Source organism: Cricetulus griseus, chromosome 3, assembly GCF_003668045.3.
Source record: "Cricetulus griseus strain 17A/GY chromosome 3, alternate assembly CriGri-PICRH-1.0, whole genome shotgun sequence".
Classification (NCBI taxonomy): domain Eukaryota; kingdom Metazoa; phylum Chordata; class Mammalia; order Rodentia; family Cricetidae; genus Cricetulus; species Cricetulus griseus.
Window position 1 is genome coordinate 116,913,194 of NC_048596.1, and position 141,563 is coordinate 117,054,756.

At 45.2% G+C, this 141,563-nt stretch overlaps 1 protein-coding gene across 2 annotated transcripts; it reads left to right on the forward strand.

Moving 5' to 3' along the window:
- Positions 1-1,323: 1,323 nt before the first annotated feature.
- Crtc3 (CREB regulated transcription coactivator 3) lies at positions 1,324-110,565 on the forward strand. 2 transcript variants are annotated; one of them, XM_027408262.2, is made up of 15 exons: positions 1,324-1,612; positions 12,150-12,248; positions 64,284-64,403; positions 73,525-73,586; positions 75,371-75,433; positions 77,710-77,810; positions 84,413-84,448; positions 88,649-88,734; positions 90,130-90,179; positions 96,268-96,467; positions 100,259-100,557; positions 104,075-104,275; positions 104,361-104,441; positions 106,761-106,863; positions 107,398-110,565. In XM_027408262.2, exons 1-15 carry the CDS (start codon positions 1,481-1,483, stop codon positions 107,604-107,606), a joined length of 1,842 nt encoding a protein of 613 aa, XP_027264063.1. In that variant the 5' UTR covers positions 1,324-1,480; the 3' UTR covers positions 107,607-110,565. The 2 variants fall into 2 exon arrangements, with proteins under 2 accessions (XP_027264063.1, XP_027264065.1); XM_027408264.2 differs by having other exon boundaries at positions 88,652-88,734.
- The last annotated feature ends 30,998 nt before the right edge of the window (positions 110,566-141,563 follow it).

Below are 141,563 nucleotides of genomic sequence, written 5' to 3' on the forward strand. Positions count from 1 at the left end.
TTAAATTTTATTTGCAGTGCTGGAATCAAACCAAAGGCCCAGGGCTTGTCATACATGCGCAATACAGCTGAACACCATTCCTAGGCCCTGCAAAAATGTTTTGATGGTTTAATCATGAGGTGTGTGGGTGTTATCAATGTTATTTTCTGTACTTTTCTGCATGTCTCTAATGCATCCTGATTTATAAAACACAAATGCACTCCACACTCTCTAGGACATCTTAGTATACAATGATGCTGGAAGCAGCTTCTGGGCTGAAAAGGGAAAACCTGATTAGGCAACTGGCTGTTTAAAAAAGGTAAAGTTGAGGGGCCAGAGAGATGGCTCAGCTTTTAAGACAGGGGTTCTCAACCTGTGGGTCGAGACCCCTATGGGGTTGAGGGACCCTTTCACAGGATATATGATATTTACAATACAATTCATAAAAGTAACAAAATTACAGCTATGAAGTAGCAATGAAAATAATGTATGGTTGGGGGTAGCCACAACATGAGGAACTGTGTTAAAGGGTCGCAACACTAGGAAGATTGAAAACCTCTACGTTAAAAGTATATATCACTCTTGCAGAGGACCGGAGTTTGGTTCCCAGTCCAAGGGGCATCTCTGATCTCCGTGGGCAACTGCATACTCGTGTACATATCCACACACTTACACATAGTTACAAATAAAACAAATCTTTAAAAAAAAAAAAAAGTTGGCACCTTCTGAAGCTGGGTTTTGAAGACACCCCAGGGCCCCTTGCAAAGAATGGGGGCTGGTGTTCTGGCTGTGAAGTGAAGTGGCTGGGCCGGCGTGGCCAGCGTAGTTGGAGTAAAACAGGAGCTAGGGTTAGAAACACATCCAGGCTTAGGCTGATTTGGTGGTGGTGGTGGTAATGATGACCTCAGAAGGCCATCAGGAAACTCAACCGGAATGGGTAGGAGGAGGCAGTTGTTGGGCTCCAGTCCGGTCCAATGAGGTCCCCAGGTACACTCTGTGGTAAACTCCTCAAAGTGAGGTCGATCAGGTTGCACCCGCAAACTCAATTACGCTCGCTTGAAGAGGGTAAGTGTATTGGCACAACCCTGTCGCCAACGAGTCACCTAAATCCGAAAGCCATCCCGAAGCTGGGGGCGTGGGCAGTGGTACCCAGCGGCGCTCACACGTGGGCGCGATTTAGCTTTGCAGACGGGATGGAGGTGTGAGGGGGTCGGCAGCCTGGGGACGGCGGGCAGGAGCGCTCCGTCCGCGCGCCGGAGGTCGGGCTTCGGGGCCGGGAGGCCCGACAGGCGGCGCCGAGGGCGGGGCCGGCGCGTGGGGGCGGACCTCGGCGCGCTCCCGGCCGCTCGCTGGCTCTGGGGCCGCGGCGGCTCCTCTGCCGGGTCGTGCCGGAGGCGGCTTCGGGCGGCGGCTTTGGGCGGCCTGCGGACCGAGCGGGTGGGCCGAGCCGCGGGGCCCCGCGCCTGCCGTCTGCCTGTCCCGCTCGCGCGGGGCGCGCGCCATGGCCGCCTCGCCGGGCTCGGGCAGCGCCAACCCGCGGAAGTTCAGCGAGAAGATCGCGCTGCACACGCAGCGGCAGGCCGAGGAGACGCGGGCCTTCGAGCAGCTCATGACCGACCTCACCCTGTCGCGGGTGAGGGCCGGGGCCGGGGCCGGCGCGGTTGGTGCGGGCGGGCCCGCGAGGCGGGGGAGAGGTCGCCGGGCCGAGACGACGGCGGCGATGGCGGGGCCGGGCGGGGGCCGCGGTGAGGAGCGGGCCGGGGCGGCTGTGGCCTCGGTTCTTGGCGGTCCGGCGACACCGAGGGCGGCTCGCGACCTCGGTGGAGGTGCGAGGGTCGCCGGGCCTTCGGTGCGGGAAGCTGGGGACCGCCGAGCCCGGGGAGGCGGGCAGCGGGGCCGGGCGGCCTAAGCGGGAAGATGAGCCCGAGAGGAAATCGCACGCAGCTCCGAGGCGGGACCGAGGCGCGCCTGGTTCGGGCGGTGTGGCTTCTCGGTGCCTCGGACACCCACCGCCAGCGAACCCTCGACTGTCGGCCTGGAAGGCCTCGGGGACCCGGGGGTCGCACATCTTCCTCGGGGAACGCTCGGTGCACGCGCAAGTGAATGGACGGCTGGCTCCTGAGTGGCAGGGGGCCTTGGTACCACGATGTGACGAGTTAGTTTGTGGCTTTCTCCGTTTCGCCTCTTGGAGGTGCTTTACGTGGTCCGGTGTGTTTGTTCAACATCAGAGGTTAGTGGAACCGACGGGGTGCCGCGCATAGACAGTGACTGAGGAGGGACCCCGAGGAATGAGTAAGGAGCGAGTCGGGACAAACGCCTGGGAGGCTAGACACCCGGAGCGAGCGGAGCTTCAGAGGATGGAGAGCCCTGCTAGTGTCTGTGCAGGACCGCAGAGGGTCAACGTGAGTGGGCAGACTTGAGGATTCTGAGTGCTGGCCTTGAAGGCGTGTTGTCAGATGGGGAGGCCGTGAAGATGCTGGGGGTGGCAGCTGGAAGGAGATGTGAGAGCCGATTGCAAACTGGTTGTTTCCCTGCTCCCTGGTTTGCAGACATACTATTTTTTGGCCATCATAGTGTTCAGGAACTCAAAAAAAAAAAAAAAAATCTGTTGCCAGGGTTTTAAAATTCGAAGTGTTTTCTTTAAACATACATTTAACATAAAGTGAACTAATATAAATTTATAATATGAACTAGATTTACTTTAAAATTGAGAGACCTGTAACAGTCTTGAATTTTCATGTTGCCACCCCCTCAAGTAGAGTGTGAACTCTGTTTTTATTTTGCTACAATACAATCCACACACTCACTGTCACAGCCCCCCACACCGAGACCATTTATCATATTTATGTAATGTTTTCTTTTGGTGTAGTTAAGGGAAAAGTGAAATATTTTCCGAGCTTTCAATCCTACTACACTGAGGCTAAAAAAGGGCGGGGGGGGGCAGGGGGCATAGATAAAGAAGGTTTTTTAGGAAAAAAAATTCCTCGTGCCCTGACCAGCCCCACCCCTTACCAGTTGGCATCCACAGGCCCTTACATTTTGTGACCTTGGTTAGACTGAGCTTGACAGAGTACACTGAAGAGAATGTGTGGGTAAAAGCTACTGATTAATGTAAGGCCTGTGTTGTGTTGTTTAGAGGCATACATTATGCACAAACACATGCTCTATATGTGTCTGTGTATCTACAGTCACTCATGTGATTTTGAGTAATGCACAGATTATTTTTATTTTTATGAGACAAGGTGGCATAGTCCAGCTGGCTTCTAGCCTGCCATCCTTCTCCCTTAGCCTCATAAATGCTGGGGTCATAGGTGTGTGCCATCATACCTGGTTCAGATTTTTAAACAAAAAGCTCTCACAGATGCTTAGTGTTCACCTAGTTTTGAATTTACTCGTGTGTTCACACATAAACTTGTGTATGAAGTTCTTCTGGTAGGGTTTTGATACACCCGTAAATCAAAACATTTTTGTGTGCAACATAAACTCAAGGTTACAAATGCAATAAATCCAAGTAAAATTTAAGTTACCATGATAAATGCTATTCTGGTGAACTGAACTGAGGCTCTCTATGTTGAGTTTAGCAAGCCTGATCAACTAACTACTGTGGCTTATAGGCTAATCCAATTGATATTGTCTGCAAATTACTAAAAAATATGTCACTTTGCCCTTTACCTGCTACAGGGAACCATTTGCATGTTAATTCTGCTTGTGTTTTCTCCTTGACCAATTGGTTTCATTATGTTCACACGTATACAAGTGACAACACTGAATTTACCCAGGAATTTTTGCTTATTTTACATTTTAAAGGATTGTTTTCTCAAAGAAATCACATAATGGAACACTTCTTTTTTTTTTTTTAAAGATTTTATTTATTATGTATACAACATTCTGCTTCCATGTATATCTGCACACCAGAAGAGGGGACCAGATCTCATAACGGATGGTTGTGAGCCACCATGTGGTTGCTGGGAATTGAACTCAGGACCTCTGGAAGAACAGTCGGTGCTCTTAACCTCTGAGCCATCTCTCCAGCCCTGGAACACTTCTTATAAAGAACTCTTAGATCCTCAAATATATGAGTATATTCCAATTTGGAGAACAACCCATATAGGTCATAGAGGGTAATTGGATGGCTGCTATACTGACTTTACTTGCTGCTTATAGCAGGCGTGTCATTGATAGACAGGCACTGAAAATTGATCTAGGTATCCTTTCTTCTCAGAGACTGTGTCCAGCTTCAGATTCTCAGTGTATCTATCACAGCCAGTTTTTCAGGGCTGAACTTGAACTTTACTTGCTAGGTAGGTAGGATGCTCAACCTGTTTTTTGCAACCTTACTGGGGTCTCAATCTGATATTTACAATTCATAACAGTAGAACAATTACAGTCATGAAGTTAACAGTGAAATAATTTTATGGTTGGGGTCACCACAACACAAGGACCTGTGCTAAAGGCTGAAGCATTAGGAAGGTTGTGAACCACTGTTCTAGATTTTGAAGATTTTTTTTTTTTTCTTTCCAGCTTTAGTCGTTCAGCTTCATCAGGAAGCAATGTGAAAGATTTTGTTAGGTTGGTTGATTGACTTTGGTTTTTTAAGACTAGACTTCTCTGGGTAGCCGAGGCTATCCTGGAACTTGCTCTGTAGACCAGACTGGCCTCGAACTTGGAGATTCTCCTACCTCTGCTTTCCAAGTACTGGGATTAAAGGATGCCTGGCTAGTAGTGAGAAAGTTTTGAGACGGGGAGAATTTGTCCATGGTGGTACCGGGATTTCCTGGTAGGAGAGGGAGGAAAGTGGAGGCAGGTCTGCCTGGGAAGAGTGCCGTGTTGTCCATCATTTCTGTTGTTTGTGAGTTGGGTGCTACCAGTGGGGTTAATGGACTGTTTATGATATGTGTGTGCGATGGAGGTAAAGACAGGTGTTCCCTTTGACAGTCTCCTTAGTGTGCTCACAAATGCTGTGTCTGAAGTGTGTGCCTGGGTTATTATGGTTATTTGGGATGCCACAGCGGGCAAGCAACAGTCTTCTGATGGACTTAGGATCTAGAGAGGAAGATATTTAAGAAGTAAAGACCCATTTTGGTGAATGTTATAAAAAGGATGTAGCTGAAGCCCTGAGCATGTATAGTCAAAAGCCCATTGCTGCTTCTGATGTCCTGAAGGATCAAGGGGTATGGGGAAGGAATGTGGGCCTGTTTGTGTGGGAAGGGAGTGTTCAGGGAAGGCAGAGTCCTGAGGTCCAGCAGGAGGATTAGAAGAGAGATTTGAGATACTGGAGACTTCAGGTTGTAGAGATGGGATTTGGGTCTTGATCTTAAGAACAATAGTAAGCCATTGAAGAGGTCGGACCTGCATTGATCTGCATCTTAAAAGGATCCCTCCAGCTCCAGAGTAGTGGCTAGAATCTAGGAGGCCACAGTGGAGAAGCCGTTTGGAGGCTGTAACAATAAGCTCAGGGTTGGTGGCATTGACTAGGCTGAGAGTGAGCAGAGCGATACTTAAAAAGTGTGAGGAGCTTTGGAGAAGTGAGGATGGTGAGAGAGGGAGGGTCCTGATGATCCCCAGACTTCAGGTGCCTCAGGTCCTTAATGGAGAAAACTTGGCAGGAGCAGGGTGTGGCTGTGAAGATGCTGAGTTTGAGGGCCTGCAAGGCAGGGAAAGCATGTTCCAGCAGGCATTGGTTCATATGGATCTGGGGCTCAGGAAGGAAGGCGGGGTGATGATACAAATTTGGGGCTCTTTGGAGTGTAAGCCACAGGAGATTCTGCTGCTTGGGAAGAGTTTAGAGGCCACATCCTGCCTGGAGGGAGATGTAGGTCAGGTGGCAGAGGGCTTGCTCTGAATGTTCCAGGTCCTGAGTTTGGTCCCCTGAGTAAACCAGGTGTGGTGGCTCATACCTGGAATCCCAGCACTTGAGAAGTTGAGGCAGGAGGATGAGAAATGTAAAGTTATCCTTAGCTACATGGGAAGTCTGAGGTCAGCCTTTATCTCAAACAAAAGAAACCCCCACCCCCAAACTATAAACTGACTGTCCACCTACACCCTAGTTTTGACTCTCTGACATGTTTTTATTTTGTTTTCTTCACCCAAAATATGTGTGTGTGTGTGTGTGTGTGTGTGTGTGTGTGTATGTGTCTGTTTAATGTGGGCCAACAGTTAACACTGGGATTGTACATTAAAGTCTAGCCTTTGAATTTTGGAAAATGAGATCACTTAGCACTCTTCTCACATTTCTTTCTTCTTACATTAAAAATATTTATTTATATTTTTATTTATGTATATGAGCATTTTGCCTGCATGTATGAAAGTATACCATATGGGTGTCTGGTGCTCACCTCACCAGGCCAGAAGAGAGTGCTGGATCACTTGGAACTGGAGTTAGGGATGGTTGCAAGCTGCCATGTGGGTGCTGGGAACCTAACTGGGTGCTTCCTCTCTTTAGCTCCTCTTTTTACATTTATTCACATTGCGTGTGTCGGGGGAGGTATATACATGCACACAATTGTGAAGATCAGAGGACAACAGGCAGCAGTCAGTTCTCTCCTTCAAGAGGGTTAAACTTACATCATCAGGCTTGTCAGCAAGAGCCTTTACCTGCCAAGTCATGTCCCTGGCCTTTCCATCATATTTCCGAAAGCATGGCAGCAATAGTGTGGTGATGCCCATTACATAGAACATGTATGTGGTCTTTAGTTTGCCACAGTCCCCACCATCTCTGAGGCATGCCTCATGATGCTCTAGATTGCCTTACTGACTTAGCTTCCCTCCATCGGGTTTGACTCTGTCCCACTGGTATAAAGTGAAGTGTGAAGAGGGCCTAGAAGCCGAAGAACCCCTACTGTTTAAAGGGGAGATGGAGGATGAAGTGCCATCAAAGACTAAAGGACAACTAGAATGTCAGGAGGAAAGCCAGCGGCATTGCTGTGAAGAGAAGGGATTGTCCACTGCTGAGCCAGTGCTGCTGTGTTGATAAGGGCGTGTCGTTTGGTCTAGTTGTGTGCAGGCCATGAGTTACCACTGCATGTGCGATGCTGGTGGAAGGCGGATTGTGAGTTATGGAGAGATGGGCGGACAGAGAGGGAGACTGCTGGAAACCTCAGGATAAACTGAGCTCTGCAACCCCAAGTGTTGATTTGTCTTGAATAGTTGGAAAAAAACATTGTTTTCTGTTTTGTTTTTCTTTCCCCCTTTTAAAAAATAAGGTCTCATGTAGCCTTAATAGTGGCCTCAAGCTTACTGTGTTGTCTGCCTCTGGAATGTTGGGATCACAGGTGTGTGCCACCATACCTAGCTTACATCGCACTAATGAGTGAGCACTGGGGATGTTAGGCAAGCCCTCTCACAGCTGAGCCACTCTGCTAAGCTCAGGCCATTCACTGGTTTTCTATTAAAACAAACAATGGACATGATGTAAAGTGTTGAGGTCTCTGAGCCAAGAGTAGAGAAAGAAGCCTGGAAAGACCAAGTTTGGGTTAAATCTGAGGGCTCTGACAGGTACTCCATTGATCTCTTCACTTGTTATCTCAGACAGTCTTGTGGTTTATCAGTCTAGATTTTCTGTCACTTTGTGGATGAATAAACTGAGGCTTAGCGAAGTTTCTTTCCAAGACTCATAAGGGCAGAGCTAGGACTGAATCCGGGTGTCACTCTGGATGTCCGTGCACTCAAAAATCTTTTCCCCTCTGTCACACTTATGGATCTTTCTCCCTACCCCACCTCCTGGGACTGAACCTAAGCATTCATACATGCTAGGCAGTGCCCTACCACTCAGCCATCACCTTCACCCTGCATCTTTTCCACAACAGCACCCTGGCTTTACTATAGCTTTGTAATAGATCTTGAAGCTATTAACTTAAATCTTGTAATTTAGCTGGGTGGTGGTGGCGGCGTACTCATTTAATCCAAGCACTCAGGAGGCAGAGGCAGGTGGTCCACAGAATGAGTTCCAGGACAGCCAGGGCTGTTACACAGAGGAGAAACCCTGACTCAAAAACAAAACAAAACAAAAAATCTTGTAACTTAGCCCTTTTTAAAAATGAATCTGGGTAGCTGGGCAGTTGGGGTGCATGCTTGTGATCCCAGCACTCAGGAGGCAGAGGCAGGGGGAGCTCTGTGAGTTCTAGGTCAGCCTGATCTACAGAGTGAGTTTCAGGACAGCCATAGCTGTTACACAGTGAAACCCTGTCTTGAAACTCGCCCCCCCCCAAAAAAAAAAAAAAAGACTCTGGGGACTGAAGAGACGCTCTGTGGCTAAAAGCATGTGCTGTTTTTGCAGAGGACCCAAGTTTGGTTCCCAGCATCCACAGCTCATAACTGGCTGTAACTACAACTCCAGGGGACCCAGTGATCTTTTGGACTCTGTATGCACCTACACTCATATGTGTGCATTCCCCTACACAGACACATAATTAAGAATAACACAAATCTCTAAAAAGTTTCCCCTGCTAAGCTGGGTTATTTGTACTTGCATAAATTTTAGAATTATATTTTCAATTTATAAAAACAAACTGGCTGGCATTTTTTTCACTTTTATTTTTGTTTTGTCCTGGAGATTGAGCCTTTGGTATGTTAAGCTGTGCTCTGCCGCTTAGCTATGCTCCCAGCTCCCTGCTGGGATTTTGATTGGGGTTGTGTTGACTATTAGGAGACTTTTCCAGAAAAGAATTAGAGTAGATTCTATCTCATTTATACAGGCTTTAGGAGAAATTCTACACAAGTGTGTGACCTTAGGCCAGATCTTGCTAATGAAAGTTTTAGGGTGAGATAGATAAGGAAGATGAAGGGAAGGCCCAGGGGATTGATGGCAGATGGTAGCTAATCCTTAGCCATAGAGTGGATAACCAGGGTTATCGAGGCCTGGGGCAAACTGAACAATCCAGGCCCTGGCTGAGGAGCAGGCAGAGTTGTCATGCAAGAATATGAGTTTAGGGCTAGTGAAATCGTGCTGCCAGTAAAGGTTCTTGCTGGCAGCGCTGCTGATTTAAATCCAGTCTCCCGGACCCACATTGGGGAAGGAAATGATAAACTCCTAGAAATCGTTTTCTGACTTTTGCCCACACGAATGCACAACTATGCATTCAAAACTCAAGAGTGTGCGTGGGACACACACACACACACACACACACACACACACACACACACACACACACACACACGGATTTAGTGTTGTTTGCTCTTTCAGTCAATAAAGTTAGAAGTCTGGATTCTATGCAGTCTCCCAAGTTCTAAAATTGAAATTGAAAACACTGAAGGAGTCAGAACTCCCTGTAGATGACCAGTCTGTGACCTCTGCCTTAGTCTAGTCATATTTTAGTTCTTATTTTCATCATCTGTAAGTATGGAGGTGTTGAATTCAGTCTCAGGTTTCTTTCTAGTTTAATGATTCAAAATTTCAAAAGAGGAAAGTGTCAAAATAACCAAAAGGTTTTAGAGGTAGCTGAGAACATCTACAGAAATAGTAGCCAGAGAGCTTGTCTGGGTCTCTATAGTTCACATAACACCATCTTTTTTTTTTATATTTATCCTTATATCCTCTGTGAAGGGCACGGGATGACTCTGCTAACCACATGAGAGTGCACTTTGGTGTCACACAGCCTTTGAAGACTCTGGAGATAGGCTCCTCCGGAGGGAAAGCTGTTGTGGGGTCTTTTGCTTTTGAGGGCCTTAAGTAGACTGAAGGCAGGTCCCTAGCTAGATTTATAACTGAGCCTGTTTGAAGTGTCAAGGTTTTTGGGTAAGGGTTGAAGTCTTTGTGGGAACTCTCAGAAGGGAGGAGCTTTGGCACGTATGTACCTTTGTAAGCTTGTGCTTGGCATGCTGTCTAACACACAGTTAAGTTTTTGTATACACAAAGAAGTGGATTGAGTGATCCTTTGAAGAAGGAGTGAAAGGTTTTATATTGAGCTAATCAAGAATCTCCTCTTAGCATTTCAAGGATTGTGAATATAAGGAAGTTAGGCATCCAAGGGCTTTATATGCCTTTAAAATTTGCAAACAAATGTGTACTTACTTTTGGAATATGCATATTAAATTAAGGAATATTATCACATCTGGGATTTCTCTTAGGCTGCCAAGGGTAGTGGAGGAGATAATGATGAACTGGACTGTATCTCAGTTGGTAATCGTGGAAGCTGTTGGTAGATAGAAGATGGTTTCATTCCAGTCATCCCTAAATTTTTTATGTATCTGAAAGCTTTCATAGTAGATATTAGTAAATCAGAGATTCATAGGCTCCACAATGTATTGAGTCTTTCATTCTTTGTAAATAGTATGGTCTTTGAATTTTTCTTGTTATAATTTCCTTACTGCCATACTTACGGAATATTTACATTGTATTAGGTAACTTTTGATAATTAAGTTCAAATTTATGTGTATGTGCGCCTGTGTGAGTTTATATGTGTGGAAGTGCTCTTGGAGGCCCTAGAACTGGAATTACAGGATGTTGTGAGCTGCCTGATGTAGGTCTGGGAACGGAACCTGCATCCTCTGTAAGAGCAATACACTTTCTTAACTGCTGAGTCATTACTCCAGCTCCTACACCGTATCATATATTTTAAATAATAATAAATAGTATGATCATGAAGGGAGAAATGGAAAGCAAGAATAGAGTGTGTTAGAAACAGGAATGTGGGTTTTGGGTGAAGCAGCTGTGACTTGGCCTTGGGCAGGGCATTGAACTTACTGAATCTGGGTCCCAGGTCTGTAAATGCAGGTAATGCAATTTCTCTGCATTATTGTGGAGAAAGCTAAGGTGCAGAGGACCAAGTGTCTGAGGATAACACCTGGCCTATCCTAAGGGCTCAGGTCTGGTGTACTTTATTTAATAATTAGAGGACAGAGTAATGGAAGGGTAAAAATCTGCCTCAGGTATCTCACTATGATTTTTCTTCCTTGTATGAATTATAAGTGCCAAGGGTTATATAATACACAGTTAATATATTAATTTAGAAGCAGAACTCATGAAGATCAGACTGCATCACTGCAGGGCTTATGACCATGACAGTTGACTGCCATCTGAAAGTAAATAAGAATGAAGCTGTTAAATCAGTAGGATACTGCTTAATGCCTGTTTGCCTTGGCCTCCTTCATTAACTGTTTTTATTACAAATTCGTGTGTGTTCACATAGCACAAGGTGTCAGAGGCCAGCTTGCTGGACTTGGTTCTCTCCTTCCACCATCTGATCCTGGGGACCAAACTCAGGCTCAGTGGCAAGTTCTCTCACCTACTAAGTTATCTTATCAGCCTGATGTGGCCTCTGTTAATAAATCCATGTGTGGAGATTTAATAATCATTCCTTAGGATGTCACATAGCCATTAAAAATCACACACACACACACACACTCAGAGAGAGAGAGAGAGAGAGAGAGAGAGAGAGAGAGAGAGAGAGAGAGAGAGAGAGAGAGAGATTATGTAATGGTCTAGAGAAGGCTCATGATGAAAACATGAAAGATGGTACCTATGTTGGCTGAATATGGTGGTGTGTACTTGCTATCCCAGGACTCAGGAAGGAGATGCGGCTGTGGAAGTGGGGGTGTTGGGAGTTCAAGGCCAGCCTCTGCTACATAGGGAGTTTGAGGCTAGCCTGAATAAATGAGACTCCAGCTAAAAAAGATAGAAAGAAAAAAACAAAATAAACAAACAACTCTCCCCAGCAAGTTATATATATGCTGTGATCCCTCATACATAGTTATGACACATAAGTGTACATGTGATTGGGGAAGTCTGTGGAAAAGGAAAGGAAAACAATGATTTTGATTTTTAGATAGCTTAGTTTTCTTTAAAAAATAGTCTTTTATTGTTAAATATTATGCCTGCATGCCTACATATCATGGTATGTAGGTCATTTGGAATATTCATAAATTCTTTCTAAAACTAATAAATTAAAAACAAAACAGAAAGAAGCCAGGCTGTGGTGGTGCACTCCTGTAGTCCCATCACTTAGGAGTTACATAGTGAGGTTGAGGCCATCCTAGGTTGTGTGAGACCATATCTCAAAACAAAACCCAAATGAAACAGATCCCAGAAAGCTCTGGAAACCTAAAGATGGTCACTTAAGTAGAAAAAAAAAATCAAAACTGACCTTTTTTTTTTTTAATGTTCTACAAAATACTGTACTTGGATGCCTCTTTCAGATTTTACTGAACATTCTTGAAATCACTCTGTTTTCCAGGTTCAGTTTCAGAAGCTTCAGCAACTGCGCCTTACACAGTACCACGGGGGATCCCTGCCTAATGTGAGCCAGCTTCGGAGCAGCACATCAGAGTTCCAGGTACTCACTTGCCTGCTTTTGTGATGCAGGATAAGGTGCAGAGAGACAGAGATAAGCCCTGAGAAGATAAGTGTTTGGAGAATAGCCTGGACCTAAGTGCAGGCTATTCAGTCTTGTGAGAAGTCCCACAGTTTATTCTTTCATAGTGTCTGTCAGTGAAGGTGATGTGACTTCAGTAGTCAGAGGCTGAACATCCAGTTGAAATGTGTGAAGAGAGCTTGCCTAGCATGTACCAGGCCCTGGCTTCCATCCTCAGCATCACCAGAAAACAAAACAGAGAACACCCCAAACTAACTTGAACCACATGTTTCAAGTTAGAGTTTTCTTTTTTCTTTCTTTCTTTTTTTTTTTTGGTTTTTCGAGACAGGGTTTCTCTGTGGCTTTGGAGGCTGTCCTGGAACTAGCTCTTGTAGATCAGGCTGGTCTCGAACTCACAGAGATTCGCCTGCCTCTGCCTCCCGAGTGCTGGGATTAAAGGCGTGCGCCACCAACGCCCAGCTAAGTTAGAGTTTTCTACTAGTCATATTAAAGGGAAATAAACTGGTAAAATTAAGTTTAGTATAATTTAAGATATTTATTTTAAGACATTATCATTATATGGATGTATGATGTGTTATGTGTGTAGACATGGCCTGTGCCCAGCATGTGTGTGGATGTCAGATAACAAGTTTCTTTTTGTTTGTTTACTTTTCCAGACAGGTCTCTCTGTATAGTCATGTCTATTCTGTAACTCACTCTGTAGACCAGGCTGGCCTCAAACTCAGAGATGCACCTGCCTCTGCCTCCTGAGTGCTGGGATTAAAGCTGTTACTGCCATGCCCAGCTTCGGAGGACAACTTGGGCAATTTTCAAGGGTCAGTTGTCTCCTACCGGGGTTCTGGGAATAGAACTCAGGTCATCAGATTTTTCACAAGTCCTTTGACCTGTCACTATCCTGCTGGCCTTTGCTTAGGGTTTTTGTGACAGAGTCAATATAGCCCTGACTGTGCTGCAACTTGCTATGTAGACCAGGGTGGCTTCAGATTGTACTGATTTTCCTGCCTGTATTCTCAGCAGTTGCTGAGAATACAGGTATCTCATGACATCTGGCTTGTTGCTTGGTTCTCTCTCTCTCTCTCTTCTTTTTTCTTTACTTTTTTTTTGGTTCTCTCTCTTTCTCTCTCTCTTCCTTTTTCTTTACTTTTTTTTTTTTTGAGACAGTATTTTATGGGTCTTGAGTAACTAAGCTGTATAGCTGTGTATAGCTAAGGATGTCTTTGAACTTCTCATCCTCCTGCCTCTGTCTCCAAATTGCTGGGGTAATTGGGTACTGGGGACGGGACATAGGACTTTTGTAAATGTTGTACCGGGCAAACACTCTACCAGCTGAGCTACATCTTCAGCCCTGGTCTTACGTTCTTGATTTTCTTACTGTAGCTCTCAAGTCCTGGGATCATAGGCATATGCCAGCACTCTCAGTTTCATTTAAATTATTTGGATACTTGTTTAACCCAAGATATACCATCATACCATTTCGACATATAGTTGACATACAAACATAAGAGAGCTCTCATATTGTTTTTGCTGAGTCTTGCAGTCTGTTGTGTATTTTACACTTAAAGCATATCTCAGTCTTGACTGCTAGTGTCCCCAGATTCATGTGACTAATGATGGCCTCACTGGGTAGGTAGGCCAGAGGCATAGATAGCAGTCTTGCTGCGCTGAGATTAGTGCTGTCTCAGGCACTGTAGTCATTTACCAGAAGAGCCTTACTTAAAACAATGTGGAATTAGTGTTGCAGACAATAGTGTTGGGTACTCTAGTTAAGATCTTAGTTAGACCTACTTTGATGTCCTACCCACAGAAAAGTTAGAAGCCTGCCATTTTTAATTAAACAAGTTAGGATCTGGTGTTAGAGTTGATATAAAAGCTTTGTGATAAAGCATCATAACTCCATGCCTTTGGACACCCTTCTATCTTGGACATCTTCTATTTTTGGGATGTGTATATATGGTGTATATAATGTCTGTGATATCGGTGTGTTTGTGTATATGTGTGGTATGTATGTGATCTATGTGATGTGTGTATGTGGTGGGTGATATATGTGGTGTGTGTGTGTGTGTGTGTGTGTGTGTGTGTGTGTGTGTGTGTGCTCATGTGCCAGCTCTCACGAATGTGCATGCATGTGTGTGTATGTATGAGCTCGGTAATGCTGGAGTCATGCACAGATGAGGGGATCTGAGCTCAGGTTTTCATGCTTGCAGAGCCTGTGTTCTTACCCAACTGTCTCCCTAGCCCCACCTCCCTTCAGTTTTAAAGCTGGATCTTCTTTGTTGAGGAAACTGAGTTCATTGTTTTTATGATATCCAAAATATTGTGGAGCATTTTGGATTTCTGGCTTTTAAAAATCTTTCTCTCTGTATGTGTGGTGTTGGTGGTGTATGTTTGTGTTTGTGTGTTAGTATGGGCACAAGCATGTCATGGCACATGTGGAGGTCAAAGGGCAACCTCAGTTGTTAGTCTTCATCTTCTGTCTTTTTGAGACAGGGGCTCTTTGCTGCTGTGTACACCAGGCTAGCTCTTTGCTGCTGTGTGCAACAGGCTAGCCCTGCAAACTTCTGGAGATTATTCTGTCTCTTTCTCCTACATCACAGTAGGAGTACTAGATGTGTGCTGCCATATACAGTTCTATGTGGATTGATGCTGGGGGCCAGAACTCAAGTCCTCATGCTTGCATGGCAAGTTCTTTGCGTATTGAGCCGTAGCACAGATACTGGATTTTTAAATTAGGAATGCTCAACCAGTTAAGTTTTTGCTAATATTTGAAAAAACTTAAATCTGTGGCACTTCTGCTTTTAAGCATTCATATTAAGAATACTTTTTTAAGTATTAAAAATTGTTATTTTAAGCCAGTGGTGATAGCACACGCCTTTAATCCTGGCACTTGGAAGGTAGAGGCAGGTGGATCTCTGAGTTTAAGGGAAGTCTGATCTACAGAGTAAGTTCCAGGACAACCAGGGATACACAGAGAAACCTGGTCTTGATAAACTTAAAAAATTATTATTGTAGGGAGCTGGAAATGTAGCACAGCAGTTAAGAGCATTTGCTGCTCTTGCAGAGGACCCAAGTTTGGTTCTCAGTGCTCCATCAGGTAGTTCTCAACTACCCGAACACTAGTGCCAGAGGATCTGATTTCCTCATCTGGTCTCTGTGAGCACCTACACGCACATGGTACACACTCATATACTGAGGCACACACACACACACACACACACACACACACACACACACACACGTGCCCATAAAATAAAAAAATAAATCTTTTTAAAAATTATTGTTTGAGGGCTTGGAGAGACAACACAGTAAAGTATTGGCTGGGTAAGTATGAACACCAGAGTTTGCATCTCCAGAATCTACAAGAAAACTGGGCACATATGGCAGCCATCAGAAGTCACAGCACTGAGGAAGCAGAGGTGACTGGCCACATTGGCTGTGCTTGGTGTGCTGACACTTCAGCAAGAAACCCTGCCTCAATGCAGTGGCACAAGATTGAGGCAGACACCCAGTGTCAGCTTCAGGTCTTCACATATGCCTACTCCCCACACACACATGTGCCTATACATGTTTTAATTTGTTTTTTTTTTTGGTATATAGCTCAGGCTGGCATCAAACTGTCTTCTTGTCTTGGCCTCTAAGTGTTGGAATTATAGGTTTGGTCACCATGCACAGTCAAAATATTATTTTAGGGTAAGGATGTAGCTGAGTTGATAGAGCACCTGCCTTGCATACACAAGGCCCTGGGATGGGTTTCCAGAACAGCACGAAGGAGAATTAGAAGTTCAAAGTCATCCTTGACTGTATAGCAAGTTTGAGGCCAGCTGGGATTAATTTGACCCTGCCTCAAAAGAAACCAACAAAACAAAATAGTTTTGACTGTTGTGACCTGACATTTTTGACAGTTATAGGCAATTGTTTTGTAGACCAATCCCAGCTGTCTTCCAATACTTTATGGTGCTTGATATTGAACCCAGGGCTTCACATGTGGCAGGCAAACATTCTCCCACTCCACACAGGCTCCAGCACCACTCTGCTGGGGCTTGTGTTGTATCTTTGTGATGAGATTCAGATGATGAATCTGTAGGAAGAGCTCAGAAGTGATGGTTGGATCCCATTAGGCATGTGATTCCAGTCTGTCCTGTGACCTAGGCTGTGCCTTTTACCAGCTACAATTGGTCATCCAGGCTTCCCACTCTGAAGTTGCTTTCTCCTTTGTAATGAACGACTGTTCTGTGCACAGCTACCTTAAGTCTTCACTAAACTTCATTAAACTTTGTATCATAAACACACATGCATACATACAAATATATATGTATATATATATATATATTTATATAGTAAGCTTATTGGTGTATATATTTATAATGTGTCTGTGTGTGATTTTATGAATTCCCATTTTGTTCAGTGGTTTATGGTCTAATTGTTATTTTTATTTTGATGATGATATAATCACTCATTAGGCTAGTAGGAGCCTTCTTCCAAATAGAAAATTTTGTAACAAATTGATGTAGAAAAGGGAGTCTTGGGGCATAGGTTTTCTTCTGTTACCTTCTTTTGAGGTATAATTGGCTCCTTTAGAGAGATAGCTCTATGTCATGGGACCACCATCACAATCATTGAGGTATAGAACGGTTCTCTCACAGCAGAATGGCTGTGTCCCGTGGTAGTCATTGTCCGTGCTCTCCCCAGAGTGCCCTGGGAGTGGAATCAAAAGGTTGTGGTCTTTTGGTTTCTTGTTGCCTTTAACGAATCACAATGGAGCCTCATCTGTGTTGTTGTAGTCACTAGTTTCCTGTAGCTGCTGGTACAAAGCACCACAACATGGTGGCTTCCAACAGCACAAATTCACTTTCTCCAAGTTCTTAGTCTGAAATCATGGAATCAACATGGTTGTGCTCCCTCTGAATGCTCCTGGGAAGAGTCTTTCCTTACCATGCCCTGGCTTTTTGTTAGTAGCCCTGTTACAACCATCTGTGGCTCTGTTGTCATGTGACCTTCCCATGTATCTATGATTAATAAATAGCCCCTTCTTCCCTCACTTATAAAGACACCAGTCTAGTGGATCAGTATTTATCCCTGGTATAAGAAGGGACTTTGGGAGCCCATCCCACATGGAGGAATGCTCTCTCAGCCTGGACACATGGGGGAGGGCCTAGGCCCTGCCCAGGATGGTATGACCGACTTTGGGGAACCCCCATGGAGGGCCTTTCCCTCCCTGGGGAGCAGAGTGGGGATGAAGTGGGGGACTGGCAGGGGGCTGGGAGGGGGAGAGGGAGAAGGGATTGCCATGTGAAGCAGCCTTGTTTCTAATTTGAACTAATAAAAAAAATAATCTCTTGGGGGAAAAAAAATAAAGACACCAGTCCTTGGATGTAGGGCCATTCTACTCTAGCATGACCACTTCTGAATTAATGAATGATGTGCAAAGATCCTGGGTTGTCCCGGCCCCTTGTCCCCCTTCTTTTGAGACAATGTCTTACCTGCAACCCAGGTTGGCCTGGAACTCACTATATAACAGAGTTGCCTCAAACGTGGAGCAGTCCTTCTGCCTCAGCCTCCTGAGTGCTGGGATTACAGGTACCACCATGTCCAGCTTCCTGTGCAGTTGTGCTCTTAAGTGCCAAGTGGAACTGATGGGCCGTGTGATAAACTGATCTCTCTCCCTCTCTGGCTCCATGTATTTCTGATTCGAGGGACTGACTGGCCTTGGCTTTTTAGTATGCTGACCAAGCCCTTTACCCCAGCCCATACCCTTTACAGGAGGTTACACCTGGTTTCCAGGGTGGCTATACAGTGTCACACTCCCACCAGCGAGACATAAGTGCCAACAGCCCTGTATCTTCTCTATCACTTGACGCTTCAGGCTTAAAAAACAAAAACAAAAACAAAAAAACAGCCAGGTGTGGCAGCACATGCTTTTAATCCCAGCAACTGCAGACACAGGCAAGTGATCTCTGTGAGTTTGAGGGTGGGCCGGGTAGGGAGGTATAGTAAGACGTTTAAGAAAAAACTGCCAAAACCAGCCAAACAAACAAAAGCCAACCAGACACACACAAACTTGCCATCTTAATAATTTTTAAAATTCACAATTCAGTGGCATTAAGAACATTCATATGATTTGCACAACCACTCTCCAGGACTTTTTTACTTTACAAAACTGGAACTCAGTACTCATTGAGAAAACATTTCTGTTTTCCCTTTCCTAGCCTGGCAGCCACCCTCTGCTTTCTGTCCGTGAATGGGGCTGCTCTACGTGCCTCATTTAATCATACACTGTTTGTCTTTTAGTGACTAAGTTGTTTCACCTCACATAATTTCCTCAGGTTTCATCCATACTGTGGCAGGATTTCCGTCCCTTTTAAGGGTGAATACTATTCTATTGTATGTGCATGCCACATTTTGTTTATCTGTTCATCTGGTGGACACTGGCTGTGCTCCACCTCTTGGCTGTGGTACATAATGCCGTTGTGAATGTGCTGTGGTGTACAGAGATCTCAAGTCTCGGCTTCCTGTTTTGTGACAGGGCTCAGGTAGCCTACTCTGGCTTCAAACTGGCTAGTAGCTGAAGATAACGGTGAATTTCTAATCCTCCTGCCTCTCCCTCCCAAGTTTTGGGATTATGGACGTGTGTCACACACCTGGTTTAAGAATTTTTTGTTTTATGCAGAAGTGGAATTGCTAGATCATATGTAGGTCTCAGGACCTGCCACTCTTCGATTTTTAGCAGCAGCTCCATTTGGTGCTCTTGCCCCTTGTGCACGGGGTTCCAGCTTCCCCTCCTCCCCAGAGCCATCCTAACAGAGGTGCCCTTTCAGCAGAAAAAGCTGTGGTGTCTCATTGTGCCTTCAGTTTGCATTTTCCCAGTAACTGATAATGTTGAGCTTTTTTGTTGTTGTTGTTTTTGAGAGACAATGTCCCTTACCTCTTCTTCCTTTTCTCCCTCCCTCCTGCAACATTCTCCCTTTGTCTTCTTCATCTTTCTGATAACAACAAGAGCAACTATCATTACTGTTGTTTTCATCCTTTGTAGTCTAGGCTGGCCTGGAACTGCTAGTGATCCTCAGCCTCCCTGGTGCTAGGATTTCAGACTGGGGAGATGGGATGTCTTAATAATATGGAGTCTTTATTCTTGAGTATGGTTCCAATTCCAAATAATGCAGAAACACAGATTTTAATTAAGTTGCTTTTATCATTTATGTACACACAGTCCTCTTACATGTTTTTCTTTATTATATTTGAATTAACAAAGAAAAATGTATATTTATAATGTATAACCTTTTTCTTTCCTTTGTTGGGTATTGAATTTAGGATGTAAACCTGCTGGCTAAGCATTCTTCCACTGAGTTCCATCTCCTAGTGGTTACAACATGCTTTGTTGCATGGGGAATGGCTAAATCAAGCTAATTAGCATCCAGACTGACTCATAACCTTATCACTTTTTGTGAGACTACTCTCAGAAGTTTTCAATTATACAATGTGTTGTTAGTAATTGTAGTCACTATGAGATCCAGTAGAGCCTCCTGTCCATTCGTGTTTATATTTTGTTTTGGGACTTGTATCTATATAGCCCAGGCCAACCTACAACTCAATATGTAGCTTCAGGCTGGCTTAGAACTCTGTTCTCTTGCCTCAGTCTTCTGGGTGCTGGATTACAGGTTGTACCTCCACGCCAAGCACAACCTGTGATTTTGCTTGCTTCTTACTACACCATTGGATGGCAAACAGAGTACTACTTTAATATGATGAAAGGCCAATTCTTTATCCCAGGGGCCAATCTGAAAATTCTTTTTTTCCTCTACTCCAGAGGCCCCTCACAGGGGATACAGATTAGCAGCTGAGTAAACTAAAGCATGCCATTCAAGTCCCCTTCTGATAGTCCTTAGCATGGGGTGGGCTGCCAGTCAAAGCTGTCTGGACATGCTGGTGGGACTGGACATGCACCCGGCAGGCAGTGAGCAGGAAGTGGGCAAATCCTTTGAGAGCCAGGGTTGCCCCTTTTGGTTAGAGGAGGAGTAATTCTTCCACTGTCATCTTTCAAGCTGAATCACAGCTTGGGCACCTCTTGGCTGTATGACCTGCTTATTAGACAACCACAGAGCAAGGGGCTGAAGGCTTCTATCTATCTAGACTGGGCTCTCTGAGTGTAACTGTAGCTTTTTGTAGCCTGCATATAACATACCTATCCTTTCAAATTGTATCACCAAAGACTTCTACATTGTAACAAAATTGCATCATCATGTTTATAAACTGAAGGTTCCTAAATTCTGACTGAATTTGAGAACAGTCTGGTTGCCAAGGGAGAAAGCCCTTGCTGCATGGTGGCAAAGGCTTTCAGGGAGGATCCGAAAGGGTGTGGATATAATGAAGTCAGAATTTGCAAAGCAAGTGTGTTAAAGAGCCAAGCCTTAAAGACCAAAGCTTTGACCCTAGTCCAGTCTCAGTAGGCTTCCTTTATTACATTTCCTTCCCTAATTCCATGAGGTTCTAAGAAAAAGGAAAGTAAAGCAAGAAAACAGACTGACAAAACCTTATTAGTACACATAGCAACATATATTTAGCTTGCATTGTGTGCCAGATACTGGATTAAATTCTTTACATATACTATTAATTTTTACAGAATCCCTTTGGGGTTGATATATGGATTTGGTAGTTGTCAAACAGCATAGCAACAAATTTCCCAAAGCAAAAACCCCTAGTAAATAATAATGGGACAGTAGCACGATTATAGATTTTAAATTCATTGTAATGGCTTAAGTTACTAGACAAAGATAGTGAGAAGGGTACCATAAACAAATTAGTTACTATCTACCAAAGTATGTGTACGAATGTGTTGTGTGTGTGTGTGTTTATCTATGTATGTATGCATGTATGTATATATATGCATATGTACATGTGTGTGATTATTAAATTATTATTAAAATACACATATACAGGGCTGGAGAGATGGCTCAGAGGTTAAGAGCCCCGACTGCTCTTCCAGAGGTCCTGAGTTCAATTCCCAGCAACCACATGGTGAATCACAACCATCCATTATGAGATTTGGTGCCCTCTTCTGGTGTGCAGATATACATGGAAGCAGAATGTTGTATACATAATAAATAAAATTAAAAAATACACATATACATATATGTAATTTATTCTCTAAAAGAAAAAGCACACTCATAGATACTCATAGAAAAAAATTTAAAAATGTTTTTCCTGATTTTCAATGTGATAATTGCTTATTGTAGAAGCAGATGGCATGTTTCTTTGTATTTTGATTTTTTCCAGTAGCTTTGCTGTGATAAGTATTCTTAACAAATAAGTATCAGATTGCATGAATGTTTCATATCTTTTTTCTGTTGTGAACAATACCCCCTGTGTTTAAACAGTTTTCCAAAGAATTATCTAGTTTCTCTCTGCTGAAGGCTGTGGATCTCTCTCCAGAGAGACATGGATGCCCAGGCATACCTCATTCCCTTCTCTGAAATTATATTTTAAAAAGTTTTGAGATAGAGTCTCACTATGTAGCATTTCTTAGTCTGGAACTCACTCCATAGACCAGGCTGGCCTCAAACTCACAGAGATCCACCTGCCTCTGCTTCACAAGTACTGGGATTAAAGGTGTCCATCACCACACCTGACTCAAAAAATATTATTATATGAAAAATATGCATATGTGTGTATCTTTGTGTAGGTATGTGCATGGGCAGGGTACCTTTAGAGACCAGAAGGGCTGGTGATATAGGTGGTTGTGAACTGCCTGATGTAGGGTGCTGGGAATTGAACTTTGAAGAACAAGAAATGCTCTTAACCTGCTGAGCCATCTCTCCAGCCCCCAGTACCACCTTTTAAAAAAGACAGGGTCTGGCTAGGTAGCTTACACTGCCAAATTTTTCTCTTTGGAATAAAAGAAGAAAGAAAGTAGTTAACCATCTCAGAAGAGGGAGGGAGCAGAGCAGGAAGCCCTCATGGGCCAGTTTGGGCACACAGTAGGAGGAGGAAGAGCCCTGACAGTGTGTGAGGGTCTTGCAGCCTGAGTTTGCAGGTATCCTAGAAAACTCCTGTTTCTCCTGTCTCAATCTCCCAAATGCTGGGACTATGGATATGCAATCCCCCTGGGAAAATATACTTTTGAATAGGTAAAACTTGAAAATTATCATTCTCATTTTTCTATATATTTATCCTATGTCAAGAACTCTTGGCCTAAAATGATTTACATTGTAAGTTGTATTAAATAGAAGAATACCACCAAAATGGTGATATGCACCTAAAGCTCTAAGCATCAGGAGGCTCAGGCAGGACAGAAAAGGAGTGACTTAAAAATACCTGTTTCTCCATCACCCCTTTAACCTCTTTAGCAGCTTTTGAAATCCCTTTTACCCTCATGTAGAAAATCCATTCCTCGATATGTGTTTGCATGTCAGCTCTTGGGAACTTGTGTTTTTGAATTTCAGAGCAGTAACCTAAGTGGCATGAATGTAGTACCAAGCCGCAGTAGAGCACGCTTGCTTTCCAGGCGGAAGCTAACCTCTCAGCTCTCTGGCCCTTGTTCTCCTTCTTGGGGTCCCGAGTGTTAGGAGAGGATACCTTGGTTTGGTTTCTATGCTGTGATAAAGTACACAAACAAAATCAACTTGGGGGGGGGAAAGGGTGTATTTGGCTAACATATTCCGGGTCACAGTCCATTGAGGGAAGCTAAGGCAGGACCTCAAGTCAGGGCCTGGAGAGACCTGAAGCAGAGGCCATGAAGAAATGCTGCTCAGGCTTTCCCAGTTTGCTTTCGTACTCTCTAGGACCTCCAGCTCAGGGATGGTATGGTCTACTGTAGCCTTCACTTAACCATTCTCAGGTGTATGCATTTGAAGCAAGGATACCTGCAAACTCAGGCTGCTAGACCCTCACACACTGTCAGGGCTCTTCCTCCTCCTACTGTGTGTACAAACTGGCCCATGAGGGTTTCCTGCTCTGCTCCCTCCCTCTTCTGAGATGGTTAACTACTTTCTTTCTTCCTCCATTCCAAAGAGAGAAATTTGGCAAACAATCCCTCTTTTCTTTTCTTTTTTTCTGTTTTTGAGACAAAAATCTCACTGTGTAGCCCTGGTTGTCCCCAATTCTTTCTACTCTGTAGACCAGGCTGGCCTCAGACTCACAGAGATCATCCGCCTGCTTCTGCCTCCCGAGTGCTGGGGTTAAAATCTTGTGCCACCACCAATCTTTGTTGTTTGTTTGTTTGGTGGTACTAGGAATTGAACCTACAGCCTCTACCACTGAGCTATGGACTCATCTGGAATATGTTTCTTGAATACCTACTATGTGGCAGGCTCAGTATAGGACCTAGGAAACATGGAAATGAGTAAGACACACCCCCGAAACAGTTGTGGTCCCATTAATTCCGGTTTAAAATCTCTGGCTCTGCTTCTCTTCATGGAGAGCTTCTCTGCTTCCAGCCACAAATGGCCTTGAAATCTCAGTCAGTGTCTGTGGAGACCACCCAGCAGTTCTTTGTAGCATCTTAAAATCCTTTCTGTGTCTCTGGGGTCAGCTCCTGGCTCCTCATGTCTCCTCACCAGCTCTCACTTTTAGGTTTTAGTCTTCTGCAGTTTGAGAGCAAGTCTATGGCTTGCTCTCAACTGCTGCTTGAGGTATTGCCCAGGCTGAGTTGTTCTTTGAGGAAGAGTGTGGGCTGGCATGTCACACAAACCTAGATGGCATCATCATCTGTGAGTCTGTGCTGTGGGCATGACTCTCTGTTTGTGGGGTATGATACTGATAATTGAATAGGGTAAACGGAAACCACAGGAAACAGGAGGCATTGACCAAGGGATTTGGGAACTGGCGTGTGTAAAGGGAACTAGCGTGTAAAGATAACAGATTCCTTCAAAGCCACTAGCTAAATTCTGTTTATATATTTTCACTTGTCATAGTTTGTGGCTTTTGTGGCAGAGTCATCTGCTCAAAACTTAAAAGTGAGAGGGAATTTTGTTTCCAGGGACATAAACCTTAGTATCCAGCCCTGCTCTTGAGCTCTGGGTGCTCTCTGCCAGCCCCAAAACAACTACTCATTCGTCCTAGTGCCATTTGATAGAATGAGATAGGGCCATGACCTTGTGTTTCTGCATGAGATTTAGAAGACCACTTTATAAGTCATCTTAGTATGAATTATTTCCAGGAAAGACTTCCACTGGTTACTGATATTATTTTGTTTTATGTTGTGTCCTTTCTTTCTTTCTTTCTTTCTTTTTTTTTTTTTTCATAAAGTGACCTTGTTTCTAAGTTCTGTGTGGGAGTCTGTCCCTGGCAGACCAAATGCACTTTGCAGCTGGGACTTCTCTCTCTGTTTTGCTTGCTGTTTGCCTTTGATTCTTACTTTCAGCAGCGTCTTCTTCTCTGCTGAAGGGAATAGTGAGAAGCACAGAAAGTGGCTTACTTAATACTTGTGGAATGTGCATCTGTCCCAAAATAGGAACTGTGACCAAGGATATGGTTGTCATATTCTAATACAAATTTGAATTGTGCTTTCTTCCCTCTTTCTTTTTATCTAACCATATGTGTTGAATAAGAGACTTAGAGAATAAGAGAGAAAAGTAGACAGCTCATGAATCTCTACTACTCTGTAATAAAACCTTTGAAATTATAGGAGGAGCAAGGAAGCACTGGCCCCAGCCCTGAATTAGGAACATCTGTATCTATGAGAACTTGAGCAGGAACCCTGAGCAATTGGAGCAGTGCCATGTGCACTCTGCCCTTCCATGGGATCCCAGTCATCTCTGCAGTGAGGGGTCCGCAGTGGCACACTTGAGGGGCTGGGCTGGAGTTCATTGGTATAGTGCTTGTCTCACATTCACAAAGCCCTAGGTTTGATCCCCAGCGTGGCGTAAGCAAGGTGTGAAGGCACACACCTTTAATCCAATTACTCAGGAGATAGAAGCAGGAGGATTCTAAGTTCAGGGTCACCCTCAGCTACATTGCAAGTTTGGGGGCATCCTGGCACACATGAGACACTGTTTTTAAAATAATAGTCCATAGTATTTTTAAAAGGCAGTTGCTACAATTACACCCACCTGTAGTCCCAGCTTTTCAGGTGTGTCCACCTCTAAGCTGGGGTTAATCAATAATGCCAGTGTGGTTGGAGTGTTTGTTTGATTGAGAAGTATAAATGAGTTCTCATGTATAACACCCTTGAACAGTGCTTGGCACAAGGTGAACTAGGTGGGTGTTTCCTCAGTGTTGTTTCTGCCACCTCTGCTGCTGCCACTGCAGGATTTTCTTCCACCACCACTGTCCCCTATGGCACCGTGCACACGAGCAGCAGCTCAGAGTCCTGTGTGAGGCTGTGCCTTACTCCTGCTGATAGTACCGGCCTTTGAGGACTGTGGTGGGGAAGAGGTAAAGTCTGTGTGACAGTGTGGGTGACTGCTGGGTTGCAAGAAACACTTAACATAGATGGTACAGCAGCAGCTCCTGACAAGGAAGAGTTGTTCACACCAGGGTTTTGTTCTCCATTGTGAGTTGTGTCCCTTGTAAATCCTTAGTTCTTACTAATGAAGTATCAGAGCTTGAGGATTAATTTCTTTCAATGATGAAAGGCAATGGATTCAGCAGTTAAGCATGGGTGCTGCTCTTGCAAAGGATTCAAATTCAGGTCCCAGCACCCAGATTGGACAATTCACAACTGCCTATGACTTCAGCTCCAGGGTCCATTGTTCTCTCCCCTCCTCGGACACTTGCACTCATGTGCACATATCTCCATGTAGACACATACACACACATGCACATACACATAAAAATCTTTAAGTATAAATTAAAAGGCTGGGTACAGTGGTGTATGCCTTTAATCCTAGCAGAGGCAGGCTGGTCTCTGAGTTCAAGGCCATCCTGATCTACATAACAAACTCAGGACACCAAGCCTCCATAGAGAGACCCTGTTTCAAAAAGGCCCAAATAAATAAATATATAAATAAACAAATAAGAGCTAAATCAAAGTTGTCTCCATCCTCACATTACCACACTTCTGTCTTGAAAAGTAGGAGGGTGTTTGCATCCCTAGGTTGGTCACATCTTAGCTACACTCTGGGTACAAGGGTCCCACAGCTATTGGTGAGTTATTTGGATGGGCAGAAAAGAGATTTGAAAAGCACAGGCCTGGTGTGCTATTAGGACATGCTTGTCTGAGTTCACATTCACCATGTGGCAAGCCTTGGATCCTAGTGATTGCCAGGCCAAAGCACCATAACCCTGTACAACACAATTATGCTTATCTTGTCCAAACATACTTATATGCCAGGAAATACTTGTTCAGATTATTAAAAATCACTTTTCTATTACATTAAGCAGCTATTGTTACTTGACCTGAATTTATTTACTAATGTTATTGAGTGCCTGTTATGAATAGATCTGTGGGTTTATGGAGATAATTCAGAGACTATCTGTTTAAGAAGTTTTTAGTTGGACATGATGGTGTATGGCTGTAATCCCAGCACTTGGGAAGCAGAGGGAGGAGAAGAGTTCCAGGGCAGCCTGGGTTACATAGCCACACCCTGTCTCAAAAACTGCAATAAAAGCCACTTAGAATCAAATCTGATAAACTGGAATATTTGCATAATAACTATAGCACAGTATCATTGACTGTAGCATATTTTCCCTCCTTCCTTTCCTCCCTCCCTCCCTCCTTCTCTGTCTTCTACCCCTTCTTTCATGACAAGATGTGATAGGGTTTCATGTTTCCCAGGCTGACCTCAAACTTACTCTGCAGTCAAGGCTGACCTTGGACTCTTGCTCATCCTGATTCTCCTGCTCCTGTCTTCTAAGTAATGCCTGACATTTTTAGCTTTCATTTTGAAGCTTAAAGTGTGTGTGTGTGTGTGTGTGTGTGTGTGTGTGTGTGTGTTTACTGTTTTTAATGTTTATGTGTATGGGTGTTCAGTGTGCTTTATGTCTGTATACCACGTTCATGCCTGGTACCCATGGAGGCCAGAAGAGGGCATAAGATCCCCTGGAACTAGAGTTACAGATAATTGTGAACCACCATGTGGGTACTGAGAATCAAACCCAGGTCCTCAGATCAGCCAGTGCTCTTGGCTATTAAATCATCTCTCCATTTCCCTCATTTTAAACCTTTTCTGGGGCTGGAGAGATGGCTCAGAGGTTGAGAGCACTGATTGCTCTTCCAGAGGTCCTGAGTTCAATTCCCAGCAACCACATGGTGGCTCACAATCATCTGTTATGAGATCTGGTGCCCTCTTCTGATGTTCAGATATACATGGAAGCAGAATGTTGTATACATAATAAATAAAATCTTTAAAAAAAATAAATCTTTAAACTTTTTCTGTTCACTAAGAGTGTGGTGGTACCCATGGGTAATCCTAGTACTTGGGAGGACAGGGCAGGAGGATCAAGAGTTTGGGGCCAGTCAGGGCTATGTTGTAAGACTGTCTCCAAAAACAAAACAAAATCATTTATATCCAGGGAAAGTAATAAATATGTTGTATTTGTGTGTAGCTTGGTTCTTAAGTCTTAAGTCTTTCACTTATATAAAATATAAACTGGTAAAATGAATATATACAGTCCACTTATATAATATATACTGAATATATTTTATATAATGAGCATATAAAATAATACATGTTCATTATATAAAACTTAGAAAATATTCAAAAGTAAAAAGGAGTAAGTTGGATGTGGTACTTGGGAGGCAGAGGTAGGTGGACCTCTGTGAGTTCAAGGCCCACCTGATCTACATAGCAAGTTCCAGGCCAACCAAGACTACATAGAGAGACCCTATCTCAAAAGGGGCATGGGGGTGGGGACAGAAAAACTAGTCACATATTTATGTATATATGCACACACACACACACACACACACACACATATATATAGCTTTTGAGACAAGGTGTTACGTAGCTCAGAATATCCTGAAATTTGCAGTGTAGCTGGAGATGACCTTGAACTTCTGACCCTCCTGTCTTCCCTTCCTGACTACTAGGATTGCAGGTGTATGCCACCAAGCCTATTTTATACATCAAACCCAGGGCTTCAAGCACCTCACCAACAGAGCCACATTCCCAGCCCCCAGCCATATCTTAGGAACTGGAAAATACTATTTTAGTATTTCATTTTATTCTCCTGTATCTTTATAGAGATGACGTTATTCTCTTTCCCAGTCTCTCTCTCTCTCTCTCTCTCTCTCTCTCTCTCTCTCTCTCTCTCTCTCTCTCGTCTCTCTCTTGTGTGTGTGTGTGTGTGTGTGTGTGTGCGCGCGCGCGCGCGCGCGCGTGCGTGCGTGCGTGCATGCATGCACATGTATTCCTGAGCATTAGACTCGGGCCCTGTGCCCAGTAATCAGATCTTCTTCAGCTGATCCTTCTGCTTCAGTTTCTCTGGCCCTCACTTTCCACATTTGTATTCTGCATTTTCCTCCCCTTTTGTTTCAGTCATTATATAATAATTAGATTCCCATGTCATTAACATACTTTGTTAATACAGTCGTAAAAGCCAAACAACATTTCATCATCTTTGACATATAATTTACATTCCCAAAATGTCAGACTCTGACTTCCTTTGGTTAGAAATAATAGAGTAGTAAGCAAATTTATGTGTGACAAATCTATACTTTGATTATAAATTTCTTTCCTTTTTTTTTTTTTTTGTTTGTTTTTTTCCAGACAGGGTTTCTCTGTATTGCTTTGGGTGATCATAAATTTCTGCCAGTAAAACCAGACAAGGGAACTGTCTGCAAGGGTTTTACTATGTGGTCTCATTGCTTTTGGCAGGGATGTTTAGTCTCACAAAATTTGTGGTACTAACTGATATGGATATTTATTATTTAACTGCAAGAGACCCTTAGCTTTTCTAGAACTCACATTCCAAGCATGTATTTACTATTCAAGATTGGCTCCAATGGCTGTGAGGTAAAGAAGTTTTCATGCTTACTGAATGAAACTCACCGTTTAATCATATGGGCTGATCATCTGGATGGTGACCAGCCCCACTTAGCCCTGTAAAGTACTTTTTATATGTTTATTGACTTGAATACTTACATTTTTTGAATATAGAGAACTTCTGTGGGGACTAGAGAGATGGCTTAGCAGTTAAGAGTACTGGCTGCTCTTCCAGAGGACTTGAGTTCAGTCCCCAGCACCCACATGGCTAACAACCATCTGCAACTCCAATTCCAAAGGATCTGATGCCATCTTTTGGGCTCTGTAGGCATCAGAAATGCATATATATATCCATATACATGCAGACAGAACATCTTAACACATAAATAAAATAAATAAATCTTTTAAAAAGAGGACTTTTGCTGGGCAGTGGTGGTACATGCCTTTAATCTCAGCACTCAGGAGGCAGAAGCAGGTGGATCACTGTACCAGCCTGGTCTATATAGCAAGTTCCATGATAGCCAGGGCTATGAAGAGAAACCCTGTCTCGAAACCACTCCCAAACACACACAGAAAGAAAGAAAGAAAGAAAGAAAGAAAGAAAGAAAGAAAGAAAGAAAGAAAGAAAGGAAGAAAGAAAGAAAGGACTCTTGTGAAATTGGCAAGACCATTAGTTTATGGTATACAAACCTATTGAGGAAAGCTGTCCCTTTGACAGAAATGTACTCAAGAAAAATCCCCAACTACACAGACACTTATAATCAAAGGCCTGCAAATGCCACATAGTTCCTAGTTGCTAGATTGTATGTGTTCATCTTTTACTTCTAGCAAATAAATCTGGTTTTATTCTTAGTATCAACGAAAGTAATTATTTTCTTTATTAAAAGTCATAAAATTACGTATGCACCCAATTAAACATGAAAAATCAATACATCAATGAAGTTGTCATTAATGAATTGAGCTGCTGATATCCCTCCCCCACTTAATTGTTTTAATTTTAAAGGAGGTTCTTTATTTATTTCTTATATTTTTTATTTTTGATTTTTTGAGACAGGGTTTCTCTGTGGCTGTCCTGGAACTAGCTCTTGTAAACCAGGCTGGCTTCAAACTCAAAGAGATCCGCCTGCCTCTGCCTCCCCAGTGCTGGGACTAAAGGCATGCGCCACCACCTCCCTTAAAGGAGGTTCTTTAGGAAAGGAAATATGTAGAAAATAGTTTAATCAGTTTCTGAGAAAAATTTAGCAAGAGAGACATGGCTTCGTCCATTTGCAAGTTTGCTTAACCTTGCAGTCTTTTGTCAAACGTGTATACTTTGTGTTTTGTTTTTTATGTGTGTAATTTTTGTTTGTTTGTTTTGTTTTGTTTTTCAAGACAGTATTTCTTTGTGTAACTCTGGCTGTCCTGGAACTCGCTCCGTAGACCAGGCTGATCTTGAACTCACAGAGATCCACCTGCCTCTGCCTCCCCAGTGCTGGGATTAAAGGTGTGCACCATCACCAGTATGTATGTACTTTTAAGAGAACAAGACACCCTACCAACCCACTGCACCACAGTCTAGCTTTCTTCCTTCTCTCTGCTGACAAGGTGGGTGATGAGCTACAGTTGCTTTTGTCTGGTCCCCAGAATGCTTATCTCCTTTATTTCATGGGCTCAGGCAAACTTGCACCTCCAATCCTTCCTTTGAAGGTTTTTTTCCATTAAGATCTTAAATACACACAAAATGGTGCCCCTCTTGGCCAATTTCATCTTCATTTCTGGTCCTTTCATATAATGATCTGTTCCAGTCATGAACTTGATCTGTGATGTGCCAACCTTCCCCAGTGTTACGGCTATTACGGAAGTATAAATGGAGTCAGGTCTGATTGGCTTCTGGTTCCTGTTGTTGCCTCATTCCCAAGCTCCTGGGCTACTTGACCCCCAACTAGCCTTCATCTTGCCTATCTCTAAGTTCCAGCCAGAACTGAGGCAGAGGGGCTCAGAGTGCTGCACATTCTGTAATTTGGCCTCCAGTCACCACTGTTGGCCTTGTGCCTTAGCTCTGAAAGCTGGACTCTGGTCTGGTCCTCTGTGCCAGAGTCCCATGGTAACAGCCTCATTTCTTTGTGGCTGCTTTTTATCAGCCCCATTCCCAGGGACTGAATCCCAGCAACCATTTCCCTTTCCTGGTGTCAGCCTCCAGCCTGCCATTTGGACCACACTCTAGAGCACTGTTGCTGCTTGTTCTGGTGCCCACAGTCTCAAGTCCCTGTCCTGAACACTTAACTCAGCAAAGGGCAGCTGCGTTCTTCCAGTTCTTCAGACCAGAATTCTGGGACCACCCCTCTTACTCATTCACATCTGCTTTTGAGCCTCCAGCAAATCCTTGATTCTACTTTAAAAGCACATTCAGTGCTGAGGATGTAGCTCCGTTGGTAGTGTGCTTATCTAGGTGGGTAGCATGCATAAAACCCTGGGTTCAGTCCCCAGTACTGGATAAACTAGGCCTGGTGATACATGCTTGCATTCCCTGCATTTGGGGACCAAAGGCAAAAGAATCAGAAGTTCAAGGTTGTCTTTGGCCACATAGTTAATCTGAGGTCAGCTTGGGCTACATGAGACTCTGTACCTCCCCAGAACTCTCTAAAATGAACACCAAAAACTGGATCTGGTAGTGTACCCTTGTGAAGTGAAGTTAGGAGGATCAAGAATGCAGGGTCATCCTTGGCTAAATAGCTAGTTTGAGGCCAGCCTGGGCTCCATGAGATCATGTCTCAAAATAAATACATACATACATACAACAATAAAAACCCTCCAGAATCTTGATTACTCTCTTGTCTGGCCGCCATCCTCTCTTCCCTGGATTCTTGCAATAGCCTTCCTGTTGGGTTCTGACAGGAGACTCCTGCTAACTTCCATCATATTTTCTGAACTGCCTTTGAGTGATCCTTTAAAACAAGATCCAGATTTATCACTTTCCAGTCTTGGAGTGGCTTCATGGCGTTCAAGCATGTAGCCAAGGTGCAAATAAAGTACATCTAGTGCCCCACAAGCTCCCGACACCTCTGCTCTTATCTGCCTACTGCTCCCAGCCTGACACTCTTCCTCACTCTGCACACTTGGCCACAGTTACATGGTTCCCTGTCCTTTTAGCCGTCTCTAGGAATTCTCTGACAGGGCCATTCTTCCAGCTCTTCAAACAGTGTTTTTCCTCACTTTGCCCAGTTCTTCATCCCATCAGGTCCTGAAAGTTACACTCCCATCCCAATCTTTCTCCTTAACCCTTATCACTGTTCAATACAAGGTATGTTTTTATCTGTCATTTACATTCTGTCTCTTCTATCAGAATGTAATCTCCAAGAAGGCAAAGGTGCGGAAGTCTAAAGCAGTACCATCTCCAGAGTGGTGGTTCCTAATGCTGACTGAGTGAAGGAATGAGAAATTGAGAGTTTTTTCCCTGTGTGTGTGTTAATACATTGTATCTGGGTTAACAGATTCTCACAATGCTCTCACGATTCCCACTTCACACTGAGGCTAAGTGACTTACCCAGGAGCTTCTGAGCCACCAGACAGATGTTCAGTGGGCAACATGGCTGAAGGTGCAGACTTTACCTTGTTACTAACTCAATCTATGTTCAGGCCTCATCCCTGCCAATGATTGAGTTTAAACCTCCACAGCATCAGTTTCCTTACATGTAAAGTGTGGACAATGATCCTTCCTCTCAGATTACTGGAAGGGTTATGGGGAGAGCTTGAGTCCTTTTCTTACGTATTTCTCTGATTATTGGTAAGGTTGGATTTTTTTTTTTTTTTTTTTTACATTTTTATTGGCCATTCAGGCTTCCTCCGGAGAGTTTCTGTCTATAACTTTTCCCAGCTTTCTTTTTGGTTTCTTTCTAATTAAGTTGGGAGGAATTCTTTGAGTACCAGAGGTCTGTGTTGTCTTACAAATAGTCTTTCTCATGCTCTTTCACTGTTTAATGATGTTTTTGGTAATAGCTTCCCTTCATGTGGTCACAGGTCCAGTGTTGTTGATAATGAAGTCACCAAGAATACAGATTTATTCACTCAACAAATATTTCCTTAGGGCTAGCACATTTGGGGATGCCCATACAGCTAGGACAGCTAGAAACCCTGATGTCCAGTTTGCACCACTGATGGTGGCCCTTCAAATTGGTTTTAGCAAATTCTTGAAAGAGAATATATTTTTTCAGAGCCAAAGAGACCCAAACATTTTCCACATTTTGGCCACATAATCAGAAATTTCAAAAGAGTTCTGGAATTTATGGGCTGGCTTCGAAGTTACCAGGCATCTGCTGTCTTCTCTGGGAGCAGTTACTTTCAGCTTGCTCCACCCTCCCTTAGCTGTGTGGCACAAATGGGGCAGATGATGAATGATTCACATGTCCCCTTTGGGACAAACTCCAAAGGCAGTCTCTAGACTCGTAATTCATATGGTCAGAAGTTGGAAGGCTCTTCTGAAGTGTTGTGACTTCCTATCAGACCACCGGCTCCGCAGACCCTCCAGGTCTGGGTTGCAGCCTTGGGGAGTGAGTATGGCACCCAGATGCTGCCTTCCCTAGCTCAGGTTTGCTTTGAATTTGAACAGAAAATCTGGGGCCTTCGACTGTTGCCCTAAATGGCCCTCCTAGACCAGGTTTCATTTGTGCAGATGTTTCACACAAGAAATATCTTGTAGGTTGAACCACTTGCTGTTCAGTGAAATGGGCCTTTCAAATACCTCTTTTTTTTTAAAACAAAGATTTATTATTTTACTTTTAATTATGTGCATGTGGCAGGGGCTGGAGAGGTATGTGCACATGAGTGCAAGTACTGGCGGAGGCCAGAGGTGTCCCTAGAGCTCGAGTTACAGGTGGTTGTGAGCTGCCCAATGTAGTTGCTGGGAACCAAAGCCCTCTTAACCACCAAGCCATGTTTATGTTTACTATGCAACTCCATCTATTCCTCTTCTTCCCCTCTCCATCCCCACATGGATGCACTGTGTGTGTGTGTGTGTGTGTGTGTGTGTGTGTGTGTGTGTGTGTGTTTCTCTTTCTTTTGTTCTTTATTTGAGACAGGGTCTTATGTAGCCTAGACTGACCTCAAACTCACTATGTGTAGTCTAGTAGTCTAGGATGATTTTGAACTCCTGTTCTCCTGCCTATACTTTCAGAGTCTGGCATTGTAGGCACATACCCCACCATTCCAGGTTTATGCAGTGCTGGAGGTCTTCGTATGCTAGGCAAACACTTTCCCAACTCATCCACATCCCCCGTTCAAGATTTTTTTCCTTTTTTGTTAGATTTTATTTTTACTGGTGTGTGTGTGTGTGTGTGTGTGTGTGTGTGTGTGGAGAGAGAGAGAGAGAGGGAGGGAGGGAGGGAGGGAGGGAGGGAGGGAGGGAGGAGAATCTTTCACTTTGTAGCCTGGCTGGCCTGAACTGACTTTGTAGATAGATAGATCACACTGACCAGGACTTCATAGAGATCCACCTGCCTCTGCCTCCCAAGTGTTTGGATAAAGGTGTGCATCACCAAACCTGGCAACCTTGAACTTCTTCTGATCTTTCTGTCTCTACCTCCCAAGTGGTGAGACCACAGGCAATGCCACTTTGCCCGATTTATGCCATGCTGGGGATTGAACCCAGGGCCTCACGAATGTTAGGTGAGCATTCTACTAAGTGAGCCACACCTCAGTGCCCTCTCCTTCCCCTACTCCTGTTAACCAGATCTTACTGTGTAGCCTAGGCTGGCCTGGACCTGATAGTCCTGTGTCAGCTTCTTGAGTGCTAGAATTACAGGCATGTGCTCCTACACTAGCTCTTACATAAAGCCTCTTAGATTCTGTGCAGGCTGGTTAACATCTGAGTGATTCCTCATTGGCTGGCTAAAAATACCCCTGCTGGAGCCTTAGCTGGCCCAGTCCAGGGCCATGCACACTGTATGTGAAACCTTGACTCAGTGCAGCTCTTGGAGAGGCAGGAACTACCAAAAAGAAGACACCCAGGGCAGTGGTGGAAGTGGACAGAGGCAGAAGCTGTTTCTCCAGGTGGCTTTGTATTTGGACTCTGGAGTTCAGTGCTCTTTCCTCTGTCCGGAACCAGCTCTGATTGCCAGGCCATTTAAGAGCGTGGTGGGGGCAGGGAGGGGGCAGCAGTCAACACAGTGCCTGTCTCTAAACTTCTAAGTCACCACATATTTTGGCCATAGAATCAGCCAAAGTTTTGTTCCAGTTCCTTACAAAATTTCACAATGTTCAGGCGTTAGAATTGGTCCCTATGTTGTGAAATGGCTAAAGATGAAGACTTAGTTGTTGATTATTACTTTGGATGTTTTCCAAGAGGCAGAATGCCATCTGTGGAAGTTTCTCCACAGGCCTTAATGCCAGATACTGTAGCAGTTTCCCTGTTCAAAGACAATAGTCAGTGTTTCAAGGCACCCCCCCCCCTGCAGAAATTGGTTGCCTTGACAACAGATAGCTGATGTCTTAGGTCTTTCTTTACTCCCAACCTCTTGGGGATGTGACTTCAGAAAGCTCTGCTCTCCCATTTTCTCCTGGAAACCTGTTTGTAACAGTAGTAACCATTTTGTATTCTAGTTCCTCTCTACCCTAACCCCATCTCCCACTATTGAGGATTGAACATAGTTTTTGTTAAGTGTCATATCATTGAGCCATCTCCTCATCCCTTTTTAATTGTTTTATTTTGGGACAGTGTCTCAGTGAGGTGCCCAGTGTGGCCTTGCACTTGCTCTGTAACCCAGACAGACCTTGATCTTTTAGCTTTCTTGCCTCTCCTGAGTAGCTGCAATTACAGACTGGACCACCAGGTCTACCTCAAATTTTCCCTTTTTTTTGAGTGGGGTTGGGAGTGATGAGAGGTAGGGGGAGTTGAGATGCTGGGTATTGAACCCTGGACTTCATGAGTGCTGGCAAGTGCACTATCACTAAGCTAGATTGCTAGCTATTCTAGTTTGTTTAGTTATTTGGTGTGTGTGTGTGTGTGTGTGTGTGTGTGTGTGTAGACATTGCAAGCCACATAGCATATGTGGAAATCAGAGGACAACAATAATTAATGGTACAAAGGGAATTGGTTCTACCATGTGGGTACTGAGGATGTCAGCTTGTCAGCAAAGTGCCTTTACCTGCTGAACCATCATGCTAGCCCCTATTCTAATTCATTTGTGACTTTATGTGCATACATTTTATTATTGTGTGTGACATGTGTGACTATGCATGCATGCCCCACCTCCACCTAGCACACGTTTGGAGGTTTTCATGACTGGCCTGGAACTCTCAATATAGGCCAGGCTGGCTTTGAGTTGTGTTGATTCTCTTGTCTCTGCCTCCTTGATAGCTGGGGTTCCAGGAATGGGCCACTGCAGCTGCTGTTTTTGGTTGTGTTTTGGTGCTCTGGACTGAACCCATCTTCCTACGCTGCATTCCAGCCTCTAGGCAGGTGTCTTATGGTTAGCAGACAGGGCCACTGAGTACTGAGTTCTACTCTGTGTGTCCTGTCTCTTAATTCTCCTGCTGGAGTAGACATTGGTACCTTATCCCCATTTTACTGCTGCTTATGCAGTAACATACCTAAGGTTACAGTGGCAAGTGACAGTATCAGGATTCTGACCTAGAATTTTTGTCTTTTTGTTATCTTTTCCAGGCCTGTGCTCTTATTTAGCAAATAAAATAGGACACACAGAATCAATTTGTCTTCAGTGGAAATAGGTTTTATCCATTTCCAGTCAGTATAAATACCCCTTTTTGGCCTCTTAGAACCTTCAGATGGCCACTTAGTATCACTTTTTATTCACTCCCTTAGCCGCCTGAGATATATTTTGTTACTATAACCCTACTGTAAGCCCTAAACAAACTTCTCTTCCCCCAGCCAACAAAGCAATGTTTCCTTTTGGCAGTCCCAAGTCCCCCCTGCCCTGAGGATTTCACACTGGAACCTACTCAGGAGAGACCAGAATTGTGAGTCTATAACCCTCATGGAAGTGGTCCATTTACAGGGACCCAGGTATCCATACCAGGGGGACAAGCAGGGTCCCAAAGGTCAGAAGGCCAGAGAGGATGAGTGGCCAGCAAGGGCAGACAGAGCTTGGTCTTCCTTCCCTAAAGTGCCCATGCCAGTGCTTAATCTCTTCAGTATCTCCTCGCCATCTTGGCATTCATGAAATCACTCAACAGACCCACTGGACCAGTCTGTGCCTGTTTGGGCTCTGAGTAATTTTTGAGGTTTGTTTAGAGTTAATTAATTAGGGTAGTCATTTAAAAGTCTTAATATGTGCAGTCATTACATGTTAATTAAAAAGAAAAAATTAAAAGCTTAGAAACAGCTCCTGAGTTAAAATGTAACTTAAAACAAAGCTGAGAGTCTGTTGGAGCAGAGCATTGAGGGAAGCACAGCGCAGCCTTGACTGGGTGTCTGCCAACAGCAGTGGCTCCAATTTGTCACAGTCCTCTTTCCATTTTGATTACTTGCCCTGGAATAACAAAATTTATGGCACCAGAGGGGACTCTGTAGTCTTTCAATGCATAGGTGGGAAAGTGGAAGCAAGAAAAACCAAGCAGTTAGCCAGCCAGCAGCTCCTCAGCCAGAGTGCGAGGGCGTGAGGACAGCTCTGCTTTCCTAGTCTGAAGTTTTTCAAGCACTATGTGATCTCTGGCACCGTATTTGCCTTTGTTTCCCAATTAAATGGAAAGGGAAAATTTACTTCTTTCTTCTTTTCTTCGATCTTCTATCTTTTCCTCTCTTTTACCTCTTTCATTTTTGTTTTGCTTTTGAGACAGGATCTTGCTATGTAGTTTTGGCTGGCCTGGAACACACTATGTAGACCAGGCTGGTCTTGAACGCATGGTGATCCTCCTGCCTGTGTCTCTCATGCTGGGATAACAGGTGAGCTTCAGCTTTATAATGCCTGACCCCCTTCCCTCCTTTCAACCAAGTTTCTACCAGGAATATTGTGTCACTACAATTACTGGTTAAAGAACACGTTCAGTCTGTACCATGTATTATACACTATGGCTAAGTGCTTTGCATGTTATTTATTCCTCCCAGTAACCCCAGTGTAGGTGCTGTTTCTGTACCCAGTTTATACACAGGGGCAGAGACTGAGTGAGGGTAATAAGGCTTAAGGATCTCCCTAAAGGCAGATTTAAGTCAGGAGTGCTCTTAGTGTTTATGCTTGTAACCGTAGCTGTCCTGCAGGAGCTTTTGTTCTTTTGTTGGTTTTCCGAAACAGATCTGTTTTCTCTGAATGCAGAAGTTGAAACCTGTTAAGGAAATTCAACCAGCGTATTTCTTGAAGAAAAAAAGAAACCATTTCCTGATTTCTTCATTTGTTAACTCCGTGACATCATTAGGGCTGGCCCACTCTGCCCGCTCAACTTCATACTAAAAGTGAAGTGGAGATAACCCTTGGGGACCTGGGAAGCTGTTGGGGGCAACACTTGGCACCCTTTGACTTTTTTTTCTTCACGCTTTGTTTGATTGTTTTTCTGCGTTACATTTGGTTCTTGAAGCTTGTAGAACTGTGCATCCCTAGTCATGGAATAAAGGCAGGGATGTCCCCAACTCGTCCCTGTAGTGACTGAGGTTTTCCGGTGTGCTGGACAAGTAAGTGCTCCTCTAAGTTGTGCCCCTGGTCTGATGATCTCTGGATCCAGCTATCTCTGACCCTTTGGGTTTGTTTGTATTTTCCCGTGGGCAGAAAAATCAGGAAGTAGGAAGCTAAACCAGCAAAGAAACATTTGGGAGTGTGTTTGTTGTTAGTGGTGTGCAGCACTCAGGCAAGAGTGACAGAGAGCCTGGGTTCAGACACACTCTCCCCGTCCTTTCCAAGCCTCAGTTTCCCCATCTGTTTGATGGGGCAGTACTAGGCCCTCTTCACAGAGTTGCTGTGAGGAGTGAATCAGAGTGTGAGTGTCAGCACTGTTCTGGCACATTCTGAATGCCAGTTCAGGTTCATTATCAGGCCAAGAGTTAGTTAAGAGACCATCTGAGTTACTCTTTGGTGCTGGTGAGAATACTGAAATTTGTTGCTAGACTTATTACAGACATTGGAATTTGTTACATGTCTTTTAAAAGCAGTTCAAGACCATGTTTCACGTTAGTATAAAGAATATTAAGACTTTAGCTTGGTGATGGTGGTAGCACACACCTTTGAGCCCAGCACTTGGGAGGCAGAGGCATGCTAGGTGAGTGCCCCACCCTTGGTCTCACAACTCTAGACTAAATCACTTTTTAGCACATACTCAAGGAAACTTGCAGTAGTTTCTTCAGTAACACATATATAATGCTACTGTCCTAATGACACCCAGTAGTGATTGCTATAGCTAATCCAGAAGGCTATAATTTAAATCATTATCCTTTAGAGCTACTATCAGGACAAATATAGTGGTGCATAGCTGTTATCCCAATTCTTGGGAGGCTGAGGCAGGAAAATTATGGCAAGTTTGAGGCCATTCGGGACTACATAGTGAGTTCTAGGCTAGCCAAGTCTATGTAGCAGCCACAGCTTCAAACAAACAAACTGAGGGGTGGGGAGGGGAAGAAAACAAACCAGGCATGGTGTACACACTTTTTAAACCCAGAACTTTGGAGGCAGAGACAGCAGAAATCAGGAGTTCAAGAGTGTCCTTGTCTACACAGCAAGTTTGAGGCCCGTCTGGACTATATGAGGCCCTATCTGATAAAACAAACTAACAAAAAAAAAGTGATTTGGAAAAAAAAATATTTTACCACATCCTCCTAAGAATTCAGCAATGCTGCCATGCTAAGTACAAAGTCAGTCTCCAGCAGTGACAGCAGGGTGGCAATTTGGTTTGCGTGTATACTACTTGAAAATAAAAAGGTACTCTATTTTGGCATACAAAAGGCTCGGGCTTCAGCAGGGCACAGCAAAGCATTCCCTAACCAGGATGGCTGTCAGAAAGGTCCTGTCACAATGTCCAGTTTGGGAACACAACTAAGAAGAGACATGGGGACCAAAACCATTGGATACAGTGTTTGTATCTGGATGGAAAGAATACAATCCATCTCTCCTATGTGGTGATATATTATTTATGATTTATTAAAGCTTGCCTGAGGATTCAGAAAGAAAAAAATCAGCCTCAAACTATAGAGATCAGACAGTGGTGACACATACCTTTAATCCTAGCAGCCAGAAGCTAGGAGGTGGTGATACACACCTTTAATCCTAGGACTCAGGATTAAGAGGTAGACAGATCTCTGTGAGTCCAAGGCCACCTAGATCTACACAAGACTGATCCAATCCTAAAGAGAAACAGCTCACACAAAGATGATCTCAGCACCTGGGATCGATCACATGCCTTTAATCCCAGCATTAGGGAGGTATATAAGACAGGAGCAAGGTCTCAGTATCAGGCATTCATTCTTCAGCCAAAATGAGGGTAGGAAGACATTCAGTTTCAGGATTCTCAGTCACTCTGAGGAGAGGCAGTAGGATCAGCCCATTCAGCCTGAGGTAGTGGTAAGAGCTCGTGGCCAGCTGCTTTGCTTTTCTGATCTTCAGCTTGAAGCTTGAACCTTAATATCTGTCTCTGGGTCTTTTATTTATTGTGTTACACCTCTATTATGTGTCCCTAAATTATATATAATGTGGTTATGTTTCTTGATAGTAAGAGTATTATTTAGCACATTGTAACCCAGGGCTGAGGAGGCTGAGTCAAGAAGATTGTCACAAGTTTGAGGCCAGCCTAGGCAACAAAGTAGGATCCTTTCTCAAACAAAGCAAGATACTGAAACAAGCAGTCTTCAAATATTTATTGCATACAGTTTATAGTCTAGACACTGCTCGATACTAGAGATACAGTCATGACCCAGACATGCTGGGTCACTGCTAGGCAGAACTTAAGCCAGAGAGGGACAGATGGATGATTTTACAACTTTTAACACCATGTGATAAAGATACAATTGAGTGCAGAGCTGGAGCACCTCAGTGGTGCCAAAACCAGACTGCAGCCAGGAAGCCTTCGTGGAGGAGGAGGTGTTAAAGTGTGACCCAAGGGCAGTGCCTCTGAAAGCTGGAGCAGTGTTCTAACAAGAGAATCACTGTTTGGCCAAGAAATCCAAGAGGTAGGAGAAAGTTTGCACTGTGAGGAACTGAAAGTTTGGTGAGTCTGAAGTGGCCATTACTGTGAAGGAGGGTGGGAGCTAGAACCAGATCCCATACCTCTCCTTTACTAAGGACAGTCTTGAGGACAATGCAAGGCTGTGGAAAGGATATTTATTGCTATTTGCTTACTTATTTATTTGCTCTTCCAAATTATTTAAAAATAAAAATACATTCATACCTATATTTAAATAAATAAATTCAAATAAGAGCTAGGCAACTTGTTGTACACCTTTGATCCTAGCACACGGGAGGCAGAGGCAGGTGGATCCCTGTGAGTTCAAAGGCAGCTTGGTTTATATAGCAAGTTCTAGTCCATCCAGGGCTACCCTGTCTCAAAGCAAACAGACAAACAAATAAGCAAATAACCCAACAAACTAACAAATAAACAAAAAAACCATCAAATAGTATTGAATCATTGAAAAATGAAAAGCCAAAGTCTCCCTTTTCTCACTGACATCATCCAAATTCTAGTCCCCAGCAGAGCCTCTGATTCCCAAGTCTTGTTTTCATCTGTTTAGAGGTTTTCCATGCATATGCAAGCTTTTCAGCCTGTGTATACATACTCTCCTTTTACTCTAATGGCTTTGTGTCACCAAACAGACAGACAGACAGACAGACAGACACACGCACGCACGCACGCACACACGCGCACGCACACACGCACACACACACACTTTTTCTTTGTTGCAAACCCAAGGCTTTATGTGCTCTACCACTGAATTCTCTCCCCAACCCCTTTATATTCCTTTTTTTCCTCCAGTGCCAGGCAGGGATGAATCCCAATCCTGCAGCCTCGTAGGTAAGTGGTTGACCACCCCAGCCCCTTATATACTTGTGAATGCACCATTTTTTACTAGATACCATAGTGTGCACTCGTATTCCCAAGTACTTAGAAAGCTGAGGCAGGAGGTTCACTTGAGTCCCAGAGTTCAAGTCTAGCCTAGACAACATATTGAGACTCCCTATCACACACACATAAAGCAGTACAGTTTACTTTTCTGTACTGTTTCATTTGCTAGACCACTTTCATACTAAGAGAAATTTATATTATGTGTAACTGCTCATTATTATAAGGCAAAACTGGGACACATTCTGTATACCCCAGCATTTGGAAGATAGAGGTAGTTGGGTAAAAAAAATGCAAGGCCTTTCTCAGCTACACAGCAAGTTTGAAGCCAGCCTGAGTTACAGGAAACTTTGTCTCAAAAACTAAAACAAGAAACCCTAAGCAGTGAATATCCTTGATAGTGTTTATTTTTGGATAGTTACCTGAAGGTGTCTCTGGCACAGGTTCCTAGAAGCAAAACAAGTACAAGCCAGAACTGTCATCCCAGTGTGTAAAAGGCTGAGGTGGAGGATGGCACATTTGAGGCTAGCTGACCTGACAGAAGAGAGCTGGTCCTCAAAAAAAGGTGTGTGTGTGTGTGTGTGTGTGTGTGTGTGTGTGTGTGTGTGTGTGTGTGTGTGTGTGTGTCTTTATTATTTATATATGTACAGTTTAGTAATGTTACCTTGTGTGTATATACCATCCATTTACTCATTCATCTTATGATGGATACTTGAGTTGTTTCTGCCCCTTGGCTGTTGTGCTTAAAGCAGCTATGAAAATAGTTTATAAGTGTGCTCTTGGAGCTGGGCATTGGTGGAACACGCCTTTGGTCCCAGTACTCAGGAGGTAGAGGCAGGTGGATTTCTGTGAGTTTGAAGCCAGCCTGGTCTACAGAGAGTGTTCCAGGACAGCCTCCAAAGAAATACAGAGAAACCTTGTCTCCAAAACAAAACAAAACAAAACAAAAAAAAAAAAGAAAAGAAAAAAAAAAGAAAGAAAGAATGAAAAGAAAAGGAAAAGAAAAAAAAAGTGTGCTCTTGGATGCATACCCAGGAGTGGTTCTGCTGGACCATATGGTGTTTTTAGGTTGTTTCATTTGCACAGGCTCACCTGGAAACCCCAGGTTGAAGAGGTGCTCCTGGGGATCTGGGAGTGTAGGCATGCAAACTGCATCCCTCTTCCTTGGTATTTTGTTCTGCTTTTCTTGGGGACTGAACCAGAGCTTGGGTGTTTGGTTTCTACCATTGAGCTACTGCAGCCCCAGCTCCCAACTTTATTTTTAGTTTCTTTGGGAGATTGCTATCATGTCTTCCATAGCACTTATACCATTTTATAGGTCCTCTAACATTATATACCCTGGTCTCATTCTTGCTGCTATGATAAAAAGCTGCTGAAAAAAGCAGCTTCCGAGACAAAGCATTTGTTTTATTTCACAACCTTTAGCTTTTGTTTGTCTGTTTAAACATTCTTTATTTTTTATGGTAGTCATCCCAGTAGGTGTGAAGGGATCCCTCATTATGACTTCGTGCTTCTCAGATCATTAGATCTGAAGCATCTCTTCACATGGTTCTTGGCCATTTATAGCTTCTTTGGGGAAATGCTTATTAAGTCTTATCTGTCATCATCTTTCCCAATAATGTAACAGGCAGAGATTGGAGGAGGCATCTCCTTGTTTAACCAGCATGGCTCTTACTATGAGTGAAATTAATTCATTCAGCAAATAAAAGTGAGGGAGCCTCATGTGTCTAGCTTTCTAAAATCCTGGGGTATAACGTATAAGTCAGGCTGAACACTTTTATGTTTCTAGGGCCACTTGTGCTTCTGAGTACTTTACCTTCTATTAGAATATAAGAACACTTCACATATGTTAAGCAAATTGGCTTTCGGTATATTAATTGCTGTTGTTGCATTTCAAATTGCCTTAAGTGTGGTGGGTTAAAGCAGGATACATTTTTTTATCTGGCAGTTTCTGTAGTGAATCCCGGACATGGCTTACCTGGGGTGTTGGTTTCAGGGGCTCACCAGGCTCATCCAGTTATGGGGACAGGGGCATGATCTCATCAGAACCGCTGGGGATTGTTTTCTGCTCCCTCAGGGTAGCCACATTTTCTTTGTGGGTGAAGCACGGCAGCATACTTTAGGGGAGCCCCTCCTCGGAGCTCCTTGAGGCCATTGTATGTCATGTGGACTTCTCCAAGGTCCACTTGCTGCACAGCAGCTTACACCTTTAAGCCAGGGAAAGGGAGGCTTGCTAGTGCTTCTGCTAGGAGAACAGTGCTGTTGTCCGGGGAGTGGCACACCATCACCACAGCTGAGCGCTGTTAGAAGAGGCGTGGGGGGGGGGCGGCGCTCGGGATGCCCACAGTCAAGGGCTTTGGGTTATGCCAAGGCATGAAGACTGGGAGGTGGGGACTATTGGGGGACCCTTGGTCTTGTTACCACAGTCTTCTGTGTATATTCCAAACAACCTCTCCAGAATTTGTTTGAGAATTTTCTGCTCTGGATATTCAAGACAGCATTTTGTAATGCTAGGTTTTAATTTCTAGTACGCTTAGAATAGACTTCACTCTGACTCCTCATTCACTCTTTTCTAAATCCATGGTCTATCCTAATACTATTACTATTTTGGAATTTACTTATCACTACCACCACCCTTTGAGACAGGGCCTTGCTTTGTAGCCCAGGCTGGCCTCAAAGTTAGAGTCCCTCTCCCTCAGCCTGGCATTACAGGTATGTGCTACCATATATACTGAGTATTTTTTTCTTATTTATTATTGTGTGTCTGTAATGTGTGTTTGTGAGTATGGACATACATGTGTGTGAAGGTCCAAAGACAACTTTCAGTAGTTGGTTCTGGGAGTCAAACTCCGGCTATCAGCACAGCAAACCCTTTTACTAGCAGAGCAATCATGTTAGTTCATTTGTTTTTCTAAAAGATTTATTTTTAATTATGTGTACTTGTATGTATGGATGTATGGATGTATGTACCTGGGGGGGAGCGGGTGTGTGCACACCGACATTTATTTCTTATATGGTTTTTTACAAGTTTTCTTCCTATTTTGATTCAATGGTGTGGCTGTCCATTTCTTAGTGTGTTTTTGTAGCTGTGTATTACTGTAGGTTTAGAATACAGCCTTTGACTTTAATTTTAGTTATATGTTTTCAGCTATATGAATACATGTTCACATGTTCCAGAATTAAGGACAAATGAAGGGATGTTCATCCCAAGTATCCTGTAGGACTCTGCTATAGCTACCTAGTTCCCTTTCCACCAGCAACCAATGTTTTCACATTTTCTTATTCCTTTTGGGGCAATTTACATATACATCAACAATGGTCCTCTGACCCTTTTACCTATATTTCTGGACCTGGCTTTTTCCCACTTAATATTTACCTTAAGGATCTCTTTATACCATTTTTTAAAAGTGTGTGTGTGTGTGTGTGTGTGTGTGTGTGTGTGTGTGTACACTTGTTGTGCACGCACATGTTTAAGTGTATATGTGGTGTATTTATATGTGTATGTGTTCATGTTTGTACATGCAGGTGTGTGTCACTCGTGTGTCACCAAGTGTGTGTGGAGGTCAGAGAACAACCTCAGGTGTCAGCTTTCACCTTTTACTTTGAGACAGGGCCCCCTGTTCACTGTTGCATATGCTCCCAAGGATCCTTGCATGCCCACCTCCCATGTTGCTGTAGGAACAATGGGATCTGAACTCAGCCCTTTATACTTGTGCAGTGAGCTCCCCAGCACAACCCACCTTAGTGTTTGAGGCAGAGTCTCTCACAACTTTGGAGCTCACTGATTGAGCAAGACCAGCTGTCTAGTGAGTGCCACGGATCCTCCTGTGTCTCCACCTCCCCCCTGCTAGGGTAACAGGCATATACCACCAGGCCTGGCTGTCAGTGCAACTACTAGGGGTCCAAACACAGGTCCTTTGCTCGAGTGGCAAACACTTTACCAGCTGAGCCATTTCCTCAGCCCTTTGTTAAAACAAGACAAAATAAAACAAAACACAGTCTTCTAGATGAGCATACCATGGTTCACTCTTGTTATGCACATACAGTTTTATATACATACAGGTATAGCTGCAAGAACAATTTCTAGAAGTGAACTGATGGAGCTCTTGTAGGTTTACTTTGTCAGTTCATCCTCCTTAGAAGATGTGACAATTTTTACCCATGCCTGTTCTGTTAGAGGGCCTGTTTACCCACATCCTCCCCAGGGTTTTGACAGACTTTGTGGTCTTTGCTAATCTTTCGTAAGCTTATAAATGAGTGTGTGTGTTGTGTGTGTCAGTGTGTGTTGTGTGTGTGTGTGGGGTATGGGTGTGTGAGTGTTTGTGTGTGTGTGTGTGTGTTGTGTTGTGTGTCAGTGTGTGTTGTATTGTGTCTATGTGTGTGTTGTGGTGTGTGTGTGTGTGTGTGTGTGTGTGTGTGTGTGTGTGTATGTTGTGTGTGTCAATGTGTGTTGTGGTGGGTGTGTGTGTGGTGTGTATGTGAGTGTGTGTGTGTGTGTGTGGTGTGGTGTGTTGTATGTGTGGTGGGTGTGGTATGTGATGTGTGTGGTGTGTATATGTGATGTGAGGGTGTGTGTGTGTGTGTGTATGTGTGTGTGTGTGTGTATGCAGGTTCACTTTCACATGGAAGCTTAAGGTCAGCCTTAGGTTTTGTTTCCCAGGAGTTATCAACTTTGCCTTTAAAAATTTTTATTTTCGCCGGGAGTTGGTGGCGCATGCTTTTAATCCCAGCACTTGGGAGGCAGAGGCAGGGGATCTTTGTGAGTTCGAGGCCAGCCTGGTCTCCAGAGTGAGTGCCAGGATAGGCTCCAAAGCTGCACAGAGAAACCCTGTCTCGAAAAACCAAAAAAGAAAGAATATACATACATATATATTATATATATACATATATATATGTATGTATATTTTTCCCCCTTTGGAGCATGCACTTGTCTGTCTGTGTGTGTGTGTGTGCATATGTGTTCATGTGTGTGAGTACAGGTGCACATGTGTGTTCTGTGGAACAGGTATAAGGGTCAGAGGACAACCTTGGGCGTCAGTCCTTGCCTTCCACCTTGTTTGAGGCAGGGTCTTTTAGTTATTTGGAGCTGCACAGGCCAGGCTGCCTAGCCTACAAGATTCTGGGGTTCTGTTTGCGCTTCTCATCTCAATGGAGGTAGGAATGCCAGCTTTGTGTGGGTTCTGGGGAACCCAATTCCAGTCTTTGTGCTGGGATGGCAGACACTTTACTCACTAAGCCATCTTCCCAGCCCCTTGAAGGTTTTTGGTTTTCTTTGTTACATTGTGTTTTCGAGAGAGGCTCTCTCTGGGATCTGGGGTTGAATAATTAGGCTAGGCTGGATGGCCAGCAAATTTTAGGGATTTGGCTGTTATTGCCTCCTGAGTGTGGAACCCCAGGTGCATTCCACCATGCCAGCATTACTGTACTGGGGATCAAATCCCTTGTGCTTTACCAACTAAGCTGTCTCTCCAAATCCTCTATGTAAGTTTTGGTTGGTTGGTTGGTTGGTTGTTTTGTTTTTTGCTTTTCCAGGCACAGTTTCTCTGTGTAGCCCTGGCTGTTCTGGAACTCACTCTGTAGACCACACGGGCCTTAAACTCACAGATATCCACCTGCCTCTGACCCCTGAGTGCTGGGATTAAGCGTGCCCACCACCACCTGCATCTCTATATAGTTTTAATTTGCATTTCTCTTATAAAAAAAAAGTGTACCTTTTTTTCCTGTGTTTTGAGCCACTTGTGTTATCTTTACTCTGCATAATTTGTCTTTTGCCCTTAATTTTAGTAATTGGGTGTTATGTGTCAGAATATGTGGCCATTCTCCTGTGATTTGAATCATATATATTTTCACAGTTTTCCATTTCTTATTAGACTTTATGATGGATTTTTTCACATAATTTTTTTTTAATGAACAAAAATTTGGGGACCCAGGGCTGGAGAGATGGCTCAGAGGTTAAGAGCACTGGCTACTCTTCCAAAGGTCCTGAGTTTGATTCCCAGCAACCACATGGGGGCTCATAACCATCTATAATGAGATCTGGTAGCCTCTTCTGGTGTGCAGGCTGAACACTGTATACATAATAAATAAATAAATCTTTAAAAAAAAAAAAAAAAAACAACCGGGAGACCCAGAGTATAATGCAGGTGATATAGTGCTTGAGCTCCAGGCATGTGCCACCTGCTAGCTTCCTTTGTATTGATGTCCCAGTGTCATACTGTTTCCTTTGTATTGATGTACCAGTGTCATACTGTTTTGACTAATTATTGTAGGTTTATATTACATTTTAAAATATTAATCCACTTTCATGTGGCTTTTCAGTTATTTTTCTTTCTAGGCGTTTCTTGAATGTTTGTTTTAAAGATGGTTTTTAAGTTGGCTTGTTTGGGGTTGCAGTGGTTTGAATGAGAACGACCTCCATAGACTCATACATTTGAATGCTTGGTCCCCAGTTTTTGGAACTGTTTGGGAAGGATGAGAGCTGTGACTTTGTTTAAGGAGGCATGCCAATAGGGAAGACTTTGAGGTTTCAAAAATCCCGTGCCATTTCCATTTAATGCTCTGCCTCATGCTTGTGGATCTAAATATACGCTTAGCTACTGCTCCAGCACTGTTTCTGTCTGCTTGTGGCCATGATCCTGGCCAACATGGTCATGAAGTCTAACCATCTGACCCTTTCTTCTTAAGTTGCCTTGGTCATCGTTTCTTATCACAGCAATAGAAAAGTAACTAAGACAGAAGTATTTTTTGTGTTTGTTTGTTTGTTTAGATTTTTGAGACAGGGTTTCTTTGTGTAGCTTTGGAGGCTGTCCTGGAACTAGCTCTTGTAGACCAGGCTGGTTTCGAACTCACAGAGATCCACCTGTGATTTCTCGGCATCCCGAGTGCTGGGATTAAAGGCATGTGCCACCACTACCCGGCTCAGAAGTTAAGTTTTAAAAATGTGTTGTTAATGACTTCACACCACTAAGCAGTGCCATCAAATTCATGTTTTAGGGGCTTATTCTGACTATAGTATGGAAGTAAGGCAGGAGGTAACAAGAGGTTATAGCTCAGCATGGGGACACACACCTGTGGACAGGTGCCCTTTGGCCAGCATAGGCTATACAGTGAGACTCTGTCTCAAAACAATCAAAGTAAAATACCGAGTCACAAGGCTGTTTCAAATTTCTTGAGGAGAATAAATGGATGGGGAATTAAGGATCAGGGTGGGTGTGGAAGATACTGAGGTCAGTGTAACCAGGCATTGCTGATGATCCAGAGGAAGAGAGGAAAAGGGAAAGTGCTCAAGGGTTAGGCAGCCTGGTAGGGCTGTTCCCTGAGTGAGGTCCAAAGTGCACAAGGGAGGGCTGGTGTGAGAGGATGGAGGCCGAGTGACTTGTCAAGGTGTGTGGTTGGAAACCTCCACTGAAGCTCTCAGCACCTGTCCAGGGAGCTGTTGACTACAATCTGTAGCCTGGAGAGATGTGGGCTGCAGGTGGAGTTGTGTGACTGACCCCCAGGGATGCTCGGCATTTAAAGGGTGGTTTGTGTGTTCAGAATTCTGTGGAGGAGGGAAAACAGGAGAGCATGGAATTGTGGAGCAGAAGGTTTCAAAGCAGAACCAATAATCCCAGTTTCAGGTGCTTTTAGGATGTCAGTCATTTAGGCGCTGACAGTCCATTTGGATTTGGTGGCAAGGAAAGGCTGTGGATGCTGTGGCGAATTCAGTGGGGTAGAAAAGGCTGGGAGCTGAGAAGGGAGGCAGCAGCAGTAAGCAAAAGCTATCTAAGAAATTGGAATCAGCTTTAGGAACTTAGTGAACGAGTAAGTTTAAGGAACAAGCACCAGCAAGATGGCTCAGTTGGTAAAGGTGATTGCTGCCAAGCCTGAGGATCCGAGTTCAATCCCAGAACACACGTGGAGGTCGTCGAGAACTGACTCCTGAAAGTTGTCAGCTGACCTCCACATGTTACTGGATTTTCTTTCACTCTAGCCCATGTTGGAATGCCAAAATGTAGTTGGTTGTTTTTATTCTTTTACTCTTTGTTCTTTTGGCTCTTCCGGGGCCCACCACCCAGCTCCCAAGTAAGTCAGTCACACATGGAGTCTTATTCTTACTTATAAATGGCCGGTCTTAGCTTGGCTTGTTTCTTGCCAGCTTTTACCTTAAATTAACCTGTCTACCTTTTGCCTCTTGGATTTTTCTTTTCTTACTTCTGTATCTCTGACTTTCACTCCTACTCCATGGCTGGCTGTGTGGCTGGCCCCTAGCGTCCTCCTCTCTTTGTTCTCTCTTGCTCCTTCTTTCTTCCAGATTTCTCCTTCTACTCCTTCTACTCTCTGCCTGCCAGCCCCACCTGTCCTTTCTCCTGCCTCACTATTGGCCATTCAGCTCCTTATTAAACCATTGGGTCTTTTAGACAGGCAAAGAATCACAGCTTTACAGTATTAAGCAAACCCAGCATAAACAAACGTAACACACCTTAAAATAATATTCTACAACATCCACATATTGGCTGTGTATCCACCCCTCCACACTACAACATCCTACCCTCACACAAAAATAGATACATCTAAAAAATTATATTAAAAAGCAGAATTTAAGGGCCAGGAATGTTGCTCAGTGCTACGATAATTACCCAGCATAAATAGAACCCTAAAAGTTTAGTCCCTGTTACTGAAAAAAATAAATTGGAAAATTAAAAGGGGTTAGGATTCCTCGGTTAGTAAAGTGCTTGTCATACAAGCATGAGAACCTGGGCTCAGTCCCCAAGACCCTCATAAAAGTCAGGTGTGGTGTGCCTGCTTGTAATCCTAGCCTCGAGGAGGCAAGTCACTGACCAGTCAGCCCAGCCCATTTGGCAAGTCCCAGAACAGGGAGAGTCTCTCAAAAAACAAGAGTGCTGAATGGTACTAAAGGTACCAGTGTAGACCTCTGGCCTCTACCTATATGGGCACACACTTGAATAAATAAATAACAAGCAAATTATACTATATTAATATATTACTATTTGTGCTAAGAGAGAGGAATAGAAGTAAATCCATTCCTATTTGTTGTGCACACATAATCGTTATTTGAAGGACTCATGAAGATATTACCCTGACTATATATTGGGAAGCAAGAATGGGAACTGGGATTGGAGGTTTTCTCAGCACCCTCCAGCTTTATATTTTTTATTTGTTGAGAATGTAAATAAACACTTATTAAAATAACCTGATAAAGATAGTTTATTGTTTTTTAAAAATAATAATTCCAACAAAACCTGAATATTCTTTTTGAGGCAGGTTCTTATGTAGTAGCCCAGGCTGGCCTTGAACTTGCTGTGTAGTTGAGGATGACTTTGAACTTCTGGTCCTCTTCCTCATACCTTCTGTGTGTTGGGAATACAGGTGTATGGCCACCATACCCTGCTTTATGGGGGTGCTGGGGGTAGAGCCTAGGGCTTTGTATATGCTAGGCAAGCATTACCAGTTGAGCTACACTCCCAGCCCTAGGGCCTGGATTTTCTTAGCTACTAAGTCCCTGATCTGTCTGTTGAACATCTAAGAAACAAATTCTTCTTGCTTTTTATCTGAGAGAACTTTGCTTTTATTTGACTCTCCCTGTCTGGGGACCAGCAGCCTTGGGGAAAAATTTCTGGACCCCCTGGGTCAAGGAAGGGGTCTGCATCTGCCTCAGCTGGTGCTCTTAACTGTGGGCTTTCAGGCTGGCTTACAGCCCCAGAAAGGAGCAAGCCAGAAGTCAGTATCTTGATGGAGCTGACACTCACCCAGCTGTGACACACGCCAGTGGCAGTTAATCTTTCATCCTTTGTCACCATCACCAATATAAATGATTCCCAGAAACTACAAAACCTCAAGTATTTCCCCCAAATAAGCAGAAGTAAGAAACACAGAAAATCGAAGCAGGGAAGAAGGGTTCTGGCATTTCTCGTTTCATTCTGGGGTTGGAGCTAACAGTGAAATGATTGCATGGATTTAGCATATTTTCTTTTTAGTGTCTAGCTCTTATATTCCCAGCTGATTGTGACTCTCACTTGAAGTATCAGAGGAGATCAGAAAATCACCTCAGATCCTGGGTGAAGTAAAAAGCTCAGTGACAGAGTCCTCTCCTAAACTCATGTAAGACCCTAGTTTGCTCTCCACTACCACAAAGAAAAGAAAGGAAAACAATTCAATAAATGAAGACAGTGAAATTCCACAAAAATACCAGTGTCACCAGTGCCATTTCTCTTTATCTTTTTTAGTGTAGCACGCAAAGTAAACCATCTAACCTGAGGGCTGTGTTAAGAGTGTGAATGACAGGAATCAGCATTCAGATTTTTCCCATTAAAACCCTCAGGTGCTGTGCATGCCTCAGTTCACGAGACTGAGGGGCTTTTTAACCACTGTTCTCTGGTCTGGATGGTCACTGCTAGTGAGCCCGAGAGAAGTCAGTGAAGGGTCAGTTGTCAGCTTTGTTTATGGTGGCTCAGGAACTCCTAGATCTGTGGGCTGTACTGTGTGAATGGGTCATGCTTACAGGCGAAGCCAGCTGAGTCAGCAGTCACTGGGCTACCAGGAGCTACCAGCCCACCCTTCCCAGCTGTAGGCTGAGAAGCTGCCTAGGAGAGAGCTTGCTAAGATTGTTGGGAAGAAGCTGAGGCTACTGCCTAAGCTCATGACACATACATACACTGTTCAAAAGAAAGGCTCTCTCAGGCTCGGTTGGAGTGGTCCCTTCCATGTCTAGGCAGAAGTAAGGGCTTGCAGAAAGGAAAAGATGCCAAATGGGTCCTACAAGTTTGGCTGTTTGTCAAAAGAATTTCAAACCAATTTAACTCATCTATAAATAAGCAACCAGATCCATTTTTTGTTGTTGTTGTTTTGGGGTTTTGTTTGTTTGTTTTAGTTTTTGGTTTTTCAAGACAGGGTTTGTTTCTGTAACAGCCCAAGCTCTCCTGAAACTCTGTAGAACAGGCTGGCCTCGAACTCACAGAGATCCACCAACCTCTGCCTCCCAAGAGCTGGGATTAAAAACCTACTCCACCACCAATGGGGCAGATCCAGTTTTGGTTAAATGGAGAATCTAGGAAGGAGGGAAGGAGGAAAGAAGGAAGGAAAAAATTTTAAATCAAAATGGAAACCAACAACCCAAGAAGAGCCTTCTGCCGACTTGTTCTTCACTTTTGCTAGTTGGTTCCTCATGGGGACAACAACTGTGAATTTTTAGCAGCCTCTCATCTGGGCAGAAACCCTCAAGAGATGGTGGCTGATTGGAGGACACTGCATGAAAGAGAACATACCAGAAGCATGCTGCATAACAAAGCTGCACCATGAGAACTTGGTGTGTTCCCATGTTCAGCGGGACCTGAAGGCAGCCAGCTAGCCAGTGGCAAGGATGCTTCATGCTTGACTTGGCTGACCTGTAAGGTCATCATAAGCTCTTGTGACTTGGTGAATCCTGGAGAACAGGACACTGTGTCTCATCATGAAAGAGAAGCCAGATGAGGATAGTACCCTGTAGATTATTGCGTGCTTCGTGCACTCAAAGATGATCCATAGTCCATAAGGCTAAGATTTCTTTATTCAGATAAACGCCAGCCCAAATGCAAGCCAGAGTGTGCCAGGGGCAGCAAGGCAGCCAGGCCAGAGAGAAGGGCTATTCACGTGTGCGCGGTCCCTTAAGAATTGTTCCCGCATCATCTTAGACCTCCTCTGACCACGCCCTCACAGGCGTGTCCTGGCACACCTGTTGGGGCTAATAGGAGGTGGGGCTACAGTGTCTCCCTACAGTACGCTGTGCTCTTTTAAACCAAAAAACCAGGATATAAGGGTTGTGGGGTTTCAACTCAGTATCTTTATTTAGAATTACCATGTGCTGTATCTACCTGAATGTTCTATATTATTTTATTCTTTTTAGACACACTTTTTCTTACACTTTAATACTTCTTTTGTGAAATTAAATACTTGTTTTGTTCTTTGTTCATTTACTTTTTTTTTTTTTCAGTGGTGGGGATCAAACCCAGCTTGCTAGGCAATTGCTATGCTAAACAGCTAAATATCCCTATTTTGTTCTTCAGAGACATCAGTAATGGGCCAGTGAGATGGCTCAGTGAGTCAAGGTGCTTGCTGCCAAGTGTGACTACCTGAGTTCTGTCCCATGAACCCAATGGTAGAAGGAGAGACCCTGCTCCCACAAATTGTTCTTTGACCACCACACTCATACTGTAGTGTGTGTGTCAGTATACATATGCATACATATAAATACGTTTGTAAAAAAGATATCACTAGTAAAATAAAATAGCAATAGATAAGAAGGAAAAACAAAACGTAAAGATATACGTACTCTGTAGAGGTCAGAGGAGCTTTTTTTGTTATCCAACTACTTGTACTCTTTACTAGTTTCAATATCTTACAGGGTTTTTTCCCACTTTGTCTGCTTGGTATTAACCTAGGACCTTGTGCATATAGACAAATGTTCTACCATTGAGTGAACTATATTCCCATCCATTTTGTACTTTTTAATTTGAGACAAGATTTCACTAAGTTGTCCAGGCAGGCCTTGAACTTTTGATTCTCTGCTTCAGCCTCCTGAGTAGCTGGCATTACAGACCTGTGCCATCAGGCTTGCTACAATATCTTCCCACATTCATATCTTGTACATTTTGCTATTCTTGTTTCATCTATTCCCCTCTTAGGTCATTTTTTCCTTTTAATCTAAATTTTAGATCTCTCTGAAACTCAGTGAAGTGTCTCACTGAGTGTAATCACAGTGGCGAATCTGGTGTGAGTCAGAACGCAACAGGGCTGCAAGGGGGGAGCAGGGCAGCACCCCATGACTGTCTCCTCTGCCCATTCTCTGGGGCAGGTGCTTTGATCCCTTCCTAAAAGGGGGCCTAAAGGCTCCACCTGACCCTTGCTTCCGGTGCCTTTTGCTGTCCTCTAGGCATTTGCCCTCCTGTTGAACCCCAGTCTAGGTCTGGCTCCTGCTTTGCCCTGCCCTGGTTCAGCTCAAGCCTTGGTTCATCAAAAGCCAGTTCTGTCTGAGGACTCTCCATCCTACACAGAGCGGTTCTCTGCTAGATGTGGTGGCACACACCTGCAGCCCTAGTTCTTGAGAGGCTGAAGCAGGAGGATGCCCAGTTTGAGAACAACCTGGAAAACACCCAACCAAACACAAAGCCAAACCATTGCTTCCCTCCCCAATTCTTTCTGTCATCCAAAGAAGCAAATGAGCTGACTGGAGATGAGTGGGCAGACCGAGTCTCCCTAGAACAATGGTCTCTAGTCTCACTCAAAGTCAAAAGGGAACTACACTGAGCAGATGGCCTTGCTCACCACCAAACACATCACATCAGGCACCAGGCAGGGAGGTGGGAACAGGCAACTTCTCTGGGAGCCAGAGCAGCATGACCTGGAAATAGAGTAAAATGCAACTAGACTCTGCTCAGAGCCTGCATTATCCATGGCTACTCCCCACCCCCACTCCAATCCCCCCCCTGAGAATTTGAGGTTGAAATTCTTCATTTTAATATGCAAATTTTAGCTGCACACAAAAGTAGAAAGAATAGAATAATAAACCATCACCACTTTTAATAATTATTAGCATCTTGCCATCTAAAGTTTTTGATCACTTATGCTAATGATAGAAAGAGTTTTGTGTCGCCAATTTGGGCATATTGTTTGTTTATAAATTGTATGCATATGGCACTTTCCTGTTAAACACATACACATACACAGATATATAAAACTAAGTGGGAACAGAACTATATTCATGCTGTGACTCCCTTGCGGGACATACTCTGCTCTGGAGCCTGAGTTGTTAGCAGCATTAGATAATTAACCAAACATGTTGGCACCCATTCCATGGCAGGCACCATGTGGGTGCTGGAGGAGGGGTCAGAGCTGTCAGTGCTCAAGTCTTTTCAGCCAGGGTATTGTCTCCCCTCTTTAGGACAGAAGCCTGGAGAGCCCTGCCAGAGCCGCTGCCCTTTTCTTTTCTTGTTTTGGTTTCTCGAGACAGGGTTTCTCTGTACCTTTGGAGCCTGTCCTGGAACTTTCTCTGTAGACCAGGCTGGCCTTAAACTCACAGAGATCCGCCTGTCTCTGCCTCCCGAGTGCTGGGACCAAAGGCGTGAGCCACCACTGTCCAGCTAGAGATGCTGCCCTTTTCATCCTCTTCTTAACAGGCTGCCCCAGTTTAGCCCAAGACCTCACACTCTAAGCATGCTTTGCATGTTGTTCTTTGTTATGCTCTCATCATTTTTTTCTCTCTTGAGCCAGGGTCTTACTGTGTATCTTAGACTGGCCTGGAACTCACCTGCTGCCTTGGCTGCCTGAGTAGTAAGATTATAATAAGCATTTGCCACCATGACCCGGCCTTTATTTCTTGTTTGGACAAATTATTTTGCCTGGCCCTTTGTAATCTTATCTGACTTGATTGTGACCTCCTTAGCTGCCAAAACAAATAGCCCAACAATCAAAAACATGTTATAATTTTGACATTTTGTAGAGTAATCTTTTAGGTTGGTTTTTCTAGTTAGGTTTACTTTCCTTTTATGTGGCATCTAGGAGTAAGGACAAGAGTAGGTGACACCTGGAGAAAAGCATGACTCTAAAACAGTTAAGATCTTATAGGAGTTTGTGAGCTGAAATCCTCTTCTCTGCTTGGTTCTGATGCTGCAGAGGGCAAAGGAATATGATGATTTTGCAGTCAGGGAGCCTGGGAGGACATTGGCACATCTGACTGTGGGCAGCTTGATTTTTGTCATGTGTATTGGTTGATTTTGTCAACTTTACACAACCTAGACATACTGGGGAAGAGGGACCCTCCACTGAGAAAATGCTTCCATCAGATTGACCTGTAGCCAAGTCTATGGAACATTTTCTTGATTAATGATTGATGCGGAAGGTCCCAGCTCACTCGTGTGTGTGTGTGTGTGTGTGTGTGTGTGTGTGTGTGTGTGTGTGTGTGTGTGTGTGTCCCCTGGGCAGGTGGTGCTGGGTTGTATAGAAAGGAGGCTGAGCGTGTGTGTGTGTGTGTGTGTGTGTGTGTGTGTGTGTGTGTGTGTGTGTGTGTGTGTGTGGTGGTGCTGGGTTGTATAGAAAGGAGGCTGAGCGGTGTGTGTGTGTGTGTGTGTGTGTGTGTGTGTGTGTGTGTGTGTGTGTGTCCCCTGGGCAGGTGGTGCTGGGTTGTATAGAAAGGAGGCTGAGCAAGCCATGAGGGGCAAGCCAGTAAATAGCTTCTCTTCATGGTCTCTGTTTCAATTCCTGCCTTGGCTTCCCTCAGTGAACTATGGTGACCCAGGATACGAATGCCAAATAAGCCCTCCTCCCTGGGTTGCTTTGGTCATGATGTTTTATTACAGGAACAGAATTCTAATGAAGACATCATGAGAATCAAAGGGGCTTTTGGAGGTGGCTGGAACAATCTTCTATTGCGTCCTTAAGAGACAGTTGTTCTTATTACACGTGCTCTTCTGAAAAGAGCGAGCCTGTAGCATGTCTCCATTTTAGCCCAAGTAGAAATAAACCCTGCTCACAAAGCTTGCCTTACTGCCTGCTCTTCGCAGCTGAAGGAGATTCAGTACCGAGGGCCAGTCTTCACAAATTACCAAAACTAAAGAAAGAAGCTAAAGAACTTCACTTTGACAGGCTAGCTAAGGGGTCATTTTGTAGAGCTCAGTGATCCATTTAAGTGTGACCTCAGGCCAAGCATTATTAACTCACCCTGTCTACTATCTTACCTTCCAGCCAAACTTGCCTCCAGTCTCCTTGCTTACCCTTATCAGGGAAGTAGGAGACAGCTGTGGACCTGAGTACAGAGAGGCATGCAGGGCTATTGAAGTAGCATTTTCAGTTGAAAGGAAGAAGCATGGCTTGACCAGTAAATAGCTCTAGGGCTTTTAGCAGCTGACCATTTGTGAAATACTAAGCTGGTTACCTACCTCAAATGAAATCATAGATCAATATCAAGCCATAGGTGATATATATACACACACACACACACACACACACACACACACACACACATATATATAATCAAGTATCTTACGAGGCTATTATCACTTGGCTTTCAGATCTTCAGTAGTTTTACAAACATATTAACATAGTGTGTGTGTTGCTGAGGACTGAATGAATGAACTAAGTTAGACTTACACAAGTGTGCTTTACCACTGAGCACTTAAGGGATGTATATCTCCATCCATCCATCCATCCCCTGGAAAAAGAATCTTACTATGTAGCCCAAGCTGACTTTGCACTTGACATCTTTCTGCCTCAGTTCCCCAGTCCTGAGATTTTATACATCAGCTAAAACTCTGTTTATAAATTCTCAGAAGTGGTTGGTTACGTGTAGGCTATTTAGTAAAGAAGGCAAAGTGATAAGGTGCAAAAATGACTGAACGAGGCTTAGGGATTCAGAATTCAAATGTTCAGGCTGCTGGCCTGGGGGCCACACACCTGTAATTCCAGCTCATAGGTGGCAGAGGCAGGGACCTTGGCTACATAGTTTAGGGCCAGCCTGGGCTGTGTGAGAGGGTGTCTCAAAAACAAACTATTTAACTAACAAAAACATATTACTAGCTCTGCCTTCCTGAGAAAAATCACTCTATCCCTCTGGACCTAGTTCCTGTCGATAGAAGGAAGAATAGACCCAGATTGCCATCTGTGCCAGTCCTTGCTTTATTTCTCTGATGCACACTGACAGACCAATAGCCCCGTTCCCTGCCTGTGTTTGCCCTCTTGCAGGATAAAGAGGCCTATATGCAGTGTAAGAGAGAACCCCAGGGGTTCCCTTCCTAGTGTTCTTTGGCTCCCATCTGCTCCTGTCATTTGGTTTCCTATTTACTGCTGAGATAGTTGAAGTTGCCACATAAATGATACTGAATCATGTTCTAATTTGGGGTGATTTTGAAGTTTCAGGTCAGTATGCATTTCTGGCACTTTTGCAGTTTTGTCCAATCTTTGAGCTCTGTTCATCACTGTGTTTTTATAGCCACTGAGAGCTACCTTTATAGATTGCTTCTGTTTGAGAATATTGATTGGGCAATGCTCTGTAAAGATGCTGAGGTTTTGGTATTGTCAATCAGAATTTTCAAGAGATCCATTTACGGGCTAAATCTTGATCTCCTTCACTTTTTAAACTAAACAGTTGTCCTTAAACTTCTGGGCTGAAGCAGTTCTCCTGCCTCAGCCTTTGGAGTAGCCAGAGTTCCAGGTGCATACCACCAGTGCTGGGTTAATATACATATAAATATCCAGATGTGTGTGCATGCCCAATGTGTATATGTGTCTGTTTGCCTTGGTAGTATTGAATATCAAACTCAGGGTTTCATGCATGCTAGGTGGGAACAGTTTATTTTGAAAATGTTAATAGAACTCCTTACATACAAGAATGTCATTGATTAGTACTGGGCAGTGGTGGTGCCCACCCTTAATCCCATCGCCTGGAAGGCAGAGACAGGTGGATCTATGAGTTGAGGCTACAGAGTGAGTTCCAGGACAGCCATGGATATACAGAGAAGCCCTGTCTCACCCCCCCCCAAAGATTAGTACTTAGAAGCCCATATTTTACTTGAAAGTATTATAATCATATTTTTCTGTTTTTAATACCTGCATATCCAGATGGTAGTAGTGCACACATTTAATCCTGGTTCTGGGAAGCAGAGACAGGCAGGTCCCTGTGAGTTTGAGGCCAACCTGTTCTACAAAGTGAGTTCCAAGACAGCCAGAGCTGTTACACAAAGAAACCCTGTCTTGAAAAAACAAAAACAAATAAACAAATAAATAATTACTTTGTATAGAAGTATAGCCTTAAGCTAGAATTGATTTTTCTGTTTTGCTGCAGAGATAAAGTATGTCTTGGTTGATTATAAATAAATCATACATTTGCATATGTGCACTTTTAAAATTTACCATTTGTTATTATTATTAATTATGGTTTTTGAAACAGATTCTTTCTATATATCCTTGACAGTCCTGGAACTCACTCTGTAGACCAGGCTGGCCTTGAACTCCACCTGTCTCTGCCTTCCAAGCACTGGGATTAAAAGCATATGTCACTATGCCAAGTGTATTTTTTAAATTTGTTTATTTTATTTTATGTGTATGGTGTTTTGTCTTTGAAGTGCATATGTGCCGTGCCCTCCAAGGCCAGAAGAGAGCATGGACCCTCTGTCAGGGACATTGTGGGTGCTGGGAACTGAACCTAGGTCCTCTGGAAGAGCATTCAGTGTGCTCTTAACCCCTGAGCTATCTTGCCAGCCCCACACAGCCCTTTGATAATGTTAATACCTTTAAATTAACATACAGTTCTCTGACTTCAGCTCATTGAATGACCAAAACTGGGCTTACTAGGAATCCCCATATGTTTGCCTATGAAGAAAGATGTGGAATTCTAATTAACCACAAATGTAATGATAGGTCAGCAGTGTTGTATATCTCCTGAGAGTAATGGAAATGTGTCATAGTGATGAGCAGTAGTATCTATAGTAAAGGGAATGTATTCCTCTGGTCACAAGACTGGACTAGCATCTCTCTAGTAGAAGGTAAGGAAACCAGCTGCAACAGCTGTAGCTTTCAGAAGTGATATGATGTGGACACCCATGTGCTGTCATGTATATATGGTCATCTACACACACACAGAGCCCTAGTCAGGTCTGGGAATGCAGAGGCAGAGTGCTTGCCTAGTACTGTGGGGGTACACAGCTGTAGTCCAGCACTTGGGAGGGAGGTAAAGGCAAGAGGCTCAGGAGTTCAAGATCATCTTCAGCTAAGTAGAAGGGCAGCCTGGGCTATATCAGAATCTGTGGAGCCTATTCCTTCTGTGGAACCCTGCTCACTCTAGCAAATGGTTTCTTCCTTTTCCCCAGTAAAACTGTGTGTATATGCTTATCTGCACATACACAGGTGTGAGAGAGATTGATTCCTACCCAAGACCTAGGTCTCTTGGGGAAGAGCTCTGAGAGTATAATACAGTGTGCTATTAGCTCTAGATTTCTTCATTGAAATCCACAACTTGCAGAGGCCTAGTGTTGTAAGCCTGCAATTTGGGCTACTGAGGAGGCTGAGGCAAAAGAATCACAAGTTCAAAAGCCTGCCAAAGCAACAATTTAGCAAGACCCTATTAGAAAGTTAAAAAATAACAACCATCAAAAAAAAAAAAAAATCCAACCAGGGCTGGTAATATAATTCAGTGTAGAGAGCTTGCCTAGTCCTGAAGGCATGGGGGGGGGGTGGAGGGTGTTGAACAAATGAACAATCTCAGTGATAGAGAGCTTGCCTAGTGCTGAAGGCTGTGTGAACAAATGAACAATACTACCATTTTACAAGAGTCATGTCAGAAAGGTTCTACTGCCTGTATCAGCTAGCTATGGGTCCTCCGCCTTGTCAACCACTTAATACCTGCAAGGCCTGAACAATTTGCTCCCCTTGTAGATACGTTTTTCAGAAAAATTTGGGAGTTACAATCCTACAAGGTGGGGAGAGCCTGAGAGCAAGGTTCTCTGCATGTAGACATCCAGTTCCCACAGCAGTTTGAACTGCTTTGAGTATGTCATGGCTCACCCACAGAAACAAAGGAACAAGTGGCCCTAGCCCATAGCCTCAGCCCAATCCCTACCTCTGGAGCTCCATGGAATCTCGGTTTTTGGAGCAGGTTCTACTCTGTTTGCCCTCCTGCAGATTGGTGACTTAGGCCCATAATCTTTCTTGTCCCTTGGGTTACTACCTAGGCATTTCTCGGGCTCAACCTCAACAATCAGGTCATCCTGTAAGACAGAATCAGCAGGCCAGCCCTTGACTGCTGAGGTCCTTGCTGGCCTCTTGGTGTTGACTTGCACTTGTATGTTATTGGTGTTGTTTTAGGTTGCCACTAACAAAGCTGTGTACTCCCTCCCTCTGCTCTCTGGTGCTCAGGGACCCACTTGACCAGCACTGGCTCCAGACCCTGGGGAGGTTATTTGGCCAGCCCTCCCATTATTGTTTCAGAATAAAACTAAGTTATTCCAAACAAACAAAAAGCCGTGGCAATACAAATGAATTTCGGTTTCTCATACAATGAATTCTTGGAATTGTTAGAAATTCTTTCAGATGACTTTTCCTCCTCTGTTGCCCATGCTGCCACATGCTACTCCTCCTCCTCGAGTGGTCCTGGACCGCACTGCACCCCAGATAGCTTTTAAATACAGGCGCCAAGGTCTCCTGAGTCTCAGGTTCTGAATCATTACCATACTCCTCAGAGCTGAGCTGAGGCCCTCTTAAAAGTATATAGGCAGCAATTTGTACAGTCTTCTGGCTTTGTGCCTCCTGGTTTTCCCCCTGCTCTCCTCAGTGCAGCCCTCCGCACCTTCACGACCACAGCAGACAGGGGTTCTCAGCACACACACACTTTTCACTTGACTTACAGGTTGGTAGCTTCAGGGCACCCAGAAGCTCTCCTCCTATGTTTTTCTGCAGTCCAGGCAAAAGGAACAAGCTTTATTTGGGACCTAGCATTCTCACAGCAGAAAGAAATGGGTATGAGAGTTTGTTTGGACAAGATATACATTTGTTTGCTCCTAAGTCGTTGACCACTGCGGCCTCAAGACACTTGGTCCACTTACAGGCATTCATTCTAGGCTCCGACTAGCTCTTAGAGGTGGTGTAGCATGAGAAACAGGTAGTGCTTCGGTGAGGCCCAGGTCTGTTGAGGGAGATGCAGGGAGGTTGCCCATGCTGGAGAAGACATTAATCATGAGAACAGTCTGCAGGGTGACCTTTAACATCACAAGCACATATACCCTCCCTTCTAATGCTCAGATATATCTGGGACAGGGCAGTCCACACACAAGGGATCTCATTTCATTTTATTTTTATCTTTTTATTACATTTGCTGACTTATTTATGTGTGTCATGCATGGCATGTGTGTGGAGGTTAGAGGACAATCTATGGGAGTTGTTTTTCTCTTTCTACCAGTTGGTTTTGGGAGGATCCATCTCAGGCCATCAGGCTTGTTACAAGTACCTAAACCAATCTGAGCCATCTCACTGCCCCACCTCCGTTTTTTTTCCAGACAGGGTTTCTCTGTGTAGCCCTGGCTGTCCTGGAACTCACTTTGTAGACCAGGCTGGCCTCAAACTCACAGAGATCTGCCTGCCTCTGCAACCAAGTGCTGGGATTAAAGGCATGTGCCATCAGTACCCGTCCTCATTTCATATTCTTATGTCTTAATAAGCCTAAATGGAAATTATCATTCCTATCTTTTAGGTAAGGAAGCCAGAATAACCTGTTAGCAAGTAGAAGATATTAAGGTGTCTCCAAATTATACAGTTTTGAACTACAATGTGTATTTCTGGCTTTATGAGTATTAGAAATGAAGTACTATGTGATTTCTGAATTGGTAAATAGGAAGATTTTATGTTATGAAATAATGTTAGTTACAGAAACTAGATCTCAAAAATATATTCACTCTCCAGGTATCACAATGTAAAAGTTATACACAAGGAAGCAAAGGAAAAATTAAGTACTTTAGGGCAGCAGAGTTTAATTTCTTTTATTTGTTTTTTGTTTGTTTGAGACAGGGCTTTAGTCTGTGGCCTTGGTTGGCCTTCAACTTGTGATTCATCTGTCTCTGCCCTCTCAAATTCTGGGGTTACAGGTATATGCCACCCAGCTCAGTATTGTGTTTTTAAATGTGTGTGTATGCACGTGCGTGTGTTGTGAGCTTGAGTGCACACATACTCATGCATGCACATGCCTATGGGTGGACATTCTATGGCACTTGTGTAGAGATCAGGACAACTTGGTGTAGATGGTTCTTCCTTTCATCTTTGTGGGGTCTGGGGTTTGAACTCAGGTTCAGGCTTTTGAGGCAGGCACCTTTTCCCCACTGAGCTATCTTGCTGGCCCAGTAACTACATTTTAAAATAGAATTTTAGCTCTCAGAAGGCAAGAAGAGACTGACAGAGCTTGAAGCCATAGTCCCCCATTCTCCATTTCCTAATTGTGACAAGTTCTATGTCTGCTCCCATATTAACACATTAAATACTGTTTTTGATATATTCTGTAATTATGTAGAAACAGGGCCACATGTGACATTTTATTTACATTGGCACAAAGCAATAGCATGCAATAGTAAAATTAGAAACTCAGGCTTCTCATCTGTTGTCAGTTGCTCTTGAGAGTGAGTAGCAATTTCATGGTCCGAAGCCAAACGTTCTTCCTTTTTCTCTACAGCCATCATTTCATCAAGCTGATAATGTTCGTGGAACCCGCCACCATGGGCTGGTGGAGAGGCCCGCCCGGAACCGCTTCCACCCCCTTCACCGAAGGTCTGGGGAGAAGCCAGGGAGACAAATATCCTTTTTCACTGAGGAGAGTGTGAGTTCTGAAATGCTTGAGAAGCGGACAGATGCTCAGGGTTTATCTTAGTGCAGCTCCATCTGATCTGCTGAGAGGAAGCAATAAAGTAGCTGAGTTCAAAACCATGAGCCAGCATGTCTGCAGCCAGGCTGGGGAAGACCATGGGAGGTGTTTATGAGAACATCAGGATAGTTCTGTTGGATGGAACAGCACAACATAAACAGTAACCCTGGCATGCAGGGTATCCTCAGCTCTGTCTTCAGAAGTCATCAGAATTAAGCTTCACTTGGAGTCAACTTAGAGAGATTTCGTCCATTTAGCAAAATCAGGCACAGTGATGCCTGTCTTTCTGTTGACCTCATGACCTGCTTTTGGATCTTAAAGGAGAAACCTCATAAGATTGTCTGTTTGTATAGTTTCAAACTTAGTAAATGACAAGTAAATGTAATTGGTATTTAGGAAAATTCTTTTTTTTTTCTTTTAATTTATGTGCTTTGGTGTTTTGCCTGCATGATGTCTGTATGAGGGAGTTGGATCCCCTGGAACTGGAGTTACAGACAGTTGTAAGCTGCCATGTGGGTACTGGGAATTCAAGCTGGGTCATCTGAAGAGTAGTGGGTGCTCTTAACCACTGAGTTATCTCCCCAGCGGTATTTAGGAAAATTCTTAAACAATGGTGTGACACCAATCTCTGTGTTGCTAAGTAATAGAGAAGGGGCCAGTGAATTCATCTGGCAGTTTGATTTAAGTGCTGCTTCTTAGGAGTGGGAAGGGCTGGGGTGGCAGCTTGTGGGACCCCCACAGTGCTAAGGGTTTGGGTCAGACAAAACTGAGCTGGATGCTGTGGGAGAGGGAGAACCAGCCAGGAGCTTTCTCACTTCACTCTCCTCAGCCCAGCAAGGGGCTGAGGAAGGAGCAGATGGGCGTGGCGCGTCTCCTGCAGAGAGCTGATTCCTGGCAGTGATGGTAGAATTGGCTTCACAAGTTAGAAACCAGGAAGTGGGGGAGGGCACTCATGTTTACTGAGCACCTACCCATGCCAGGCACTATGCTGGGCAATTTATATGTCCTTTAGTCCTCAGAATTTAATGAGTCATTTTCCCACGAGAAAACTAGATGTCAGATTAACTTGCCTAGGAGTCTACTGCTGTGACTCATGTAGTCCAGGCTTGCCCACTCCATGGCAAGGAGAAGCATGTGCTGGAGAATCCTCCTATTCTCCTATTTCAGGGACTCACAGAGGAAGCCCTGACTTTTCTTGCCGTCAGGGCCCCTTGGTTTTACTCAGTTGAGAGATGAGGACAGTGGTCCTGGCCAGGAACATTAGTCCTCCCCTCTGCTCTCCAGACACAACCAGACTTGATCCACAAAGGTGCAGTGACTTCTAGTCTTGTCTGTTACATGATGCAGTCAGGGGAAAATGAAAATGACAGATGAGCTTGTGAATTCCTTCCTGGAATGTGTGATGATTTCACATAGAATGCAGAAGAGAAACACAGTTTATCTAACTAGCACATGTGAGTGGCACACCAAGCAATTGTCCAAACTGCTTGGAATTCTCTAGCAAAAGACCTAATGTTTCTCTGCCTGACTTACAATACATGGGTGGGATAGTATAGCTCAGTGGTAGAATGTACTTGCCTAGCATTCTCAAGGTTTGGAGTTCAAGGGAAAAAAAAAGTTTTTTCCTGTTAGTGTGGCTCTATGGCAGAGAACCTAGCTGGTGTAAAGCAAGCCCTGGGTTCAATTCTCAGCATGAAAGAAAGAGCGGGGAGAGAAGGAGGGAGAAAGAGATAAAAAGAAGGAAAGGGGTAGGGAGATGAAGAGAAGGAAGAAAAAGGAAAGGACATTGAGGCTTGAGGGTTAAGTAAGAAGTAAGGTGTGGTAGGTCCATTCATTAAACATACATTCGTGGAGACCTTTCCCTGGACCATCACTGAGGACAAAGAAATGAATGACATATCATCCCTGTATTCTTGAGTTTTACAGTCCTTTGGGAGATGACAGATAGCTAAGAGGCAAAAAATAATAATCAATTAAGGAAAGTAACTTCAGATCTTAGTTACTTTTCTATTGTAATAAGACACCATGACCCTGGGATTGTCATGTAATTCAATCTTGTTTGTAATTCAAATATATAAAAAATAAAAACAAAAACAAACAAACAAAAGACACCATGACCAAGGCAACTCAGAAGAAAGAGTTATTGGGGTCTTAGAGTTTCAGAGGGTTAGAGCCTGTGACCATCATGGCAGGGAACATGGCAGCACACTGGCAGGCATGGCGCTGGAGCAGTAGCTGAGAGCTCACATCCTGAGACACAACCTCAAAGCAGAGAGAGCTAACTGGGAATATCTTTTGAAACCTCAAAGCCAGTGGCATCCAGTAACAGCTCCTCCAACAAGGCCACAACTTCTAATTCTTCCCAAGCAGTTCCACCAACTGGGGACCAAGAACTCAAACATATGAGGCTATGGAGACCATTCTCATTCAAACCACCCCAGATGGTAATGCATTAAGAGAGTAGCAGTTTCCAAAGAAATGTTCTGGCAAAGGGAATGGAATGTATCAAGTTCCATAAGGGACTACACTGCGTGTTTGGGGAACCTGTCTTTTCAGGTAACACGTCCTACAGATAACCTGACTCTGAATCAGCCTGTGAAGAGTGTCAGCTCCAGGGACAGAAAAAACCAAGCGAATGGACAGAGGAAGTTGTTGGACAGAAAGGACAAATCTGAGTCACTGGGCATGAGCCATTTCTCTGTGGTTGTCTCCTAAGCCCCTAATTTGGATTCTGGGTCTGGACATCTGCTGATGTAGAGAAAGTTCATTAGCCTAAGGGTGTCCATCAATGAACTATTGAGTCCTGTTTGAGGGATCGGGAAACTGTGAGCATCAAGTGAAAAAAAAGGATGATTTTACATCTCAGGTGATAACTTAATCGGAATTTGGAGAGAGACACCTGTGGCCTTCCTTGTTTTCCCAGCTGGCATTCTGTTGGCTGTGAAGTAACTCACTTTAAACTCTTGCCTTTCATATTTGTCCAAGTTTAAAACTATCTTTTATGTGTATGTATGTTTTGCTTGTGCACCATGTATGTTTCTGGTGCCTATAGAAGCCAGAGGAAGATGTGAGATTTCCTGGAATTGTAGTAACAGTCAGTTGTGACCCACCATGTGGATGCTACAAACCAAACTCAGGTCCTCTGAAAGATCAGCCAGTGCTCTTAACCTCTGAGCCACCTCTCAGCCCCAATTTTAACCATTTTAAAAGCCAGAAACTGGTTTGAATCTTTGTTGATGCAAACAGAAAAAAATATGTATTTGGAATTCTTTTACTGTAGTTGTTTCTTAGCATGGTATTTGTTTTAGGCTGGGCACTCTGCTAACAAGGGTTTGGTCCAGGGCTACAATGGTCACAGATAAAATGAACCTTGTTCAGCAAATACTCCAGCTTCCTCCTGGAGTGGGCAGCCCCATCCACAGGGCTCAGGCACAGGACACTCCTTCCGTAGTAGGCCATGTTATTGGCATGCATGGCTGCCACAAGGCCAGGACTTTGTCACAGCGGGACCTGCTGACCCCTGCCACTTGCAGGCAAAGTAGAGACACCACAAAGGCTATTCTTGGCCTGGGGCACTCAGTCTATGAAATTATACCTTTTTGCAGCAGTCCATGCCTTTAGCACTCCCCCTCCCTTCATGGTAGTAAACTTGCTCCATCCCAAACACCATTTTGTTGAGTTTCTGGACTATTTTCTAGAAAACATCATCCAAGAGAGGTGTGTCATGAAAGGAAGAAAACAATTGTTTGGAAAGTCCCCAGCAGAGCCAAGACCCTGGCCTGAGCAGTCCAGAACATGAGCCTGAGGGCCTGACAGGACCCTCTCTCCTCTGCAATGGGCCTTGACTTATGTTGTCACAATAAGATGGAAATTTTAGATCATGGGACGTTGTTTTTTGAGATTCAAATCCTGTTAAGTCTAAGAAACACTATGTCGTGTGTCTCCCCCTACCCTGCACACTGGAAGTTTCATGGTACATAGTAGGTTCTGAGAAACTTTGTGGAGTTAATTAATGTCTATCTTTATGAGTTTTCAAAACCTATGTGACCTCAAAACCCCAACCCTTACCCAATATTCCTATCAGAAGGCAGAGAAACACTGGACCTTAGAGTTGTAAGGTAGAACAATCCTGGCTTCATAATGTCACATGCAGCCTGCTTCCCTCTCAAATGTGCAAGACTTAGAAAGATCTCATACATTTCTTTTAAGATTGGACTTGAGGTCTGGAAAGGCGGTTCAGCAGCTAAAGGGACTTGCCACGCATACTAGCAACCTGAGTTCCACCCCGGAACAAAGATAGACAGAGAGAATTGATTCCATTAAGTTGGCCAATGTGCCTTGGCATTGGTGCCCTGCCCCCATCATGCGCGCGCGCGCACACGCGCGCGCGCGCACACACACACACACACACACACACACACACACACACACACGGACTGATATGTTAAAATTGTTTGATTTGATCCATTCCTTTTATAGGATATGTTTGGGCTGAGCATGGTGGCTTAAAAATGCAATTCCAGCACTCAGGAAGCTGAGATAGGATGATTGCAGTTCAAGGCCAGCCTGGGATATCCAGTGAATTCAAGGCCAGTCTGGCCTAGTATGAGACTTTGTCTTAGGATGGGAGAAAAAAGAAAGAAAAGGAAAGGAAACAGAAATCAGAAAATAGAGTAGCAATAAAGATAGAGCATAGACAATGGGGAGGACCCAAATAGTATCCGTCTCTTAGAGAAGCCTGACTCCTCCACTTTCCATGCCCAGGCCCATCCTTGCTGAGCTCAAAGTCACACCAGCATCCTTGCTCCCTGAGTCCCTGCAGTCAGCAAGGTTAGACAATCCATTGACAGGGGCTGTGCTCCTTGGATTTTTAACTATGCACCAAATTAGATGAGAAAGAAGTAAAGGGGAGAGTCCATAGGTCACATCTTCCAGCTTCTTTCACCTCTACCTAGTCACATGAAGAACAGCCAGAATTCACTACATCTTCATGTTCCAAGTACTTATTAAGCAGGTTAAAATACAAACTCACTATACCTCAGTTTTGAGGCAACAAATATTTGATCATTTTGTTATTATACCACCACATTCTAACTTGAATGGCCAATACTTTTTAATGGGACTTAATGATTTTTTTTTTTTGAGACAGGGACTCCCTATATAGCCCTGGCTGTCCTGGAACTCACTATATAGACCAGGCTGGCCTTGAACTCACAAAGATCTGCCTGCCTCTGCCTTCTGAGTGCTGGGACTAAAGGTGTGCATCACCACGCCCAAATGGGACTCAGTGATTTTAAGGGTGGCAGTGTACTTGAAAAACCCTGCTAGATATCTGCTTTATGAACTGAATTCTGTAAGCAGAGATTCATCAAATCTTTCAGAAGAAAGGCAGATAAGCACAGACTGTGAATCTTAGGGTCTCCTCCCTATAGGCTTTGCCAACTCCAACACTGATACACTCATGTTTCCTGGGGCCTCTCACTCCCTCATCTCCTCTCCTGGCAGGCAGACAGCTCCCCTGAATTTCATAGGCACTGAAGAAAGATGTCTCTGGAATATATCTGTTTCATTGTGTTGGCTCAAGGTCAGAGTCAGAGACAAGGTAATGAGACACTACAAAGAAAACAAGTTGTAAGCTGGTGGTGGTGGCACACGCCTTTAATCCCAGCACTTGGGAGGCAGAGGCTGGCGGATCTCTATGAGTTCGAGACCAGCCTGGTCTACAAGAGCTAGTTCCAGGACAGCCTCCAAAGCCACAGAGAAACCCTGTCTCAAAAAACCAAAAAAAAAAAAAAAAAAGAAAAGAAGTTGTTTTCTGGAAGACAAACTTAGCAGTCTTAGTGCATTTCTTGGCAAAGGAAATCATTAGGATCCCATTAATACCCACATTTCTCTAACTCTGTATTTTGTATTTACTTTAAATGTCCAGCCTGGGCCTCCATGGCAGGTCCCCAATCCATCTACTCCTGAGCCCATACAGGTGATACTGTCCTTTTTAGGCTCTATCTTCTGAGAATACCCCAAGTACATGTTTTCTCTTTTTGGGGGCCCATGGTGACAGTTTACCACCTCCCAGTGGTATGGCTTGGTACAGTCTGAATCGGTGAGTAGTAGGTTTGACCCCAGGCTGCCATGCTATCTGTGGGATTGTGGATCTCTCAGCTCTCCCCCCCCCCCCAACAGGGTTTTTCTGTGTAGCTTTGGAGCCTATCCTGGCACTCACTCTGGAGACCAGGCTGGCCTCGAACTCACAGAGATCCACCTGCCTCCCAAGTGCTGGGATTAAAGTCCCAGCTCTCTCAACTCTTCTTAGAGGCTGAGATTCTGCTTCTTCAGCTGTAAAATAGTGATTATGTCATCTGCCTCCTAGGACTTTTCAGATTATAGGGGAGTTACCTGCCAGGCAGTGTGGCACACGCCTTTAATCCCAGCACTTGGAAGGCAGAGGCAGGTGGATCTCTGAGTTTGAGGCCAGCCTGGTCTACAGAGCAAGTTCCAGGACAGCCAGGGCTACACAGAGAAGCCCCCCACCTCTCTCTTTCTCTTTCTCTCTCTCTCTCTCTCTCTCTCCTCTCTCTCTTCTCTCTCTCTCTCTCTCATACACACACACACACACACACACACACACTCACAAAGAGCATGAACTTGCTTAATGCAAGCCTGGAACACAATAGGTGCTTATTATCTCTGGTGTCAACATATACCTTGCATATTCTATACTGTTTATCCCTTACATATAAGAAATAAAGATTTGGAGTCAAAAGCAGTATTGGGTGTTGTTAAGTGTGCATTTGATCCAATCAGTGACACAGAGACAAAAAGTGTGCGTTTGGTGATGGTAGTGAGAAGTGAACCAGATCTTTAAGGAGGCTGTGTCCACCAAAGAGGACAGGAGAGGCCCTGACACTAGCAAAGGCAGAGACAGAAGAGTGAGCATGTGGTAGTGGGGCCCAGGGCAGCGTAGAGGAGGTGACAGAAGCCCAAGGCCCTGCAGCCACACTGTGGGGTGCCCTGCAGCCACACTGTGGGGTGACACAGGTGTCACCTGTGAGGTCCAATTACCCTTTCAGCAAGAGAGAATGTTGAAAGATAGGTTTTTTGAAATTTATTTTTATTATATTTAATTATATGTACATGGGGGAGGGGCATGTGCACATAAGTACAGATTCCTGAGAGGCCAGAGACATTGGATCCCTTGAATCTGGAACTGTTTAGCCATTTCTCCAACCCTCTTTTTAAATTAATTAATTGTTTATTTCTTTTTTGAGACAAGGTCTCACTGTGTAGACCAGGCTGGCCTTGAACTCACAGAAATAAGCCTGCCTCCAATTCCCAGAGTGTTGGGATCAAAGGCCTGTGCCACCACACCCAGCTTTTTAATTTTTTAAGCAGGAAAATAATATTATTTAAATAGTCTTCTGGGTGCAATTCGCCAAATCAACACTAGCAGCTCTGCTATACTCAGTGTGCGTAGTAAACATTCCATCTGTCTTTCCATGTATTTGGAATGGGTCTTTAGATGTGCTAGACCCAATAAGCAACACAGAACCTTAGAAAACACCACCTTTACACCAGAAATTCACATCCACTTTAAGTCTAATACAGTTCTCTTTTGACTTAGAAGTAATGTGAACTCACCTTAATTTGGAAAAGGAAAAAATTTTAAAGTAGGTATGATTGTACGTGCCTATGATCTCAGCACTCATGAGGCAGAAATAGAAGGGTTGCTTTAAGTCTGAGGCTAGCCTGGGCTACATGATACGTTCTAGGCCAGCCTAGGCTGTTTAGTAAGAGTTTGTCTTAAAAACAAACAAACAAAGCCTCCCAGAAACAAACTCAAAAAGGCAGAACATCCTCCCAGCACTGGGGATTGAACCCAGGGCTTGCACTGCACTGTTTCCCCATGACTTCTTTTACTTTGTTTGAGAGAGGGTCTCACTAAGTTGCCAACTCTGGTCTCAAACTTGCTGTGTCCCTGCCTCAGCCTCCTGAGGAAAAAGGAAGTATATTGGCTTATGTCACGGGAAACCCAAGGGCTATGGCCAGGAAGCCATATGATATCATTAAGACTATCTCTGTAGTGTTGACTTCTTGCATAGACAAGCATTCTGCACGAGGAGCCACCTGGTCTCAAATACCTCATTCCCACCTGGAAAGAACTCTTCCTTGGTCCTGTTTATGTCTTGAGCCTATCCCAGAACCAGTTACTGATTGCAGGAGAATGAGATAATATCTTGACTAAAACTAACTGGGCCTGAGTCCATCCATCCCATGAGAAAGGGAGGCCTGCATAGGCTGACCTTACCAGTGTTTGTAATGCAAGTAGATGAAGTTCCTGAAGACAGATGTTGGGCAGGACACACACACATGCACACACGCATGCACGGTGTGTGTGTGTGTGTGGGGGGGATGTCTCTGTGGGCAGAGTACTTACCATACAAACTTGAGGACCTGAGTTTAATTCCCAGAATCCATGTGACAAAACAGGACGTGGTGACACATACAATCAGAGCATTGGTCAGGCAGAGACAAGCAGATTCCTGGGTCTGGCCAGTCAGCCTTGTGTACTCAGCAAGCTGCAGGCCAAGGAGAAGCCCTGTCTCAACAAACAAGGAGCTAGGCATGGTGGTGCAAGCCTTTTAGCTTAGCTCTCAGTAGGCAGAGGCAGAACTTCAAGGCCATTTTGGTCTACATAGCAAGTTCCAGAACACCAGGACTATATAAGGAGACCCTGTCTCAAAAAAATAAGATCAAACAACAAAACAAGGAAGGTGGCTTCTGAGGAATGGCATCGAAGGATAACCTCTGACCTCCACACACCTGCACACACACATTTACTCTCACACATCTGCACATACAACACAAAAAGAAAGAAACCCTGCACATGAGTGTGGTGAGGACACTGGTTAGAAGGTGGAGACATGCTATGCATGAGAATGGGGAATACCCCATGGGGGAGCATAGCCAAAGACTCGGTGGCCTAACCTCCAGTTTCAGTTTAATTCTGCTTCAACTCCCCATAAATTTTGTTTTCCTTTATTAAAAATTCTACTTTGATGGAAATACTTTTGCAGCCAATTACTCTTCCCAGCCCCTGGATGAGAGCTGGCCAAGGTAAGAGAATCTAGAAGTATTTTGTTTTGTTTTGTTTTGTTTTGTTTTGTTTTATAGAAGTACTTTAACAGATAGGAGAGAACCTCTTTTTAAGGTGGTCAAACTATTTTAATCATTTTGAGTGCTGTTTTGGACTTATTTATATATTGTTTTAGTTTTTTTAATATTTGAGTTAGGGTTTCTTGTAGCTCAGGCTGGCCTGAAACTTGTGATATAGCCAAGGAAAGCCTTGAACTCCTGATCCACCTGCTCTGCCTTTCCAATGCTGGGATTAGAAACATGCTCCATAATGACCTTTTTTTTTTTTGAGATCAGGCTAGCCTTGAACTCACAGCAGTCCTCCTGCTTCTGCCTCCCAAGGGCCTGGCTAGAAATTTTTAGCACCAACTTTTGTTTTATCTTATAAAATTTAAGTCTTGATCTGGGTGTGGTGGTACATGCCTACAATCCCAACACTTAAGAACCTGGAGACCTGCATGTTTGAAGCAAGCCTGTGTGACACAATGAACTACAGGTAGCCTAAGCTATGACATGAGACCCTGTCTCAGGTCATAACAACATCAAAAAACCTCAGCCTTTCCGTGTATAATTCTGAGCTTGTAAGAATAAAAATTACTTAAGCAACTCTAGATTCAAATAGAAATACATGGGAAACCATTTGTCAACAAAATATCTGATTTGTCAGTCTTATGATAGACATAAAAAAATAAATTCCTTCTCTGGCATTTCTCAGTTACTAAAAGGAGTGAAAGACTCCTAACTTGAAAATGTATGTGGTGAATTTGGTTTGGAATCTGTATGTTTTGTGTCTGGTACAATGGTGACCCATCATAGCATTAACAGAAGGCAGGCTGCCCCTCTCTGTTGTATATGTGGCATTGCTTCACACCTTCACATTAGATGTAAGAGATTCTTAAAATGTATGTGTCACCAGGAGCAGTGGCCCACAGAATCCCAGAACTTGGGAGGCTGAAGCTGGAGGATTGCTGTGAGTTCAAGGTCAGCCTAGGATATAGTGTGAGACTCTGTCTCAAAAAAACAAGACATTGGAAGTGGGGGGGACTTCTTAGTCTCAACTTCAACTCTTTTCCTCATCGATTCTTTGGGCAAATACTGACTGAATCCTTATCATGGATAACGTAGTCTGGACCCGAAAAAGGTCAAGATGGCCAACACTGGCCCCACCTCAAGCAGGTTTCCAGCCTATTCAGGAGTCCTGAGTTTCAAGTTTGTAAGATAATACCGTATTGTACGTTTAAGTAAGAAAAGGCAGATCTCCAAAGGGATGTGCTTCACCCCTGTATCCCAGAAGTGTCTTGCTTCTCAGAGCCTAGGATTGGCCAGGTGAATATTTTCACAGGACAGTGAGCAAGTGTATTGCACTTATGGCCTTCCACATGCGAGAGCAAAATGTTCACATCCAGGATTGCCAGAGCAGCCCTGCACTCCAGTACATGATGAGGGGTACCTGTACACTGGAATAAGACCCACTGTCCCTTAGAGAAGGGGTCATTCTTCCTCTGACCATTTCCAGCCAGCATCAAGTGTGCCCAGCTGGCTGATGCTGTGCTATGGATTTGCAGTCATTATCCTGGAAATCAGAGCTGCTGGCTCCTGAGAGCTCAACTCATTCTGGCCTCCTTTCCACAGTGATGAGCAGAGGGAGGCCTGAGCATTTTAGGTAACTTGGGGCTTGTATGGTTAGGTTAGAAGAGCCAGCTGTCAAGCGCTCTTTGGTCCCATAGCTTAAGTCTTCCCATTTTATGTCATTCTGGTTTCTAAAGGCAACAGCCTCCTTGGAAAGAAGAAAAGCATCCTGGATTCAGGCTGACATCTGCACTTAACAGGTATGTGGGTTGTTTCGTAGTAGAAGTATATTTTCAAGAAGGAGACAATGGGTTTGGCCAGGTAGTCTCTACATGTTATCTTGCTGCCCAGTTTGTTTATATCAGTTGTATTTATAGGAAGTGGTAAAGAAAAAAACAAAACAAAACAAAAAAACTATTGAGTGTAGGAGATGGTGTAGTAAGAACATGAAGTCTGGAGGGGACCCCAAGGTTTGCCTCTGACCATGTGATCCTGGGCAGGGTAACTTCTGTCTTTCTTAGTTTGCACATATGACATGGTGCTGGTAATTGTACCCATGATGGGATTGGCTGTAAGGATTAAATAGGATGCCACATGGAGGCACAGCACAATAAATATCAACTGTTCTTGAGGTTACTTTGGGCCATACTTTAGCAATGACCCAGGTCACTTTTCAATCTTGACACTGTAAGAATGAGTGTCCTTTTCTGCTTTAAGAGGACAAATGACTTTCCCCCAGAAACCTTTAGCTAATATGCAAAGGGGACTGGAATGTGAATTGGGCATGGTGGCTCAAGCTGTGATCCCAATACTCCAGAAGCTGAGAGACAGGAAGACTACAGGTTGAAAACCATTATGGGCTATGGAGCTGAACCTTGGAAAATAATTGAAAAATAACAATCTTTTAGTGGTGTGAACGTTTGGATATATGCAGGAGAGAGAAAGCTGTAAAGACCCCTGTGCCCATTCCAAGTGTTTCCATCTTGGTCGGATTTCTGCCAGTCTCATTTCTTCTCACTCTCTTTCATATGTCATTCCATGACCAGCTAGATGAAGCTTCTCACCTGTGAATGCCCTAACAGTAAAAGGCCAATGAGAGGCTTAAAAATAATAACTGCATTGTGATTAACAAAATTAACCGTAATTTTCTCTCCATGGTCTAATAGCTAGTCTACATTCCCATTTCCCTTATCATCTCTCTGTGTTTGACTGATGTTTTCTGGGTTTCTGTGCTCTGAAGGGGCCAGGAGCCCTCAGGGCACACACAGTTCCTGCAGCATCCCAAGAGTCCTTCCCTTGTCGCCTCTTCTGTCCTCTGAAGCCACGTGGCTTAAGTCACATGAAGCTGTTGCCTGGAGCAGAGCATGCTGAAGTACTTTAGGCTGACTTGAATTCAGTTGCTCATGTGCCCCTTTACTACAAACAGTTTGACCTTTGGATGGGATCAATAAACAGCTGTCATCTTCTGGACTGAAGTTGTGCATACATTAGAACTATCAGAGAGCATTTGAAATGTTTGCTGTTGGTCAACAGCTCCCAAACTTTTGTCTAGGACCACTTTACACTGTAAAAAAACAAAATTAAAAAAAAAATACTGATGCCCTGAAAGAACACTTCTCTGTGAGTGTACGCATCGGTACTCAGCTGCTGCTGGCAGAAAGCTGACAGAGAGATGTGAAATGTCCCCTTTGGTGCATTTCAGCAGTAAACTTAGTACATGCCAACACAAATAATACCTTAAAAAAAGATAACACAAAAGCATTTTCTAAAACAAACAAAATGTACAGAGAATAGTTGCATTATTGTACCTCTTGCAGCCGTGGTCAGTGCCTGCATTCAGTCTGTTGTGCTGTATCACACAGCTGCTGAAAAGCCCCGCTGTGTGTCAGAGGGTGAGATTAAGGAAAGGAGGCATGGTAGTAGTATTCCAACCCTGCATTCCCCCAGAAAAGGCTTAAGAACCACTCTTTTTTTTTTTTTTTTTTTTTTTTTTTTTTTTTGTTTTTCAAGACAGGGTTTCCCTGTGGCTTTGGAGGCTGTCCTGGAACTAGCTCTTATAGACCAGGCTGGTTTCGAACTCACAGAGATCCACCTGCCTCTGCCTCCCGAGTGCTGGGATTACCCCTGCCCGGCAAGAACCACTCTTTCCGGCACTCTTCCACATAGGCTCAGGAATTCTCAGGAAGCCTAGTGCAGCTGTAGTTTGGACTGGCCATAGACCATCTTCCGAGATACAGAGAGCAAAGGGATGGTCTTAGGGAAGCTGTGAATCTGAGGCTGGCCTTGCTGAAATAGTTCACTGTGCCAGTATCATCACAGTGTAAGGCTATCCAAGCACAAATTAAACTCTTTGAACATATGGTGGTCCTCAGGTGCCTTCTTGGTATAAAGGACTACAGGTAGGTCCTAATCCTTCATTGTATGGATATTTGTAAGTCAATTATTCTCTCCTGCTGATAATATTCAGAAAAAACCAACCTGCATTTCACTGAGGAAAAAATGGATTTTCAGCCAGACTCTCTCCTCCCCCTCTTAGGACCAATTCTGACTCTGCTCTTCACACGAGTGCTCTGAGCACCAAGCCCCAGGACCCGTATGGAGGAGGCAGCCAGTCACCCTGGCCTGCCCCATACATGGGTAAGACACAGGCCCCTGCTTACAGCATCTGTGCTTTCTCCTGCGCTGTAGGAACTGAGAGAGAAGAGCTTACATGGTGCATGCTCTTCCCCAGTTTGGTGGTCTTCAGAGAAAAGCTCCCAGCAGGGGAAGTGTGTGTGTTCTTGATGCACGTAGAATGCATCCCTTCCATGCTTCTTCCACGGCTTCTGCTTCCCTGTTGGCATCTCTTGACTCTTGAGCTTCCTCTTCCCTGCAGCAACAGCCCTTTTCTAGACACTCATCGTCTTTTACACAGGCTCTGGCAGGAGCATCCTTGATGGTCTTTGTCCACATCCTTGCAGTCTGATTTTACTGTGTTCTTCAAGGCCTTCTTTTGTTAATGATATGACCAGGTTGGAGGAAGTGGCTTCATTTTGTGGGTCCATGGACCTTGTATGGTTGAACCTTGGGATGAGGCAAACCCTCCCAGGGGCCAGACAGTTCCTATGGGAGGAGTAATCAAGACCAGGGCCAGGGAGAGCCAAGGAGAAGACTTTTCTGCAGGAAGAACAAGGCGGGGGGAGGGGGGAGAGCAGAAAGGAAGCCTAGTGTCGTCATCTGCTCCTTGGTCTCCACTTCTGCTCAGAACCTTGGTTTTCTGCCTGTGGGCCAGAGAAAGTCTGAAAGAGAAAGGCCAGGAACTGAGAAAGGACAGACTCATGCCACCTCATGCTCTCTGCTTCCGCTGTTAACCCCATCTGCTCTTCATGCTCTCCTGCCAAAAACCGTCAGTACACTTCTGGAGTGACATGAGCATACTTCCCCTCCTACAGCCTACTCCTTACAGCTATGGGCACTCGCTGGGTTCTCCTGCTGTTTCATCCCGTCCCCGTGTCTTCCTCTCCTGTCCAGCCACCACTTCCTCAGTGTGAAAGCCTCAGTTGTGTCTGCACTTTTGTGGAGCCTTCTGTGACTGTCCCCCTCTGCTGGTCCCAAGCTGCCCACATCCTTCACTGTCCCAAGCTCCTACACGTAGGTGTTGTGACCACTGCTTCTTCATGTAGAATGCTTCTCTTTCTCTACTTAGGGTGAATTTCTTGAAGGCACTATCTTACAAGTCTTGTCCTAGCCAGTACCTGACAGAGTGCCCAGTACAGAGGCACAGTTAATGCTGGAGAAGTGTGAACACTTCCCTAAAGCTTGCTCCAGATGCTCACATCTAGCCTGCACCCAAAGTGAGGATGCTTCATTCAGATACTTCCCAAGCATGTCCGTCTGGGCCTTCTAATCTAGAAAGAACACAGGCTTGACTCATCTGTTCCATATACAGATTGACTTTGAGTGTAAGGACTGGCCTAGATACTAGCTTTTCCGGTTTTCTTTACAGTTTTGGTTTATTTAAAGCTTAAAATTCTGTTCCTTCCAAGGAGAGCCATTCATGGTCTTACTGCCTTGCATGCAGTAAGGATGGGATTTGGTAGTAATTGTTACTATATTTGTTCCCTTGGTGCAAATTGGTTTGCTGAAATGAAGCTTTGTAAAGCCTGAGAGCTTTGGAATTGGTCAGGGACAATGTGCTGTATTTCCACACATGGGGATGTGAGAGTGAAGTTGGCAGGGAAGTTGGAATTGGATATGGGTCACTGAACAGTGCTTAGAAAAGTGGGGTGTGTGGGAAGTTACAGAAGATTGGCTTCAGGGTAGGTAGAGATGGGTATGTATAAACAAAGCCTTAAAAAGCAGAGACTAACCAGTGGGGTGCCTGTGCACACAGCAAGGTCTTTGTCATCCTGACTGGGTGCCAGCTAGCCTTGCATGTTCTTCCCCAGAGCCCTGTGTCCCTGCCTTGGCGTTGCCCTCTGTGCTGAGATTACCCTTTTCCAGAACGGACTAAAGGCCTAGACAGGACAAGGGACCCATTGGTAATTTAAGGAGCATTTGAGCTCCCATGTGAAGAGAAAGAGAGTAACTGAAGAAATGAAATTGGATATTTATTCTGAGAGTAACGTGGTCCCTGAGGAAGAAGTTAGAGCTGTCAGCAGGTGTGAGGCTGAGGACAAGAGGTGGAGCAAGTCCAACACTGACCCGAGAGCAACAAGGAGAAAGGGAGAGGGAGGAGCAAGTCCTGGACAGGGCTCCAGAGTTCAGGGTTAGAAATCGTGGGCACAGTATCTGCCAACTACAGAAGGAGGGCCACCCCCAGCATGGATGTCTGCACTGTGTGTCTGCTTCTGCAGTCGCCTTCAAGTATCACAGAACTCAGAAACACATCCAAATATGGATGTGTTTACATGGGAAAGCCAGTGTGTTTAAAATATTATTCAAGTCTCCAAGGATGGGAATTATTTCTGGAGAATTATATTTGTTGGTGGGAGCTATTTTAAAGGGTTTTATGTATTTTTCCCCTGTAATTCATTAAAGTTTTTCATTTTCTTTCCTTTTGGATTTTAAAAATACCAGCTAGCTTCACAAAAAAAGTATTTCTTTTTATAGGACCCACCAAATAAAGTAAAGATTTTTAAAGTGATGGGAAAATATGACCAAAGCCCAAACCTAGATTCTGTAGTAGGGACAGTAACAATGGCCCCTTCCTGGGAATCTTTGCTGAACATAGTGATGGAAGCCGGGTCATCGTGGTGGTGGTTGTTATAGGGATGAGGGAGTACCCGCTCATAGTTAGCTACATGAGCCATCAAGTATATGATCTATTTGCCAGCTCAGTTTGTATCCCCCAGGAAGCAAAGCTGTTAGCCTGATATGTGGTTGGTATTTTCCATAATGGTTATTGAGTTATATGACAATTAGACATAAATGATATGAAGTTGTAAATGACAGAAATAAACTTTTATGCAACCAAACAGGGTTTTTATAATTTCTCTCTTGTTCAATTACCCATTTCCCTGGTAGTATGTGCAGTTTAAATACTGTTTCATATACACGTGTGGATGGATCAGCACAATGACTCTCTGTGACACTTGCCCTGTCCCACAGACTGTCTTTATCTCCAAACTGTCCTCCTCCATAGTAGCATGTAGAAGGAGCTAAAGTGGCCCTTGTTCTTCAGGGAGCAGGCTAGGAACTAAGGGCAAAGATGCAGACTGTGACTATAAACTGCCATCTCTGAGGACTGTAGCCCCTTAAGTCTTCTCTAAGGGGTAAAGATGTGATCTGTATCTCAATGACCCTTCAACCAGCAATAAGTCCTGGCTCATAGTGAAGGAGATGGTTTAAAGTCAAGTAACCATAAGAGAGCTAAGCCTGTTGGTGACACAAAGAGTTGCCTCAGCTGGGGAAAGGCTCAGCAGGTAAAATACTTGCCATGCAAACATGAGAACCTGTGTCCAGATCCCCAGAATCCATGTAAAAGCTACATGTTGCAGTGTGCACCTGTAATCTGAATACTTCTATGGGAGGTAGAGACAGGAGAATCCCCAGAAGTCCCTGAGCCAGATAGACTGGAGAATGGGACAGCAAAGGAGGGGAGACCCTGACTCAAAGAAGGTAGAAGTTGAGGAGCAACATCCAGGGATGTCTTCTGACCTCCACATGCACGCAAGTCATGGCTCATATGTATATACAGAGTAAGAGGGAGACGGAGGGAAAGATGGAGGGAGGGAGGGAGGGAGGGAGGGAGAGAGGGAGGGACGGAGGGATGGAGGGAGGGAGAGAGAGAAAATATAAAGCAAAACAAAAACTAAAGAAGTGTCATCAGGGTGGCAGGAAGGCCCAAATGGGAAAGCTGAAATTCTAGATACTTCTCTTAGGAATCGCTGTGGCTACAATATCTACACCTTGTATTTTTACATGAAGACTGTGAGGCATTCTGTGGGCTTGCCAGACACCAGGTGGGGAGGGGCACATAAAAGGAACATGGTCTCAGATGTTCCCAGTTAGATCAACCTCTGGAGTGCCAAGGCTAGGGTTTCCTGCAACGCAAATGTGACCTTGGTCCTGGCTGTCCTGTCCTCTGCGGGGCTATAGTGAATTAATTTCCTCTTTTTCTAGATACCTAGTCATAATTACCTGCTTTTTGTTTATATTCTTTTTGTTATAGTTGTACCCTTTGGTGTTGTGTATGTGCACGTTTGTGTGTGTGTAATTGTGTGTAGTAGTAATAGTGGTAGAAATATAAATTTGGCTCTTTTATGATATGTTAATTTCAAATAAATTTGTCAGTCATGGCTGCCATGGTCCTTGTCCTCTGGTCACTTAAATGGAACACCTGAGAGTGATATTTAATCTTCTCATTCCCTTACCCTTCATCCCACACTATAGACAAGCTCTGCTCTTGCTCTCCCTGTAGTGTGCCTTGTATTTTTGGTCTTCACGGCCAAGTACCCTACTTTATGGCTTTTTGTCCAGTCTATTGGTTTTCTATCTGGTGTCCTGGCCTTGAAGCTGTCACAGAGCATCTCATGTTCTCTTATTACTCACCCAGGCCTCTGTTCTCCAGTTCATCCTCCCCGCCCACCCCCGGTTGTCTCCCATTCTTCCCAGTGTGTGCACAGCCAGACCTCACCATTCCCTGGCCTGCTGTGTGTGTCTTCCTCTTCTCCTTCCCTTTTCCTTACTCCTTCCTGCTCCTCCTGCTTTCACTGGGGTGGCTGGTCCTTTAGCCTGACTTCCACTTGCCTGAATTGCTCCAGGCACAGCACACTAGCTGGGGACATGGACTTTCTGAAGGTACCGTGCCCAGAGTCCTGGTCCCAGAACCAGCAGTGTGATGTTGGGCGTGGTGAGAGCTCATATCTCATGTAGTTGCTCCAGTGATTACATGAGATCATTGTGTGAGGTGCCTGGCACAAGGCAAGTGGTATCTCTCTCCCTACTCCTCACTGCCAAACTAGTGGTGAAGCCTGCCTCCCGTGCCAGTCTAGGGAAGAGGGTGGCACTAGCAGGATACCACACAGGGAATCTGCTCACCTCTGAGATTCACATGGTGACCCCCAGTTAGCTCTTTATGTTGTAAGGACTGGGTCATCCTTAGTAATTAAACTTAGAGTGTCTTCTTCAACATACCATAATAGACCATTTCATAAAATGTCATGTGTCATTTTTAATAGGATAATCACGTTTTGGTGATCAGAATGGTCAGGTTCCCTGCCCTTTCTCAAAAAAGCCACAATTTGAATAAGAAGCTTTTGTCCCCAACTCCTGTCTGTGCTGACCCTGGAGTGTTGCCTTTGTCCCTCTGCACTGCATTTTCTGATGTCCCCCTGTCCACAGTCTTTCCCTAGAGTGCTAAATCACAGACTGAACAAGCAGCCACTTGGTCCAGCTCTGTGCAGCTTGCCCAGTTTCATTCTTTCTACTTTTGACTGTGTTTGCTTGGTGGTGCTGGGCTCAGACGCATGGCCTCAGCATGCTAGGCAAGCACTCTGCTGTTGAGTGAGGGATATGCAATTCACACACTTTTTGCATCAACATCTTTAAAGGTTGGGTCCAAGAATCCTCATCTTAACAAATTTACCCTAGTGGTCTGGCAGTGGTGGTGCATACCTTTAATCCCAGCAGAGGCAGGCAGATCTTTGTGAGTTAGAGGCCAACCTCTATAGAGGTTCCAGGACAGCCAGAGAAACCCTGTTTCAAAAGACCAAAAAGGGGGGGAAATGTATCTTAGTAATGTTGTAGGTGCACTAAAACAGTTCTCAATCACTAACTTAGAGTGTTTTCTGGGGATCTGGGAGAACGTCTGTGTTTTAAGAGTATGCTTAATTGATGAGCTCTTAGCGCCCTTGGGAATGCTTAATGTCCATCTGCCCCTAAGACTCCATAGTTCTGCTTCTTCCTGCCTGCCCTGCATCACCTGCCCCCATCCTCTAACACACACTGAAGGAACTGAACAAGTATGTGTTGAATGAATGATTGATTATTAGGTATTTAAGTTTTATAGACTAATTGGGCTAATTTATAGTTTAACCATTTCATCTAGAAACTTACCTAAGCTGAGCTGTGTGTAAAGGCTTGGACTTCAAATTTTATCCCAAGTATATGCTGAACACTCACTTGGTGTAATTGATTGCCCTGAGGAGAATGGTTAGGTAGCCCATGTTGGGGGTGCAGCTCTTTAGTTTTAGTTAGTTGGTCATCTGTGTTATATTCATAGAGTAGCTGTTCTTCATTCATTCAGGATTGATTCCAGTCTTTAAATAGCTATCACATATCCCCTTGCCTTGGCTTAGACTCCAGATGTGTATTTTTTAAAACAACTGTGTAAGAATCCAGAATATGCCCTAGTGTCCATCATGGAACTTCCACCCATGGGGATGTCAGGACAGTGACATGGACTCCAAGTTACCTACCCTCCCTAGGGTGACATATTTGGAAGTGTGACAAAGCAAACTTTTTTGCTTTGTATTTTGAAGACAGGTTCTCAGACTGTCAACCAGTGTTCTCTTGAGACAGGGACAGCAAGGATACTTAGATATTTTTTAAAGGGAAAACACTTGGGCATCAGCTCTAGACTTGGAATAGCTGCATCTGTATGTACTGTGAAAGCTAAAGCACCTTGAATGAGCTTTGTCAAAACTGCCTTAGACCTTTCAAAAATTGTATTTCATATCAGAAAGTCATTCTAATGCATGAATAAATGAGAGCCCCACATATAAAAATGGTTTTTTTCTTCTTCTCTTTTCTACCAGGTTTCTGTGATGGAGAAAACGATGGCCATGGGGAAGGTACGAGCAGACATTGGGGTTGACAGTCACATTTATGTGAAGGCTGACATCTGTTTCCTGGATTACTTATCCGAGTTGCTCTAAGAAAATTAGCTAGACATGATCAAAGCCATGAGAGAGGAAATGTGTGACTAGACTACAATGGTCCCTTGTTACCCAAGTCCCCTCAGCACCACAGTCACAAGGTTGTGCAAGGAAGCAAGAGTTGTAACCACATGAAAATGTGAATTAATCAAGTATTTAAACAGTTGTTCCACTGCCTTCTCTCAACACTGCCTCAGCCCATTTAGAAAGTCACTGTGAGTAACTGACAGACTTAAATAACAGTTCAAGGAACATGCAAGTTTGCATTAAGGCTGTAGTTCAGATACTGGACTGCCCAGCATGCATAAATGCCTGCAGCCCAGAGTTCTGTCTCCACCAGCAAATAAAACAGGCATGTTGCACAGTCCTGAAATCCTCCACCTGACAGGTGGAGGCAGGAGGACCAGAAGCTCACAATGAACTTGGCCTCACAATGAGCTTGAAACTAACCTGGGATATATGAGATCCTGTCTCAAAAAAAGAAAAGCAAGTGCAAATTTATTATAAGGTAGAATTATACATTTTGCAGAAGACAATGAGTCTGCTAAAGCCAGTTAAAATCATGCTAGAGATCTGCTGAAATGAAACTGAAAGACATCAATAGATGGGGATCCAATTCTGCTCATTTAGTCATTTAGTACCTGGCACTGTTAGATCTTTATAAACTGAAATGTAATTTCATAATATGAATCAGCTGAGTGGCCAGTTTGTTTTTTGGTTTTTTTGTCTGTTTGTTTGTTTTGTTTTTTTGAGACAGGGTTTCTCTGTGTAGCTTTGGAGCCTATCCTGGCACTTGCTCTAGAGACTAGGCTGGCCTCGAACTCACAGCGACCCGCCTGCCTCTGCCTCCCGAGTGCTGGGATTAAAGGTGTGCGCCACCAATACCTGGCCCTGCACCTCCTTTTCTGAGCAAACCCTTTCAGGTATTAAATAAAATCATAAAAATTTGAAGCTGACCCATTTGATCATTCAAGGCAGAAATGAAGACATGGCTTCAGGGCCATCCCCTGTTAACCTTGTGAAGAATTCCCAACAAAGCTGTACATAGAAAGAAATTACAGACACTGAATCCCTCAAAGGAAGCCACCTATCGAGGCACTGTAGCCTGTTCCAGTCCCAGTCCTGTAATGTGACCCACCTCTTAGGCTGTGCTGCTTCCCCTCCTGCAGAACCTTCAGGGCACATGCCTCTTGCCTCCCTTGAATCATAAGGCCCACAAAGCCCATTGCTCCTATCTCCCATCTGTGGAGAGTCCCTGTGGGTCTGTGTGTCCCAGGAACTGTTTATTAAGCATCACAGAAGCAGAACAGTCTAAGAGCCTCGTGGGGCTTATATCTCTGCAGCATTTATATCCGTGATTAGAAAAAGAGAGCCAACAAGAACATAGACAGAATACACTCTTCAAAAGAGAGTAATCCATCTGGGGTGATTCAGTGAGGGAACATAGGGCTTTTCAGGGTCTATCCTTAGCAATACATAAAGGGAAACAAAGAAAAAGAAGGAAGGAAAGGAGAGAAAGAGTGAGGGTTTGAGCATCAGGACTGAGAGACACCGAGGCACACTGATGAAGTCCGGTTGTCTCAGCAGAAGTGGCATTTGTTGCACTGGCGCTGGGAGGTTAGCCAGGATGAGCACTGCTTCATGCTGTGCTAGACACTGGTCCACAGTTGTAATTATTTACTAAGTTTTATTAACTTGCAAAAAAAAGAAAAAAGAAAAGAAAAGAAACACGAGTATTCAATTTAAACCATTTTCTCTGAGTTTATTCTGAAAACTTGGCCCCTGTTTTGTTGTTAGTTCTTTGAGATATGCTATCATGTAGCCTAGGCTGGCATTAAACCCCTGATCCTCCTGCTTCTACTTCCTACATGCTGGGATTACAGGCTTGTGCCAACGTGCTTAGGTTTGATCTCAGTTTTAAGTGACTTCCTGGGATCTATTACTCATCTTGTGTGGGCCAAGGGCAGGACAGGCAAGACAGTCACAGTGGAGCTATGCAGTCCTCAGAGCCCTGCAGCCTCCCTCATTCTGAGCAGTCTCCAGCTATTGAATAATCTTCCTAACAGTAGGTCACATAGTTCCTCAGAGCTTGCCTTTGACCTCTGGTCTGAGAACAAAAAGCCTTCACTTGGTTTGTGGCTCAGCCGACCTTCTCATTTTCATTGGTGTGGCTGGAAGTGTTAACTCAGACAGCCAAGGATAGTCTCTTCAAGTAGAGCTGGCTGTTCTGTAACATTAAAGACCCATTAGAACCCCATCAGCTACAGCCAAACATGCCTGGTGGGTTATCAGTCTTTTTTTTTTTTAAGATTTTATTTATTTATTATGTATACAACATTCTGCTTCCGTGTATATCTGCACACCAGAAGAAGACACCAGATCTCATAACAGATGGTTGCCAGCCACCATGTGGTTGCTGGGAATTGAACTCAGGACCTCTGGAAGAGCAGTCAGCGCTCTTAACCTCTGAGCCATCTCTCCAGCCCCCGGGTTATCAGTCTTTTATTCCCAGTCCCAGCACTTTACCAAGTAGCTTCAGTACCACTGTGATTTCCATTCGTTGTTCCTAACTCCATTTGTGTGTGTGCACATGTGCCTGTGTACATGTATGTGTGCATGTGTGTGTATGTGTGTGTGTACATACCCGTGTTTATATATGTGGAAGCCCATAGGTGGGTGTCTTCCCTGATTACTCTCCGTTTTATTTACTGGGGTAGGAGACCTTCGGGATCCAGCGCTTATTGATTTCATCTAACGTATCGTCAGTTTGCTCAGGGAGCAAGGAGCCCCTGTCTGCCCCTGGTGCTCTGGGATTATAGGCAGCTGCCATGCCTGTCTGGCTTTTATGTGAGTTCTGGGAATCCAAACTCTGGTCCATACTCTCCCAGGGCAAGTGCTCTGTCCACCAAGCCATCTCTCCAAGCCCCTCTTCATTTGTTGTTACCATCTTTTCATCTTTTCTTGATTAGTGTATGCTTTTCTTTATCTCTTTTCCCATGCCTGCAGGGCCCTGGCCTGGTCTCAGACTTCTACATTTTATTTCCTTTCGCTGTCCTTTACCACAGTCCAAATAAAAAGAGCACTCTGGCTGGTGGTAGCCACCATTTCTTCTCTAAGCCTTTTACTTATTCCTCACTCTCTTGCTTGAATGCCCTTTACTGTGTCTCTGAAGGGAGCCCAGAGCACCAGCTCCAAAGCCTCGATGTTCTTCTCTGCTCTGCCCTGAAGCAAGGGTGTGTTGCTCTCCTGGGCTTCTTTAAGTTTTACTGACCGCCTTAAGTGTGCTGCCTTCATCCCCTGGCTAGTTTATACATTTCCCAGGAGACTGTCAATAAATATTTGATAAAGGGGCTGGAGAGATGGCTCAGGGGTTAAGAGCACTGCCAGGAACCTGGGTTTGATTCCTAGCACCCACATGGGCATCTCACAATCATCTATAACTAGTTCCAGGGGATCTGATGCCCTCTTCCAGCCTTCATGGGCACTGGCATTCATGTAGTACATAAACACATGTAGGCAAAATACCCATACACACAAAATAATACAATAAATAAAAAGAGTACATTAAAAAATAAATATTTGCTAAAGAAATCCTGTTCACTAGGCAGGGTGGCACATACCTATAATCCCATTACTTGAGAGACAAAGGCAGGAGGATAGCTGCAAGTCTGAGGTCAGTCTGGGCTACATAGCAGGTTCCATGGCAGCCACCTCTGAATCCTAAGAACCATTTAATTTTTTTTCTTTTCTTTCTTTCTTATTTGTTTCAAGACAAGATTTTTCTGTGTAATGCTGGCTGGTGTGGAACACAGAGATCTGCCTGCCTCTGCCTCCTGAGTACTGGGATTAAAGGCATGTTACCACCACCTATCTTTTCTTTTCTTTTGAGACAGGGTATTTCTGTGTAGCCCTAGCTGTCCTGGAACTTCCTGTGTAGAGTAAGCTGGCCTCAAATTCACAGAGATCTGCCTGCCTCTGCCTCTAAGTACTGGGATTACAGATTTGCAAACCCCAACCCCACCCCAGCAGTTTTAAACTAAGCTAATTCATTTAGCCAAAAGACGAGTGGCTGCCTTCTAATTTTAGTTCAGTGAATGTGCTTCTTCTCCCTTTTAGTAGCATCTTTCCCTGGTCTGTTGAAAGAAGAGAGTCTGCTAAATGTTCCGAAGCCGCTGCCTAAGCAACTGTGGGAGACCAAGGAGGTGGGTGAGCAGTCCTCAGCTGCAGTCTTCACCCTGGCTGGCCGCCCGCCTGCAGAGGCGGAAACCAGAACTAGGGAAAAGGGAAGAGAGGATTTGGCTGGACACCGAGACAGGGAAGACAGCAGGGGATGGATGCTGTTCCAAGCAAAATCATGATCGTGGTGGTGAATTAGCACAGTGATCTTGTGGCTTCCTTGCTTGCGTGTGAACCTCACACAAACCTTACCCGGTCAGGAGCTTGGAGACATCTCTGCTTTGGGGCGGCTCTCCAGCTTTTGTTGAGAACTGCTATCCTGCCAGATGATCCTTTCTAAAATCAGAGGCCTTTGACCCCAGCTCTGGAGAGACAGCAAGTGATGAGTCATCTGTTTACTATGCTTTCTCCAAGTTCTGAATGTTAGTATCTGAAGTCCTACTGCTGGCCTCCACTGGCAGCACTGCAAATCTCGCCCACTGAGAGAAGGGAGGCCCCCAGCTTAGCTGGGCCTCTCTTTCTGTAGAGCAGCTGTTTTGAGAGAAGAGTCCCTCCTTCCAGCCCTTGGTGATGCTCAGATGTAGATGGTTGTTTGGTCTCTGTGCCTAACTGTGTTCATCATCTATCAGAATCCTATTGGTCCTGCTCCTTTTCCGTTTTCCTCCATCAAGTCTACCCAAGTCTCTGCTAGCATTAGGGTGGTCTTGAAAGGCACACACACACACACACACACACACACACACACACACACACACACACACAGATCCACATATTTAAACAGCTCTCCAGCATTAGGGTGGTCTTGAAAGGCACACACACACACACACACACACACACACACACACACGATCCACATATTTAAACAGCTCTCCATCCTCTGGGCTGTGAAACTGTGAAAGGTGGCTTTGGAGACTGTAGAAGACAGAAAATGGGTTGGCAGGTGTGTACTCCCTCCGAGTACCCGGAGCTGCTCTCTCTGGGGAGATGAGTGGTCTCCCTGGTCCTGTGACTGCAGTATCCATCCCTGTCCCACCAATGTACATTCTAGATTGTCCTTTTTCCTCAACATTCATTCCCTCCCTGTTTTGCTTTTTTATTTTCTTCTTTTTCTGTCTTGCCAATTGAAAAAGAAATATTTAAAATCTGAATGTGTAAAACATTTGACTCTTTGAAGGAAATAACCATTTAACTAGAAGACAAATTAATAAGGGAATCAAGAAAATATGTTAATGTTATACTTCTCTTTTGACTGGAAAGTTAAGACATTTAAAACTCCCCAAACTTACATGGATGCTCTGTGAAGATGCCCTTGGCCTGCTCTGTCTGTCACAGGCTCTAACTAGGGTGCTCAGAGCCCCCTTTTCAAACATTTGAATTTGGCTGTGCATTGAGTAAGCCTAGCTTTCTTTGTCTCTTCCCAGATCCAGTCTCTGTCAGGACGCCCTCGATCCTGTGATGTTGGGGGCGGCAAGTAAGTCATGTTCCTTCTGCCGAAGAGTTTTGAGAGTCTTCTCTACTTTGTCACAGAACTGAGAAATGGAACTTGCTCTGTATAAACCCAAGTCAACTGCATTTGTATTAAAAAAAAACTTCTCTCTTTTGTATATATAATTCATGTATTTGAGGCAGTTCCATTATATAACTGCCCAAAGCCAATAAAACCACCATAAATGTGTTTAAGAATAGCCCAGTTGACTCAGCACACACAGAACCTACCTGATAGAAGTGTGCACATGTCCACTGGGGCCTGTGTCAGGCCGTGGGCAACAGTTGACATAGAAGTTGACATAAAATCAAATAGAAGTTGATTTTAGAAGTTCCCAGAATGTACTTAATGCTTCTGATCTTCGAATTGTAAAAATCCATGTTTAAAAAGGATGAACAGGAAGATTTGTGATTTAAAATGAGTCTGTGGCACTATTCATTAATTAATGTTTCTTATTTGTTTTTGTTTTTTATTTTGTTGTTGTTTCTTTGGAGGTAAGAGTCTCATTATATAACCCTAGCTAGCCTAGAACTCAGCCTACATGTAGGCTAGGCTGGCCTTGAACTCACAGAAATCAGCCTGTACCTGTTGAGATTAAAGGTGTGTGCCAACACACCCAGCTTAGTAAATGAATTTTATGACATACAGATTTACTCCCTAAAAGATTTTGGAAAGATTATTAAAACACATATAGTATAAAAATACTTGTAGTACAAACAGTTCCAAAAAGTCTGTGAGAAAGGTGAGAGTAAAGGAGATTAAGGGCAGAGGGGTTCTGAAGCCTAGGAATTGACACTCAGAAGGAGGCTGGTGTAGGTGATTCAGCTGAGACCACAATTAGACTACTGCTAAGGGAGCCACAGCTACCCCTTGCCTTTGAATCAGCTGGATGATCTGTGTGGGTCTTCATGGGGAGGACCCCTGGGCTGAACAGTATCCTGAGAGAGCACTGAGAAAGCTGCATGGGATTTGTCACAGTCCCATAGATGGGACAAAGCCAACTCAGGAACAGCAAGTCTTCCTAGGACCAAAACAGTGTGATTTGAAGATTGGACCTTTGCCAGATGGTGGTGGCACATGCCTTTAATCCCAGCACTCAGGAGACAGAGGCAGGCAGATCTCTGTGAGTTTGAGACCAACCCGACCTACAAGAGCTAGTTCCAGGTCAGTCTCCAAAGCCACAGAGAAACACTGTCTTGAAGAAAGAGAGAGGGGGGGGGAGGGAGGGAGAGAGAGAGGGAGGGAGAGAGAGAGAGAGAGAGAAAGAGAGAGAGAGAGAGAGAGAGATATGTTCTGAGGGTAAGAGAGCTTTCTGTGCAAGCATAAAGACCTGAGTTCAAATCCCTAGTACCCATGTAAGAAACTGAGCATAGTTGTATGCTTCTGTAAGTCTAGTGCTGTAGAAGGGGTGGAAACATGAGGCTCACTGGGGCTTGCTGACCACCAGCCAAGTTCCAGGTTCAGTGAGAAAGTGTGTCAAGGAAGTAAGGCAGAGAATGACTCAATGACGGACACCCAGCATCCTCCTCTAGCCTCTGAACACGAGTACATACACACACAGACACACAGACACACACAGACACACACACAGAGACACACACACACACACACACACACACACCACTCACATACACATAATTAATTAATTGAAAGCATGTCTGGGCTGACACCTCAGACAAATCAATACTCCAGGCTCTGATGCCTTACACTGTAGGACTGGGGCTGCAGTCTTAACCCTGGAGAGCTCTGGAGCTAGCATCTTCTAGGTAAAAGAAGTTGCCTTCTGCTTTCATGTTAGAGATAGCATTCCATCAGTGTTCTATTCATGCAGATGGTTATTGATGCCTAATTTTAGGCACCAGATCCAACAATAAACAGAACAGGTCAGTCCCTGCTTGTAAAGAGGCAATGTTCCTAGAGAAACACATAGGAAAAAGCAGGTAACTCAGAGGAACACAGCAGGGAGATGAACATTGATAGGTGGTGACAAAAACCATCTGATAGGGTAGCGGTGACAGAATCCAGCCTGAAAAGGGGGCATGAGGGACCCAGGTAGAGAGAACAGCACTCTGTAGGGCATAAGGAGGCCTTGTAGTCGGATCACACCTAGACTTGATTCACTGGAGAGATCTGAACCAGGAGGAACATTACTCGTCTTACATCAGATCTAGTGGGGACTGGAGTGATTGTAGCATCATTCAGGAAGTGACCACTTGTATTTCTCTCAACTACAGAGTTGTTTTGATGTCACTAATAACCAGGCTCACATTGGTCACATCACTGTCTCCCTCTATGCTGGTGCCCTCAGCCCACCTGGCCATTGTTCTGCCTGTCTCAGCCTTCATTCCTTCCTGTTGACACAGTGAGCTACTCTGCTTAGTTTTAGTTTCTAGTGCTTGAACTTTGGCTTTATAGCCAGTTCCACACATCCAGCCATCTGAAAGATAAGATTTTCATGCCGTTTCCTACAGCCTTTCTTCTTCACTCGTGCACATGACCCCATCTGTTGCCAGTTTCTCCTCAGCTCCTACAGTTAGCCTTGCCCTGTTCCTTTTACAGAGAAAAGGTGTTGGCTTCCTTCTCCTCAGCCTCTTCTCCATCAGGTGTGAAGCCCTCTTCCTGATCAAGGTGGATCGCTTCCAGACCTCTTTCCACTACCTATTGTTCCCTCTCATTTCCAGATCTCTCTCTCTCTCTCTCTCTCTCTCTCTCTCTCTCTCTCTCTCACACACACACACACACACACACACACACACAGAGTTTTATGTGTACAGGTATATTTGCCTGCATATATGTATGTGTACCATGTGTATGCCATATGTTGTGGGCAAATGAGAGCATCATATCCTCTGGAACTGGAGTTTCAGTGGTTCTGAGCCACCATGTGGATCTGACGAAGTTGGATCTTCTGGGCAACCAGTGCTCTTAACTCCTGAGCCCTCTCTTCAGCCAGCCACACCTTTTGAAAGACGCCCAGCTTCTGTGCCCACTGTTTTAATGTAACTGTCCTCCAGACTGAGTCACTTCCTCCAGGGCTTCCCCTCAGTGCGGGACATCCCAACTGCATGTCATCCTGTGTAACCAAAGCTAAGTATCTAAGATAGGATTTATGTTCTTACCCATCTTCCTGCACTTCCCTCAGTCTAGCACCAAGTCTAGTGGCCCCATCTCAGTGAGTGGCTACCCCAGGCCAGAAGTCAGGAATTGTTCTCCGTTCACATGCTCCGTGTCATTGCACACTGCAGTCTGATAACTCAGCCAAGCCACCGCTTGCCCCTTTGCCTCCTGGCTCTGCTCTTTGCCTCCCAGCTCTGTCTACTGAACCATCCTAAGAAAACTGAGTATACCGTTTCCTAGCCTTCCCCTGGTGTCCTTGTCCTCAGCACTCTGCCAGCCTTGGGTGTTCTGTACCTGCTTCTCTCGTCCCAGCTCCATCACTCCCCACCCTCCTAACTTACTTCTCAGTGGTCATCAGTCTTCACAGTTCCTAGACATACAGGGTGCTTTCAAGCCTCCCTGCTGCCCCTCTTTGACCTCTGCCTGAAAGGATTTTCTGCCTAGCACACCTGAATTCTTTAACTTTCAAACTTAGCTTCCAGTGCCTCCAGGAAGCCTCCTCCCATCTACTGCTCTCTCCCTCCATTCTAGATACCATCAGGCTCTGTTATTTCAGGAGCAGGTTGGATTTCACAAGTTGCACTCTTTATGACTATGCTTATCAGGGTCTGCTATGGGCCCTAATGTCAGCAGTGTGTGCTGTGTGGAGCAAATCATCCCTCTCCCCGCTCTGGCTTGTGTGGCTTTCTTCAGCTACTGCTCTCTCTTCTGCCGCACTGCTCTGCCCCGATTCAGGCTGGGCCACTGCAAGAGCCTTCTGTTTTGTTCTCCACTCCGTCTCTGTTCCCTTGAGTCTTTTACGCTGTGCCCTCAGTAGCATCTGTAGCCTGTTCCTGGCTCCCTGGCTCCCACGTCCACCTGACTCATCCCTTGTGTTCTCTTCCCGTCAACCTCTCCCACTTCCCCTCTCAAAACCTGCACTGGTTGCACTGACCCCAGCCACACCCAGCATCTTGAGGCTCCATGAGCACTGTGTCATGTCCCTAGCAGAGCCTTCCTCGACACCACTCTTCCCGTCTTTGACATCTCCAGCTTTTGTGTCTGGTGTTGCTTGTGCTCTTGGTTGTACCAACCCGGTCACTCCTAGCATAGCATACCTCCTACCATATTACGGTTGCCTGCTTGATCATTGTGCTGCTCCATTTATGGACTCCAAAAACATGATTCCCTCATAGGAGGACTAAGAAGCCTTGTCCTTCAGAGAGCCAAGCTACACAGTGTCCAAGGGACTGCAGGGACCCACAGTACACATGCATGTAGGATAGCCACACACCTGCCTTCCAGTGCAGACCAGGGCTGGGTAGGGAAAGGAAATATGGACTAAGGATTGGGCTGCCTATCCCAGTGTGTGCTAGAGCAGGGCCCCAAGAATTCTGGGAAGTCTACATTTGAACCCAAGCTATTATAAATGTATGCTTTGTCGGGACACAAGAGTTTGTTCTTTGGTTTATAGCTTGGGAAGATTAAAGCAAGGGCTGGAGAGAGAGAGCTCAGTGGGTAAGAGCTTTTGCTGTGAATGCTGCATTTAAATTCCCAGCCCCCTCGTGAAAAGCTGGGTATAGCTGCACATATGCCTGTAACCCCACTGCTTTTGGGAGTGGAGACAGGAGAATCACTGGACTTGCTGGCTTCCAAACTAGTTCCAGGTCCAGTGAGAGACCCTGTCTCAAAGGAATAATGTGGAGAGTGATAGAGCAGACACCTGTCATCCTACCCTGCTCTATGCATATATGCACCCCCCCTCCCACCCCACGCAAATTAAAACAGATGCAGTGCTAACTTCCATTTGCAGTTTGCATCCTTGCCCAGGTGTGCAAATCTCAAAGTAGACTCAACCATGAACATACACCTTACTGGCTTGCCCTTGTGCCTAGCAGGTGATGACCAGTCAGTGACTTTAACAAATGAGTAGTAAAATGTTTTCCTTGTTTTCAAGATTATGGAAATTTAGCTGGAGAGATGGCTCAATGATAAAGAGCACTTGCTTGCTCTTACAGAGGACCAGATGGGTGACCTACAACCACTTGTAACATCAACTCCAGGGATCTAACACCCTTTCTTAGTTAGGGTTACTATTGCTGTGATGAAACGCCACGACCAAAAGGAGCTTGGGCAGGAGAGGGTTTATTTCACTTGCAGTTCCATGTAACAGTTCACCGACAAAAGCAGTGCAGGCAGGAACCTGGAGGCAGGAGATGACACAGAGGCTGTGGATGGTGCTGCTCACTGGTTTGCTCAGCTTGCTTTCTTAGGGAACCCAGGACCACCAGCCCAGGATGGCCCCACCCACAATTGGATAGGTCCTCCCCCATCAAGCACTAGTTAAGAAAATCAGACCTGCAGCCTGATTTTATAGTGGCATTTTCTTAATTGAGGTTCCCTCCTCTCAGATGACTATAGCTTGTGTCAAGTTAACATAAAATTATCCAGCAAAACTCTATTCTGGCCTTCAAGATCATTTGCACTCCTGTGATGTGAACACACTGTGTGCAAGCATGCTTGTGTGTGTGTGTGTGTGTGTGTATGCGTATAGACACATAAACATAAGTAAAAATATTTAAAAAATGAAAATTGATATGGTTTTAAAGTTTATGGAAATTTAATCAAAACAATATATTGTAAAAGGTATATAGTGGCTTTTTTGTGTGATTTTGGTAGCAAAAATAATTTAGAATGCTAGCAAAAAGAACTCTAAATATGACATAGTATATGTGAGCATTTTATATAGTAACTTGGAATTTTCAGTGAGCAGTGTGATCTGGAGAATACCCCTGTAAGGTAAGCATAGGGGAGGGCATCTGTCTCATTTACCCAGAGGGTGAGCAGATGAACGTGTTCTCAGGAGAGGCAGGGCCTCCAGGGGCTACAGTCACTGACATGGAAAAGACATCATATGTGTTCCATTTTCCAGCAGCCAATTGCATTGTGTAAAGCAGTCCTTCTTGTCTTCTTTCAGTGCTTTTCCACATAATGGCCAGAACATGGGCCTCTCACCCTTCCTGGGGACTCTGAACACCGGAGGGTCATTACCAGATCTAACCAACCTCCACTACTCAGCACCGCTGCCAGCCTCCCTGGACACCAGCATGAGTGTGGGGAATAGTGTGGGCAACCTTCCTGCTGCTATGACTCATCTGGGCATAAGAAACTCCTCTGGTGAGTACTCCCATGTAGAAAGGCCTCGGCTGTGCCCCCTGTATGTCTGGTGCATCACTAAATGAGAGTGGCCACATCTCAGCGACATGTTATAGGATCCTTCACACTGGTTAGTGTCTGCTCTGGGGTCCCAGCTCTGCTTGTTTGACAAGCATTGAAGCATTCTGCTACACCTCATTCTTCATTGTCTTCACAAGCCCATGTGTGCAGAGAACTTGGGGAGGAGTAGAGAAGAAGGTGCCATTCCGTGCCAACTGAACAGTGTTAGCAGTTCCTATCAGCATATGGTGATCTTTTATCATTTAATCCATTTCCTGAGCTCCCCAGTTCCCCACTGGATTTCAAAAGGACAATAGTTTAAATTTTAGAGAATTTACAATGGGCATGATGAAAATGCTTATACTTAACATACGTAGGCTAAGTAGAAATCTACTACAGTTCAAAAATACCCAAGTGTTCAGAAGTGCTTGCAGATGTGGTACTGGCTATAGTCATGTTGCTTGTGATGTGATGTGGTGTTACTATGCAGGCTTGACTGTCCACAGTCCAGACCCTCCATTGACTTCATGTTGAACCAACACTGCTCTTGTCAGCACCCGGAGAATGCAGTAGTCCCTCCTCTACCAGTGGTGTGGTACAGCCCCAGGTCAGGGGCCTGCTGTGGAATGTTCCATTTGGAAGGCTCCTCAGTGACAGTGTAGGTGGAGGAAGTGGTTTCTGGTTTCCACTCTGGGTTCAGTGAGACTTGCCAGGCAGAGCAGAGCCTGCCCACCTAGGAGTAGCCCCCTCGAGTTCCCTGCCAGGTCTCCAGTGGTTCTGTGAACTTCTGCTAAGCAGTGTGGTTTAGGTTTTGCACAGCTGGTTGCAGAGATCACCTTTATTTTTGTTTTAGGAGGTGTTTTTGTTTTTTGAGGGGTGTCATTTAATAAAAAAAATCTTTATTTCTTAAGACTAACTTTTAAGCTTTGTTTTTTTTTTGTTTTGTTTTTTGTTTTTTTAGAAATCAAGTTATATATGGGCAAACTCACTGTTAAGAGTGAGTAGTGAAGCCATGTGACAATGTCTTAGATGCAGGGTGTTTCCAAGTGTAGTGAGGAACCTGGAATAACCCTTTAAGAAGACACCTGTCTCTTAGCTCTGAGTTTCTTTGATTTATTTCACAACAAAAACTCTCAAACTCTTTGAGAGTTCTAGACTCAGCTTGGGCAACACCCCTTTTAGATGAATTCTCAGTGAACAATGATGCTAGGGTCACTGAAACAAAACAACATTCCCCATAGCTCCCTGGGGTCTTGAGGAAGCTGCCACCTGGAGGCTTTACCCTTTGCTTCTGGCTGAAAACCTCGTGTTCAGTCATTGACTGTCACCTGCTTCAAAACGCATCATATTATGCGCAATGCCACAGCTCAAGTGTCTAGCTTTATAGTGTCTTGCACACCTTAAACTGTATGGCACTGAGGCTATGGAGATGGCTCAGTAGTTAAGAACATTGCTGCTCTTTGCAGAGAGCCAGGTTCAGTCCCTAGGTTCATAATCACCTGCGACTCCAGTTCTAGGGGATCTGATGCTCTCTTTGGCGTCCACAGCACCAGACATGTACATGAGACAAGCATTCATACACATAAAATAAAAATATCGAAGTATATGTCATATAAAATGTAAAAATCTAAGGCAGGTGTATCACCAGTTCTAGACCAGCCTGAGCTACAGAGAGAGAGAGAGAGAGAGAGAGAGAGAGAGAGAAACTGGTACATGTGTTTTTGAAAACTAATTAAGCTTTCTTTAGGAAGGAGGCTTCTTTTTAAGTCTGATTGAGACCCCTACCTCTCCTTTCTATTTGAGCTACCTGAGTTTCATGTTTGCATTGATTGAGTGGTGGAATAAGGATCAGGATCCTACCAGGAACTTCATTTCTAACTTTAAAAATGTTTTTTCAGGCTAGTGAAATGGCTCAGTGGATAAAAGCGCTTGTTGCCAAGCCTGAGTTCAATCCCCAAAACCCACATAAAGGTGAACGGAGAAAACGGGCTCCACAGAGTTGTCCTCTGACCTCCACGTGTGCCGTGGCTTGTGTGCCTTCCCCCATCATATACACACCATACATACTAAGTAAATAAACACTTTTAAAATTAATAATCTTGTATTAGATGTGGTGTTCCACACCTGCAATTCAGGTAGTTGTGAAGTAGAAGCAGGAAAATTAGGAGTTCAGGGTTACCCTCTGCTACAAATCTAGTTCTGCTCAGGCCTGGTCTACATGATAGATGCCCTGTCTCTATTTTTAAAAATTAAATCATAATAATTTTTCCAGCTAAAATAGTTGATTTTGTAATTTCTTCATTTCAGTAGGTTTCATCAAACAATTTTTTTTCTTTCCATTATATTTGTACTTGATGTGTACGAGGGTGTGTGCATGAGTGTGGGTGTGAATGTGTGCGTGGGTGTGTTTGTGGGATGTGTTTGTGGGTGTGTGCATGGGTGTGGGTATGGGTGTGTGAATGGGTGTGGGTATGGGTGTGTGCATGGGTGTGGGTGGGTGTGGGTGTATGCATGGGTGTGTGTGTGTGTGTGTGTGTGTGTGTGTGTGTGTGTGTGCGCGCGCGCGCGCGCGAGTGCATGGGTGTGGGTGTATGCATGGGTGTGGGTGTGGGTGTGCATGGGTGTGGGTGTGGGCGTGGGTGTATGTGTACGAGTGTGCAAGCACAGTACACATGTGCTGGTCAAGGGATACAAGGTTTGGCACCAAGTGCCTTTCCCTGTCGAGCCATGTGGCTGGCCCTGGTTTTATTTGTTTTTTTGAAGCATTCCCATGTGGCTCTGGCTGGCCTCCAGCTAGCAGGTCTTGAACTCTTGGCCCCCCCTACTTCTACCCCTCAAGGGCTGGCATACAGGGCGCTGTTCTTACTTGTTTCTGTTTTTGTTTGGTTTGGTTTTGCTCAAGGTACTAGAGATTTCACCTAGAGCCTCAAGAATTGCAGGCGAGTGTTCTGCCACTGAGCTATCCTGACCCCCACAAACCAATTTTTATCAGCATAAACACACATGTCTGCTTCCCAACTTTGAGCACAAAAGTGGTGGACTGAGCTAAGCGTGGATGTGGCCTGTTGAAATGCATCACAGCAGCAGCTCTTCACAGAGTGCAGCTGTTCCATCTGGGCTTGAGCTGAGTGCCAAGGTCCAGGGGGGTCCCAGCTTCCTGGAACTCCTCTCTCAGCTGTCTGTACTGTGGAGACGCCATTCCCAAAAAATCTTGCTCATGCTAAGATTCACACACACCCCCCCCCCCTTCACCTCAGAGGAACAGGGACTACCAGAAACATTCTTTCCCCTGAGTTTGGAAACATTGTTAACAAACAGCTTATGAAGAGGCCAAAATGTAAGAGTGAAGAATTGCTTATAAGGCTGAGAGGGTTAGGGGGATATGGGGACATGTTCTTCAATGGCCATAGAGGATCCAGGCCATGTGATGGGCAGATGCACTAGGGGCTCTAAATTGAGGGGTGTAAGGAGCCTGAGGCTCCTTACTCCTACTCACCTGCTCCAGCTTCCACAGGGGTGGTTTGCTCAGTCTTTGTCCTCTTCAGAAGCAGTAATTCTCCTCTCACTAAAGCTGGATGCTTGGCTGCACCTCTCTATGTGTGGTGTTCCCTTTCCTTGTCATTGGTACACCCTAGACATTCCCAGTAGGAGAGCTGCCCAGAAACTTCTTCACATACTCATCACATAGCTAGTAGGAAGTTTGCTTTGATCTGAAATCATAACAAGAAACCTGTGAATTTGTTATCTTGCAGGTCTCCAGAGTTCTCGAAGTAATCCTTCCATCCAAGCCACGCTCAATAAAACTGGGCTCTCATCATCCTTCAATAGCCACCCACAGACATCCGTGGCCAATGCATCTGCTCTTCACCCTTCGCTCCGTCTCTTCTCCCTTAGCAACCCATCTCTTTCCACCACAAACCTGAGTGGCCCCTCTCGGCGCAGGCAGCCTCCAGTCAGCCCTCTCACGCTCTCTCCTGGCCCTGAAGCACATCAAGTTTTCAGCAGACAGCTCTCTTCAACCAGCCCCTTGAACCCATATCCTGCCTCCCAGGTGAGGAAGACCTTCGAACCACCTACATGCAACAGGCTGAGCAGTTCATGGCTTTTCCTTCTGGGCCATTTTGGGGCTGGTCCATTGTTACTGCACTGCACATCCCCGGGATTGCAAATGCACTCTTATCACTTCTGTCTTATTCCTAAAATAAGAGGGCAGAGCTGTGCATGAGTCAGAATGCACTAATGATTTTCTAATTTTCTAACAGCAGGCTTGTGATATTTATTGCCCTTAAGCAGATATTAAACAATCTATAGTCATTAACTCATAAAGTTGGGGTTGGGGAAAGGAGTGGAGTGTGGAGAATGAAGGGCAGTTCGGGGAAACCAGGTTTAAATTGCAAACTGTACACAGAAAATCAAACATTGACGTAGCTACAGTAAGTCACAGAGAAAAGCCCGAAACACCACTCAGTCTTCCCTCATTCTACTGCCCACTTGAGAAGCGATACTCTCATTCTAGGAAATACTAGCTCTGACAAGGGCGATAGTGCTCTAAAGGAGTCTGCTTACAAAGAGGCATGTTTGGGAGTCACCGTAGATAGAAGTAGAGGAATGTCACACTGGGCTTTCTGCCTTTGTTTTTATTCTAAACTCTTGGTTCGTTTCCCCTTACCATACTCATTGGTAAATATATTTTTGATCCATTTACCACACCCTAGATACATTAAAACATCATTCACTACTCACTGCTTCATGTAAATGAGTAATGGTTTGTAAAGAACAGTCTGTAGAACACCAGGGAAGGAGTCACATGATCTAGTTATTAGTCACTCTACCAGTTCCTGGGCTGGGATGCTGACATTGTGAGCCACTTCTTCTGGGGAATATGAGATAGCATTTGGGAATTTTAAAAAGAAATTTTAATTTTTAAAAATGTTACTGGATTGCCAAGCAGTGGTGGCACACACCTTTAATCCCAGTGCTCAGGAGGCATAGGCAGGAGGATCTCTGTGAGTTCAAGGCCAGCCTGGTCTACAAAGTGAGTTCCAGGACAGCCAGAACTGTTATACAGAGAAACTCTGTCTTGAACCCACCCCCCAAATGTTACTGAATTCTGTTTAGTTTTCCTTTGTGAGATTATTTTATGAGCTATAAAAGTGTTCTTGCTTTCTAACTACATTTTAAGGGCAAAGAACATTGACTCTCTAATTTTATTTTATTTTTTGTTTTGTTTTGGTTTTGGTTTTTGAGACAGAATTTCTCTGTGTAGCCCAGGTTGTCCTGGAACTTGCTTTGTAGACCACTGAAATCCACATGCCTCTGCCTCTCAAGTGCTGGGATCAAAGGCGTGCACCACCACCACCCAGCTCTGATATTTTTATTATTATTATTTGTTTAATGTTTAAGCTTTAAAAAGTCTTACTCATGCATGTAGTTCCAAAAGGCAAATAGTTCTAAAAGGCCTGTCTCCCCTAATCCATTAACCACAGTTTTCACTGCCTGGAGTTGGCTTTTCCAACCATCTTAGCTAATCTCTTTGGTATAAACATGTTACTTCATGCTTCTTTTGTTGTAGCTTTTTGCTGTTAAGCATTATCTAATGACACCCTGCCATCCAATATTGCTTTCTTTCAACACTCCCACAGCCCTTCACACACACCTTACTCAGTCTGCTCACTTATTTTAATTTCAGTTAGAACAATATGTGGTGTTTGTGTTTCTATAGCTTCAGTGCTGTGGTTAGACTTGGCCCCCATAGTACACGATGAAATAACAAAGTGAGCATTTGTTTTGCTCCCAGATGTTAATGTCCTGCTTTCTGTTGTTGATCTGGCTTTCTAGCTTTGTGTTGCTATTTCAGTCCCAAACTCTGGTACTGGAAAAATCTATTCTGCCTTCCATTTAGTTAATAGTTGGCTAGATAGAGAACTCTTAAGTTGGGATGTGTCCATCTGGGACTTTAGAGGTATTGATTGACCTACTCCAGTCGTACACCTAAGACTTGGAATGGCATCTCCTTCACTCCTCTGGAAGAGTCTAGAATGGTCCTTCCTGTCTCCAGTATTGTGAAACTTTGGGATAGTGTGTCTTGGTATAAGTATGGAGGTTTGCTGAGTTTCTTGTGTCTAGAAACTTGTGTCCATCATTTCTGGGGATTTTAATTATTTCTTCAATGACATTTCCCTTGACTTTCTCCATTCCCTCTGGAATTCCTGTTTTACAAATGTTGAACATCATGAAATTTTCCTCTGATGCCTGTATTTCTTCTCTCTCCTCTCATTCATTCATCTTTCCTTGTTTTTATTTGCTTAGTTATTTATTTGGGGGTTTTTTGTTTTGTTTTTATTTGATACAGGGTTTCTCTATATAGCCCTGGCTATCTAAGAACTCTGTCTGTAGACCAGGCTGGTCTCAGAAATCTGCCTGCCTCTGCCTCCCAAGTGCTGTGTGCTACACAGCAGGCCTCTAAGATAAGCCTAAGTGTTACAATAGACAAGTAAACTTATTTCCTTGTCTCTTCCTTCCTATGTTTATGGTCTGTGTCTCTTTGGGCTCTGATGGGCATGCCGGGTACCCTGCCCACCTGGGCATGAGGCCGTCTGGCAGTCCTTGGTTCTCCCCTCACATTTAAAAACAAGACACTGAATTGCTGACAGGCAGCTCTGAGAGTAGGGGCTTACTGAGGCATACCTCATGATGGAACTATCTCTCTCATTTCTGTGGGGAGCGTCTGTCTAGTACTTCTATTTAGAGAAGTCTGGGCTGGTTCAAAGCCCTGAGCAGTACTATACTGTTTGCTATGTGGACTTGTGTCTGGAGAGCAGTCTCTGGGGCCAAGTTGGAGGTAGATAGCTCATCTTGTGGCATGCAGAGACCTTACCTTTACTCTCCAGAGCCAGCCTCCACTCCACAGCCAGCATCAGGGAGGGCAGAAACTCTGGCCAGTGCTCTTAGATTAGCATCAACCCCTGCTCCCTGCTGTCCCCAAGCCTGGAGCTCTTTAGAGATGGGTCACATGAATCAGATTAGCTCTTGGTTTTCCTTGATGACAACACGTGGCCTTCTCGGTTCTGAGGTTGTGTCTCTCCCATCAGTGTTGCTTGTGGCTGTGGTGTTGTCTGTTGGTGTTCACTGTTGTTACTGTTGTGTCAGTGTCTTGCTTTAGTAGAGTTTAGGACGGTTTAGGCGCAACCGAGAACTGTGGCTTTAACAACAAAGGATACATTACTTTCACTGAGAAAATGGGAAATTGGCTATATTCTTGTTTGTTTAAACAATAGAAATGTCACTGATAGGAAATGCTTTCAAGGGTGTGAAACTGAGATGAGCTTTAGAGGAGGAACAGAAGCAGGGAGAGAGAGGGGCAGGAGCAGGGAGGTGGAGGGGCAGGGGCAGAGAGATGGAGGGGCAGAGGCAGAGAGATGGAGGGGCAGGGGCAGAGAGATGGAGGGGCAGGGGCAGGGCATCTCGGTATGGTGGGGAGAAGCTCAGGCTCTCCTCTCACCTTTACTTTCCTAACCCTGAGGATCTTGTCACTTAGAAGCTAATGAGTCACTTGATTTATTTCACAGGTGGTATCCTCAGAGCAAAACCCACTTTCCTTCCTACCCACAGAAGCTCAAGCCCAAGTGTCCCCACCACCCCCTTACCCCACACCCCAGGAGCTGCCCCAGCCACTCCTGCAGCAGTCCCATGCCCAAGAGGCCCCTGCTCATCCACCCCAGGCAGCCCCCTCCCTGCCACAGTCAGACTTCCAGCTCCTCACTGCCCAGGTAAGTCCCTGTGGGACATGGTGAGGTGGGGATGCTTATTTCACTCTGCATTCCAACTATAATAGTTACGCCCTGTTTCCCAAAGGGCTCGTCTCTGACCAACTTCTTCCCAGATGTGGGCTTTGACCAACAGCCCATGAGGCCCAGCCCTGCCTTTCCTCAACAGGTAAGTGACCACTCCTGCCCCACCTTTCCTGAGGTATAAAATGCACCACCAAGATTGTTCTGTGTGTAGACTCTTCAGCCTAAGAGATGAGGCCTTCCTTCTGTTTCAGTCGTGTTCCATGACCAGGAGAGCTTTGTGTCTTCCCTATCAGTACCGGTGCAGCTGCCTTATGCCTTACATACCTTGTGTAGGGTCAGGTCTCAGCAGAGAAACTGTTGGAACAATAGTGCATTTGATAACACTCTAGTCATAGAGTTGGGAAGATAATTTAGTAAATAAAACACAAGGATTTGAGTTCCATCCCTGAAACCTACATTTAAAAAAGAAGTAGATGCCAGGTATAGTGGTGCACACCATTAATCCCAGCATTTGGGATGTAGAGGGAGGCAGATTTCTGTGGGTTTGTGATCAACTTTGTGTATTTAGAAGTTCTAGACCAACCAGCACTACATAATGAGACCCCCCCCCCCTTTTCAAAAAGACGAATCAGGGGCTGGAGAAATGGCTGAACAGATAAGAGCACTTGTTGCCCTTTTAGAAGACCCAGGTTTGGTTCCCAGCACCCACATAACAGTACAACCATCCATCACTCCAGTTTCAGGGCATCTAATGCCCTCTTCTGGCCTCCTTGGACACCAGCCATGCATGTGGTGTACAAAATATAGGTAGGCCAACACTTATACACATAAAAATAAATCTTTTAAAAACAAAAGATAAAAGAAAGAAATCCGGGGCTGGAGAGATGGCTCAGAGGTTAAGAGCACCGACTGCTCTTCCAGAGGTCCTGAGTTCAATTCCCAGCAACCACATGGTGGCTCACAACCATCCTTTATGAGATCTGGTGCCCTCTTCTGGTGTGCAGATATACATGGAAGCATAATGATGTATGCATAATAAATAAATAAAATCTTTAAAAAAGAAAGAGAAAGAAAGAAAGAAAGAAAGAAAGAAAGAAAGAAAGAAAAAGAAAGAAATCCTAGGTGCAATTGGGCACACTCATAATCCCATCACTGGCAAGGCAAGGACTATCCCTAGGGCTTTCTGGCCAGCTAGCCAAGTTTAGCTGGCCAAGGAGAGACCCCATCTTAAATTCAAAAGGTGGATGGCATCTGTGCAATAGCACCCAAGGTGTCTTCTGGCCTCCAGATACACACAGAATACACGTGTACATGCATACACACACACACACACACACACACACACACACACACACACACACACACACACACACACAGGGACCATAGCAGCTAACTAATGAACACTGGTACACATGTGCACATCTACCCAAAAGGGGCCATAGCGGTTAACTAACTAGTCAATCCCCTGTGTTGGGGAATCTGAAGGACAAGGAGGCACAGCACCTGGCTACAGTAGCAGAGTTAGAAAATAGTGTATATCTGAGCCTGCAAGCCTAGTGCCACACCCAGCTTAGTGCATGGCCTTCTAGGAGAGCTTAGCCCAGGCCTGGAATGGGGGACGCTCCTTCTACAGGGCATTTCCATCCAGCCACTCCTGTTTGCTTTTGTGTCTTTAATAGGTTTAGTAAGGTCTGGTCAGCCTCCAGGATGGAGTAAAAAATGAAGGGAGGGTTGACCCAACTTCAGAACTTAACAGTAGTAACACAAATAAAGATAGCGATAGCCAAGTAGCCAGTAGAGATGCCTTGTGACAAGAGTGAGTAGTCCTCACCTCTATGGCATGTTTGTTGTTGCTGTTATTGTTTTGTATTTTGTGGTGCTTGGCATCAGACCCAGGGTCTCACACATACCAGGCAAGCACTCTGGCACCAAGTTGCATCTACCTCATAGTTTTATAAAGAACCCCTCAGGCTAGATGTGGACCTGCACTTCCCTCAGAAGTGCTGGAGGTCTTTCTTTTGAGACATTTTTTTTTAATGATCTAAAAAATTAATTTCAGCAAAAATTCCTAAATCAGTCCCAATTCCTAGTTAGGCCTTAAAGGCTTTGTTCTAGAGAGGTGCTGGCCAGGTGTGAAGGGAAGATTTTCACTCTCACTTCCCTGGAAGCCAGAGAGCACAGAGGGAACTCTGATGGGCTCCCACATGTCTTGATGAGTCTGAGGAGCAGGGCTATCTGAGACTCAGAGAGAGTCTGAAATTGTGGCCTCTGGTGTCTCTTGGGATCATGTAACAGGCAGTGTATGGGCAGAGAAAAGCCACCCAAACTGGTCCTCACAGACCCCTCCTGATGCCCAGGGAGTGTTCTGTTATCATACAGCAAAACCCTCCGGGATCCTAGGCAGAAGGAACTGTGGGACAGTCTGGGGACACGCTGCATGAGTTGATTTTGATGCTTTCAGGTGCCTTTGGTGCAGCAGAGTCACCGAGAGCCACAGGACTCATTTCACTTGAGACCAAACCCGTATTCCAACTGTGGGAACTTCCCAAATACCATCCTGACAGGTGAGTGTGGGCCACCCCTCAGCTCTGTTGTTGATCTCATTTCATAAGTGTTTACCTCTAAAGATAGTTTAGATCATATCACATTCTGTAAATGAAACAGACCCCTAGACTCTGACTTGAAGATGCAGGTGTTCAGCCATAGAGACGGAGGCCAGCAATGAGGAAAGGGTCTACTGGTCAACACATTTCTGAAATAGTCTCGGGTGACTGAAAACCATTCAAAAGGGGGAAAACTATAGAAATTCAAAGATTTATTTGGACATGGCAGTGCACAGCTATAATTCAAGCCCTTGGGAAGCTGAGACAGGAGGGTTCCCTTGAGTCTGAGGCCAACCTTGGGCTACATACAGAATGAGACCCTATCTAAAAAAACAAAAGCTAACTCCAAGGCCAAGAGCTGTGGGCCTGGGAGTGTTCGGTTATGTGGGTGCTCACTGGCCTGTCTGGGAAGATAACAGGATAGAATGCTGGGGACTGTCACTCTTTAGAAGCCTCAGTCCTCCTGTCCCTAAATCTCTTCTCTGCCCCTTTCAGAAGATCCAAGCACCAGTCTGTTCAAAGGCCTTAGTGGGGGGCTGTCGGGCATGCCCGAGGTTGGCCTGGACATGGACACTCCGTTTCCATTGGAAGAGGAGCTGCAGATTGAACCCTTGAGCCTGGATGGACTCAACATGTTAAGTGACTCCAGCATGGGCCTGCTGGACCCCTCTGTGGAGGAGACATTTCGAGCTGACCGGCTATGAGCACAGTACAGTGGAGCAGGGGGCCTGAAAGGGCCAGAGCAGAGGCTAGAATGGAGGGAGCCGTGCTATCCCAGGCTCTCCTCAAGTCCTAGCTCAGATGTTGTGGCTTTCTAGACACAGCTGCATCCTGCCTCTCCAGCCTGTGACACCAATTGTACTGCCGCAAGCCAGCTGCTTTGGAGCTTCTGATGACTGCGAAGTTCACCGTGTCACCTTCATTCTTTCTATTGTCCATCTAGTCAGTGTGTAAACGTAGAGAGTGCTGTATAACAGGTAGCCTCTGGAATGTCCTCAGTCTCTGAACCACAGATCCCAGCCAGCACTGAAGATGCAACCCAATGTGGGAGTCAGTCAGGAGTCAGTCAGGAGCCACGGAGTTGGTTCAGTGTCACACAATGACGGTACCAGAGCACCGTGATGCCTTTGTGTCTGACCAGCAAGGCCAGGCACTGCCCCCCTCCCCAGCTGGTGGATAGTCTGGGCCTCGCCATTGCTCTGCCAGATGGGGTAATGAAGTGAAGCAGCCCCCACCTGTCCCAGGGCGGCTGTCCTTAGGCAAGCTGAGCTCAGTTTGCTTTCTCCCAGTCTGTGACCTTTGCTGCTGCTTTCCTGTACACGGACCTTTTTCTCACGGACAAGAGCGAGGGAGACTCATTTTCTCACTGAAGAAAAGTTCCCTGGGAATAGGATGAGTGTAAAGTGAGAAGTGCTCCCTCTAGGAGGCTGCAGGTATGGCACCTGCACAAGACGTCCTCCATCTTAGGCCGGCCACCCAACAGCCCCACGGGGGCAGAGCTGCTGGGACTCCTGTCAATGCATAGCAGCTGAACTGCCCTCTTCCTCCCAGCTTTCTCTGTTTAATGCGATCCCACTAGACTGTAAGCTTCAAGAGGGCAGGAGCTGTGCCTTGTCCCTTCTTGAGCCCTTAGTGCCTACCAAGTGCCTGGTAAGAATGAGTGCTGTGTGACTGGGTGTAGCACCCAGTCATGGGTGAGTGAATGAATATGCCATGTGGTGGGACAGTCTGACCTGTAGCTATGTCTATTCCCTGCCTAAGCTCAGAGCTTAACCTTCACATACTGGTGCCTTTAATTCACACTCACTTGAATGTGCCTTAACACACTAGATGACCAGATCTGTCACTAAGCTCATCCTAGTGACATCCTCCTTGGATTATGTCCCTCAGCAGCTGGGTGGGAATCATCCAGAATGTCTGAGCACACCAAAGCCCCTAAGTGCAGGGCCCCTGGGGTCTTCACTGGGCCCCCACAGCAAAATCTTCCTACTCAGATCCATGTTTTGTTCTAAATTGCCTAAAATAGAGGTGCATACTTTGAGGTTAAGAAATGAGTTTATGGTAAAGGAGGCCTGATTAATGGGACTCTTGTTATTCACTAACACCTTATCACACAATAATTTGACCAGATTCTACCACCACTGCCCCCTAGCCCTGAGTGGGAAAAGTGGTAATGCCCACATAGCACACAGGGGAGGAGCCAGGCATGAGAGAGATGGAGGAGGGGCCGGGGGCTAAAGGAGAATCTTTGCTTGGACCACAGCTACCCTTCCTGGAGACATAGGGGTGCAGCTGAGGCGCAGTGACTGTTTCCACCCAACAAGCAAGAATGAAGTTGAAGGAAGCTGACACCTCTCTGCCTGTGGACAGGAAGCTGCTCCTGCACCTCTCCACAGCTTGTCTGCATCTTCTCTTCTTAGGCCTTTTTTATGATCCTTCAAACAGCCCTGATGGTGCCGTTCTCCGCCTTCCTCTAGGACCCAAGAATTTTGTGTTCCTGTTTACCTCGATCACTGCTGTTGAATTGGGAAACCAAATTAGAATCCTCTCTACCAGATTCCACCCCTAGAAGATGCTACTGGCCTCTGCTTGTGATCCCTGTTCCCAGTGGGACGGACTCTCATATGCTTTATGCCTGAGATCACAGAGCAGAGTGACTTTAGCTAAAGGGAAAGCATTTCACTCCTCATGGTCCCAGCTCCCCACCATGCCTACAGAAGCCAGCTCCTCTGTCACAGGCCCCTGAAATCAGATCAGAGCCTTCAGGCAGGGATCGGTGCTGTTTTAAGAGTTTAGAGCAAAGGGGGGGGGCAGCACAATCTGCTCTCTGCATTGTGCCTTATTCGTGGGTTCATTTCATCAGGGGAACCCTGCCTTGTTACAGGAGACCCCAGAACCTCATACCATGAATTGCCCTGCTCCTGGGATATTCTCCAGCTGATGGGGAAGTACTGGCTATGGGGGAAATAGATTAAACAACAAAAAAGCAAAACAATACAAGATAGCACTGAGTTAAATCTGCTGTTAGGCCCACCAGCCTGATGTTTCCATGGGAGGAGCTTTAAGCCACTGGAGATCCCACCTTGTCTAGATGGTATTGAGGACACTGGGAGACAGTGTCGTCCCACCCCGGCCATGTAAGCCTGCACTTGCTGCTGCCTTTGTGACAAACTTGCCTCAGGCCTCAGCACTGAAGTGGCTACAGGCGTCCCCAAGCCTGCTGTTCTGTGTTTTAACTTGGTCACACCAGCTGTACTCATCTTTCTAGCAGTGTAGCGGTTGTGGGTTTTAGGATATGAGTGTGAGGAGATGGTCTGATCATGTCAAAGATCAGTTCTCCTTTGCCTTCTTCCTTCTTCTAAGTCTACTGTAGTCTCTGAGCTGAAAAGTGGTGTATTCATGCTCACGCGTGTCTGAAGACATGTCCTGTTGGGACTCTCCGGGGCTCTTCTGGTTTATGCACAGCATAAATGATGGTTCCCAGCATTTCCACTGCTCCAGGATGGGGCCATCCCAGTAACTAATCAGACTTCCTGCCATGCCCTAACTCCGGTCCTTTGTTAAGCAATATTGAAAGATTGGACTTTGTATAAAGTAGCTTCCAAGTTTTATAATGCATCATTTTACATCTTTCGTAATTAAAAGCAGCACAATATGGTTGTATCTGCTCTCTGTGTTTCTCTTTGACCTTGAGTGCACTGGCTCGGTGGGAAGCTTATCTGGCTGTCTCTGCCTGCTTGGCTGGCCGTCCCTGATTTCTGAACATTGTCCAGCCTGGTCCTTCCCCAGCCACCTGTTGAACATTCTCATTATATATGCGAGGTGCACAGCCCCTTTGAACCTGGGTAACAAGGACAGGGCAGGGGGCCCTGGGTGGCTGTCTTCTGCTTTTTCCTGCCTCCACCGAAAGCCCCACCCACTACACACACTCTGCTGCTCTGTCCTGGACCAGCCTTGACCCCTCCTCCTAGTGCCTTCTGCCCTCATCATGAACCTCCTCTCCTGCAGAGGCACTCCCCCTCAGCTACACTGATACTTGTCTTAGGGGTGACTTCTAAGACCTTCTTCAGAAATCTGGCCTCTAGGCAGCACCTTCAGAGCCCTGCATCTCATCTCTGATCCCACCATGAACCTTTTCTCACCATGCTTGGCCACTTCCTTTTCCCTCTCTCCTGACTTGGTCCCCAGGGTTAGTAGCCTCCAGGATGCCCTCAGGAAGCTCCTTTTGCTCTGACTCCCCACACCTGGCCTTTGACCTTCAGAAACACAGCAAGCCCACCCTGCCCACTATCCCAGTCTTCGGCTCTCTTTAGGGCCCTCCGTTTGACCTTGTTGTACCTTCCCTCTCATCCAGCCACCCCAAGCAATCAGCACCAGCTCTTTCCCTCCTCTGTTCCCTATTCCATCCTCTTCAAGCCTGGCTTCCCCTCAGACCACAGGCTGTCTCCTTCCTTTCCCAGAAGACAGCTCTACACAGCCTTTGCCTCATATCTGCCTGACTGCCCTCTGCCTGCATACACTGCTGCTGGCCTTGTCAGGTCCTGCTCCATGTTAGTCCCTATCCTGCTGACCCTTCCCCAGGGCCGCTGAAGCCCTCCCCGGGCCACACCCCTTCCCTTCAAACCCTCTCTGGCTCCAGTAAAGCTTTCCCTGTTCCACACTCACGTCCACCATCTCCCATATGGCCCCTGGCCACTGCCCCAGGCTACCTGATCCTCTTCCTCCAAGCTAGTGTCCCTCACCCTCTATCCCCACTTACCTGTTGGCTCGGGCTCATCCACATCGCCACTCCATCTTCCTGCTGCTTGACTTGTAAATCTCTGTGTGAAAAAGCATTCTTCTTCACCTGCCTTCCAGACCCACCTACTCTTCAAGTTCCGGGGCCTCAAGAACTAGGTTGTGGCTGCTGACTTTATTCTACATCCCAATGCTAGTCAGTACCTCCCAGCTGCTGAGTTCCCTCTTTCTCTGTCACAGCCGCCACCCTCATGCTCAAGCTTCAGCACAAACCATTCTCTGCACACTCCTCAATGCAGCCTGAACCCCAGTGGACCACCCAGAACCCCCTCTTCCGGCTTCCTTCTCATCCCCTGCCTCACCCAGCAGCCTCTGCCTACACTCGGCAGAGTGGTAATTTTTTTGCCATAGTTTTTGCTCATGCTTTGAGAATTTCTTTTTTTTTTTTCTTTTTCTTTTTGGTTTTTCCAGACAGGGTTTCTCTGTGTAGCTTTGGAGCCTATCCTGGCACTCGCTCTGGAGACCAGGCTGGCCTGGAACTCACAAGAGATCCTTCTGGCTCTGCCTCCCGAGTGCTGGGATTATAAGGCATGCACCACCAACGCCCAGCATGCTTTGAGAATTTCACACATGTATATAATGTATATTCATTATATAACACCCATTCCCCTTTCACCTCCTCCCTCCTCCCAGACCCCACCACCACCCCACCCTCCTAATGTCACTTACTCTTTTCATTGCCCACAGAGTCCAGTAGGTGCTGTCCTTACCTGCACAGGTGTAGGGACAGCCACTGGGACACAGGCATCCTAACGGGCCATTGGCCCTCAGAGTGACAGATTTTATTTCACTTCTCTGTACCTCTAAAATGAAACAAACACCACCATTTCATGACACTGGCGTGTGATAATTGAGCATGCACAATTCAAGAACTTAGGATTGTTTCCAGTGCCTAGGAATCTCTCGGCAATGCCAATTTTTGTTGTTGTTGTTGAGACAGAGTCTTGCTGTGTAGCCCTGTCTGGCTTAGAATTCACAGATTTGCCTCTGCCTCAGTCTTCAGAGCTGGAATTAAAGTCCTGTACCACCACATCTGGAAGTCAATGTTATTATGACTATTTGTTACATGAATCTGTCTCTTTAAAGGCAGTATTTACTGATGCCTAAGAATACTGGATTTGTACAACACTTGATTTGAAATCCCAGATCTTCGCACTGGAGGATTGCTCCAAGTGGACATCACTATGGGCTTCTATGAGGCTGAGGAAAATAAGGTCTGCAGTAAGGTCTTAGAGGTGGCTGTGTCCCCATGTGAACACTAGATGGAGCTGAGGCTCTGAGTGGTTCTCAGGACCCAGAAACAAGCAAAGAGAGTCTCTTGAAGCCCTTGGTCTCTGGAATAGTGGCATCAGTAAGGAATGACTCACAATAGCAGAAGGTCACTAGCTCCTTAGTGACCACTACAGACTATCAGACACTGCTCATCACACGTCCCTTCCAGCCACCTAAATGCAATGGAGGGCAAGGTGACTTTTCCACTTTACAGAGAGGCTCAGAGTCACCAGCTGCAGGTGGGAACACAAGGCCCTGACCCTAGGGAGACTGTCTCCAAGGGTCTCTTCTTGTCTCTATACTTGTCATGGCACCGGATTCCCAAGGCTTGAAGGCACATCCTACAATTGGGCAAGCTGGTGTACACATGTAAGCCCAACACTGTGGAAGTAGAGCAGGTATTCAAGGCCAACCCCAGCTATATAACAAGATTGAAGCCCAGCCTGGGTTACATGATAACTTGTCTCAGAAAACACACACACACACACACACACACACACACACACACACACACACACACACACACACGAGGGCTGGAGAGAGGACTTGTGGTTGAGTACTGGCTGCTCTTCTAGCGGACCTAGCACACACATGGAAGCTCACAACTGTCCATAACAGCAGTTCCAGGGGACCCCATGCCCTTTTTCTGGCCTCTGTAGGCACTAGATACATGGATTGTACAAGCATACATGCAAGAAAAACACCTTAGCCATAAAATAAAAAATAAATTTGTAGATCCGAGTGTGGTGGTGCCCACCATTATCCCAGCATTCAGGAGGTTGAGACAGGCGGATTTCTCTGAGTTCGAGGCCAGCCTGTTCTACAAAGTGAGTTCCAGGATAGCCAAAGCTGTTACACAGAGAAGCAAACACACAACACACACACACACACACACCATGTTTTTTTTTTTTAATGTAAAATTGAAAAATGTTTTAAAAGGCTTTACTGGCCTGGAGAAGCTATGAGGCCCTGAATTTGATCCCCACCACTTCCAGGAAGAAAAAACTTTTATTTTATAAAAGTAGGTGCACATTCCTTATCACAAAGGCAAAGTAGCATGGAGTGATACCAAAGGCAAGGCTCTCAAGTGGTTTGGAAGCTAGAACTCCCAGAAATAATCAGGCTGACACCCAGACAGCACAGGTGGAGAAGTCTGCACCAAGGATAACTAGAAACAATGATTGGTGGGTACGGTACAGAGATGGCATCCTGTAATAATGTGCTTTTTAGGAAAAAACAAAAAGATTCAGTTTAACAGATCAAAAGGAAATCTCCACCTGAGGAAGTTACCAAGCCACAAAGAGTGGCGCTGACTCTTCTGTTTCTACAGTTTTTCCAAAGAGAACTATTAAGCAGTTTGGTTTGTGCTTTGGCAGGTTGGGAGTGTAGAGGGCATCTCCCTGAAACCCAAGGCTTCCGGAAAGGAAGTGAGCTCACCACCACTTCCTAGTTCCTTCCCCTCCTAAATTTTACAAGTTTGAGTTTTTCCATTGTCAAGGCTTATACTATTTACATCCTGTCCTGCGCCTTCATTCCCACCATTGTTTGGCCCCTGTTCCAGGATTGGATTTCTTGCTCTGCTTGTCCCTTCAGAATGGGCTTCCTATTCCTTAACTATTGTCATTTTCTTATGATTTTGTCATCGGGATCTTCCAAGAAGGGCTGAGCTGGTCACAGCCACAGGTGTCTGGCCATTAGGCTACAACCTTGAAGTGAGTAGGAAAACATTTTCCAATGCACTGATATATGTTTAGGAAAATGGATAGAAAAGACACCTATAGTGATATATTATTTATGATTTATTAAAGCTTGCCTGAGGATTCAGAAAGCAAAGTCAGCCACAAGCCATAGAAGCCAGGCACACACCTTTAATCCCAGCAGCCAGAAGCTAGGAGGTAGTGGTACACACCTTTAATCCTAGGACTCAGGATTAAGAGGTAGACAGATCTCTGTGAGTCCAAGGCCACCCAGTTCTACACAAGATTGATCCAGTCCTAAAGAGAAACAGCTCACACAAAGATGATCTCAGCACCTGGGATTGATCACATGCCTTTAATCTCAGCATTAGGGAGGTATTTAAGACAGGAGCAAGGTCTCAGTATCAGGCATTCATTCTCCAACCACATTGAGAATAGGAACACCCCAGCCCTGTTAGAGTAAGAGCTCTCTGGTAGCTTGGCCGCTTTGCTTCCCTTATCTTCAGCTTGAACCCCAGTATCTATCTCTGGGTCTTTTATTTTTTTCGTGTTGCAGACACCATCAGTATACCTTCCAATATGATTACATGCTCAGACCTGGAGTCCTGAACTTGGATTTGGTGATGTCTGCTTGAAGTTTTAGAATTTGTAACTAAAGAAAGTGGCTGGGCTGTCCTGAACAGGAGGCAGGTGGAGGGGAGAAAAGGATGGTGCCCAGTACTGCTTAGCACTGGGGAGTCAGGACTGAATTAGACAGCTTTTGCCTGGGGTTGCACATAGGCCAGTGAGGAAGCAAGATTCTTCAGTTAAGACAAGTAAAGCCGTGAACAGATTGTGGTAGCACATATGCCTGGAATCCCAGGAGGATCGGGAGCTTAAGGTCATCACCTGCAACATAGTGAATCTGCAGCCAGCCTGGGCTACATGAGATGGACTCAGAAACAAAAAAGGCAAAAAGAAAAAGAAAATGGATCTCTGGGACTTCCCACTTACTATTGCTGGCCTGTGATTGCCAACAACACATAGCTGCAACTGTAAAAAGTGACACCATGACTAAGGACACCACACACACCCACATACACACATATACAGAGTTCCAGGCCAGGCCAGACTATAGTGTCTCAAAAGCCCAAAACAACAAAAACAAACAACCCCCCAACAAGAAATAACAAAAATGTTCTACAGTTCTTGGCTTCTTGCCTCTGCCTGGACCCCTGTGTTCAACAGGTACGTGTAGTCCAAACCTTATTTATTACCTCAAACCCACACCTCAGTGGATCAGATAAAGGATTCCCAAGGAGAAGAGAAGGCCCCTTTCCAACTTTAAAAAAAAATAGTGGAGAGGGAGGCAGGAACTGTGGAAGACAAATGATGGCTCCATGTGCACACCAACACACAAAGATTGTGTCATGTTCATGATTAAGTATATGCTAATTTATTTGGTTTTTCGAGACAAGGTTTCTCTGTGTAACAGTCCTGGCTGTCCAGGAACTCACAGAGATCTGCCTGCCTCTGCCTCCCAAGTGCTAAAGTCAAAGGTGTGTGTCACCACCGCCTGTCAGTATATGCTAATTTAAACAACCATGATCCATATATTGCTAACGATAACAGATTTTTAAATTCCACCTGTGCTCAGAAAGAGCTGTACCACAGATGGACTGATGCTCAGGACAACAGCCTTTCTAGGGGACAGTTTGGTCCTCGCTATCAGCAGAATCATTGAGGTCTTGGAAGAAAACATAAAATATTTTTATATTCTTGGAACAGAGAAAAACTCTCTAAGCAAAATCTTTAGAAATCCTAAGATTTGACATCATAAAAAGGAAAAGCCACATAGTGCTGGAGCCCACAGCAAAGATAAAGAACAAACGACAGATACTTCATGCAACATGCATAATCACCCTAAGATACAAAGGGCCCCTCACATCAGAGGATGACTTCATAGCCCAATACAGACACAGACCAAGGATAAGAACAGTCAATTTATGGAGAAAAAACTCCATGGCCAGCTGTTGAGAAAAGACTTGCTGCTCACTGTAGATCAGAGAAATGCAAATTTTTTTTAAATGGATCATATCTAGCATCTGTGGGAGGAAGGGAACGCGCCTGTAGTCTGTGGGCATTGCTTTTGTATAGCCTTCTGAAGGGCCTTTGGAATACCCTGTCAACATGTCAAATGTGCAGATAAACTTGTAGCTATTTGGCTTTTGGCAATCCAGACTCAACTACACTTGGCAAGGAATGTCTGAATCAGAGAGAGAATGGCATCGTCGGAACAGCGGGAGTGGGAAGAAAGGAATAGCTCACTTTTGCAATTGTGTGTGTGAGAGAGAGAAAGAGAGACAGAGACAGAGACAGAGAGACCTCTCATGCACAGGCACAAGTGGTGTATATGTACAAGGGGCTGTGTGTATGTCAAAGGACAGATTTTCTACCTCACCTGTCTCTTTCTTCTTTGCTTTTTTTGTTTTGCTCAAAGACAATCTGAGTTTAAAAGAAAAACTCCAGGGCAGGCAGGGTGATGGAGGGAAATGGGGAAGGGGGACAGAGGCGGCCATGTCATTGGCAGCAGCTGTGTGGTAGAAGCAGGAGAGGAAATTGGTCCAAAAGAGACAGAGAAGGAAAAGTTGGGAAATTGGGCCTTGAGTTTTTCTCAGCCCTGACTCAGAGCCATGGGCAGCCTCAGCAGAGCCCTTGGCTGGCTCCATCAGCCACAGCCTCCTCCCACTTTGTGTTTTAACAGGTCTTCATATCGTTCTGCTGTCCATCTGGCCAGTGAGCTTCTAGGCTATTCTCCAATTTCAAATGTGCACCCACTGTGCCCAGATTTTTTTTTTTTTAATCAACATGGGTTCAGGATCAAATTCAGGTTGTCAGAGGCAGGCTTGCATGGCAAGCACGTTTCCCCGCTGAGCCATCTCTCTGGTCCCTCTTTTGTTTTGTTTTGTTTTGTTTTGTTTTGTTTTGGGACAAGTGCATCAGATATCCCAGACTGACTCATAAAGTAGCTAAGGATGACCTTGAACTTCCGACCCTCCTGCTTCTACATCCTGAGTGCTGGCATTACAGGTGTGCCCCACCGTGCCTGGTTTGTTCGGTGCTAGGGAGGAAATCCAGCTAGGAAATCGTGCTAGGTAAACACTATCAACCAAGTTACAGTCTCAGCCCAGTTTGGTACTGTATTTATTTTGTATGAACACTAAAAAGGGAAATTGATTTTTATAAAAAAGGGAAAATGTTCAATATCTGCTTCCAGGAAGTTGGAAGACTGAGCTGAAATTCTGGCACCTTCTGCACAAACGTCTACCCAGACCAGATGTCAGCCACAGCCAGCGCAAAGAAGGCTGAGGGAGGCACAGCATCCATGCAATACAGCCTCTCCCAAGGGAAGGGGGAAAAGCTGAGGATGCCCCCCCACAAGGAACCCCATATCCATACCCACACACACACACCTGGCTGGAGGCTGACACAGGGCAAGGTGTAGCCACCAAGTGGGCACCATCACGACAGAGAACAGCCCAGGGAACAGGCCCACAACCTAGCCCTCCAGCATCTGGTGTGGAATTGTTCTGGGTGGAAAGAAGATGGCTCACCCACGTCATCCCCAGGTGCAGAGCATTTACGGGGAGGAACTAGAAATTTGGGAGCCCAGGAGAAAACCTGTGTGCTGAGGGCCAGGACTGCGGTGAAGCTGGGCTGGATGCTGGTGACTCTGTCTTGTGGAATGTGTCCCTTCTCCTTGCCTTCACCATGGTCTTGTCTCTCTCGGAACCCATTCCTACTAGACACAATGGTCAGAACAGCTAACGCCTACTGAGCATGGACACTGTGGTGGTGTGAGAATGGCATCCAGAACCTCATATAATTGAATACTTGATCCCAAGTGGGTGGCCCTCGTTAAGTAACTTCAGGAGGCATGGTCTTGCTGGAGGTGTGTTGGGGGTGGGGGAGGCTTTGAGAGTTTAAAAGACTCCCACTGCTTGTTGGTGTTGTCTCACGACTTTAATCTGCCAGCACTCAAGAGGCAGAGGCAGGTGGATCTTTGTGAGTTCAGGCCAGCCTGGTCTACAGAGTGAGTTCCAGGACAGGCAGAGCTGTTACACAGAGAAACCCTGTCTCGAAAAAACAACAACCACAACAAAAAATAAACAAAGCAAAAAACAGGCTGAGCAAGCCAGTAAACAGCACTCCTCCATGGCCTCTGTTTCATTACCTGCCTCCAGGTTCCTGTCTTGAGTTCTTGCCATGGCTTCCCTCAGTGGTGGACTGGAAACATAAGACAGAGAAGCATAAGATAAAATGAACCCTTTCCATCCCAAGTTGCTTTTGCTTAGTATTTTATCACAGTAATAGAAAGTAAACTAAGACAACTAACAACCTAAAATATTTTCATTAACAAGAATGTCCATAGTCATTAAAGGCTCACAGCAAATATCTTACCAAGAAAAGAGCCAAACCAATAAAACCATCATGGACACATTTCTGAGAGGAAGAGCCTCAGCCCAAGGAGGGAGTCCAGAAGAAGACATGGTCATCACAGGAGGTGATAACCCCATGGGTGTCACTATCCCTAAAGACCAACCAATAGGACAAGCACAGGAGAGGGATACAATGTTTTAATTTTTCAAGTGTGTGTGTGTGTGTGTGTGTGTGTGTGTGTGTGTGTGTGTGTGTGTGTGAATGCAGTGTCCTCTGAGGCCAGAGAGTGCATTAGAGTCTCTGGATATGGGTGATAGGAATCAAACTTGGGTCATCTTCAAGAGTAACAGGCCCTTAAAAAATATGTGTATGCATGTATATCTCTGTACCACATGTGTGCCTGGTGCGTGTGGAGGTCAGTAGAAAGCCTCCGATCCCCTGAAACTGGAGTTACAGGCAATTGTGAGCTGCCATGTGGGTGCTGGGAATTGAACCTGGATCCGCCAGAAGAGCAGTCAGTGCTTTTAGCCACTGAGCCATCACTCCAGCCCCTTGGGTCTTACTGTTCAATGAAAATGTTTAAAAGGTTTTTAAAGAACTAAGAATAGAAGTTTCTGGAATAAGGGCAGAGACGAAGACTCTGATTAGCCCATCTTGTCTGGTTGCACAAAGACATGCTGTGAGTTACTAAGCTCTGTCTGGGAGAGTGTCTGTCCAGCTTAATCAGGAGTCTGCCTCCTGGAGGGCTGAGGTTAACAAGCCGAATGCAATGCAATGGCCTCTGATTTGAGGACTGATCCTAACATCTCCCTGCAAGACTACCCCATATGGTCACAGTTACTCATGAAAATTCCTAAAATTACCCTTGAGTTTCTTTATTAAATAGTACTGCCTATCAGCCAATTTTCCTTCCATAAAGGGGACAGATGGCTGTCTCTCTGGATGACACCAGATGAAGTAGAAGGCTTGCCTTATGGGTCATGTTGTTTGAAAAATAGAGATCTGTCGACATAAGAGTCCCACTTCTCTTGAAGAGCTGCTCCCCATGTGAGAAGCGTATGAGACCCACATGGAGGACCTGGGAGAAGCAGGGAGGGTCCCACTAGGCTCTGGGAGAAGCAGAGCCTTCCATGTCTTCTGTCTCAACTCTGTCTCGGACTCTCTCTGTCTCTCTCTTTGTGGAACTATAATTGGGGTTCAGGCCCTATCTGAATTGTCCCTTCTTCATTCTCTTTATTTCCCTCATTTTCCTTCTGAACACGGTGTTAAAAACAATCACCCCATTGCTCTTTTGGGGTTTACACAGTTAGACAGAGGTCTGGATACAGGAAGAAAACTAATCTGACACCTCCTTCCAAGAGCCCCTGGCTCCAGGAAAGATCCCTATGGTCCTATTCCCTGAGCCTGATCTCTCCCGTGGAACATAAGGAGATTTGAGCATACAGAGTTACGCTCAGGAAGATCAGACAAGGATATTGCAGAAAAGGGGTGCTTCATCGTGTTAGACGGGCACTGGACCTGGGATGAATGGGCTCTTTGGAAACTGGGTTATTAAAGATGAGACAGACAAGAGCAGCCTGTATGGCCAGTGGGGGGAGGTGTTACTAAAGAAGTTAAAGGGGAAGATCAAGCTTTTAGGATAAAGTGTGATGATACAGTATGGGAGGAAAAGCAGACCTTAAGTTTCTGGATAAAATGAATCAAAGCGAAGAGAGCTACTTACAAAAATGTGTTCTGTCTGTCTGTCTGTGTGGAGTGTGTGTGTGTGTGTGTGTGTGTGTGTGTGTGTGTCTGTCTGTCTGTCTGTCTGTCTGTCTGTGTGGTGTGGTGTGGGGGGTGTGGTGTCTGTGTCTGTCTGTCTGTGTGGTCTGTGTCTGTCTGTCTGTTTGTGTGGTGTGTGTGTGTGTGTGTGTGTGTGTGTGTGTGTGTGTGGTATCTGTGTGTTGTGTGTGTGTGTGTGTGTGTGTGTTGTAGTTTGTATCACAGTTGTGTCCCAAGGGTGCATGTACGCTGGGTCCCAGTGGGTTAGCCTTTAGGAGGTAGAGTCTTGTGGAAGTCTTCAGGTAGCTGGGGCATGCCCTTCAAGGGGACTGTGGCATTCAGTCTCATCCTCTCTGTCTTTTGCTTCCCTGCCATGAGGTGACTGAATTTGTTCGGCCACAGGCTGACATACTGCCTTGATGTACTGCCTCCCCAAGGTCCAAAGCAATGAGACCTTTAAAAGGGTGAGCTGAGATAACCCTTTCCTTTTATACATTGTTTATCTCAAGTATGGCTATAGTGACAGAAAACAAACTCATACACAATTGCAAAATCCACAGCTTCTTCCTCATTTAAAGATGCTATAATTATATATCATGTCCTGACATTGCTGAGAGTCTGTGTAAAAACTTGGCCCACGAAGAATCGAACCAGTTTCCATGATTTAATGTGGCCAAGATTTTTGTCTAAAAAAATAATAATAGTAATATAATAAACTGCATGATGTCAAAGACAGCTCCAGGAGCAGAGCTGTCTCGGGAGACACCCTCCATGGAGCTCAGAGAGGGACTGACAGAGAAGGCTGGTGGGTAGCCAGCAAAAGGCACCTCCCCAAGACACAGCTGCTGGGGAGGCAGGGGTTCATAGGCATGGGCTTGGCCACAGAAAGGAAGCTCCAGTTTCTGTCTCTGATGTTAGATAAACCCCAGAAGACGGGGTGCCTGCTTTGGCCTCTTCATAAAAACAACATGCAGCAGAGTTCCTCGACCTGCTCCTGCATTGCAGAAATCAGCTGGTGCCCAGATGAGGACCTTGCCAAGGCCGGACGCTGGCCTTGGTCCTTCTCAGAGACTTTGGGGAGTGCATGGCTGCTCTGTACTCAAGCTGTGCTCTGAAAGGCAGGTGCTGGCATCCAGGGCCTGCCCTCCTACTGTGAGCAAAGCAGCTCCAATTGGCTCTGGTTGATTCATCTCCTTAATTTAATTGTTGTTTGATTTGTTGTATTTTAAATATCAGTTAAATAGCAGCTCTTTCCTAACCCAACCCTTCAAAGGTCAAACTCAAGTGATTTACATGTGGCTATTTATTTCTGTAATTCCAAATACTACGCTTCTATGACTTTTGGGGTCTTGGGGGTTTTCTGGGCTTACTTGCAGGGACGGGGCACATAACACAGGTCAGAGGATGGCCTGTGGGAACCAGTCTCTCATTGTACCATTCGAGAACCAGGAATAGAACTCAGATGGTCAGGCTTGGCAGTAAGCTCCTATACCCACCAAGCCAGCTTGCCAGCCCCTGTGTTTATTTTTTGGGATGGGGTCTTAATGCAGCTTAGGTTAACCTGTGCTCACCAGGTAGCTGAGGATGACCTTGAATTCCTGATTCTCTTGCTTCCACATCCCAAGTGCTACAATTACAGACTTTCACTAGTACCATTCCTGCTAGACTGTGGGTTTTTGTTTTGTTTTTGAGCCAGCACCTGATTTCTGACTTAATTTTTTAAAATAATATATCCCGTCCCCATCTATAGTCCATCCAGTACCAACACAAAGACATGATTCCCCTCCTATTGTCCCCAAAGACTAAATATCACAGTGTTTAATTAAGTCAGTAGTGTTTATATTATTATGACCATAAAAAATGTCATTAGGCTCTGTCCACCATGGGACAAGTGAGGGATCCAGGACAGATTTCCAGAAAAGGTAGCAAAGACTATGATAGTAGGGCAGGAGACGGGAAGACAAAAGAAGAGACAGCAGGTGTGTGGTGATGTGGGTTAGAACCGTCCCTGTAGGTGCTGACATTGGAACACTTGGTCCCCGGTTGGTGGTGCTATTTGGGTAAGTTTAGGAGGTGTGTTACTGGGGACAGGCTTTGCAGTTTCAAAGCCACGTGTCTTTCCCAGTTTGGTCTCTGCTTGCGGTGTGAAGATGTGAGCCTCCTGCTCCAGCAGGTATACTATCATGGATGGACTCTCATCCCCTTGGAACCATAAGCCCAAATAAACCTTTTCTTCTATAGGTTGCCTTGATCATGGTGTTTTATCATAGTGATAGAAAAGTAACTAATACAGGGCACAAAGACTAGAGAGTGACGGGGACTTTGGTTCACTGGGGACATCATGAGTAACTAGGCAGCAGTAACTAGTGTTCAGTGTGAGGCAGCAGAGAACTGGCTGCACCTGAGGACGCTGGGATTCCATGGTGTTGAATACAAAGTTTTGGGTAGAGCTGTGAGGATGGATGTGAAGGTTGCCTTGAAGCAGTTCTCAAGCAATGAGGCTGGCCTGAAGGTGGCAGTCAGGCTCAACCCAGGAGCCCAGTCCAATAGGTCTTTAGTCAAGAGAGTAAAAGGAGAAATCAGGCACTAGGGAAATGTACGGAGATCTACAAGGATGACACCAACTAACAATCTAAGCAACAGAGGAGAGGCTACCTTAAATGCTCTCCCCTGATAATGAGAGTGATGACTGACTTATATGCCACCCGATAGCCCTCATCTAGCAGCTGATGGAAGTAGAAGCAGATACCCACAGCTAAACACTGAACTGAACTTGAATCCAGTTACAGAGAAGGAGGAGTGATGAGCAAAGGGGTCCAGACCAGGCTGGTGAAACCCACAGAAACAGCTGACCTGAACAAGAGAGAGCTCTTGGTCCCCAGTCTGATAGCTGGGAAACCAGCATGGGACTGATCGAGACCCCATGAACGTGGGTGTCAGTGAGGAGACCTCGGAAATCTACAGGACCTCCTGTAGTAGTTCAGTACCTATCCCTAGCATAGGAATGGACTTTGGGAGCCCATTCCACATAGAAGGATACTCCCTGAGACTAGACACATGGGTGGCCCAAAGGATATGACAGACTCTGAAGACCCCCCCCCACATGGAAGGCCTCACCCTCCCTGGGGAACAGAAAGGGTATGGGATAGGTAGGGTGTTAGTTGCAGGGGGGAGGCAGGGAAGGGGGGAAGGAGAGGGAACTGGGATTGTCATGTAAAACAATCTTGTTTCTAATTTGAATTTTAAAAAATGGAGAGGGAAAAAAACAAGAAAAAAAGGAGATGACAGTAGGAGATAATGAGAGGGACTCTGACTCAGACAGCCAAGCTTTGAAGTGCCTGTGGAGCATGCACGCCGTAAGGGGGAGTAAAAGAAATGGGACTGGAACAAGGTAGGGAAGTTTTTTTGGGGGGTGGGGGTTCGAGACAGGGTTTCTCTGTGGCTTTGGAGGCTGTCCTGGAACTAGCTCTTGTAGACCAGGCTGTCCCGAACTCACAGAGATCCGCCTGCCTCTGCCTCCCAAGTGCTGGGATTAAAGGCGTGTGCCACCACCACCCAGCCAGGGAAATACTTTTTAAAAGTAATAGCTGGCTTCCAATTTTCTGTGAAGAAATTGGCTTTGTGTGGGAAAATGCCATGCTAGGAGTTCACCCTAGCTGGGAAATTCCCACTCCAGAAAGGCCTGGAATTAATCTCAAGATTCAGGGAAGAATGCTTCAATGACACAAAGGATGTTGAAATTGCCATGGCAAGTTGTAGATGAAGGGTGAGAAGCTAAGAAAATAAAAATATTCAAGGTGTCAGAGGCTGTCCAAGGCCTCAGAGCCTTGGGCTTGGAACACTTCCTACCAGCACAGGCCAAGAACCCAGAGTGGAGTGTGGCCACATCCTTCAGGAGACCTGAAGCAGAGGTTGAATTGTCTGTCATTGTCCCTGGTGCAGACAAGCAGGATGGCAAGAAGAGATGGGGCCAGAGGACCCAGGCGCCAGAACACCGGGAAGACCTTGAGTTCTCCCAAATGCAAGATTGTTGGCTCCCTAGAATTCTCTACCTGGCCAGGCGTTGGTGGTGCACACCTTTAATCCCAGCACTCGGGAGGCAGAGGCAGGCGGATCGCTGTGAGTTCGAGGCCAGCTTGGTCTCCAGAGTGAGTGCCAGGATAGGCTCCAAAGCTACACAGAGAAACCTTGTCTTGAAAAAAAACAAACAAAAACAAAAAACAACAAACAAACAAAAAAGAATTCTCTACCTGAATTAGCCCAGGAAGACAGAGTAAACACAGCCCTAAAATGAAAGTGGAATGAGGCAGTCAGGGCCTCACTTAGCTGAGGTCTATGTGTGAGCTGTCTGAGGAGGGGGAGGGGAAAAGGGAAGGGAAAGGAACATTGCAAGGAAGAAGAGGTCCAGGTAGTACCAGGAAGCCCAGAACAGTGAGACTTGAGGAGGGCTCTCAGAAGTGATCTGCTCCAGGAGGTGAGGATTACCAGGCATAGGAGAGGAGGAATTGCATTGTTGAGTGTGTGCCCCACCCCTCTATTCATGTGAGGAAACCCTAATTCCCTTGAGACAGGCAAGGTGGCATAGTACTAAAGCCCTAGTATTTGAGTTAGAAGTGGGAGGAAGGATCAGGAGATCAAGGTCATCTTTGCAAGTTCGAGGCCAGCCTATGCTATAGGAAACTCTGTCCTGCACAAAGTAAAATACCCAGAAATAGGGCCCAAGAGATGGTTCTAGCCATCGAGGCTGGCTGCCTGAATTGGATCCCTGGGATCCCCTGGAGGAAGGGGGAACAGACTCACACTCCTCCTCTGACCTCCACGTGCACTGTGGCCCAGTGTGTTCCTCAGGTACCCTCTCTCAAAAAACAAATGAAATATATAAATCTTTTAGGGCCTGCATGAGACTTGAAAAAAAGAGGAAGAAAGTAAAGAAAACCCAAACTGGTTGGTTGTGGCACACACCTTTAATCCTTGAGGCAGAGGGCAGGTGGATCTCTGAGTTTGAGGCCAGTGTGGTCTACAGAGTGAGTTCCAGAACAGAGCTACACAGAGGAAACCTGGGGGGGGGGGAGAGAAGAAGAGGAGGAGGAAAAATCCAAAAACCCTAATTTCCAAGGTGATGAGGTCATGAGGATGGAGCTCTCTCTAACGGGATTTCTGCAATTATGAAACAAACCCAAGGACAAACACAATGGGAGATCCAAGTTCTGCAACTCAGATCAGGACCCTACAGGAAACTGGACTCTGCCACACTGCTGTCATCTCCCATAAGTTTCTGTGTTTGTTTGTTTGGACAGAGTCTGACTGTGTAGTCTAGTATACTGGATAATTTTATGTCAGCTTGACAGTCTAGAGTCATCTGAGGGGAGGGAACCTCAACTAAGAAAATGCTTCCATAAGATCAGGCTGTAAGATGTTTTCCTAATTAGTGATTGATGGAGGAGGGCTAAGCCCATTGTGGGTGATTCCATCCCTGGGTCAGTGGTCCTGGGTTCTATGAGGAAGCAGGTTGAGCAAGCTCTGAGCAAGCTAGTAAGCAGCTCCCCTCCATGACCTCTGCATGAACTCTTGCCAGCAGGATCTTGCTGCAGCTTGAGTTCCTGTCCTGACTTCTTTCTATGAACAGTGATATGGAAATATAAGCCAAATAAGCTCTTTCCTCCCCAACTTGCTTTTGGTCATGGTGTTTCATCACAGCAATAATGACCCTAACTAAGACATCTAGCCTGAATTAAATTCATAATCCTTGGGTCTGTCTCAACCTCTCAGATAACAGGATTTTAGGCTTGCACCACCATATTTGACTCTGAGTGGGAACACACACATACACAGTTTTTCTGTGTAACTCTGGCTGGCCTGGGACTCAGTATGTAAACCAATCTGGCCTTGAATTCAGAGATCTACCTGCTTCTATCTCTAGGTCCTGAGTGCTGGAATTAAAGGAAGGTGCCATCATACTAGTTTAAAATATTAATAAAAATAAAAATGGAGGTGTTGAAGCTAGGCAATGGAAGTATGTGCCTTTAATCCCAGCACTTGCAGGAAACAGAGGCAGGCCGATCTCTGAGTTCTAGCCCAGCCTGGTCTACAGAGCAAGCTCCAAGTCAGTCAAGGCTACACAGAAAAACCCTGTCTCAAATAAATAAACAGAGGTGTTGGGTTTATAGCTCAGCTATAGAGTGCCTGCCTAGCATACAGGAAGCCCGGGTTCAATCCACACCACCCATAAGCCAAATGTGGTGATTCATGCCTATGATCCTAACACACAGGAAGTGGAGGTAGCATAATAAGTAAAGTCATCATCCTCTGCCATAGAGAATCCCAGGTCAGCTGGAGATATATGCGATCCTGTTTCTCACACACACACACACACACACACACACACACACACACACACACACACACGTGCATGCCCTACCAGCCATAAAGTATAACACAAAACACCCTCTTTAAAGAAACTATTAGTGAGAGAGTTGAAGACCCCAGAGCAGCCCCTCACTTTGGCATTCCTTTGCTCTGCCTTGAAGGAGCCCCCCCAGGGGCTCTGGATTGTATTCTGCCCCTACCTTTCACCCTCTGCTTAGAAAGATCCCAGAGAGGGTGGGCAGCCTTGTGATGCAGATGGTGAACAGGCTACACTGGAATACTGAAGGAACAAAGAGACAAAAACAGAAAAACAAGGAAGGAATGGAAACTCTACTCGAGACATAAATACAAGCAATAGACAAGACAGGCACTAAATAAAGCCTTCTGCCATCAGAACGTTAATACACAGAGAGTGACAACCTATAGGACAATGACAAACTAAAGGGAGCTAAAGAAGACCTCTCCCAACTATTTCTGGCTATGATTTCACCAATATTCAGGCGAGGAGAGGCTGTCACTTAACTCCATGGCGGAGCTGTGTCCACACTGGAGCATTCTCTCCAGAGCTGGCTGGTCCTTTATTAAAAAAATCCATTCCAAAGTGTGGGTGGGTTTTTCCTCACAAGTCAGTGCTCAGATGGACCTCCCCACCAGGCTCACATTTGGACCAAGAAAATAAAAGGAAAGCCCTGATGGATTGTTGGACGTCTTGAAGCGCTTTCTCGGGGACAGATGGGTGCGAGGCTGTTGGTTGACATTTAACTATAGCTCCAAATTGATCCAACATCTTCCTGCAGGCTGTCCATCCAAGTCAGTTCAGACGTGGGCTACACTCCACTGTCTGGCCTCCGGCTCATATGGTCATGGACCTCTACTACAGAGTATGGTCAGCTGCCCAAGCTCCCACCAAGGGTGCTTCTCTGTTAAAAACCGGTCCTGTCCCTTTGTTCTTGCTACAGGCAACACGGTGTTAGTCTTCTCAGATCACAAGACATCATAAACCAGGTAACTTAAATAACAGAAATTAATTTGAGAAGGTAGGGATGTCCAAGATCAAGGTTCTGGCAAGCTCATTTTCATTCTGAGGCCTCTTCTTTCAGCTTGCAGATGGCTGTCATCTTGCTTAGTGTTCATATGATGGCTCCTTTGGGAATTTCCAGAGATTTCTGACCTCAGTGTTCTTATGACCTCATTTAACTATAATGCTTTACCAACCTCTTATCTTCAAATATAGCCACACTGAAGGGTCAGGCTTTAACTTTTGAAGTTTAAAAAAAGATGACCAAGATGATAATAGATGGATGGATGGATAGATAGATGATAGAGATAGATTTGTCTCTCTATGCATTTGCATATGCACACATTTGTGTGAGTATGTTCACCTGTGGCCAGGAGAGGGTTCATGTGTTGTCCTCCAGCATACATATTCCTTTGAGGCAGGGGTCTCTTCATGAACCCAGGGCATGAGTTTCTCAGATAGGCAGGAAGCCAGCAAGCCCCGATGGTCTTTTGTTTCTGCTTATCCCATCCCAAGCTGGGGTTACGAGCATGCATGGAAGACTTAGCTTGTGACATGGATACTGGGAACCACAGTCCAGTCTTCCTGACTGTGAAGCAAGCACTCTTAAGTGCTGTGCCTCCTCCACAGCCACAGCCCAAACAGTTCAGTCTCCATCATATGGACAAACCAACCAGTGTGTTGTGAATGTGTGTATTAGAGCTTCCTGCTGCTATGAGGTGAGCATCCCCTGGGCCTTGCCTCAGACCAACAGCACTGGATCCAGCCAACCTTGGACCAGGATCTCTGAAACAATGTTCCAAAGATCTATCATTTCTCTTTTTAAATTGTTTCTCTTAGGCATATTTCACAGAAAAAAAAAAAAACTAATACACTATATGCATGTCATACTTCCAGTTAAAAATACTTTGGAGGCCTCAGTCTCCCAGTGTAGCCTAGGATGACCTTGAACTTCTCCTCTATGTCTCTGCTTCTGAGTTCTGAGGTTACAGACATGACTACCATGTTTGTTTTTATGCAGTGCTGAGGATCAAACCCAGAGTGCATGCTAGGCGAGCGCTCTGCCAACAGAGCTGCATCTCCAGCCCTAAAGTACTTTTAAATGAACAAATATATATGTGAAAGAAATTAAACCCCAGAAACCTTTAGGGATCAAGAAGGAGGCCCACAGAGCCTGTAGACTGAGAAGAGTCTCCAAGGACTGACTTGCAAGAAGAAAAAGAACTCAATTTTTACATCAGAATGGTCTTGGCAATTAAAAAAAGTTCTGACTAGCTCAAATATAGAACCTAAGAGAATCTCAGCAGCTCAGCACTCTCCAGTTCCCAAGGCACAGAACAAGGGGTATTTCCTCAGCACGGCTGTGTCTGCTCTCACAGACTGTGTGCCTGGGCCTGGGCACCAGCCTCATCACCTCTTTAGACTTCCTCATGGTTCCAATATGGCTGCCATAGCTACTTAGTGTGAGCCTCCCTCCTCAGCTTCCGGGGTCTGTCCACTGCCCCTCCCTCTGTGTGCCTTAGACCAGTTTTCTGAGAAGGCACATGTTTAGTGCCAGCATTCCTCTTCAAGCCAGCCTCCAGACATAGCTTTAACAGCTGCCTTTGGCTCTGGACACAGGCAGATCACACACATTAACCAGTATGTAAGGATCGGGTCAGACTTAGAACAGTCATTTTTCCATGTTCAGTACAGAGACGCAGAGAGGGATCCAGAGAATCAGATTCTTTAAGAACACTGGCACCGCTGGGCGGTGGTGGCGCATGTCTTTAATCCCAGAGCTCGGGAGGCAGAGGCAGGCGAATCTCTGAGTTCAAGGCCAGCCTGGTCTCCAGAGTGAGTTCTAAGATAGCCAGGGCTACACAGAGAAACCCTGTCACGAAAAACAAATAAACAAAAAAGGAACACGGGCCACTTCCGGTAGGCAAAGCTGGGATTAAAAAAAAAAAATTGATTACAACCAAAGAAGAAAGGAAAAATCCCTCCCTTTTGGGGGGGTGGGGTGGGGGCGGGGTTTTCGGGACAGGGTTTCTCTGTGTAGCTTTGGAGCCTATCCTGGCACTCGCTCTGTAGACCAGGCTGGTCTCGAACTCATAGAGATCCGCCTGCCTCTGCCTCCCGAGTGCTGGGATTAAAGGTGTGCGCCACCAACGCCCGGCACCATGTACTCTTTTTAAACAGAAAAGTCTCGTGCTTCTTCATGTCTTCACCCTATCTAGAGGCCTCTCCATTAAGTCAGTTGGCAGCCTGGGGACCATGTGTCACTTGGGCACTGGGGTCAGTTTGGGTTACAGCCTGTTTTCTCAATCTCTGCTCTCCCAACATGTGAGCCATGAGCTGGGTAAGTAGCAGCAGCCTTTCCCTCCCTCAACACTGCATGCCAGCTGCCCCTCCCCACTGCGACAACCAAAAATGTCCCAGACATTTCCCAATGCCCCTCAAATGGCAACTCTCCCTCATTAAAAACCACTGGCTATCCTCTGGGATTCTGGGTAAGGCTTCCTGGAACAAGTAAGGGAGATCTAGCTCCTTAGGTGATGGTTTCCGTGCTGTCTGGCCCATTTCCCCGATTGTATAATTGGGATAACAGCTCCAGAGTATACTAAGACATCATGGGATGCCGTTTAACCTGCAATGAGTCGCCTGTGAAAACTGAGGAGTGGAGACTGGTCAGAGCACCACCCTGCCAGCCAGACACAGCCCAGTGCTCAGAGGACAGACCACAGCTGACCCAGAGGACTCCAGGCCCCAAGATTACTCAAACGCCCAAGTGTCCTCAGGCTTCTTTTTACTGTTCAACTTGTTTAATCTTTGGTTTTACTGTCACCAAGAGAAAGTCTCATTTAATTCGTACCAGATGCTGGGTGAGTTGCATGAATCAATACAGCATCACTAGAACCCACCAAATGAATCACATGGACAGACAGTGTTTTTTCCTCTGTAAAACAGTCACTAAAATAGTGCCTTGCCATTTAGAAAACACACACACACACACACACACACACACACACACACACACACACACACACGGTTAGGAAGAGGCCTGCAGGCCTGCTGTGTAAGCCACGTGTTTGTGAGTGGGAAATAAACTGTGGGTCCTGAGAGGGACTTGCATCTGAGCCTGTGGGCGCCTGCTGGAAGAGAGGGGCCCACTGAGGAAGGTTCCAGACTGAATATCCAACAATCCCTGAATCATTTATGTGATCTGTTTTCATCTGGTTGTCAGGGGTGGCTGAGGTTTGGTCAATTTGTATTGAGTTTGCATGTCATTTGCCCCTAAAAGTTTCCTTGTGAGAAGCCTGGTCCCATGTGTGTTAAGAGCCAGTGTGACAGAGGCCTGTAAAGCCCACACTCAGGAAGCAGAGGCAGGCAGAGCCTGAGTTCAAGGCTAGCTTGGTCTGGGCTGAATAGCTGGTCTTAGACTGAAAAGATGAGGGAGAGGTGGTGGTGAAGGGGGAGGAGGAGGAGGAGAGGGAGGAGGAGGAAATGGGAGAGGAGAAGGGGGAGGAAAAGGAGAGGAAGGGGAGAGGGAAGAGAAGAGGAGGAGGAGGGGAGAGGGGAGAAAGAGAAGATGGAAGAGGGGGAGAGGGGAGGGGAAAGAGGAAAGAAGGGGGAAGGGGAGGGGAAGAGGAGGAGGGGGAGGGGAGGAGGGAGAAGGAGGCCTTTGAGAAGTGGTACCTGGAGGTCACTGGTGCATTGCCCTTGGAAAGGAGTAACATTGCTGGGCAGTGGTAGTACACCTTTAGTGCCAGCACTCGGGAGGCAGAGGCAGGTGGAGCTCAATGAGTTCGAGGCCAGCCTGGTCTACAGAGTGAGTTCCAGGAGGGCCAGGGCTATACAGAGAAACTGTCTTGAAGAAAAAAAACAAAGAAAGTATTAACATTGATGGGAGTGAGCAAGTGAGCTGCCATGTGATTGCTGGGAATTGAACCTGAATCCTCTGGAAGAGCAACCAGTGCTCTAAACAGCTGAGCCATCTCTCCAGCCCCCATCTTTCTTTCTCTCTCTCTCTCTCTCTCTCTCTCTCTCTCTCTCTCTCTTCCTTTTTTCTTTTCTTTTTTCTGAGACAGGGTTTCTCTATGTAGCCCTGACTGTCCTGGAACTCACTCTGTAGACCAGGCTGGCCTCAAACTCACAGAAATCCTCCTGCCTCTGCCTCCCAAGTGTTGAGATTAAAAGTGGGTACTGCCATCACCACGTTGCTATTTTTTCCCCAATTTTTTGTCTTTATAAACTTACTCAGCCTCAACTATTTTGTTATAATTTAAAATATATACATTTGCCTGGGCATGGTAGCACACACCTTTAATACCAGCACTTGAAAGGCAGAGGCAGGTAGATCTGTGAGTTAAGGCACACACACACACACACACAAATATTCAAATATGAAGGAAGATTCCTGGGAACTGGAGAATACCTTCCAGAAGCTGATCATCACAGACCTCTCCTGGTAAAGTTGACATGGTCCAGGAGCCTATTGCATGCTTGCTTTCTTGGCCCTGCTTCTCCTTCTCTGACTCGGGGAAGGGCACTCTGGTAATCTATGGGAGTCAGAAACAGTAAAGAGGAGGGTGAAGAGGGGGCACCCCTCCATAAGGACTTTGACCCTTGAAAGGAAGGAAGCAAGACATTGGGCATGGGAATCCCTGTAGGGACTAGATGGGACACTGCCAGTTTCGGGTGAGGGCCCTGGGACCTCTCTTGTCCCTACTTTTCCCAGACCCAGCTCTTCAATGCTTCTTTCCACTTGGTAAGGGACTCCACATCCTTGTGATCAGGGGCCACATTTGCTCCTTGCCACCTCAACCCTGAGTAGCATGTCCCCTCCAAAGTCCATAGAGGCTGCATCTCACACATTCCTCACCCCTCACATCTGCAGGAACCCCTAAGAACACGCAGAGTTGCAGTCTCAGCAAGCCCCTTATATACTGTCTGTCTGTCTATACTTCAGCAGCCTTGTCATGTATCATAAACTTGTCTCCCCTCCTAGGGTTATTGCAATCTCCCATTTGCTCAGGTACCCAAGGCCCTCCCATCCCCCTACTCCCAGCAGATGAGGCTCTTTTTTTTAATTAATTTTTTTTTGAGACAGGGTTTTTCTATAGCTTTGGAGCCTGTTTTGGAACTCGTTCTGTAGACCAGGCTGGCCTCGAACTCACAGAGATCCGCCTGCCTCTGCCTCCTGAGTGCTGGGATTAAAGGAGTGAGACACCAGTGCCCGGCTGAGATGAGGCTCTTACACCACACACACACACACACACACACACACACACACACACACACACACAAAGTTCTGACCGTCTCAGGAGTTCTGCTACCTTCCTCAGACAAACTGCCCAGCCTCCTGCCCTCTCAGCTGCCTCCAGCCTGTACATGGTGGGGTATTTAGCAGCCTTGTTGGCCTTGTCACACTAGACAACCATACTAGTAGTACATCCTAGTCATGACCATCAAAAATGTCTCCAGACAGCAGGGCATGGCAGTGCACACTTGTAAACCCAGTGCTCCAAAGGCACAGAGGCAAGAGGACCAGTGAGTCTGGGTTATATAGTGAAGCACTCAGACACATGAAGGGTGACCTGGAGCTACAGCTCAGCTGGTAGATACTTGCCTAGTATCCACAAAGTCCTGGGTTCGATCCTCAGTACCACGCATACCAGGCCTGCTGGAGCGCACCTATAACCTCAGCACTAGAAAATCGGAAGCAGGAAGATCAAAAGTTCAAGGTCATCCTCACCTTAATAGTGAGTTTGAGGCCAGCCTAGACTACATGAGATCCTGTCTCAAAAAAGGATTCAAAAAAAAAAAAAAAACAAGAGTTAAGCATGTAGTTCAGTGGTAGAGTGCAGGAGGCTCTAGGCTTAACCCTAGAACCCCATATGGGGTCATTTTACTGAATGTGGTGGTTACGAAAAGCTCGCTAAAAGGTTTCTGCTTATACAACCACAAGTTAATCCGAAATCAGACATATAATAACCCAAGACATTTCTGGCAGTGCTCACCCATATTGCATCAGGCAACTTCACTGCAGCCTCCGTTCAGAACACACGGCACACTTTGCCCTTTGCATGTTGTCACACCACCTAACACCACCACAGTTAGTTGCCAGGAACACCCTGCCTTAGTGACTTTACCGTGCATACAAAACTTTCTGCTCAGATAGATACATTAGCTTAGTTATAGAAAACAAAGACAAGGCCAGGCAGGTATGGTCGTGCACACTTTTTATGCCAGTGCTAGAAAGGCAGAGGCAGGTGAACCTCTGTGAGTTCAAGGCCAGCCTCTCTACATAGAGAGTTCTAGGACATCCAGACTACAAGACTGCCTCAACAACAACAACAAAAGATACTATTTTCCTATTGTTGTTTCTCAGCATGTAAGTTTACAATTAGTGTATTTTTGGATTGTATTGTGTGAAATGCTTGATCTTAAAAACTGCTTTCTGAGGGCTAGGGAGGTAGGTGGCTTAGCAGTTAAGAGTGCTTACTGCTCTTCCAGAGGACTTGGGATCAGTTCTCTGGACCACATTGGGTGTCTGGCTCCCAGTTGCATATAATTTTGTCACTTGGGATCTAACACCATCTTCAGATCTCTGTGGGCATACCCACACAGGTGGCATAAAAACAGGAGCATGTGTACACACACCCCCCACACTCACAAAATAAAAGATAAATCTTAAAAAGATTGCTGCTGGAGGGACTGAGGATAGGGCTCAGTGCTTGTTGAAATGCTTGTTGTGCCAGCATGAGGACCAGAACTCAGAATCCTACACCTACATAAATACCACTGTGCCTGCCCATAATCCTGTATGCAGCAGGTGGAGACAGGATCCTCCAAGCAAGCTGGCAAGCTGGACTAGCCAGATCTTAAGACTGAGTTCAAGTGAGAGACTCTGCATCAATATGTAAGGTAGAGAGTGATAGAGGAAGACACCTGGCCTTAATTAAGCCCTGGCCTCCACATAAATGTGCACACATGTTCAACCACACACATGAAACATGCAAGCCAATAAAAAGTACCATGTGAGTTGTTGACTTGAGTTTCATAAGAAGTCATTTGATGAATCTTGGCTTGGGATTAGTACCGGATTCCCAACAATTTCTGAAATGGCCTTAAACATACCTCTGCCATTTTGTACTGCATGTTTTGTGGAGGCAGCATTCTCAGCCTTGGCAATCATAAAATCAGAATGTCAATTAACTCTTAAAAATGTTCAAGATGCTCTTCGGCCTGCAGCACCATTCGGCCCATATTTGATTCTTTTTTATGTAAAAGTAAGCATACACATCCCTCTCATTAGTGTGCAAATTTTCTTTAATCTTTAATAAGTGGTAAAATGATATGTATCCACAAATTTTTTGTTTTGTTTTTTGTTTTTGTTTTGTTTTTGTTTTTTGGTTGTTTTTGTTTTTTTGTTTTTTTTGAGACAGGGTTTCTCTGTGGTCTTGGAGGCTGTCCTGGAACCAGCTCTTGTAGACCAGGCTGGTCTCGAACTCACAGAGATCCATCTGCCTCTGCCTCCCGAGTGCCAGGATTTAAAGGCGTGCGCCATCAACGCCCGGCTGTAGCCACAAATTTTTAAAATACAATTATTTGTAATTTATTGTCTAATAAATGTTTGATTTGTATATTTATGGACCAAGAGCACACATAGTTTTGTCAAGTACAAAGGGGATTGTTAGTGGGAAAAGTTTAATTATTTTCTTTTGTTTACTTGTGTGGAGGGGCACACATGTCACAGCACATGTGAGGAGGCTGGAGGACGACTTCTACCACATAGGTTCACAGATTAAACTCAGGCTGTGCAACTCAGTGGCAAGTGCCTTTGTCTCACCAGCCTGGTTGGTGTGCCTATTTCATATATTTTATAAAACAAGTCACATAAACATTTCTTGGGTAAAAAGGGGTTGTGAGTACTAAAATTGGAGACACCCTACTCTAAACCAGCTCCTGGCCACCCCCTCACACCTGTGACCCCCCCATTCCCTCCATGCCATGTGATCGTCCCTCTCAGAACACATCCCTGTGTCCCTGGGTCCCTGGGTCCAGGGGCCACCCTTTAGTTTCCCCAGATGTCCAATGGAAGGCTGAAGCCAGCACCAGAAAGTCTTCCTCACCCCGAGGCCTCTTTTGGAAACCTTCCCCCATCTCCATAAGTGGAAGTGGGTGATCGGTCAGTGATTCAAACTCATCCCGGACATTTCTCTTCCAGGTCCTGTGTGGTGGTCTAGCATCCCGTGATGGAATTGTGGGGAGGGGTTGCCTCACGGTGTGGGACCTCAGCCAACTCTGAGCCACAAAGTTAGTGAAACAGGCTCCAGAGGGCTGTCTCTTTCTCCTGGGAGTCTTCTTATGACTGTTCATTCCATCTTCCTTTCTAGCTGGAACCTTACAACTGATACTTAAATGCATTTAAATCCCTAAAACAAAAACCAAAAAACTGCCTTGACCCCAAACTGTCACCTAAAGTTTCCCCTCTCCCAAAGCTAAACTTGAAAAAACAAAAAAACAAAACACCTGCATCCTCCTCACTTCCCAACTGGGCTGTCTACCTTCCCTCTCACTGCTCAACTCAGGAAGCTGTCCAGTGACCTCCAGAGAAAGCAACTGAGCTGAGCTTAGACTGGAGAGCAGTGACAACATTGGCCATCAGGACCCCGCCATGGGAAGGTGCTACTAGAACCACCCAGAGTCAACGGGAACTGCAGACCATAAAATTGCACCCTCTGAGGAATTTCCACAAAGAATACTGGGCCTAGAGTCCTGAGAGTATGTCAATGACTCTTCCCATTCATTCATTCATTCATTCATTCATTCATTCATTCATCCACGCATCCATCCATTTGTCCATTTACTTATTTATTTATATATTCACACACTCAAGCTATAGGGAGCACAACTTGGGCCAGACACTGAGGCAGGCTTTTGGTATTCTGTAGGTGACCAAACACAGTCCATGAAAGATAGACCTACCTAAGTTTTGGTCAAAGAGTCATGAAACCATACAATAATAACGATAACACTTGCAGGAAGGAAGTAGAGAGTGCATGCAGGGAGCCTGACATGACCTGGACCATCACGGGGTGCGAGATGGCTGCAGAGCATTGAGGTAGCGGCTGAGAAGATTGGTGGGAAGGTATTCTCATGTTTGTTGCAGGCCATTCTCCTGCTTATTCAGAAGGGCCTCGGTACTTCAGCTCCCTCTTTATAGTGAGTCCCTTTTATTCCTTCTCCCTTGACAAAGCATTCCCTGGCCTACCTCTTGCATGCCCCACTTTTAACATAAAGGCAGGTTCACAGAGCCCCTCCCCCCCAGCCTCATTATCTTCCCTAATATCCTGTGTCACTTAGGGGAACTGTTACCACTTCTCTTTTGTCTTCCTTCTCTTCTTCCTCTTTGTCTGTGCTGAGCATTGAATCCAGGGCCTCATGATTGTTAGGCAAGAGCTAAGCCATGACTTTAGTCCTTTCTTAGTTAAAAAAAGAATCTTTGAGATAGAGTCTCACCAGGTTGCCCAGGCTGGGCCTTGCGCTAGCTCTGTATGTAGCTCAAGCAGGCCTTGAACTATGGATCTTCATACTGTAGCCTTCCCCAAAGAGCTGGAATTGCAGGCCTGTGCTGCCTGGCCTAGCTGTAGACTATCACTTCTAATAGATCATTGCCCTATTCATCATGTTAAATCCATTGCAAAATTAAGAAAATACCTTTAAAAGAAAACCTTTTGTTGTGAGATGAGATACATTTTAGAAAGGTGGGGGGGGGGTGTATGGTGTGTGCCTTATGTGTGTGGTGTTTCTAGAGGCCAGAAGAGGGTGTCAGATCCTTTGGAGTCAGAGCACAGGCAAATGTGAGTCACATGACATGGGTGCTGGGATCCTGAACTCAGGTCCTCTGGAAGAGCAGCAAGTGCTCTTCAGCCATCTCTTCAGACCTGAAATGAAATAATTCCTTTTAAAACCATTTGGGCTGAAGATCTGCTTCAGTGGGAGTGTGTGTGTGTGTGTATGGGGGGGTGGTTCAGGTCCCACAGAGGATGTGAGGAGTCGGTGGTGTTAGGGATAAAACACCCTAACAGGTGAGGGACAGAGCTTACATGAGAAGTTTTATTAGAAAGAGAAGGGATTGGGGAGGAAAAGAAGAGAAAGAGGGGAGACAGATGGGGAGAGACAGAAGAGGAAGGCAGGGAAAGTCCTGTCTGCCCCTTCAGAGGAACATGGAGAAAGAGAGCAAAGCAGAAGTGGGCAGGAATTTTCCTTTTTATGCAGACCAGGCTGGTCTGGAACACACAGAGGTCCACCTGCCTCTGCCTCCCGATTAAAGGTGTGCACCACCACCACCCCGCTGGAATTTTCCTTTTTAAAGAGTCCTTTGCACCTGTGTGCAGACTACGTAGTGATATTGATATAGCAGCCAGGGAACCTGGGCTAACCAAGGTACTGCCTGAGTGCATTCTGCCAGGTAAGGTGTGGGCGGGGCATAATGCCCAGAATCCTTACAAGCAGGAGGGATTGGGGGGAAGGGGAGGGAGGAGAAAGCAGAGCAAATTGGGATGACTGACAGCAGCCTTTAATTGAAAAAAAAGATTATCCCTTTTATATTTTATAGCTGCACATAGGATTAAACAGGAGACAAGGGGCATGTGAGCTGAGGCATGCCTGGAGATCAGGAGTTGAAGAATCTAGCACTGACCTTGACAGTAGGTACCACTCATGTGTTCATGGAAAGACCTCTTGCTAGAGATAAGAAAGTTCCTGCTTCATCAAGCAGGAACTTTCCTCAAGCCCCCCCAGGGAATGAAGACCCTCATCCAAATGCCTGACCTTGGGGAAAGGACATTTTCTGGGGACCAGACACAATACTACAGTTTCTTTTGTTGTTGTTTTGGTTTTGGTTTTTTGAGACAGGGTTTCTCTGTAGCTTTGGAGCTTGTCCTGGAACTTGCTCTGTAGACCAGGTTGTCCTTGAACTCACAGAGATCTGCCTGCCTCTGTCTCCTGAGTGCTGGGATTAAAGGCATGTGCACCACCAATGCCTGGCATATTATTATATTACAATTTCTTAGTCTTACTATATGGGCCTGTTCCCCTCATACGCTCCCCAAAGGGAAGGTTTTGATTTCTTACTCTTTTCCCGTTATACTATACCTTTTAGGGTCCATGAGAAGTCCCACAGAAGACCACCTGTGGCTGCCTGCACCATGACTAAGTATCGGTATCGGGCAAAAGCCTGGAGATTTGGATGAACAACAAGATGTCTGGTCGTTTTCTGAGAGAATGTGTCTCTTACCTTTATTGTGGAGCAGCCTTATATACAGACTTACAAAAACCCCAGGTGTAAGGGTTCACAACAGGATGTTGATGCTAGTGGGGCGAGGCCAGGAAAACAGAAGGTACCTGTGGTTATGCTGGAAAACAACTCATAGAAACCCCATGGGGGCTGGGTCTGAAGGGACCAGCTCCCCTTTCGGCAGCCATAACAGCTGAACACGTGCTTGTCTGACGTTGTCCTAGATACTAGAAAGTCAGACGCCTGCCTTGTGACAAGGAACCAATCAGAAGTTAGCTGGTGGCGCTATGCTTTACGACCCTGGGTGTACTTTGCGGACAAGTGCACAGCAATGACGCGCAGAGCATAGCAACCACCCTGGGAGGGCTTATGGGCCATAACAACCAGTTGGCCAATCAACTCAGGGCAAGCCCTCCAAGCCCTGGAGGCACACCAATCGTGAGCCTCTGCGTACCCCTAGACACTCCCCTTACGCTGCCCTACAAGATCTCTCTCTCTCTTCAGTGGTTCGAGCTATCTTTTGTAGCCAACCGCCATGGTGGGTGGACAAAAGACCCGAGCTAACATGGGGTTAGCTCGTTAAAAAAACAATAAAGCCTCATGCAGTTTGCAGCAAGCTCTCGATTCCGCCTGGTGATTGGGGTGACCGAGGGCTTGGCCTGAGACCCCGATACCTGAGTTTTCCGGGGGTCTAACAGGTCCCAACAACCACCAGTCACATATGCAATCAGCAAGAGCATTTATTAAAATTCCAACATGTTGGGGTGGCTCATGGTGGCAATGACAAGAGAAGCCTACAGGCTCCTTTCAAGCAAGATTAGAGGAATTCCAGAAAGGATAGATCAATCTTGTTATGTTTTTATTTAAAAAGAGGAAAAGAGAAAGCTTTAAGATGAGACATGTTGACTAGTTTATTATACGGGCCCGGCAGAGTAGGGAGACTAAGAGAGAAGAGGAACAGGGGTAATGGCTGACCACCATGGCCGGTTGCCATAGGGGCAGAGAGAGTGCATAGGTGAGAGAGAGCCAAGAAGAAACAGAGAAGGAGAGTAGAGAGGAAGCCGAGAGAGAAGTAGAGAGGAAGCAGAGAGAGAAGTTGGAGCTTTTAAAGAGAAGACTGAGCATGCTCACTGAGGTTCCACGTATGTCCAGAGTCGTCATGGGTGATGTGGCAATGACATAGCATGTTTTCTTGCGCATGCCCTGAGTATGGTCAGGGGCGGAGTCTGTCTCTTAGAGAGGTAGAGCTGATCAGCGTCAAAGCCCGAACCTTTCAAATCTGGGACTGATTGGTGGCTTCAAACAGTTTACAGGTTGCTATAGGACTGGTTGGTGGCTCAGTGGTTAGGGGCTTTTCAGCTTTTCAGTGGGAGAAGCTATCTTTGGTTCTCTTAAGCTTGCACAAGGTTGTGAGGTGCCCTCTGATTGGTTGCCCCTTGGTTGCTGCTTTCACAAGAACTGCTTGCTCAACTCCAGCTGGTTCCAGTAAACTGAAACTAATGCCTGGTCCCTGGGAGGTCTAGCAGCAGGGCCTGTCATGGCCCTTGTCTGGCTTTCTGGCTCTCTCATACCATTCTGATTTCTCTGTATTTATTGACTGTACTCTTGCCCCTAATGGCCTCAGGCTCTGGGTCTGAATTGTAGGCATTTTCATCCCTGGGATCAGGTGGGTCTAGTAAATCTGTAGCTTTCCTGCTCCTGGTGTAATTAGGAGGGCACAATGGAATTCCTGGTTCCACAGAGGTAGGGATTTTTTCCAAAGAGTTATTTTGTTTAGAGAGGCTATCATGGTACACATTTTTTATCCTTTACCAAAGCTTGCACAAAATTTCCCAAAGGGAAGCGCATTAATATTGAGAATCATTAAAAATGAAAGTAAAAAGGTACTGGAAAGTGTGGCCTGCAATGTCGAAATGCTGGAACTTTGCCAAGCAGCAATGGCTGCCATGTGGTCCATATCAGATTTGTTTATTTATTTATTTTATGTGTATGTGTGAGTGCTTGCATATATACAGGTGCATCACATTCCCATACCCATGAAGAG

Excerpts from the sequence above, each read along its gene's own strand:
- Crtc3 (XM_027408262.2), top strand. The coding sequence starts at position 1,481 with ATGGCCGCCTCGCCGGGCTCGGGCAGCGCCAACCCGCGGAAGTTCAGC. Across the intron at positions 75,434-77,709 it reads CTGACATCTGCACTTAACAG|GACCAATTCTGACTCTGCTC; the intron begins GTATGTGGGTTG and ends TCCCCCTCTTAG. Across the intron at positions 84,449-88,648 it reads AAACGATGGCCATGGGGAAG|TAGCATCTTTCCCTGGTCTG; the intron begins GTACGAGCAGAC and ends TCTCCCTTTTAG.